Genomic DNA, 144,179 nt, shown 5'->3' on the forward strand with positions numbered 1-144,179 from the left:
GAAAGAAACACCCTCCACCCCTACCCCGTGCCTTCCCCAAATGGGCAACTGAGAAATTTAGCTTTCTAAAGAACCAAAACTATCAAGAAAGTTACACTTGAAAACTTGTATCTGACTCACTGTGTCACACTATGCCACAAGAGCTTTAAAGCACAGTCAAAATGACAGACCTAGGGCTGATTGATTCTGTTAAAGTGAGGCAAGTTTAGGATGATTAAAATGATAGTTAAAATAGTCAGCAGGAGCTATACAAACAAGGACAATGCTTCAATTAAGTGTGACTTGCCAATTTCTATGCTTTTTGGTTTACATCAACTGGCAACTTACTAATTGTGTGCATGGGGTGTAAAGGCAACAGTTGTGGGCACTGCTCTCTTCCCACATGGGGACAGGGATGCAAGACACATTTTGAATAATGATCTAAGGTCCAAAGAGCATTAGTCAATGAGCACCATATTGTGAGTTCCAAAAAGAGTTAATAGAAAAGCAGAAGCTGAGGGAACAGAAGTATGTGTGTGGGGACGGGGGTAAGAAGGGTTGGGGGGTGGTAGGGAAAAGAATTTCATAGTAAAAAAGGCATCTTTGAAAGGCATATACTATAAATGAACATTGTGTGTCATACTTTAGCTAACAGTACCAACAAGCAGGGCTGGTAAGTGAATTACATTATACCAATTTTTTTTCAAAGTAAAATGTCATATTTATTATAGTACTTATGAATTTTGTAACCACTTACCATGTGTAACACTATGTTACCATTTTTATTATCTCTTTTAAAAAATGTGTCTCTGATGACGTTTTTGAGGACTGTGTACCAACCCCACTTATTCCATAAGCCCTATAGTTTTTTTAATAACTTTTAATTTTTCAATTACAGTTGATGTAAAATATTAGTTTCAGTGTACAACATAGTGATTATTTATGACTTACAAAATGATCACCCAATAAATCTAGTACCCATCTGACGTCACACATAGTTATTACCATATTATTGACTATACTCCCTATGCTGTACTTTATATCCCCATGGCTATTTTGTAATTACTCATTTGTACTTCTTCATCCCTTCCCCTTTTTCATCCATCTTCCCAACCCACCTCCCACTTGGCAACCATCAAAATGTTGTCTGTTATCTATGAGTCTGTTTTGTTTGGTTTGTGTATTTTGTTCTTTAAATTCCACATATAAGTGATATTATATGGCATTTGTCTGTCTCTCACTTATTCCACTCAGCACAATACCCTCTGTTGTTGCAGATGGCAAGATTTAACTCTTTTTTATGGCTGAGTAATATTCCCCTGTACATATGTACCACCTCTTTATTCATTTATCCATTGATGGACACCCAGGTTGCCTTCATATCCTGGCTATTGTAAACAATGCTGCAATGAACCTAGGGATGCACATGTTCCTTTGAAGTACTGTTTTGGGTTTCTTTGGGTAAATACCCAAAAATGGGATTACTGGGTCCTTCTTTGTCTCTTGTTATAGCCTTTATTTTGAAGTCTATTTTGTCTGTTATAAGTATTGCTACCCAGATTTTTTCATTTCCCTTTTCATGAAATATCTTTTTCCATCCTTTTACTTTCAGTCTGTGTGTGTCTTTCAATCTGAAGTGAGTCTCTTGTAGGCAGCATATGTAAGGGTCTTGTTTTCTTATCCATTCAGCCATCTTATGTCTTTTTTTTTTTAACTTCTATTTATTTTAAGTGTGTTTTTCAGGACCCATCAGCTCCAAGTCAAGTAGTTGTTTCAATCTAGTTGTGGAGAGCACAGCTCATAGTGGCCCATGTGGAGATCAAACTGGCAACCTTGTTGTTAAGAGCACCACGCTCCAACCAACTGAGCAAAGGGGCCACCCACACCTTATGTCTTTTGATTGGAGCATTTAATCCATTCACATTGAAAGTAATTGTTGATAGATATGTAGTTATTGCTATTTTATTATTCATGTTTTTGTTCATTTTTTTTTTGTCTTCTTCTTCTTCTTAAAGAAGTCCCTTTAACATTTCTTGTAATAGTGGTTTGGTGATTATGAACTCCTTTAGTTTTTTCTTGTCTGGGAAGGTCTTTATCTGTCCTTTGATTCTAAATGATAATTTTGCTGGGTAATCTTGATCGTAGGTCCTTGCTTTTCATCACTTGGAATATTTTGTGCTAATCCCTTCTGAATATTTCCCTATAGTTTTTTTTAATAAAATTTTTTTATCTTGGAATAATAATAGACTCACAGGAAGTTACAAAAATAATACAAAGATTCCCCTGTACCCTTTACCAAGCTTCTCCCAATGGTGACATCTCATAGAGCTGTAGTACAATATCAAAACAGGAAATGGACATTGGTACAGTACTGTTAACTACAGACCTTCCATTTTTAGCATTTTTAAAAACATGCACTCATTCATGTATCTGTTAAGTGACCCCTTCTCATGTCACACACATGTCTCTCAGGCACCTCTCCTCACTACTCCTCCCTTTTCCATCTATAAGCCAAAACACTTACATAACCTAACTCTTCATACATCCTCATTTCCTTATTCTTACCTCCTCCCTCACTTATTTTAAAGTTAAGTTTATCTTTGTTATTATATTTATGTAAACTATTTCAAAACCTTTTGGAATAAAAAGGAAAATATATTATATATTATATATAATATTCCCTTTATCTGATTTATGCCTCAATATCTCCGCATAAAAACCATTCCTTTTTAAAAAGAAAGAGATTAAAAAAACAAAATATTCTACTTAAAAATCTCTGTCCAGTGGGCTCTCAACCATAAGGTTGCTGGTTTGACTTCTCCACTCCCACAAGGGATGGTGGGCTGCGCCCTCTGCAATTAACAACTGGCAACTGGAGCTGAGCTGTGCCCTCCACAACTAAGATTGAAAGGACAACAACTTGACTTGGAAAAAGACCTGGAAGTACACATTGTTCCCCAATAAAGTCCTGTTAAAAAATCTCTGTCCCTCTCATTAAATTCTTGTTCATCCTGTACTCTGGGTATCTTCCAAATTTGGCTGAAGGAAGTTTCAGCAAAATTATGACATCTCTGTTCTTCCAGACAGCACTTATTAGGTTAATGTACTAATAACATGTATTAATGGTTTGTTTCCATATTTGTCTTCTTCACCAGACTAGAAGAACAAGGAACATTTTTCTTCCTCCCTACTTCCTTCAACAATCACTTCCTGAGACCTACTCTGTGCCAGGTTATACAGTGGGAACCAGAACAGCCCTGCTATCAGGGAATTTATGTTAGGACATGCTATTTGCCTTTGTAGGCTGTAGCATATTACTGGCACTCCATAAACATTTACTGATTGAATGAAATGTCAAACAACTCCTCACCCCGCCACCCCATGTAAGCCTATGAATATGACATAAAACTCATTGGTATCTCTACACACTGCAGTTCCTACGCGGAACACCTAACACACCTTTAAAAACCGTGCAGAGTTGTTGAGCTGGCAGAGCTACTGTTAGCTTGAATCAGCGGGCAAGGCAGCACTTAGCCTTCTGGTGTCCTGAAAGAAAAGAAAACGTTCTGCACTGAAAACTCTCCCAAATCGTATAACTTCAGGTCTCGAAAACCCTGATTCCGGACCTGGCACCAGGGCGCAACAAGGCAGCTGCGCTGGCACAGCCCCCAGGCCTTTCCGGGGCCACACTCCACCGCTACACTTCGCTCTCGGCTGAGTCTCGGCCAGGTTTGCCCTTTCCTCCTGTCAGGGTGCCTTGAACTCCTCGCTAGGTCGTTCCGAGCTCCGAAGTAGACACAAAATCCCTCCACCTCCATGCCCGCACTTAGAAAACTTCAAGAACACAAATTTAATGGAATCAATACCTCGTCCCCTCTGACCCCCCCCACCCCAATCGCCCCTGCAATTTTCAGAGAAGACCAGCTCTACCAGGAGAGTCCCGGGGAAGGTTGCAATGAATCAGCTCACCCAAGAGCAAGGGTCCCTGACCCCTCGGACAAAGTCAGCGCCGCTGAGTGCTCGGGAAAGGTTGAGACCCGGGAACTTCACTCCATCTGTATTTGCGGCTGTGCCCAAACTCTGACTACTCCCATCCGCCTTCTAAAATCGGAAACATGGCGTGCGAACGTTAGTACCGCTGGGCGAGACCCAAAGCCAGCGAGCATCACCCCTAGGACTCCAGGATATCTCAGGCCTCTGACCCAGAGGCTCTGTTTCCGCTTCCTCCTGTGCCCCCACGTCGCAATGCAGCCGGCCACCTCCACTTTCCTGGGCTGCAGCTGTGCTGGCACAGCCTGGGGAATGGCCACATCGCTGGGACCACACACTACCACCCAGTACCCACTTGGAGAGCTGTCGCCCTGCCCGCCAGGTACTGTGTCTGCGAGGTGGGTGCACCTGGATGCAATAGGGCAGGTAGATACGGTTATAGTAAAGTAAGACCGGATCTTATATTAATTTTTGCTCCAAAAGACGCATTAGAGCTGATGGTCGGCTAGGTCTCATTTTGGGGAAAACACAGTAGAAATAAGCAGGAGGAAAAATTTAACCCTCGTTAGAAAGCCCCTTGCTGAGCTCCTACTTGGGTCAAGACCCCTTGCAGCTGCCCGGCAGGATTCCGGGTTTTCACAAACCTCAAAAGGATGTGTTTACACATCCCCTGAAACCAAGGGGGTGTGTTTACACATGCCCCTAAATCAAATAAATGCATTGCTAAATGCTAGAGGACTAGGCGTCTCAGGGGGAGAAAGACAGATCAGAGAAGGGCGAGGGGGAGGCAATTCTACCGATAGAAAAAAAGCCTTCACTCCATGTAAGGCGAGGCTGCTTCCCTCTGTTGGGGGAAGCCCGCTCCACGTCTCGGAGTGTACTCTCTTTTACTAATAAATAAACTTCTGCTCTGACACGCTGCATAAAATTATGCCACTTGTTTGAAGTCTTTCCTTCAAGACCATCGAGGTTTCAACGTCATCTCCCTGCAGAGCCCCGCTTGAGTCTCACCAGGCGCTGCTGGGTCCCCTCGGAGCTGTTGAAACTTGCCGCCGACCCCTGAGAAGCGCGGGTCTTGGGGCACCGGTGACCAGTGGGTCACAAGGCACGAGGTGTGATGCCCTCCCGGGTCTGGCGAAGCCGACAAGGAGGGGCGGGGGCCACGCAACTTTCCGAGGCCGTGTGGGGTAGAGCGGGTCTCTCTGAAAACCCAGATGGAAAGGCAGGCGCGGGAACAAGGGGCACACACAAGCAGAGCAGCCTCAGCGGCGGAAACCTACAGCCCAGAGCTTCCAGGTGCTAGGGAATGACTGCGCCGCGGATCCTCAGCTGCCAATCCGCTCCCCTCGATTGGCGTCGGCCCCTCCCCCTCTTCATTCGCCTCCTCGGCAGTTAGCGAAGGCTCTACTGCAGGCGTTTGCTGGGGGCGGGGCGTGCTTCCCTTCAAGTTGTCAACTTGGTTTCCATTCATTAATGCCAAATAGCATTCCCCTCCCAATACTGGCCGGGGTCAGGATACCTCCCAGCGGGAAGCGACTCGGGAAACGGTCTCAGCGCAGTCCACCTACTCGGGCCGCTACCAAACATGTGCCCAACCTTGCTGCAGTAGTCTAGATGCTGGTTAGGGGTCCCAGCTCTCAGACCGCGGGCATGGAGGCTGTAGAGCTTCCACACTGAGCCCTCATGTCAGCAGCTATCCCGTGATCTCTTGACTTCTGTTTCGTAGGACAAAGTTTGCGCAGCTTGAGAATGATCTGGAGTCACTTCTGGCTGAAGTTGCTGCTCAGTTCCGCTAAAGAGGTCCCCATCCTTCTAGACCTGACATTTCCATAAATCCAGAAGCCAGCCAAGAGCAAATTCAACTTTAAATCCCAGTTACAACATTTAGTTGTATAACCATTATCTGTAAAATGGGCATGATAATACTAATTACAGAGTTGTTAAAGGATTAAATGAAAGACTTATGTCAAAACATACAGCATAGTGACTAGCACAATGTAAATGCTCAATAAGTGTTTATTGTTATTAGATATGGCCAACAGCTTAGTCCAAAAATTCAAGCTGGGCCGCATTCTCTCAGAAATTTGAGATAAGTAATAATAGATCAAGGCAATTAATAAAAGGAAGTTGAAGCTGGGTCAGTGTCATGACCCAGATTTCAGAATGGACCAGAACCAAAGTAATAAATAAGAAAGCAGGAAATGAGTAGGCAGAGGTAACTAACTGTTAAGAGAACAGCGATGCAATGAGATGCAGAGACCCTTGAGGGACCATGTAGCAAATGAGAGACACTATTATGAAGTTTTGGCTCCTGACACTTTTTCCTACAGTGAAACTCCTCCCTCCCCAACTTTATTAAGGTAAATTAATTTCTGCTCTTTGCAAATGAAGTGCTTGACTAGAGGATTCCACCACAGCTGTGATTGGAACAAACTAACATCACTTTTTTTTTTGCTTTCATCTGGATTAAGTTAGCAACTATTAAATAGGAGTTTCCAGTTGGTTCTCTGCTCCAGGAAAGCAGGTGATCATTGGAAGAGACCAGACTCATACTCTGATCACACATACATTTTTCATGTGACTACAGCAGGGTAAATTTCGGGGCTGGTCTTATAAAGTACCACCATGAAAATACTTTGCATTTCATCAAGGATGACTGAAAATTCAAATCCAATCATAAGTTAATAAAATGAGTGAGATTTAATCATAGTAATGTTCACTAAGTAAGGACTTAAGAAAGGATCTCAAAAAATGTTTAAATTATAGGGGCGGCCTGTTGGCTCAGTTGGTTAGAGCCCCAGCTCTCAACAACAGGGTTGCCAGTTCAATTCCCACATGGGATGATGGGCTGCACCCCCTGCAACTAAAGATTGAAAACGGCAACTGGACTCGGAGCTGAGCTGTGCCCTCCACAACTAGATTGAAGGACAACGACTTGGAGCTAATGGGCCCTGGAGAAACACACTGTACCCCAATATTCCTCAATAAAATTTATTTAAAAAAATTAAATTACATATATATTGTCTCGCTTTTTAAAAAAGCTTTTATTGCAAAATATTGGGGAACAGTGTGTTTCTCCAGGGCCTATTAGCTCAAAGTCATTGTCCTTCAATCTAATTGTGGAGGGTGCAGCTCAGCTCCAAGTCCAGTTGCCGTTTTCAATTTTTAGTTGCAGGGGATGTAGCCCATCATCCCATGCAGGAATTGAACTGGCAACCCTGTTGTTCAGAGCTGGGGCTCTAACCAACTGAGCTAACTGGCCGCCCCTCTGGAAGCTCAACAGCAGCTCATTGTTTTCAGTCTAGTTGTGGAGGGCACAGCTCACTGGCCCATTTGGGAATCGAACTGGCAAGCCTGTTGTTCAGAGCTCGTCCTCTAACCAACTGAGCCATATGGCCGCCCCTGTCTCACTTTTTTGCTTACAAGAATTGTAAGGCTTTAGAATCATGTAAATGTATATTGCAAGTTACTTGGTCCAAAATACTTGTATTTTATTTAATACACCAATCCTTAGGGTTAATTAACTCTTGCAGGATTAATTCCTAATGGAATACTTAACATTAAAAAAAAACAATACTGTATAGGAACTGTGCAAGTGCTTACATTGCTATCTATGTATTAGGAACTGGGTAAAAACTTGATACTGAGGTAGTAACAGCTTATATTTACAAAACACTTGCTATGTGTCAGGAACTAAATGCTTTACTTAAAATTTTATTTCTCATGTTACTTTATGGGATAAACATCCTTATTTTATTGTACTTTGTCATTGTGATTATGAAGTCCACTAAATAGTATTATAGCTGAATATTTGCAGCAATTACTTGAGCCTATTTTTTATTTCTATATGACATTTAGTTTATCAGACTGACAAATAGCCATTCCCTCCCTCATTTAATAGTTCTAGTCACAATGTTTCAGGTAAGCAATAACTTTAATCTATATAAAGCGGTAACTATTAAATCCTTACCAATGATACCATCAAGAGAGAAAACCAATTAGTAACTACTGTAAATGATCTGATAAATATTTTTCCAGTCATTAATAGCCTTAAATTTCATGTATACAGTTCCACATCTGGAATGGTAGCTTAAGGAGTACCCGGTGAAACAAGCCTGATAAGAATTATTTTTATGAAAACAGCCATTTAAAAGCTCTGGAAGTTGCCCTAAGGGCATACAGCAAACGAAGAATTAGTTATTCAAAAAAATCTACTAAAACTAGAACAGGCAGAATCTGTAGCAAATGTGGCATTTGAAACACTACCCTCCCTCTTCTCTCCTAGTTCAGTATGATGGAAACTCCACTCCCATTGGGTACAGTCAAGAATACAGGGTTACCTCTCCCCCTTTAATTCCCAGCCAAGAGCAACAGTATCCAGAATCTCTCATCTCCCCCAGCCATGCGTTGCAGAAGTTAAATTCCAAGCTAGTGAGAACAAGAGGCAAGGGGCTATCTTCTTTCACCCAGCCCCCACTGCTAGGGCAGAAGCTCTTCCTCGGAAATGACACATTAATGGTGGGCTCCTGATCACCCTCACCCTCGCTAATTGGTAGGGCAAAGGTTCCAAACCAGGAGAGACATGTAAAGAAGACCAGAGAGGCTACCATCCTGACTCAAAAGCCTACTCTTAAAGTAGGAGTGTCAGAGTTGCATACCTCTGTCACCACTTCCAGCTCAGAGCTGTGGCTCAGGAATTTTTGCCTAGGGAGAGAACCAGAATGTAAAACAGAGAGCTCCAAAGCTGTTTGCAGAGGAAGTGACTTTATTTGAAAAAGTGTAGGGAAGTTAAAGCCTAAGGGTATTCAAAACAGATTTTACTGGGAAGCAAGCGGAAGCTGGCTTTGAAAGACCTACAACGAAATGAAAGGCCACCTAGTTACCAAAGAGAACCAGGGAAAGGGAGTTAAGAAGAGCCTTCCTGACATTAGAACAAACTGCAAATATTGACCCCCTAAACAATCTGTTCAAAGGAGCCAGGATTTAATTGGATCAGGTTGTGGAGTAATTTATACCCCAATAATTTGTTGAAAACAATAGAGCAATCAGCTGATGACTAGTGGAGCTTAACAGCTGGATAGGATCAAGGAGACAGTAAGGAGCCCTACTAAACCAGGGTGACTGTGTACATGCTAAAGGCAGTGACATCTGAGGATAAATATCAGAGGCTCCACAATGTGGAGGAAATAGACATCACTAAAATAAGTCCAGCCAGACACTAAAGAATTAAACAAGCCAACTATAATAAGCTCCAGGGGATGGGGGGGAGGAGGTATCAATATCCAGAGTTGCTGTAAACATAAGTTATCAACAGATAGACATTATTTTTAAAAAGAGTAAAATGGAAATCCTGAAGGTGAAGAGTGCAATAACTGAAATGAAAAATATGCCAGAGGGGCTCAACAACAGAGTTGAACTGACAAAAGAATTACCCAACTTGAAGGTAGCTTAATAGAGATTATGTAACCCAAAGAACAAAGAGGAAAAAGAGTGAAGAAAATTGAAGAGCCTCAGAGAAATGTGGGTCACCATTAAGCACACCGATGTATGTGTAATGGAAATACAAAATTCCAGTTTGATCTTTAAGAAATTCTTAATGTATACAACCAAGAAGCTCAAAAAACTCCAAGTGGGATACACGCAGAAAAATCTACTTCAAATACGTCATAGTAAAAATGCTTTATCAATAACATCAAATGTGAATAACAGTGCAATCAAAATTAAAAGCATTTGTGTTTCAAAGGACACTATCAAGGAAAATGAAGCAAACCCACTGAATGAAGTATTTCCGTATCACATTATCTGGTAAGGGACTTATATGCAGAATATATAGACCCTTACAATTCATTAATAAAGACATCCCCCTTTAAAAATGGGCAAATAATATTGCCCATTGCTCCAAAGAACATTGCTCCAATGAACATTGGCTCCAAAGATACAGAAATGGCCATTAAGCACACAAAAAGATGCTCAACATTAGCCATGACAGAAATATGGATTAAAACCACAATGATATATCACTTCACACCCACTAGGATAGCTATAATCAAGAATATCAAGTATTGGTGAGGATGTGAAGAAATTAGAAACCTCATACCTGTTGTGTCATTGGAGTTAACCCCTGGTCATTTGCAAAAGGTGAACAAATTCAGACTCAGCCTGAAATGAGGAGAGCAAGGAAGTAAGTTTATTCAAGAAAGATGCTGGCACAGAAATTGCCGGGGCAGACAACTGCACCTTTTAGGTTAGCTTTTTCTTATATAGGAAAAGAATAGGTAAATTTCCTTACAGCAGGAGATGCGACTATAGACTAAGGTCATTTGATTGACAGGTTGATTACATAACTAATTTCTTTCAGCGCAGGCTCTTACCCAGAATGCATACAAAAAAACCCACGGGGGGGATGGGGGAAAGCCTTAATGTTCATTTTAATTGTATTATAATAAGGTTAGAGTTCAAGTAATGGACAGGTTTTAACAGTTTGCACATGTGAAGAACCAATTAATACCAGTTGGGTCTTATGTCCTCTTTTTAGGAGTGTTTGACATTTTATTTCTAGGGGATTAGCCTGGGCGTTTCCTGGGGAAGGGATGCAGGCCTGGGCAGTCCCTCTTCAGGGTCACTTTTATTGACCCTTTTCTGCCTCATCAATACCTTGTTGGGATTGTAAAAGGGTACAGTCACTTTGAAAACCAGTCTGGCAGTTTCTCAAATAGTTGCCATAATTATCATGACTCAGAAATTCTACTCCCAGACATATACCCAAGAAAAATGAAAGCATGTCCACCCCCAAACTTATACACGAATATTCATAGCAGAATTTTAGCCACACAATAGCCAAAAAGTGGAAACAACCCAAATGTCCATCAGCTGATGGATATACAAAATGTGGTATATTCATAGAATGCAGTACGTGACAATAAAAAAGGATACATGCAACAATATGAACTTTGAACATATTATGCTAAATGAAAGAAGCCAGTCATAAACGACTAAACATTATATATGATTCTATTTATATGAAATGTCTGTAACAGACACGTGCAGAGACAGAAAGGTCTATCAGTAGGAGTTGCCCGAGTATGGACTGGTTGAGTGTGACAGCCAAAATGTATGTAGATTCTTTTTGGGGTGATAAAAATGTTCTAAAATTTCTTGTGATAATTATACAACTCTGTGAATATACTAAAAACTGTTGAACTGTATACTTTAAGTGGGTGAATTTGTATGTAATTATATCTCAACAAAGATTTAACAAAAAAGGCTCATATATAAATAAAAGACAACTTAAAATTTTCTGAAAGTTTTATTATGGAAACAAAACAAGGAGTGTAATTAAGCACAAAATAGTTTTATTCTTGATAATAGGTACACATTACAAAATCTGAAGTAAACTAGTTTATACCCCAACTCTTTTAAAGGATTTACATTTATTGAAATTAACTTTTATTCTTTTGCAAATACATAACTTTAGTTACAGGAAAAACAGGAAAAACACAATCAAAACACTGTCATGATAAAGATATGATTCACAAGTCAACATACATAAAGCAGTTGTGTTCATCTTTGTTAAAAAGCTATGCAAACTTAAAATATAAAAGGATTTTTTAGGAGATATTTCAAACTATCAGTTTGGAATTCATGTTTCTTTCTGATACTATTATTCCACTAAATACAATGGTTAGATGTTCAGCGTATCTCTTACAGAACTGCACATAGGATTATATATGTCAAGATTAAAATATTGCAAATTCTAAGAGACTTACAAACTGAAATGATTCAAAGATGCCTTTATGCTAAATCCAGCAACTCTTGTTTTAAAATGCCGCTTTTCATTACGGAAAACATGTATAATGTTTAGAAACCTTAGTGGATGGAAAATAGTTGAGTCAAATATATTCCTTTGCAATTTTTAAATCTAATTTTATTTAAACTGTTAACTCTACACATTCAAAATTTAATAATGAGCTATTATTTCAATAAGAAATTGTTCAATTTTATTTGCAACTTTTCAGAGCTGTAATTTTAATATATATTGGTATCTAAAACTATTAGCAAATAGCAACAGTAGAGACTATGTATTTTAAAAACTGGACAAATGAAGATAATATATTAAGATGTAAATCAGGAAGTAGTTATTTGCTTTGCAAAAGGTTCTTAAATACACAGAATCATTCATAACACATGCCATTTAAATATTCATGCATTTAAAACAAATTTACCAAAAAAAATTGACTGATAAACAACTTTTAGAAACCCCACCAATTTCATAGAGAGGCACTACTTTTATCCACAAAAGGCATCAAAATGTTTTAATAGTTCAAAATAGAAAGGACCAAAACACAATTAACTTTTCAAAAACAAAACACTTTAATAAGATGGCTATTCTTGTGTCCTTCAAGAAATTCATAATTTATTTTTAAAAAACAAACAAACGTTTTTCAGCCCTAATTTGTAACACACTTTTTGACCTCTGTTTCTGCTCTTCCTTGGATCAATCTGGACTGTGTGAAGGAGTACCACAACACTGAGGCTTCTTTCTAGTGATTTGGGTTAATATCCTGAAAAAAACATGCTGTCTATATACACAAAAATAATAAAAAAAAGAAGTTCTGAAGTACAATGCATACTCCCCAGGTTGTAAAACCTGCAGGCTAACAAAAAGTACCAAGATACAGAAGCCAAAGATAGAAAAAATACAAACCAGCACAGAGTCAGTATCATATACCTTATCAGGTAAGTTTTATTTGTTGGATTGCCTGGCACTTGGGAAGCTAAAAAAATGAATTTAGCAGGCTAGAAATCCCATCGCTACCCTTAACAAAGATTTGCTTATTAGTGAATTAAAGTTACTAGTGAAAATAGCATAGTGAAGACTCTACTTAAAGATGAGGAAAAGTTACCAAATTTTTCTTTTGGAAAAGTAAGAAATGAATAATATTTTTGGAAAATAAAAAGTAAGCTTTGAAATAAAGAAGTTAAGGCACTTATTTCACTAGTTTTGCAACAGCAAGAGCTATTTGGATTTCTTTATGAAATTCCTTCCACACAAAAACGATAAACTTTGCTCCGTGTACAGATCTTTATTGTCAAACCTACTAACTCTAAGTTACCCAAACGGAATTACTTGCAGAATTCTTAATCATCTGTTACTCTACAAATAAGAAAATTTATTAAATGCTCTTTATTCAAAATTTTCTAGTACTACTGTTTTAACTACAGTTAAAATAGAAGCAAATAAGCTTATCTCTCATATCCAATATTACTATTTCTATATTAAAGCTCACATTTTCCTTTTCTACCGATCTGAATAAAAAATTTATTATCTAAAAAATCCAATTAAAAGTTTCTCCAAATCTATTTTATTTCAGAAATAAGTTCTGTTAATAAGTTAACAGAAGCAAAAGCAATGTACTAATATGACAAAAACAGAAGAAGAAAAAAATCGGGATCAAATATATGGTGATGGAAGGAGAACTGACTCTGGGTGGTGAACACACAATGTGATATATATAGATGATGTATTATAGAATTGTACACTTGAAACCTATGTAACCTTACTAACTATTGTCACCCCAATAAACTTTAATTAAAAACAAACAAAAAACCCACAAAAAAATAATTCAGCATATTTGATCATAATATAAATCAATAAAAATTCAATTAAATATTTCATGCTACATAGAAAATAGGTTGTTCTGTTTCCTTGTCAAAATATGTAAGCTGATTTTAAATTATAATGTTTTACATGACCTAATCACAAGTATTGCTATGTGACTATCCACTACGTACTTGTACTTAGGTAATTATGATAATAAGGCTTGAAGCTAAATATTAGTGAGTCACTATTAAGTTGTACAGAGAACCTGAAATATCCTGCCTGCAGCTATCTTGATATAACTTGTAAAAATTACATAAAAGCATGAAATGAGAACCAATAAAACTAATGCACCAGATACATGACACTGCCATCAAACAATTCGTAAGCTCCAAAAAAGCAAAGCATCCTAGAGCTAGTCTAAGAGTGAATGTGGTTTTGTACTTTTAAAGTATACATATATATATTATAGAAAATAAAGATAATGGAAAGATGCTCCCGTCTAATGTAGTAATTTAGAGTAATGAAATTGCATTTTTTAAAGCACTCTAGAAAGTGAAAATTTTGAAAACCCCTTCACTGAACAGGTGTATAAGGTAAATCAAAACGTCCCATCTTATTAAAATGATATATCTATCCTGAATCTCTTTATAAAGCCAAATTAATCATTTAAGAATGATTAAAATATGAAAGCATTTAACTTTAAGGAATAGAGCAGACTGTAAAACTGTAGTGTGAATTTTTTTATAATTGCCATTTTATTCTGAATGTTGAAGACTGTATCATTTTCATAAATAACAGCACTTGTGTTTTATAATAAATATATCTGTATGCAGAGGTATGTTTAACAGCATCTGCACATAGCTCCAGAAATTGTTACTCATTTTATTGTACATATTTTTATTCTGATAGAGTTTTTACTTAATACTTCAGTAGGAAACATGTGAATAAATTGTATACCCCATACCAGTATTTTTTAAAACCTGAACAACATTCTCGTAAATGTCTATTTTAAAAAACAGGTAAGTAACAAGGGTTAGTTTTTGTTTTTTGTTTTTACTTTTATTTATTTAAGTGTGTTTTACCAGGACCCATCAGCTCCAAGCTAAGTAGCTGTTTCAATCTAGTTGTGGAGGGCGCAGCTCACAGTGGCCCAACTGGGGATCGAACCAGCAACCTTGTTGTTAAGAGCACTGCGTTCTAACCGACTGAGCTAACCGGCTACCCCAAGAGTTACTGTTTTAACACAATTAAATTGGTACCAAATTTATGGGTATAAAAAAGCTAACTACTTAACAGTCATAAAATAATAAAATGCAATATCATGCATTGTATATTGCTTAGAAAGTGCTCACCTATATAAGCAGATGATGAGAGAAGAATCATGGATAATCTGGATATATCTTTACATATATCCTTAAAAATCACTTTTTTTATATCATTTCCATTTTAATTTAAATGCCACATAGTCTCAGCTAACATTTAAATTAGTTTTTTATTGTAATATTTCAGTTCTATTATAAACATGAAATACCTTCAGAAATTGTCTTGAGGTAAGAATAATTATTTCCTTCTATTCCATAATTATGTCACATTAAGTATATATTGAATGTTATGAGAAATATACTCTGACCTTGAACATATTCAAATTCAAGATCAATGTTATGATAGAATGAAGATTTTTGAGGAAAAATCCAAAATAGTTTAGAAGGTGAACTCTTTAAAGATCATGTAACAAGAATACCTGGCTGAAACATTGCAGAGTGGTAAGATTTGACATTTTACCAAAGGACACTAATGCTTGATCTTTTATTCCCCACAGAATGCTGGATTCAGTTAACAGCAGGAAGGGAAAAGCAGCAGCAACACTCCAAATGTCCATACTCTGATCTCCAAAGTGATACCACATAGGTAGAAGAAAATCACATTTTACTTTCGATGGTATAAATCTGAAATGAAGGTTCTGCTATTTTCAAGACTGAAAGGATATCACAGTGTTGATTTTATACACAAAGTAGGATCTGTTCCAGTATACTCTAGTGAAATAATTCACATATGGAGAATAGTTAATTTTGACCTCATGACAAAATCGCCCATATTTTGAGTAGGTTAACTTGTCACCCTCTTCGCAATCCACCTATCAAAAGATATGAAACGTAGTATTAAAAAGCTTATTAAGCTTATAGCAGAAATGCAATCAATGTACAGATGACTATTTATATGAAAAAAATATGCTAAACATGGACTTTCTAACCTTGTTTAGCAAACACCTCACATTGTTTAAAAAATAGAAGCCTCTTCATAAGAGAGTCACTATGTACACTAAACTTTTGAGCTTCCCATTGAGATTGAAAAATCAGTATAAAGTGTTTCCAATTTTTAAAAGATTTCATCCTAAAATTTAGAAGGCTATGTCTCAATAGTCCATTATTATTCCTCCGCAGAACTTTATGATGGAGCCTACCAAGGCTGAGAAATGAACATATTATATTCTTAATGTACATTCAAACACTTCTCCTGGTGTAAAATTGACTCACAATTATATAATAAAAAAATTTTTGTGACTTATCCAGTGCAAACCTTTACATTCTCACTTTAATGATGTTCACTAAGATAACTTGGCTAGTTTGAAGGGTTTTCTATGATAAAACACTAAATATTATTCTAATACCTATAAAAGATGTCAGAGAGCTAAGTTTAAGAGTAAAAAGATGTGGTTTTAAGTCCATGCCTGGCATTATATGAAAGTAAACTGATCTTCAAACTGGAGCAAAAAAGTGGAATAAAAAAGGCTCCAGAAAGCAGATAGCAATATAGCGGTAATTACTGAATACCTGATGTTTAATAAAATTCCATTTTGTTGCCAATTAAGCCAAAGATCAGATATCAAGTACCAAGGGACAAAATTCAAAATACATGCAGCAGAAAAAACAATCAGTTTATATCAGAAGATTAAGGAGTCATGAAGAAAGAGAAAGATGAAAATCATAAAAAACTAATTTCTCACCTCCAAACTGGTCTGGGATGATAAGACAAAGAGCTAATTATTTAGGAAGGGACAGAAAAAATCTTGGCTGCAACCTTAATAGACTGCACTCCAACCTAGAATGACTATTAAATTTTTCCTAAGGTCCCCCCCTCAACTTTCCCAGGAATCAAGACACCTATTCCAGACAACATTAATTATCGTCAGTCTTCTTAGTTGCTAGACATACAGTATATACATTCCAGGCTGAGATGTAAGAAAGCTTGGTAAAATAACTGAAATCAATGCAAAATTAAGATATAGCTAAGTCCTAACAACTAAAGTGGCTCTGAATACAGTAACTTTTGTGGATAATAGGGATTCAATATAAGAACTGTGATAATTTAGTCAGTAATTTTTCTAGATATGTATCAAATCACAAGAAATTTCTCAACATAAAAATATAACAATGCAACCAGATGCTCTTTAGATTAAAAATAAAATAATCAAATTATGCTATGTTTTATTTATAAATGAACATGTACAAGTACAGGCGCTGAATAAGGAATCCAGGTATTGGTAAAATTTTTCTTTTTTTGCAAAAATGTTCAACTTTTCTTTTGTACATTGAAAAAATACTTCAAACTACTTTTAATAAGCTCCCTCCATTGTTTTAAAACTTTAAATTATATTCTTAGTTAAGTTCCAAAACTAAAGTTTGAAGATTACAAGTTTAAATAAAGTCATTTTTCTCAAAAGATTTAACTTTTCAGATGGTTACTTACATGGCCATTTGCAATGTCTAGCAAATCTTTAACCCTACAGCCTCTCATAGTTCCCACCTCATTGCAGATAGCATCCTCTACAATTAGATAATTAGCTTTGTAAGATGTCAGTATTTTATAAATATCCTCAGCAGATCGCTTTGAATAGATTTGATAGATCTGAAAGAATATAATCAAAAGTTATTTTAAAAGACATTTAAAACTTCTGTTAATCAAAACTATACACAGAGGGGTGGCCGGTTAGCTCACTTGCTTAGAGCATGGTGCTGGTAGCACCAAGGTTGCCGGTTTGATCCCTGAATGGGCCACTGTGAGCTGTGCCCTCCTTGGGTAAAAAAAAAAAAAAAAAATCACATAAATAAATAAATATTTTTAAAGAAAAAAACAAAAAAACAAAAAACTATACACTGAGTATCTATTGTGTTCTTATTATTGAGTAGTATCTGTGGAAAATAAAGATATTCACTAAGACTTGATTCCTGCCCTCAGGAAGCTTATATTCATATGCTATTAGCCGTATATCTCCTTTGGAGATATGCATATATCTCCTTTGGAGAAATGTACGTTCAAATGCTTTGCAATTTCCCCCCAGCTTTATTGAGATATAATTGACATACAACACCGTGAAAGTTTAAAGTATACAATGTGTTGATTTAATACACTTAAATATAGTAAAATGATTACCACCATAATGTTAGTTAACATCTCCATCATGTAACATGATTACCATTTCTTTTGTGCGGTGGGAACATTTAAGATCTATGCCCTTAGCAACTTACAAGTATATAATACATCACTAATAACTATAATCACCATGTTGTACCTTACATCCCCTGAACTTATTCATTTCCTAACTGGAAGTTTATATCCTTTGAATAACATCCCCAATTTCCCCACCCTTCATACGCTGGTAAGCACCAGTCTATTCTATGTTTCTGTAAGTTTGGCTTTTTAAAATTCCATATATAAGTGGTATCATACAGTATTTGTCTTTCTCTATTTGACTTATTTCACTTAACATAATGCCCTCAAGATCCATCCTTGTTGTTGTAAATGGCCTTTGCCCATTTTTAAATTGGTTTGTCTTTTTACTATTGAGTTGTGATAGTTTCTTTAACCTTTTTTACTACCATGTGTCAGAGTATTTTATACATAAGATAAAGTCAGCAAGGTTAAAAATAATTTGACCACTGTCACAAAGTACTAAATGAGCCAAGGATGCTTAAAACTCATGTCTGGATTCCATGGCATTTTTCATTACAACTTTGCTGACCTTCTGAGATAATAAGCTCTGGATATTAATACATAATGAGGTTTTTCAGTTTTTCTGAAATGCTAACACTGGATCAGCTCATTACCCTTCAGAAAATAATAAATCACAAATGTTAGGCCAAAAGCATCACATACTATCTGTCCTGAAAATACTGAGATTTGAAATCTAGATTGCACAAGTTCCCAATCTATTTGCAAAATATTCAGTAGCTGCCTACTACATGTTATGGTTGCTGTCTATCCAGCACCTTTCTGTCCAATGTCCACTGACCTGTTAGACGTTCACCTGAACATTTTGTGGTACACTGAATGTTAATAAATGAAGAGGAAGTTGCTTACTCACTGCACTTTGCTAAATAAGTTTCAATGGTAATGGTTCTATCCTATCCAGCCTATACCTACTTATAGATTTTTACATATATTTTAATTTAGTTTTAAGTTTGGGAAAATTGTAACATACTCTTGGGGCATTTAAAAAACACTTCTATTCAATGGCGATTACATTACTGATAGACTAGGGCAGGGTTTCTCAACCTCGGTACTACTGACATTTTAGGTCAGATAATTCTTTGTTGGGACAGAAGGAAGGCTGTTCTGTGCATTGTTGTATGTTTAGCAGTATTCCTGATCTCTACCCACTAGAGGCCTGTAGAACCCCTTCTCCAGCTGTGACAACCAAAAGTGTCTCCAGACGTTGCCAAATGGCCCTTGGGGGCATACTGTCCCAGGTTTGAGAACTACTGGCATAGGAGATCATACAAAAATCAGTCACATGTTATGAATTATTATAGATAGTGTATAATTCAAATGATATGGTCTCTCGTTTATAGAGTTCGATTTTAATTTTAATTTAAAACCAAATTTTTTCAGTACTTGCTATGTATACCAGAGAGAAAGACAAAGGTTTCGGGGGAAAAAAAGGGTCCTATTCTCATAGCCAAGTCACATAAAACTTAAAACTCTAAAATGTTTAAATTTAATTAGAACCTAATTAAAACTCTGACCTAATTATAAGAGATTCTGAAATTCTATATTAGGAAAAAGAACAACCGAAAGAAAACAAAGCCATGCCAGAGTTGGTTGGTTTAAACGCACAAAAAATAAAGTCTAGGAATATGCTGTATATATTCTGTGTAAGGAACACTACCTTTTTGAAGTGCAGCAAATATTAATTAGAGGCAGCTGTTGTCTCTCAGGTAAATTACTCTCAGGTAGATCTCTCAGTCTCTAACCTTTCCCCTGCTTTATTCTGTTCACTCTGCTATGACCATAATAAACTCTTCAATACAGATCTAAGCATTCCATCCCCAGGCTTATTAAAGGCCTTTGATGACTCCCAAATGCCTCAAGGTTAAGTCTAAATTCTCCAGCATGACATTCCAGGTCCTTCAGAATATGGCCTCAATTTATTTTCTAGTTTAATGACCATACAAATTTCATAGCTCATGTTACGTTTTCAGACTGGAATCATATGTATTCTTTTTTCAAAGAAGTTTTTACTCATCCTTTGAAGCCCAGATCAATATAATGCCCTTTATGAAGACTTGGATTTTTGTAGGCAGAATTGATTGCTACTGCTTTTGAACTCCTCTTTGTACTCTGTGTGTTTATATGTGTATGTGTGTGTGTGCACATACAATTATAATTTAATAGTACATAATAATGACAGAATAGCTAACAAATTGTACTATATTTCAGGCATGGTGCATTATGCATTTCATTCTCATAACTAGGAGGTGAGAACTATTATTTCCAGATTCAAAAACTTGCTCAAAATTAAAGAAACTGAAGAAGACACAAATAAATGGAAAGATATGCCATGCTCATGGATTGCAAGAATTAATATTGTTGAAATGTCCACACTACCCAAAGCAATCTACAGATTGAATGCAATCACTATTGAGATGCCAATGGCATTTTCCACTGAACTAGAATAATTCTAAAATTTGTATGGAACCACAAAAGATCCTGAATAGCGAAATCAATTTGTAGAAAGAATAACAACGCTGGAGAGATCACGCTCCCTGATTTCAAAGCATACTACTTAGATATAGTAATCAAAACAGTATGGCAGTGGCATAAAAACAGACACACAGATCAGTGGAAAAGAAAAGAGAACCTAGTCAAAAATATTGTAACAACTGTGTATAGTGCCAGGTGGGTACTAGACTAATGGGGGGTATCATTTTGTAAATTATACAAATGTCTAACCACTACGCTGTACACTTGAAACTAATATAAAATAATATTGAATGTCAACTATAACTGGAAACAAAAAATACTAGAGAGCCCAGAAATAAATCCAAACATATATGGACAACTAATTTACAATGAAGGAGTCAAGAATATACAATGTGGAAAGGACATTCTCTTCAACAAATGGTGTTGGGAAAACTGTATAACCACATGCAAAGAGTGAAACCAGACTACTATCTTAAACCATACACAAATATTACTCAAAATAGATTAAAGACTTGAATATAACATCTGAAACCATAAAACACCTGTAAGAAAACATAGGCAGTAAGCCCCTTGGTATTGGTCTTGGCGATGTTTTTTTGGATCGGACTCTGAAGGCAAGAGAAACAAAAGCAAAAATAAACGGGACTACATCAAACTAAAAAGCTTCTGCAGAGCAAAGGAATGCATCAACAAAATAAAAAGGCAAGCTATTGAATGGAAGAAGATATCTGCAAATCATACAACCAATAATGGATTAATATCCAAAATATATAAAGAACTCATATAACTCAACAATATCAACCAAAAACAACTTGATTTAAAAGCGGGGAGAGGATCTGCATAGATGTTTTTCCAAAGAAGACATACAGGTGGCCAACAAGTACATGAAAAGATGCTCAACATCATTAATCATCAGGGAAATGCAAATCTAAGCTACAATAAGATATCACCTCATACCTGTTAGAATAGCTATTATCAGAAAGGGAAGAAATAAGTGTTGGTGGAGACGTGGAGAAAAGAGAACCCTCATGACTGTAGGTGGGATTGCATATTGGTGCTGCCACTATGGAAAACAACATGTAGGTGCCTCAAAAAATTAAAAATAGAACTACCATATGACCCAACAATTCCACTTCTGGGTATGTATTTGAAGAAAATGAAAACACTAATTTTTTTAAAAAACTTTTACTTATTTTAAGTGTGTTTTTCCAGGACCCATCAGCTCCAAGTCAAGTAATTGTCTCAAACCAGTTGTAGAGGGCACAGCTCACAGTGGCCCATGTGGGGATCAAACCGGCAACCTTATTGTTAAGAGCACTGCGCTCTAACCAACTGAACTAACTGGCCGCCCCTTGAAAACACTAATTTGAAAAGATATATGCACCCACATTTTCACTGCAGCATTACTTACAATAGCCAAGACATGGAAACAACCTAAATGTCCAGCAATAGATGAACAAAGAAAATGTGGGCATATATACAATGGAATATTATTCAGCCATAAAAAACGAATGAAATCTTGCAATTTGCAAGAACATGGATGGACCTTGAGGGCATTATGCTATGTGAAATATGTCAGACAGAGAAAGACAAGTGTCATATGATTTCACTTGTATGTGGAATCTAACACACAAAAAAACCCACAAAAATATATACACATAACCAGGGAACAGATGGTGGTTGGTGGGAAAAGTGAGCAAAGGGAGTCAAAAGGCATAAATTTCCAGTTATAAAATGAATAAGGCATGGAGATGTAACATACAGCATGGTGACTATAATTAATAATTCTGTATTGCATATTTAAAAGTTGCTACGAGAATAGATCTTACAAGTTCTCATCACAAGAAAATAATGTTTTGTAGGTATTTATGGTGGTAGATGTCAACTAGATTTAATGTGATCATTTTATAATATATACAACATCAAATCATTGTTGTTTACTTGAGACTAATATAATGCTATGTGTCATTATGTCTCGCTTCAAAAAGGCATTGTGGAAATCACCTAAATCACCTCCTCCCCCAAAAGAAATTGCTCAAGGTAACAAGCCAGTATGTGGCAGAGATAGCTTGTGAGTCCAGATACTGTAATTCTAGAGTCTGCCTTCTTAGAGTCTAATCTCCATACTGTAGTCTAACTTCTATACTGCTATATTTTCTTCTTAGCTTAGACTATACTTAAAAACTATATAAAACTCTCTCAAATTGAAAAACAGAATATTTGGAATTCAGATTCAGTTGGTCATTGCCTCCAGATATGAAGTTACCATTTAAACCCATTCAAAATAATATATTCTCTGAACAACAGTAGTTAGATACCATTCTAATGTTATACTAAGTATAACAGCCCATACTGAAAAATAAATCACAGTGACAGAATTTTAGCTTGGAAATACAAAGTATATCAAGACATTAATTGATAGCTTTCTTTCAATAATTTCAGAACAATATTTTCAAAATTATGTTTCTCTCTGTGAAAGATTATACATCAGTTCCTTTTAAACTTTGTAGAAAATTGTTTCTTCAAGAAACATTCACAAAACCTTTAATATTTTAATTTTGGCTCTCCTCTTGGTTAAATGTATTATGCGGCTTTTTAAAAACTAAAGCTAATTAACTCTTCTAAATTAATTGGTTAACTTGGATTAATTGGTTAACTTGGATTTTCCTAGTTAACCAGGAACATATGCATCATTACAAAACTATACTAAATAGTGATGTTAAAAAAGATCCAAATGTAGAATCTAAAATATCTTACATTTTCATTTCTCTTGAGAAGATCATCATCATTGTAAAGAGGCAAGCTTGTTACCATCCATCCAGTGCATAATTTAATCATACCCATTAATTGTGGACTCCCTGCAAACACAGCTGCAACTGGAGCTTGCCTTCTGCAAAGAACCATAAAGATTTGTACACTGGAAAGGTAAGTATACTGTTTATTTAGATCACTGATTTATACCAACTCTGAAATATCAGGCAACTTACTATGTACTGTATACTTAAGTTTCAATGTCAGCTTTCATTTCATTTCATTTCATTTCTAGATTCATTAAAAAAAAATTGAGCACCTACTATGTACCAGGAATGATTTTAAGTGCTGAAGATACAGAAATCCTTTTGGGAGGGGAGTAGAGACGAGGCAAGACCCTTGCTTTCAAGAGGGAGCAGAGGGAAGAAAATGAACCTGTAAGTCAGGTGGTAATAATGCTATTAAAAAATAATGCAAGGTAATGGGATAAAGTGCCAGGAATATAACTATTTTACATAGTGTGATCAATTCAATGGTGATACTGTGAATTGTCAAATTCATCTTTTTGCAAATATTAACCACCACAACCCACCTCTTACCAGAGCCATCTATTCTCCTGCTCCTTCCCTATCTTTACCACGTATCTGTCTCCAGATATCCCATGTAGGACATCTCCACTCTGAGCCATGATCCAAAGTCCCAGATACATGCCACTTGCAAGAATACAAAACTAAGATGGAGGTCCCAAAGGGCTACTCTATTGCTTTCATTGATTTAGAAATAGAGATGGCACACAGCCATTATCCTCGGGGAGCATCCAGTAATGGGGAAACTAACATGAAACAGAATAATTATACCACAGTAACATAAACGTTCAGTTGTCTGATGTACAATGTCCTATGTTCAGGGCTCTGCTGTTTTTGAAAATACGTATTATGATAAATCACACACATAGATATAATTCCCTCTTTTGTTAATGATCACACAAAGCTATATAGTCAGTGTTCCACAACAGTAAATACAATTCACAAGAAGTGTTGATGGATAGTCTACAGAAAACAATCTTTATATATTCAAAGGGTGTCATTACAGTATAAGACCTTACAATAAGACCTATTCTCATTTCTATATACCTATTCTATAAACCTAGTCCTCATTTCTAGAAACATTTTTTTGTCTCCCCTCCACCCAGTTTCCTGGCCTTTTCTGATAGTGTTTCATTCATTTTCATGTTTTAATTTCTCCTTCTATGTCTTCAATAATTTTCAATGTAGTTATTTCAGTCCCTATCCATGGGACAGACTGGATGCAAAGTGGCTGCAATGATTCTTCTCCGTATAGCTATGCTCTAGGAGGAAACTCTCATCTTGGTTATGTGACTTGCTTTGGCAAACAAACAACAGCAAACTGTGGGGAGCCATGGTTACAGGAAACTCTGAGCCTTATAGAATGGCTCGGTTTATGCTTAACCTGTTTCCACCCCCTAAGGCATTATCTCTGCCTGCACCTGGAGGGTGCTTGCAGGCTGCTAAGGAATGTGGTGGGAGCGGCCAGTTCCCGGACACAGAAGACATGGCTATCAGGGCAATTGATAGGATAATTACTTTCGGGAGTTTCAGTTATTTTGTATCCTCTATGTAAAAGTTAAAAAGTTACATTTGCTAAGGTGATGCATACTTTCTTTGATAAGTTGCACGTACTCAAACTGCATATATTGGTGAAGAAAAATAAACTCGGGGCTTCAGCATCACTGAAGACCGGCCGCATCAGCATTTGTATGAGTGTCTTTTATCCATTCCCACTCCCCCATTTAGGTACTGATCAACTTGTGGTGGCTGGCCCGTCACAGCAAACATAATGTGAGCAGAGACAAAACATGCTTGACATTGAGACTTGCCCTCTCTTGCAGCTCTTAGGAACTCTACAACCACTACCTTGTAAAAGAGCCCAGGCTAACCTGGATGATGAGGGGGTATGTGGCCAAGTCAATTCTATCCCTTCAGCTGATACCTACCCAACCCCAGACATGTGAGTGCAGCCATGCCAGACTATCCAGTCCCAGCTGAGCTGCCCCAGAGCAGAAAAATCCTTCCCATTGCCTACACTCAGCTGACCCACAAAATGGTGCAAAATAACACATACTTATTGATTGTAAGCCACTAAGTTTTATGGTAGTCTATTATGCAGTAAAACTAACTGACACAAATTTTATTATTAGAAATTGCTAGAACTAGAACTCTAATTTTAGACAGCAGATTCTTGCTATGTTAGGCTGTTTCCTCATGTGTTTTGTAATTTTAGAGCTCATCTTCATGAAGCTTTATTTGTGGAATCCCTGTAGCCTGGGTTGGTATGTCAGGCACTCTACACTACTCTAGAACCAATTTTTATGCTGATTTCTTGATTTGGGGTTTCCTGGACTAGTCAAGTGTAATTTCAAACTACAAACTCATGTGAATTCAGATCCATTGCTTGAAATTCAAAGAGACCTTATTTTTGACCAAGAGCTGAGGCCAAAGAAGACATGCTTTCTCACCATCTTTCTCTGCCACTTGATGGATCTTTTGCTAGTCTATTCTTTCACCCTCTGAAGTCTCTTAGTTATATATGTGTGTGTTGAGAGAGGGAAAAAGATATCTCAATTACAATTCTCTGCTTTCATAAGTTGAAGGCCACATCTCTTGTCCTATGTGGGCATTAAAATTGAAATTAAAAATCTTGGTAAACTTCGTTACCAAGACTAGCAATTCACCACTCATCCACCTTCAACCCAAGGCAAAAGAAGCATCCTTTTGACTATCTAAATAAAAGGATATTTGTTCCTTTTTATTCCACATTGCTAGGTGTCTGATGGTGAAGAGTCTCAAATCTCAAACAATGCTTATTTTCAAAGAAGTTCAATTAGAAAATTAGAATTATAAGTCCAATAACAAATTAAATATCCCTAAAAGCACAGTGTAAAATTCCTTAATTTTATGAGAATTTGAAAAAGCATTAATTTATTATTTCTCCTGAATCCACTAGATAGTATACAATGATTAATTAATAGTTTAATAGTCTTGGGCAGTTCAATTCTTACTTTATCCAGGTCATAAGTTCCACTGTATCTGGGTCATAGAATTCTTGTAGTTCCATTAATTCTGTCATTAATCTTGGAAAAAACTACAAAGCAAAACAAAATCCCCAAAAAGTGTGTGTAAGTATCTAGAAAATTTAAAACTATTCTAGAGTATTTCAAAAGACTAAGAAACTCACTTAAAGCAAACAATATTACAATATTGTTCTTACTGAAAAAATGTCATAACTCTCTTTACTTTCTTTCAGTGACCTGCTCATTCTTCTCAATCCAAATCATCTATTTTATGGGTAATTTAAACTCAGTAAATAATTTTATCATCACCAAACAATTATCAGTTATATCTTTTATGCACACACATAACAAGCAAATTAATTAATTTTGAGTTAAATAATTCACATGTTTATTGGCAATTAGTTTCATGTTATAAACTAAAGAATTTATATTATTTTATAGATATTTAAATTTTGAAGTACCCAAAATACCTTTTAATATTAAGACTGATTTATTCAGCAATTTCCTTTGCCAATTATAAATTGAATTAATGACAGCATCAGACAACAGAAAATTGCATCAGATGGCATTCTAAAAATGTTTTATCTTTTCTATCATGTTCCTAATGATAAAAAATTAAGCATTACTAAGAGTATCAGACTTTATTTTGTTAGAACACTGTTTCAATATAAGTATGTTACACACATACACATTTATCACTACTTTGTAAGTAAAGTACATTTTAATATAAAAATCTGATTTTCTTACCTCCTTCCATAAGCTGAGACCTATTATAGTGGGCACAGCCATGCTCAGAATAAGAGCCTAAAATATTAAAGCAAAATGTTATGGATAAATATATTTCAGAATGTACTTTAAAGGACTAAACATTGATTCTATGACTAACCACATATCAATATAGTTATAAAAATTTCAGTTGGAGAACTTTAAGTCAGCATGAAACCTAGTTCATAGAGTGAGATGGGTGAAGACTAATGATAAGTTTAAGACATAACTAAACTGGAGGTAAAGTGAGACATATACTTATTATATAAATTTAAGGCAGAACATAAAAATGGTAACACTCATATAATATTTCAAATAGGAAATCAATATTTGACAATTTTCCCAGGAATTTAAGTTGTGAAGAACATACAAAGGTTACTGAACCTAAAAAGCTAACAATGACAAAAAGACAATGAATTAACAAAAGAAAAATAGCTAATATGTGTCAACATACTAGTATGCTAAAATAAGAATGTATAAATTCCTTTGGAAAAAGACTGGCCTAATACAACATGACTATTATTAAAGACAATTATTCACCATCTTCCATCCAGAACCTTCTTCTTATTGTTCCATGTCCACTGGTGACCCCATGATCTATAGTCTTACAAACCAGAAACCTAGGAAATATCTATGATTTCTCTCTCTTCCTCATTCTCCCATACTTAATCAAGCTCCAAGCTTTATCAATCGTCCAACCATTTTTTTCACTCCAGTATAGCACAGTGTTAATTGAATGGGCTTTGCAGTCAGAAAAACCTGGGTATGAATCATGGTTTCCAGATTTATAAGCTATGTGATCTCAGAGAAGTTATTTAACCAGTTTAAGCTTTAATTTCTTCGTCTAGAAAAAACAGTTAATGAAACTTAGCCAATATGGTATTTGTAAGGGCTGAATAGCAAGTGAAATGCTTTGAACAGTACCTGATACATAGTGAGCACTCAATGAACTGAAGCTTTTATTACTTTCATCCACCATGGCCTGTACCTGAGTGACAGTGCTCTTCTTGGCTCCAGTCTGTCACCATTATGCCTATCTATCACAAAACTGTAAGAGTAAGCTGAGAGAAAATGTGAGCCTGACTCTCTCACACCCTTAAACATCTCACTGTCTTCCTACCACCTATAGAATAAGACCAAGCGCCACAAGATGACACTCAAAGGCCTCTGTGACCTTAGCCTTCTCAACTTCTCTAGTCTCATTTCTTGACCACCCCCATCTCACATTTTATGTGCCAAGAAAATTAAATATATCATATTTTTTCTTTGCCTAGGTTTTTATTCCCTTTGATTACATCAAGTTCTTTGCCTATCTGTGTTTATTCCTTCTACCACAATTACCTTTTCTTTCCCCTTCATTTGACTTGTAACTCATTGTCTGTCAAATGTCATACTGGAAAGTCTTTGAATTCCAAAGAAACTAAATTAAGTAGCCCTTCTCTATGTTCCAATAGCATCCTGTCAATACTTTTTATGACCAGGAGACTATAATCTACTTGATGAAATTAATCAGGTTTTATTTGTCTTTGTATTCCAAGCACATTGCAAATAGCAGGTACATGCACATTGAAAACATACCATAGTTCTAAATCAAACCAGGAAAGATATAAAAATTCTTGATAGCCTCTCACATTATTAATTCACTTTTTTTAACCTTTTATGTTTTAAGTTGTCTGCATTAAAACACATTACTTTTATACTTAGAAATTATAAAAAAATGTATTTCACAGGATCTCTTTTTCTACCTGTAAGTCATAATGTGATTCACTCATGCAATTTAAATGGTATTTAATATGGTTCTCATTTACGCATACATAACTGGAAGAGAAACAAGTACTTATCCTGAAATGACTTACCAATAATATTGGGTGTACAGTTCGTAATCGAAACCACTTAAAAAGTGTTGTCCAAAGTTCAGGAGAACATACACCAGATGCTGCTAACATGCACACATAAGGAGTCCAGAGGTATTTCAAACTGGAAAAGACAAAAAGAGTCACATATAAGATATCCAGTGAACATCATTATTATCTGATTTCTCTTTTCTGAGTTCTTTCCTATTACCTATGAAAATACCACAATGTTAAGGGAAAATGAAAAAGCTTAGCCTCTAATTTTCAGCAACAGATTGTTATTAATTTCTTAAATAATCAAGAAGACATGTGGGTTACTGAAATAAGGATGAAACAGCATTAACATAGAAGAGAGTATAGCAAAATTATACTTTTGGAGAGCACATAAACTTAAACTTTTCCAGAAGGCAATTTGGCAGAAACCATAAAAATTTTAAATACTTCAAGACAATCCCATTTCTAGTAATTCAGTTTACAGCTATATTAGTATAAGTGTATAAAGATATGCATACAAGGATTTTAAATGCAGCATGCTGTTTTAATAGAAAAAAGTTCGAGACCTAATTATCTTTTAATAGGTATTAAAGAGATGATTAAATAAAAAACAAAATTTCATGTATACTATTTGCCTAGTTTTTGGTGTTTTTGTTTTGTTTTATTTTAATGTAGATAAACAGTACAGTCAAAAAATAACATCTGGAAAGATATTGCTAATAGTGGTAACCAGGAGTGGGATAGAAGGATTTTCATTTGTTACTTCATATCTTTCTGTATTACTTGGGTTTGTTATAATCTGTATTATTACTTTTGAGATTAATTTTTATAAAACAAGGATTAAAATTTTAGGGCTCTTAAAGAGATTAAAAATCCAAGTGTGTGGAAAAATGAATTTGTGCAAATAAAAGATAGTACACTACTTTATGTTGTAAGTTGTAGAGGAAACACAAGGAACCAACCCATCACCCTAGGTAATGGTAAAAGCTGAATATGGAAGAATTTAGAAACATTTGTAGATGTTAGTGCTTCATTCATACAGATTACCTAGGAAAAAATAACATTTCAGAAGATAGCTTTTCTAATTAATACTATGGAGAACAATGAGATTCTTCCATGACATACTCCTAGATGTTAAACTCAAAAGATGCTAAAAGAACCTGAGACCAGAGTATAAATATGAACTACTATGGTTTTATAAAACAACAAAGCTATGGAATGGGGAAAATAAAGTAATACTTATTCATCTAATAACATTTATCAATCGTGCACTGCAGGATGACCAAAGTACTAGAGAGGAAGAAACAAAAATAAGACATGGCTACAGGCCTCAAGCCTTTATCAAGATGGAAAATAATGGAACATATGGAAAAGAGAAAAAAAGTATAAAAGGTTTATATAAAATCTAAGGTTATGTGAAAGCAAAATGACCACTTTGAGAAAAACGTACTTATTGAAGGTTTTTAAGAAACGGACACTAAACTTGGGCCTTGAGAGAAGTGATGGATGTGTACAGAATACATAATGCTAGGACAGAGGAATTCCTTTAGTTTCCTCTGGTCAACCATCATCTCCTCTTAACTTCTCCATTTCTGATATCAACTTATTCTTCCAGTCAGCAGAATCAATACTAGTTTAGTTTTAGCTCCAGGGGACACCATTCACATGGAATTATATGCATACAACATCCCCTGGAACACAAACTCCCTGCTCTGGAGATTAGACCATTATGCCAAATCCATTTATTTCTCTGTATCCATCCTTTCCTTACCATTTTATTGCACAAACTTAATTAACATCTCTATCTTTAGACTGTCCTCCAACTCTACCAAAGGCCAAATGAATCTTCTTCAAACATAACTACTGTAAGACGCTTTTGTTTAAAACTCTTTAATGGTTCCCCAGTGCCTACTGAAATAAGTGAAAACTCATCTAAATGGTTTTCAGGGCCCTCTAAAATATGTCCTTGACTTGTTTTTCCAGTTTTGTTTCCAACTACATCTCCAAATATGATTAATCTTTCAGCAGAGTTTGCAGAACACACTTAGTGTTCCCATCCCATAACGCACATAAGTTTCTCCATCCTGGTACAACTGCACACCTCTCTAGTGGCTGCCTTAGATTCTGATACCCTTTACAGACAGACTCCTTGAAGTCCACATTCAGTCTTTCCCTCGTCTTCTACTCTCTGATCATGTCTTCCTTTAAAACTACCTCCTTTGGCCTTTCTGCTGGTGGAACGCTGCCAAGTAAGCATCATTAAAGTCTCCCCTCCCATGGTCATCCTAAGTTAGAGTTTTCCAAAGAGCCAGAAGAGCTGTGGAAGCTCTTCGTAGGAGGTTTCAGTTTGAAACAACCTATGAGAGTCTGAAAAGTCATTTTGAGCAATGGGGAATGCTCACAGACTATGTGGTGTTGACAGATCCAAACACCCAGCACTCCAGAGGCTTTGGGTTTGTCATAAGTGCCACCATGGAGGAGGTGGGTGCAGCCATGACGGCAGGGCCACACAACGTGGATAGAGGAGTTGTGGGACCAAAGAGGGCTGTCATAAGAGAAGATTCTCAAAGATCTGGTGCCCACTTAACTGTGAAAAATATTTTTGTTGGTGGTATTTAAAAAGACACCGAAGAACATTACCTAAGAGATTATTTTGAACAGCATGGGAAAATTGAAGTGGCTGAAATCATGACTGACAGAGGCAATGGCAAGAAGAGAGGCTCCACTTTTATAACCTCTGATGACCATAATTCTGTAGACAAGATTTTCATTCAGGAATACCATACTGTGGATGGCCACAACTGTGAAGTAAGGAAAAGTCCTGTCGAAGCAAGAGATGGCTAATGCTTCATCTAGCCAGGGGTCAAAGTGGTTCTGGGAACTTCGGTGGCGGTCATGGAGGTGGTTTTAGTGGGAATGATGACTTTGGCTATGGAGGACACTTCGGTGGTTGAGGTGACTGGTGGCAGTTGTGCTGGTGGAGGATATGTTGCCAGTGGGGAAGGCTATAATGGGTTTGGTAATGATGAAAGAAGCACATTTGGAGGTGGCAGAAGCTACAGTGATTTTGGCAATTACAATGACCAATCTTCAAATTTTGGACCCATGAAAGGAGGAAACTTTCTCCTTTCTCCTTTGGAGGCAGAAGCTCTGACCCCTATAGTGGTGGAGGCCAATCATTTGCCAAAACACAAAACCAAGGTGGCTATGGCGGTTCCAGCAGCAGCAGTAGCTATGGTAGTTTTAATTACTGCCAGGAAACAAAGCTTAGCAGGACAGGAGAGCCAGAGAAGTGACAGGGAAGCTACAGGTTACAACAGATTTGTGAACCCAGTGGTGGCAGGGCCTAGCTGCTACAAAGAAGACATGTTTTAGACAATAGTCGTGTGTATGGGCAAAAAATTCACAGAGCGTTTTTGTAACTAATTGTGTAACACTTTATTTTAGTTTCTGTTCTGTGGAAAGTGTAAAGCATTCCAACTAAAGGTTTTAATGTAGATTTTTTTTCTGAATCCATGCTGCTGCTGTCCATTGCTAAATCCAACTGTCTGATCATGATGCTGAATAAATGTATCTTTAAAAAAATTCCTCCTTTGGCTCTGGGTTGCAGCTCTTCATAGGGTCCCTCCAACATAGTCCCTACTACTACTACTATTACTACTACTACTACTACTCATGCAGTTTCCAATTCCTAAGTATTTTAGTTTTGGCCCCATTACTTCATCTCCATTGCTACTCTCAATTTTATTGTGACACCTTCTTAATTGGTTTATTTTACTCTAATCTTGTTTTTCTCAAACCTTTCTCAATCATTGCTGCCAGAGAGATCTTACTTAAAAAGCAAATATGATGTCAAATTTCTGTTTAAAACACCTACTTCTGGTCCCTGCTTATTCTTCCAGACTTATCTCTTGCTGCTTCCCTCATTTTTTTTCCCCCTTCTTCCGCCTCCCCACCCACTCCGGTTCAAGCCATTGTTTCTCAGTCTAGTTGTGTAGAACACACCTCCCTGGCCCATGCTCATAGCTTTGTGCTTCCCCAGTCCATGGGCTGCTCATAGCAGCTCACCGCAGCTCTCGCCTGCTGCCGGCAGGTAGCCCATGGCAGCATACAGTAACCCAGGGCGGCTCACACTGGCTGCCAGCCACTCACAGCAGCGCAGCTCCAGGGAGAGCTGTTGTTCACAATCTTAGCTGTAGAGGGCACAGCTCACTGGCCCATGTGGGAATCAAACCAGCGAGCTCCACATTAGGAGCACGGCGCTCCACCCACCGGAGCCACACGGATGGCCCACTTCCCTAACATTTATCCCATACTTTTAGTTCCCAGAAAATCCTTCTGCCCTGATTACATACACACAACTGAGAGTCTGGCCAATCTCTATCTCTCAATACTGTCACCCCATTTAGGAAACTTTCTTTAAACGGGACTCTCCTACCCACTCTCCACAACTAGGGTAGTAGCTGACCAAAGCACCTGATGTATACTAGTCTGATAGTACTTGCTTTACTTTACTCTAACTCTTGGTTTATTTACCAAGAATAGGAACTCTCTGAAAAGAAAGACTTGATCTTGTATCTCTTTTATCCCTACTGCCTACCTAGCAGAGTGTTTGGCACGCTGACTTAGACTTGGTGACCATGAATCTTATTTACATGCATAGGTGATCATGTTCTTATAGATATAGTGAATAAATTAAAGAACTGGAGATGAGTGATAGAATAATGTGGATTAGACATTCACGAAAAGAATCTTCAATTTAAAATGCTAGACCAAACAATGAAGAATGGTGCGAATCACAAAAGGTTCTTTAGCAGAGAGAAATAAAACTGGGAGAGAAAAGAAGAAAAAACGTAAACACAGCCCCAAAATTCTACTATTACAAGACAATGAGATGAGAATTGAAACACAAATCACTTAAAATATATAGGGTTTAATAAATTTCTTCACCCTACTTATTAGGCATTATGGAATGCTAACTATTAGAGTGAACCACTATTATTGCTTTATGTTTTCATAAAGAGATTCCCACTAGTCATGGGTTTGGCAGTCTGATAAAATCTATGGACCCCTTATAAGAAAACATTTCTGAAAAAAACCTTTTGGCAATATTGAGAAGGCAAGGCAGTCTTTGTGACAGGGAGTCCACTGTCTTCTCTTAACGCTGGCATTGTGGAATAAAACCTACTTTTCTTTCCACCGAAAAGAAAAAAAGAAAAAGAAAACATTCCTAACTGCATAAAATAAAATATATGGGCTTACAAAGGAAACCAATTATATTGAAATACTGATATCAAATAATAAAAATAAATTTATAACAGCAATATTTGTACTTCTTTAGTAACACATTAGATGCAGGTCTGGTAATGACTGTACTTTTGAAGTAGTAATTTATAAAAACATTTCAAGATACCTATAAAAATTAACATAGTGAGAAAATCCTGTTTTCTGTTGAGAAAAGCACCACAGGTACTGCCAAAATCACTGTGATTTAGTACCTATATTCATAATTAAAGTAAATTTAACCTAGAAAATGTTATACTGGATCAACATTCTTCACCATTCCCTATCTCCACTGCCACCCCACTACTTCAGAACCTTAATCACTTCTCATAAGAGTGATTTATCTGATTTGTAAGTGTGAGATAAGGACTTGAGCATATCCAGCTCAAACACTTCTGGGCTTCTATATTTTGGATCTTACTTCCACAGGTTGTGTGTGTAAGGTGCAGTAAGCTTACCAAAGTTTTGCTCATTCAAGAGAGAAGGTCTGATGTTTGGAGACTAAACTCCATTTGAGGTAGAAGATATTAGAAGCCCTTTTGATCACACATGAAGAAGTGTTCTCCAATACACCTTTTATCAGAATCAAAATTATTTTTCACCTCCAACTGACTTATTCTGTATTATTTTTCATCTGAATGCAAACTTCAAAGAAAAGAGTATCATTTATTGAATGCTAACCATAAAAGCTCCAATGTTAACTAATCAAAGCAAATCAAGTTACTTTTAGAAATCCCAGAAGTTAATAACAAGCAGGGTCATAGCATTTATATAAATAAAGAGAATTTACGTTAATGAGATACCAATCTGTGCAGAAACTTTCCTTTCAATATTCTCAGATAATCCTAAATATATTTGATTCCATAGGCAGTATTTATTCTGGGGTAATCATTCGGATTATAAAAATTTGAAAAGTACCTAAAACGTACAGAGGAATCATTTTTTAAAATTACACATAATCTAGTCACTCAAAATAATCACTTTATTTCCTTCTTATGTTCATATGTGTGTGTGTAATATGTGCACACACACACATATATGCATTTTAGCAAAGCTGTGATCATGCTGTAACTTGCCTTTTCATTTACTATTATATTCACATAGTATACTATATTCTTGAATGATTTTAAGAACATAATTTTGAATAGCTGCATATATTCCAGAGATGGATATACCAAAACTTAAATGCAATACAATCAACAGAATGAAAAGCCAACCTACAGAATGGGAGAAGATATTTACAAATCATATATCTGATAAGGGGGTAATATCCAAAATATATAAATAATTCCTCCAACTCAACAACAAAAAATCAAATAACCCAATTAAAAAATGGGCAAAGGGCTTGACAGATATTTCAAAAAGAAGATAGACAGCCAACAAGCACAAGAAGAGATGCTCAACATCACTAATCATTAGAGAAATGCAAATCAAAAACACAATAAAATATCACCTCACACTCAGCATGGTTACTATCAGAAATATAGAAATAACAAATGTTGGCAAGGATGTGGAGAAATTGAAATCCTTGCGAACTGCTGATGGGATTGTAAAATGGTGTTTAACTGCTATGGAAAATAGTATGGAAGTCCCTCAAAATATTAAAAATAGAACTACTATATGATCCAGCAATCCTAGTTCTGGGTATATACCCAAAAGAACAAAAAGGATCTCAAAAAGATATTTGCACACTCATGTTCACAATAAGAGGTAGAAGCAACACAAATGTCTATCAGCAGATGAACGGATAAACAAAATGTGCTATATACATATAATGGAATATTATTCAACCTTAAAAAATGAAATCCTGGGTGCAACCGGATGGCTCAGTTGGTTACAGCGTGAGCTCTTAACAACAGGGTTGCTGGTTCGATTGCCTTATGGGCCAGTGAGCTGAGCCCTCCACAACTAGATTGAAGACAACGAGCTGCCACTTAGCTGCTGGAGGGGCGGCCGGATGGCTCAGTTGGTTAGAACGCGAACTCTTAACAACGTTACCGGTTCAATTTCCACATGGGATGGTGGGTTGCACCCCTGCAACTAAAGATTGAAAATGACGACTGGACTTGGAGCTGAGCTGCGCCCTCCACAACTAGACTGAGGGACGACGACTTCACTTGGAGCTGATGGGCCCTGGAAAAACACACTGTTCCCCAACATTCCCCAGTAAAAAAATGAAAAAAAAAAAAAAAGGCAGAAAAGAAATACATACTTTATAAAAAAAAAAAAGACATCTTGTCACATGCTACAACATAGATGAACCTTGAAGACATTAGGTAAAGTGAAATAAACCAGCACAAAAAGACACATACTGTATGACTCTACTTATATGAGGTATCTAAAGCAGTCAAATCATAGAAGGAGAAAGTACAATGGGAGTTACCAGGGGCTGGGGTAAGGGAGAAAGGGGAAGTTGTTGTTTCATGGGTATAGAGTTTCAAATTTACAAGATAAAAATGTTCTGGAGAGCCATCTCACAACAATATGAACATAATGCTACTGAACTGTATATACACTTAAAAATGCTAAGATGGTAAATTTTATGGGCTTTTTACCACAATAAAAAACAAGACATAACTTAAACATAATGATCTGCATGCTATTAAGCATTCAGTTTGCATACAAGTAATCTGTCTAATAAAGAGATGGTTAAAAAAACTACAAACTTCTAAAATGTAACACTTCCACCTAGAAAAGGAATTACTCTTGTATAAATTATAATTTAAGGATTAACTTTAATTAACATGCAGAGTCTCACATATTGCCTTTTATTATATTTATTTTCATCCATCTTATTTACTATGCAGTAAAGGATTAACCTTGCCCAAAGAGAGATTTGGTCCTTACCCCCAACTCCTGGGAGGTAACTTCCAAGCCCTTGGAAAAGTCCTGTATGAAAAGAGTATCTTTGTTTACCTGGGTTCATGCCTAATAGGTTATGCTAAGAATGTGATTTATTGTGGGGGCCTTCGGCCACATGGTTATCAGTTTGACATCTGGAGGGGCTGGATACTAAGGTCAACCATGCAGGTGGTCATCCACTTATACATACATGACAGAGCTCCAATAAAAACTATGAACACCAAAGCTCAGGTGAGCTTCCTTGGTTGGCAATACTCCATGCATACTGTCACACGTCATTCCTGAGAGAACTAGGTGACTCTACTGGGAGGGGACAACTGGAAGTTCTATGCCTAGTCTCTCCTGGACCCTGTCCAATGAGCCTCTTCCCTCTGCTGATTTTAATCTCTATCCTTTCACTGTAATAAACCATAACTCTGAGTATAACAACTATTCTGAGTTCTGTGAATTCTAGTGAGTTATTGAACCTAAGGGTGGTTTGGGGAACGCCCAAACTTGCAGTTGGTGTCAGAAGTGAGGGTGTTGGGAACTCCTGAACTTTGCATTTAGCCTCCTAGACTGTGAGTTTCTGAGAAGGGGAATCCTATCTTAAATATTTTTATACCTCCCACCATTGCTAAAATAGTAACATATATGAAAAAACTGAAAACTGCTGCTAAATGAATACATTTTGATAAAGTTTATTAATAAGGTGGCATGATTTTGGGTAGAAGCAGGAACAAAAACGTTTGAAAACTAAAGACTTAATAATAGTGTAAGATGTTTCAAGGATTCATACTCCCTAAAAATTGTAACTTATCTGTATATTAACATATGGATACTTATGTTGCTTAACAAATTTAAGAAGGTATATAGAACATTAAAATGATCAAGCAAATGAAATAATGTGGCCTTACTGAACATTAAATGGAGTCCCACATGTACTTTGTATGAGCTGACATGTAATTTAAAGTAATAAATGAAGTGAGGAAAAGGATGAAAGAAAAAACGACCCCCAAATCCTTCTTAATAAGGCTTACAAGATGCTATGTAAGCTCTTTGTACTTCAGCCACATTGAGTTCCTTTTAACCACTCACATCAAGTCCCTCCCAAAAATGAGCCATGCTTCTTCCTATCACAAGACTTTGCATATGCACAGCTTCTATCTGGGATACTCTTCCTTCTTCTATTCACCTAATTCATTGCTACTCTCCCTTCAGGTCTCAACTCAAGTACCTTTTCCTTAGGAAGCCTTTCTGAAAGATGTCGTCAAGTCAAATTCCATTTTTACACTCATCTGTTCTCACAGCACCATTTATCCTTCCTTCACTTATCAGAGCTGCAATTTTATTTTTGTGTGATTAATAGCTGTCACCTCCATTAGGCCATAAGTCACATACGTTCAGAGACTGTATGTCCACCTTGTTCACCAAAGTACCTTGAGCACTCAGCACAATGCCTGGCCCTTGGAAGACATTCAATAGTTTTTGAACAAATGAATAAATCTGTAAATGTCAGTTCACCGTACTATATACCTTTGTAAATTCCAGTTAGATTAAGAAAGTTTGTAGATTTTGAATTTTTATAAAGCTTTATAAATGTATTCTTGAAAGCATTCACTTATTACCATTAGAAAGGACAATTATTTATAAAAACAAATAGATCAAATAAAGTACACTTACCCTTCTATAACCATTGCAAGAGAACCCAATAAAATAGTGTGAATCACGTGATAAATTATTTCTGGCCTTTCTCCAATTTGTCCATCTTCAAGAGTAACAGTTTTTTTCAGGGACTTATCACTACAGAAAGGAAATGTGTTTTTTACCACTTTAAATATATATATTTAAAAAATCAAAGATCTTAAATTTTTCATAAAAAGAAATATAGGTGGTTCTTAAAATTTGAAAGTCTTCTAGTCAAATACTAACTTTTATATTTCCAAGTCTTTAAAATGGTTTTTAGGACCTGAATGTAACTGACTCAGTGAAGACTAAAAATGAAAGTTCAGAAATATAATTTAAAAAATGTTTTAGGATCCTTTCCAAGATCAATTATCACTCAACTAGTGATTGCTAAACCAATAATTACATAATTTGAACAACTAACTTCTCAAAATTAAGATGCTACACACATAACCTCCTTTCAAACGTGACAAAAATATTCAAAATACTCAAACTTTATAATTTAAAACCACTTATACTACTAGCTTCATTTAAGTTAAATAGAAGAAATTATTCTTATGTTAAATAAAAGTCTGAGTAAATTAGTGAATGAGTTTGGGAAAGTTTAACTGGTTATCCCTACATTAAATCTGGACATTACACATTTAAATATATAAACTTAAATTTAAATTTTATCTGGTGATAAACGATATTTTACATATTGATGAAGAGAGAATGAAGCGCTAAAACAAGTACACAAATATTGGAAGAATACTAAAAATAAGTATTTTACATATTTCCAAAATATATTAGTAATGTGATTATCATAGGTACTTACTTAATTCTCCTAAAAATAACTTGCATTATAGAAAGAAAACAAATAATTAACACTAAAATGTAGAAAGGTAATAAAGAAGACTGTGTCAATCGCAAAAAAAAATCTTGAGATGGTGCCTGCAGGTATTTTTGACATAGGAGCCAATTCATTGTAAAATTCCTATAGAAGACAAAAAGCATATTAAAACAACAGGTGTTTTAAACTTCTGAACATGAAAGTACTGTTTATCTCAGTAAAAACTTAGACAAAACAAAATACATATCCTAAATCCATTCACTTGTAACAGGCAGATCCTACCCTTTACAAATGAAGATAATAATAGCATTAGTCACTTTCCTCAACAAACTGCTCCAATAAATATAAAATTGTTGCTTTTTGTTAACAAGTAATGCGACCATCTCTAGAGCCCAGTATAGCTTTAAGAGTTTCACTTTCTGTTTTTATCTGGAAGACAACAAAAAATTTTGCTGTCCATCTTCTACATCTGCACTATCCAATATGGTAGCTACTACAGCTACATATGGCTATTAGCACTTGAAATGTGGCCAGTGCAAATTAAGTTATACTTTTAAGTACAAAATACACCCTGGATTTCAAAGATAAAAAAGAATAGAAAAACAAAACAAAACAAAGAAATACAAACTATCTCAATAATTTTTATATTGGTTACACATTAAAATAATATTTTTGATGTATTGGATTAAAATAAATTATTAAAATTAAATTCACTTGTTTTTTTACTATTTTAAATGTGGCTACTAGAAAATTACATATGTAGCTGACATTATATGATTATTAGACAGTCCTAATTTATATTGATGAGTGTAACTCTACTGGGACCTATTTTACAAAGAGATATCTTATTATTAAGACAGAAATCCTAATATTTGAAATATGAAGCTTTTGAGCTATTAGAATAAGGATAAACATTTTTTTTTTTTAACCCCAAGCTAAATATGAGCAACAGGACTCCTAGTTATATGTAGTTTTGTCTGCATTCTCACTCCCAATCCAGCTCTAACCTCCTTAATCCCTTGCCCTGGGGAAGGAGGTAAGAGATGGAGTGATGTTCAGGAGTGTTCACAGAAAGATGGAGAATGTCTGCTTCACAAATCACTAAATTTAGAATAAATGGTTAGTTTCACTATGTGTCAAATAGCAATACAGCTATATCAAAGAGGCTGTCATCAAAATATCTTGTACCTACAACAAATGTATCTCTTTTTTATCTGCCTATTAAAGTTATTAATTCTTAAAGGTCCAATTCAAATCCCAATTTAACAAATATTCTTTCCATATCCCCCAGTCTTAATCTTTCCTTCCCCACATTCCCATAACATTTTACTTATACCTCAATTATAGTGCTTAATGCAATCTATCATGTGTTAGATTGCAGTCATTTTTTGTATTCTCCCAGAGTTTCTGGCTGAGTTTCCTGCACATCCAACAAATATTTATTAAGATTTCTTTAGTGCTTCTGAAAGTCTGTCTCAACAGAAATGTTTTCTGAAATTCTGGTGAACTTCAAATCCTAATATCTAACTGGCATATTTCAGGATAAGGCATGTGCTATTTATACCACCCATGTTATTAATTGTACAAAAATTATATAATGAGATGGCCAAAGTACAGGGACCACGTCTTACTCTTAAAACACCCAGTGCATTAGTTTGTGAAGCAAATCTAGTACCTGACACGCTAAACAAAGGGGCACTACAAAACATCAACTAAGAAACACTGGACAAAAGCAGCCCTTAAACCTAGGTTCATTCTAGAGTCTTCCAAGGTTAAAGGGAAAGTTAGTGAAAAGGCCAGTCAATTATGGAGGTTTGCAACCAGTTTTTACCAATTGCCTTCTGTGTCAGGCCCACAGATATACCTGAAAAGGACATGGTCCCTACCCCTATGGAGCAGCTGGCCTTTTAAAGGATCCTTTTATCTTAGTACTAGACATCCATATATGACTTATACTTCAGAAGATTTCTGCAGTGTTTAAACAGTGTCAAATACTTTACTAACTGTGATATACCACAACATGAAATTCCATGCACAGTATCTAAAATCCCATGTAATCACAGCAAAGGATAATAAAGTTCTAAGGTATATTATATGAACTAGAGAAATGTGTAGGTAAAAATATATTTTCTGTTATGCAAATAGAGTCTGTCAGTACATAAAACCATGCATTTCATTTAAATTTTAAAAATGCATTAAACAAAAAAAGTGTAACACTATTCTTGAATTTAAAAAGTCAGCTTCTGATCCAATCCACTAGTATTACCCCTAGACGAGATTCTTTACTATGAAATAAATATCTTACTGTCCACCGCTTTTTTATGCTACACCCTTTTTACTGTAAGCATTTTCTAGATGTAATGGTTAAAATTACCGTAGTTTTTTATTCATTCTTAATCTGCCATTTATCCTGACATTAGATTACATTATTGTTCCTCATGAAGGGAGAAAGTAGCTTCAAAATACTGTGATGCTATTAAGGTTTAAGTATATTAAATGAGATTTTTTTTTTAATGAGAGAAAACAATGTCAGGTTTCTTTTAGATATTATAACAGCCCAAATTATTTTTTTCCTAATTGGTATGTAACTAGGTGTATACTTCTTCCTTTGATTATTTTTGTTCTTTATCTTCTAAGTGGTAGAGTTAGGTAAATTTACATAATCTTAAAACTTACTTAGTCATATTTAGTCCAAATTTTACTTCAAGGAATTTCAGCATGTACCCATTTTCTTTGTGTGGGACAAATGTCTGGAGGGGAAAAACGCTAATTACAACAAAGAACTATTAGCTATACTTATAGCAATATGAAAGAGAAAACACAGGAAGACTACAAAACCAAAAATAGGAATGAAATAACACATGGTATAACTATGAAGCAAGGGGATTTATCACCATAAATTAAACACATTACCTTATACTCAAGCATAAAACTATTATGGGATTGTAAGATTTCAATCTTATCCCACTTGGCGTAAGTAACTTACCCACTCTTCCGAACATCTTTGACTCATCTCAATTTGATCCATATATCACTTAATGTTAATTGGGTAATGATGACATTTTAAATTAAATGAAAAATAAAGTATATGTATTTGTTAAGTATATTGAGAAAAGAATCATAATCCTATTTTCTCACCTAATATGCTAGCATGATCATTGGTCAACTCAAAATTATACTGTACAAACTATATTACCTTGCTATCTCATTACTCTCATTAAACTTTAATCCACAATATTTCATTACTTAATTTTTACTACATGAATCTCAGACAGAGTTACTTACCTTCATTATAATATTCAATGTCACTGTCAGAGTACATACCAGGTAAAAATTAATCACTTTCATTATTTTAGCTACAAAAGTTCCTTTCTTCACATTTAGCTGTGGGGGAGGGGAAACAAATGGACAAAGAAGGTATAAAAAATTAACAATTAAAAAATTCACCATAAGAATGATAAAAAAAGCAATTCTAATTACCTGAAGGCACTTAACGAGCACTAAGGCTACTACTAAGCTTAATAAAGGAGACACCAAGAAAGCTGAATTCTCAAACTGTAGTAAATATCCCAGAAAGAGAGAAAATATATAGATTTTATAAACTTCATGAACCTGTTGGGACAAAAATAAAATGAATGAGAATAAAATGAACTTCACTGTACATATTTTCATTAGTTTTGTTTAGAATAGACTTGACTATAATTATAAAGTAAATGGTCTATTATAATTTAGGACAGTATTGTGCAAATGTTCAATCCATATTTTTAATGTTATGATAATGTAATGAATTTATTACTTCCTTCTTAGAAAGAACTCTTGCAAACAAAGCTAAAAGCTTTAAAACCACGGACATCTAAATCAGACTGGTAAAACCTTTAGTGCCAAGCTCTGACTTAATTTCACTTATCCATCTATGGTACACCAAACTGTACAAATTGAAAATAATAATCTTTAGCAGAAGTTCCCCAAATCTACCCAGTGAAAACATACCACCATGAGATGTAGCACTAGAGAAATATTTTTGCATTTGGTCCACTGAACAGTGAGCATAAAAATGCTAAATTCAATGTCCTATCAGAAGATCTCCCAGGAAAGTTATATGTCTCAGTAGATTTCTTTTCTAAAACTTAATAGTATAATTTAATCTATCATAAAGTTAATTCCTTTTAGAAAGGGAAAATTAAGACAAAATATAGGCAGTAGGTGGAAATAAATCAAAAGGCAGAGTGCTAAAAGTGAAAAATTAAAAAAAAAAAAAAGAAAGAAAAAGAAAAGCACAATAAAACCCGAAATAAAAATCCCTAAAGAGGAGAGGACCATTTAAAAAACAAAACAAAACAAAACAAAACAAAACAAAACAAAACAAAACAAAACAAAACAAAAGATACCTAACTGTTCGGAGGCTGAAGCTATGACTGGGAGAGGGCACAATGGGATCTTCTGGGTGCTGATAATGTTCTATTTCCTGATTTTGGATGCTGGTTCTATAGTTATTAACTGTCTCTTAGCTCCAAACTTATCCTTCTATCCCCTGCCTCATAACGCTGGGGATGGGACTCTCTCCAATCTACATTTCTGCTTTTCCGGTTGGCTTCCTATTAATCTCTTCCAACAAAACGCAAGAGAGATTACAGGTTGGAGGAGAAAGAAGGAGCTCATTCCTTCCTATTACTTCCTGTCTGCTTGCAGGTCCTGTGAGCATCATCTCAGTGATGCTTCTTCACTCCAAGAGAGCAATTCCTTCATGAGGCTGCTGAATGCAGCTGAAGTTTTTCCAACCCTTGAATAACCAGCTTTAATGCATTCTCTTGCCCCAGAGACCCAAATGGCAGCTGGCCAGAACTCCTTTCTCAGAGGTCTGGGTCCCATTTCTACAGGGCTCTTCTGTCCAGTTCTGAGACACAAGCAAAGCTGAGTAGACCCCTTTCCAGGGTTCCTCCTTTAAGTTTTAATAATTCTAAACTCTTTGTTCCCTCAGCTCTAGGGGTAGTAGCTGCTTCCTACAGTTGCTAGCTCTATGATACTTTCAGGTTCTTATTACCCTTTCAATTAGCAAGTGAATGACTTTATAATTGGTTAATGATTATATTAAATTCTATTTTAATAACCTAAATGTTGGTACTCACAAGTATTCTGGACCACCTGAGTATATGGGATGAAGAAAAGAGAAAAGTAAGAAGATTCCTAAAATCTGGTTTGGACAAGGTATTAAATACTTAATAAATGTTTATAAATAAAGATAAGAAATAGCAAAAGAGAAAAAGATGAAAAAACAAAAGGAACCAAATGTTGACGGGCACCTTTAAAGACCTCTTGCAGGAGTATAAACTGATACAGCCATTCTGGAGAAAGACTTGGTATCTAGTTAGATTGAATATGCATGTATCATTTGACTGGTAATTCCTTTATCAGGTATAGAAAAATGTGGTACTTATGCCACATGACATGTATAAAATGCCTATAACAGCACATGAACAATAAATTGGAAAAAACTGAAATGTCCACCAACAATAGAATATATAAATAAATACAAATGAACGAGATATAGTTTTGTATATCACCATGGATGAATCTCAAAAGCAAATCAGGCAAAAGTAAACAATACAGTATATACAACATATGTTTTAGGGATACATAGGTAGTAAAACCATAAAGAAAAAAAAGGAAAGAACTAACAAGATTCAGGACAGTTAGCCTCTGCTGGGGAGGGAGCAGGATAACTAACTCTTCTGGGGAAGAGTTAGAAGGGCTTCTGGGGTATTGAAATGCTCTACTTCTTGGCTCAGGTCGTCAAATACTCAAATTTTATTCTAATACTATATATACAGTATAGATATACTGTTTTGTACATGTTCTGTATTTCACCTTATTTTTCTTTCTAATTAAACAAAAACAGAAAGAGAAATAGCTAAAAATGGAGAGGAACCACAGGGTGACTCTGGTTAAGCAGAACAAGTTTAAGGGAATTTTCAAAGTGCTTCTAAAAGGGACAGAGGAGAATGAACTTTGCAATCTTTTGCAAAGTATAAATCAGAGTCTATTAAAACATTTTCAAATAAGGCTTAAAATCTAAATGGTTTGAAGATGCAACACTATAAAAATATTTATTTTTTGGATTTAGAAATTATAATTTCAAAATGCCGTAATACCTTGTCACTTTGTTCCAGTGAAAAACTACCTAGTAAGAACAGAGATATTGCTTGAAGAAACAAGAGATAATGGCTGTACTCCCACATCATCATAAACGTGTAAGTTGAAGCACTCATCAATAAGTAGCAAAACCTCTAGAGAAAACAAAAGAAAGAAACTAAATATCAATAGCTTTATTACTGTAAAAAAATCTATGAGGTTGTTACTTCAAAGTGGTAGCTGGTTCAACTTTAAACTACATAATTCTTGAAACTTTGTTTTTAAATCACATAATTATTAGTAAATCCTTACATAAACAATTAAGATCAACCACTGGTCCTTCAAAGTTTAACATCACATTGAGAATTTCAGGAAGACAAAGGAAAAAATAAAATTCAGTACAATTTTCTTTCATTCTCAAAGAGGTAAAGTAATACATATAAGAAAATGGTGGCCTTTACTAGACTTGGCTCTGGTGGGCTTTTATTATTGTGAAAGTAATTCCTTTCACCCTAGAAAATATTTTCACTTCCATAGTGCTTCATATTTTCCTAAGAGTTTCCATTTAATTAGTCTGTTTATGTCTCAGTCTATTCTACAACCCATGGAAAAAAGTCCAATGCTTTTTACACTTCCTCTCATCAAAAGTGTGGCCTTACCTTTCCCCAATGCTTGTACTGTCAACCATATAAAACTCTTAGTTGTTTTCCTCTGGCTGAAGAACTAAACACATGATTTCATTGCCCTTGCCTAAAATGTCTGGCTGAAATCGATTCTGTCCTTCCAAATGTCAGCTCCTAAGTGATCCTTTAGTGAGAAACCAAGTCTGTGAGAAATCTACTGTCCCTCAGCATATTTCTAACAACAGTGTCTACTTCTTCTAGGTATCTGTTTTTTCATTCCCAATTCGTCCATCAGCTATTGTGTCAAATGACTACGTTCTGATAAGAACAGTGAAGGAAAAGGACAATAAGGGTCAAGTCAAGTAACCGAAGATAAGAATTGTGTTCTCTAAATTATTCAGACTCAACTGACTATACTCAGTGATAAATTCCAGCGAAATACCTCAGGCCATTAGCAGATATAAGAATTTTCCAGCATCCTTAAGAAGATTAAGACCAGAGAACAAAATACAAGAAATAGAAAATTTCCATCAGTTGGTCAAAGAATACTAACCACAAGGCCCAGAAAGGCTCAGCAGTATAGAACACATAAATTTCTGTTCCTCAGATTATAACAGCTATAAGAGAAAGTGTTCTGGAAATCTTCTAACATGGAACAATAAGAACTGCAATAACCAGGCCTGAAACCACCATCAACAGAAAATCCAGTTACTGAAATTAACAAAGGCTCAGATCTAAATCTAGCATAACTAACCTACTGGCCATTTGGAGAGTACTTTGATGCAGAAGAAAAGCTACAACATAATGAAACAAACTGCTAATTTCAAAGGTTTATTCTCAAATTACTTAAGAACATGCAGTGAAAATAAAATAGAAATATACAATGAAAAATATATGTCAAACACAATCTGGACAATTAGCTGAGTTTTTCTTTTCTCTGAACATTTTCAAAATTCTGTGCACTCTTGTTCACCCCTTATCTTGCTCACTTCATTTTCACCTATGCCTTTATTGGGAGCCTTTTATATATATATTACTTAAGTGATACATTAAATGGGTTTCAGTAATCAACCACAGATGTCTCCAGATGGCTCGATAACCGCACAAAAGATCTGAGCTTAGATATCCTGATGCAACTGGGACCATGAGATCTAGCTTCAAGAATGGGAAGTAGAGTACAAAATATGTGATTAATACATACATGTTCCTGGAAAACTACTCAGCCATGGAAAGGAGTAAACTACTGATATATGTAACAATTTGGATGGATGTCAAGGGCATTAGGCTGAATGAAAAAAGGATGATATACTATATAATTTCATTTATATAACCTTTCACAAAATTATAGTTATAGAGAGATCAGTGGTTGCCAGAGGTTAGGATTCGGGAAAAGATGTGACTATTAAGGCAGTTTCTTTGTAGTGATGGAACAGTTATACCTTAATTATGATGATAATTACTTGAATCTATCTACACGTGATCAAAATTTATACAACTATACATCCTTCTTCCCCCCCAAAAGGAGTATATATTAAAAAGTTAACATAAAAAATACATATATATATTTTTAATTTACTTTAAGATTCATAAGAATTTGTAAAAATCGTATAGAGAATTCCCTCACTCAGCTTCTTCCAATGACAATGTCTTACATGACCTTAATACGTCAAAACCAGGAAACTGACATTGGTACAATATTATTAATTCAGGTACAGACTTTAGATTTCAAAACACACACACACACACACACACACACACACAGAAAGCGGTTGGTGGGGGGGCAAACATAACTGAAGAATTGGGCAGTTTTGCTTTTCAAAAAATTGAGTTGTTAAGCTGAAGGGTTAAGAATACACCATGGTTAACTTGCTTTTTCCTGTCATTTAAAAAAAAAAAAATCCTTAACATTGTTATCCCTTTTAATATTTACATATAGATATTTTGCTCTTGTTGTGTACTCTTGAGTACCAGATTAACGGCTATTATGAATCAAACAAATGATAAATACAACTTTTCCTCTTTATTTTATTACTAACAAAGAAAGAGATAGGGAGGGAGGTAAGGAGGAAAAATGTGATGAGTACTTTGAAAACAGAAAAAGACCACTGTGGTTAAATAAAAAAGGAGAAAGAAAATGTAACTTAAAATAGGAGTATAACCTATTCTTGGATCCTTCAAAAAGTATAGGGTCTTTGGTAAACAACTAGATGAAAATATCCCTTTCACTGTGTATCTATTTGCACTGACTGAATTTTTTAAACTGTATGTGTAATGTGTATGTGTTACTTTTTTAATTTTAAAAAAGTTACAATAAAAATATTAGAATACATACATAACTTGGCAATAGGAAAAAGATATTCAGAAAATATCAAATATGGTATAAAAGGAAAAACTAAGTTTACATATCACACTACCTTTTGCAAAACTTTTAAATTAAAATAAATAATAATAATTTTATTAAAAAGATACTTAAACTCTTTTGTAGGCAAAAGTTTTATTTTAGTTCAAAAAATGGTATATACAAAGAAGCTTCGACAGTTCATTTTGCTATATTAAACTCTTCTTTCAAAAATTGAAGAACTATTCCTCCCGAAGAGAAGGCTGGACAATCTAACAGGAAAACACTCAATTATAGACTCCCTGATGATTAAAGAAAATATTCTTGCTCAGAAAGCTCTTTATACAAATCCAACAAAAGGAAAAATTACAAATCTGAAATGTGTTAGATATTTTACATTAAAAAAGGGAGACACTAGAATTATAAAAATGAAATAAAAAGTTTGCTATACTTGGAACATTTGTCATCACTGAAAGGAGAGAAGAGTACATTTTGCAAAGATTTAAGAAAGAAACCAATTAGTGCATCTTATTTCCCAGACAACCAAGTTCAATAAAAGCCTTTCCTTGGTCCCTTTGGCCTTTTTCTAGCCAAGAATTCTTAACACAAGATATGAAGACTGTCCAAGGATTGCTGTGTTTCAGTTAATTTCAATATAATTGGTTGCCTTTATAATCACATTTATTTTATTTTATGCATTTAAAATCATTATTCTGAGAGTCTGTAAACTTCACCGCACTGCCAAATAGGTTTATGGCAACAAAAACAAATGTAAACTACATGGGACTATCGTCTGAAACTCACTAACCTACCTATACCACAGCCACAGAAAACAGTATAAACAGAAAATATGCAGTGCTACCACAGAAGTTAACATTGTAATCATTTGTAGTCACTCTATATCTTCATTAATATTTCTTGAACTTGTGATACTTAAAGGCCATCAATGTTCCAGAAGTGAGAGAAATGGTAAAACAACAATAAGACATTACTTTTCAAAATAAGATATTCTTCATATATGTATTTATCAAGTAACAGCACTAAAACAATAGAACATCTCCTTTCTCCTAAAAATAATTTACTGTCAATCAGATTACAGAATAAGTGTTATTTATAACAAGATTACCCAACTATTTATTACATAATTAGGCTTCACTGAATTTAACTTAACCCTTAATATGATTAGCTTTAAAATTATGTACATTTATAATACATCAAAATTAACTTTGACAAATAAATTTGTATCTTACCTCTCCATAAGTATTTAAGTTGCTTTTTAAATAGCCTGTAAGTGCAGCAACTTGGCATGCAAAATATGGTAGTGCCCAGTTTTCTCTTAAAGGAATGGAGTATTCAATTCTTGTTGTATCTACCCTAAAATAAACCACAGATGAATACCAAATAGCAAGACATTATATTTATGTAACATTACTTTTCAAAGCACTTTCACACACATATCATTGTTCTCCATAACAATCCTGTGAGGTAGGCACAGACAGAGCCACTGTTGCCTATCCATCATCTTTGAGCTAATTGTCTCTCCCCTACAACACCCTCCTCCAGAAGACTTAGCCTTGCTGTGCACTGCTTGATGAATAGATGGGACTCTGAGAATTTTAAACAGGCTGTGAAAGATATAGCCTCATGCTACAGCACAAAGCTTGCTCTAGAGTGAGTACACTGGATTTCAACCCCGCTCCTCCCTTCCCTTAACGAGATGGCTCCCCTTCTCGGGAGTACAATGTACACTACATAGTTAGCAGGCCTGGCAGATCTAAAGTTCTTATATATGAAATATGAAGCTTAGAGAGGTGATATGACTGAATCAAGTCATATAGCTAGTAGATGGCACAAGTAGACTTACAATGCATATCTTCTGATATCCAGTTTAATAATCTTCTCAATCAACAGGTTATCCAAAATTAATATTACAGTAGTCCTTTATGTGATATATCTAGAGACCTTTGAAATTTCCCAGAATCACAAATACAGAGTGTCTTTGTAAGCTCCTCCTGAGTTTCTCCTCAATTTTCATTGAGAGCCTGTTTTCTCCTCTGCATATCCTCACTACAATGGAACTACCCTTCCAAGAATCATTAAATTTGGATCTTATACACCCAATGGTTATTTTTCATACAAAAAAACAGAGGCACTGTTGCTTTATAAACTTTATGTAAATTGCTGTATAACTCTCTTCAGTAATGAAGATGGACATGTCACATGTAATTTACTTCAATCAAATTGTGGTACAGCCATACAACAGGATACTATTAATACTTAGCAATAAAAAGTAATGAACTATTGATACACCCAAAATATATGAATCTCAAAATAATTATGCTGAGGGGAAAAAACAGGAACCCCCCCCCACCCAAAAAAAAGTATATGCTGTATGACTCCACTTATATAAAATTCTAGAAAATGCAAGCTATAGTAACAGAAAGCAGATCATTGATTTCCTGGGGACTGTGGGGAAGTAGTAGAGGTGGAATAAGAAGAGGGAGGTTTACCAAAGGGCACAAGGAAACTTTGAGGGTGATGTTTATTATATTGATTTTGTCTGTGGTTTAACTAGTGTGGCTAAATGCCTAAACTGATCAAATTGTATTACTTTAAATACTGTGTTTCCCCAAAAATAAGACCTAGCTGGACCATCAGCTTTAACGCGTCTTTTTTTTTCTTTTCATTTTTCGTTCTATTGGGGAAGGGGAACAAGACTTTATTTGGGAACAGTAAGGATTTTTGCCAAGTCAAGTTGTTGTCCTTTCAATTTTAGTTGTAGAGGGCGCAGTTCAGCTCCAGGTCCAGTTGCTGTTGTTAGTTGCAGGGGGCGCAGCCCACCATCCCTTGCGGGAGTCAAGGAGTTGAACCAGCAACCTTGTGGTTGAGAGCCCACTGGCCCATGTAGGAATCAGACCAGCAGCCTTCAGCTTTAGGAGCACGGAGCTCCAACCGCCTGAGCCACCAGGTTGGCCCCCTAACATATCTTTTGGAGCAAAAATTAATATAAGACCCAGTATATATAGTATACTGTACTATAGTATAATATAATACTGGGTCTTATTTTAATATAAGACCAGGTCATATATAAAATAATGAAATATAAGACCGGGTCTTAGATTAATTTTTGCTCCAAAAGACGCATTAGAGCTGATGGTACAGCTAGGTCTTATTTTGGGGGAAACACAGTATGTAGTTTATTCTATGTCAATTACACCTCAATAAGAACATTAAAAAGTATTACAAGAAAACCTGTCTTCTATAAATGTATATGTAAATGAATATATATATTAAAGATATATATATATATTCAATAATATATATTCAATAATATATATATCATTTAATATATTATTGAATATATATTATATATATTAAACGTATATACACGAACATTAAATGAAAAACCTGTAAAGAACTTAACAGTGTCTATAACCTAGTAACAGATCTTAGCCCTTGTATAATTATGTAATGAACTGTTTTATTTAATAATATATTATGAGCACCTTTCCATAATATGTCAACAAATATACTTTAAGAACATGTAATGAATATGGCAGACCATTGTATAGATCTACATTATCTGATCAATTACCTATATTTAAATACTTCCTTTGTTTCCTATTTTATCTATTACAAAGTTTTTAAAAACTTGAAATAATGTTTTTGTATAGTAATCATTGATTTCATGGTTTACTTTTAACCCTCTAATTCACTTGGAATTTATTTTAGTAGTGTGCAGTAAGTATTTTTTTTTCCAAATTTGGTTATTCTACAACCATTTGTTGAACAGCGAGTATTCTAAAGGCCACCTATTTCATACAATATTATTTCTGAAAAATTGTTGAGAAAGTTAACTTTCTAAAACACAAAAAAGAGGGGGTGGCCAGTTAGCTCAGTTGATTAGAGCCCGGTGCTCTTAACAAGGTTGCCAGTTTGATCCCCGCATGGGCCACTGTGACCTGTGCCTTCCACAACTAGATTGAAAACTACTTAACTTGGAGCTGATGGGTCTTGGAAAAACACACTTTAAAAAATTAAATTAAATTAAAAAGATAAACAAGAGATTCACATGTCACAGTCAGGAAATGGAGAGGAAAGAGAGGATGTCTAGTCTCAATTCAGGATTCTGCCAACAACTTCATCAGCCCAGAATTGGGAAACTTAATCTGGCAATCCCCATTCCAAAGGTTCACGCACTATCCTTACCCAATTCACAGATTAGTGCAGTGAAATTTTTAAAACTCTGCACCAGAAACACTGGCATGAAGGGATCCTTCTCTAGTGACTGCATGCAATACAAACTGAACTAAATCAGATCTCCACACCTGGACAAGCCTTCTCACTGCTACCTCCCTGAACACCTGGGCTACTCACTCTCTTTTCCTCACCATGCTTGGTGGTATCGAGAACCAGAAGACTAACAGTGGGATGTGACAAAATTAAATTAAGACCCATGTTTTCTCCCCAGTGGCAGAGTCTAGCAGATAGCACAAACTAGTAGTTCAAAATAATACTTGTTAGATCAGTTGGAGTTCATAGACCTACAGATATAGTCAGACATCAGCATGCTGAGTTCATTTTTGTTTTCATTTTAAACACATCATATAGTATGAGCATAATTTGAATCACCTGGATGACCACCTTGTAACTCACTACTGCCAAAAGATTTCAGGACTCACTTCCATGTTTGTGTTAACAGTCTAGTTGGCAACACAGTATTACTTCCATTGGCTGGGGCTAATCAGAAAAAAATGAGATGGTCTCAATACTAAAAGATATGTTGCCAAATTAAAACAAAACAATGTCCTGATCACTGTAGTAAAAACAGATTTCATAGTGGCCTAAACAGAGCAACATGATGAGAATTGAGTAATCTCATGGTACCCAGCTGTGTAGGTTTGTCATACTGAAAGCACCTGCTGGACTGATATATTTACACTAAGAGTTAGAAATTTGGCTTCAACAAAACATCATTTTTCACATTAAATGAGTATTTTCAGTTAATATTTTACTGGTTTGTTATTTCACTACTAAATTGGTTTCAACAGTAGTGTTAAGTCTTTTTAAGCATAAGGAGCTTTTACCATGTTTTATATTTAAGCAGCATTATAATTCAAATTATTTAAGACAATACATGGAATCCAACAGAAGATTTAAATATACAAAACTGAAGTTTGAGAAACACTGAGTTAGATTACACATGTAAAACAGTTTGACACGTCAATGCATATATAATGTGTAAGAGTTGAAAAATACCTATACAATATAAGTATAATTTCTAATGGCTGCATGTTCCCTTTGCATTGATGTATTACAATTTGCCTAACCATTATTTTATATTTAGGTGGTTTTCTAATTTTTCATATTATTACAATATTAATATTACATATTAATGCTATAATAAATAAGTTCAAGTAATGAACTCTTCCCTTCTTTTTTGGAAGACTTCTTTGGAATAAAATGGAATTCTCAAAACTTACCACCTAAAATTGAAAAACTTACACCTTCACTAGCATCCTGAGTATGTTAGTATCATCAGAACAGAACCAGCGCCACGTGTTACCATCATTTTCTGTTAACTGTACCTCTGTGACATGTGTATTCACTGCATCTTACCACTTTATCATTACCAGTGTATTCAGTTACCTTTTTTTGGCCAAATATTAAATTTAACATAGACTTTTAATGTTAAAAGACTTTTAATCACATATATTTTCTTTGCTCTTCAAATACAAAGATGTTTCCACTGAAAGTGATACCCCGGTATATATTTGTAGATGAGAAGATCAGTGGGGACCAAGAACAATTTCCATATTGCTTACATGTGAAGCTGGACTCAGGTTAGCCCTCTTTGGTATAAGTCTTTTCAAAGGGAGTCATTTGCTTCTGACTTTTCCCGAGTACTGTCTGCACAGTACTATTTCCTGAAATTTCCTTGAATTTTCTAGTATGTCTACATCCTTTAGTCTGAACAAACAGCTATTTTATTTATTTATTATTATTTTTTTTTATTTTAGGGGAGAGCGCGAACGCAGTCCCCCACTACCACAAATTATGCAGTCGAGTTTCCCACATTTGGGGAAATCGCAGGGGTCAGCACATCCGGATAAGCCTCGCCCTGGGAAAACCACCTTCGTGATCATGGTATCTCCCCTGCCAGGTAAGTATCAAACAGCTATTTTATAATGCTGCTTTCCCCTTGTGGTGTTAAGAAACAAGTAACACTGGGCCAGTCTGGTGGCTGAGGTGGTTGGAGCGCAGTGCTCCTAATGCCAAGGTCGCCGGTTCGATTCCCACATGGGCCAGTGAGCTGTGCCCTCTACAGCTAAGATTGTGAACAACGGCTCTCCCTGGAGCTAGGCTGCATGAGCAGCCAGAGGTCGGAGTGTGCTACCAAGAGCGGCCGGTGGCCAGTGTGAATGGCCGATGGCCAGCAACCGGGGGTAGCGCAAGGCTCCTAATACCAGCTTGAACGGGGCGGGGGGGGGGGGGGGAGGCGGAAGAAGAGGAAAAAAAAAAAAAAAGGAAAGGAAGACATTAAAAAAGAAAGAAACAACTAACAGAAAATACCATTAAGAACACTACTAATGATCATAATATAATGGAATCACTAAAATCTTTTTATACTTTTCTAGGAAATCACATATAAACTCTAAAGCTAATGAATAAAATAGAGAACATATTTCATGGCATTAAAATATATTTTGTAGTACTGGTGACCCTTGAACAATGCAGGGGTTAGGGGCACAGACTGCTCCCATCACAGGTGAAAATCCTCACCTAACTTTTGACTCCCTCAAAACTTATGCCATCCCTCAATACCCGCACAAGGGATTGGTTCTAGGCTGCCCCCATACCAAAATCCACAGATGCTCAAGTCCCTTATATTAAATGGCACAGAACAATGCATACTGTCAGCCTTCTACATCCACAGCTTCCCAACCGTGGATCAAAAATATACTGTTTTCAATCCAAGGTTGACTGAATCCACAGATGCAAAACCTGGGATATGCTGGGTTGACTGTATAATTACTGAAAAAAGTCCACATATAAGTGGACCCACACAGTTCAAACACTTGTTATTCAAGGGTCAACTCTATAAGATATACACCAATAAAAAACAAAATGCAAAACAAACATTAAAAAAACAACTGCTTACTAAGAATGTTTCAATTGTCAAAAGACACATTTTAGCAGAATAGATCAGGTTAATTTTTCTACCTAACTTCTGCTCCAAGTAACTAGGATATACTGTGTCATTAAATAAGGCAAATTAATTGTCATTAAATAAGGCAATTTCCTTACAATTCTCACTAAGATCTCTAAAATATTCTATTTGACAGAGAATCTTAATTTTTTAATGCTATTATTTTTACATGAAAAAGTTGCCTGGGCTTCCTCTTCAAATTTCTGATAAAGATAGCTCTAGGGATTAAATGAAATGAATATTACAAGTTCATTGCATGTGGTAGCCAGCCGCCAAGATGGTCCGCGATGATCCCTGCCTCTTGGTATTAACACTCTGTGTAGTCAATTCACACATGACACCAGTTAGTATGCATGATGAATAATAGTATACAGCAGAGCGATGGCATATCATTTCTGAGATTAGGTTATAAAAGATATCTGGCTTCCACTATGGCACACTCACCTCATAACCACTTAGATTATTCACTCTAAAGGAAGCCAGTAGCACACTTGTGAAAAATCCAATGGAGAGACCCAGGTGATGAGAAACTAAGGCCTTCTAAGACAACAGCTAGCAAGGAACTGAGGCTTCTTACAAACAACCACGTAGGTGACCTTGGAAGTAAATGGTTCAGGCCAGTAAAACCATCAGATGACTGTAGTCCCAATCAACTCTTGACTACAACTTCATTAAAAGGCCCTGAACTAGAATCACCCAGCTAAGCCACCCCCATTCCTGACCCTCAGAAATTATGTGAGATAATATTTATTGTTTTAAACTGTTAAGTTTTGGGATGATTTGTTATACTGCAATAACTACTACATCACATAAGCAAGAGAGTAATCCTTTTATAAGGTCTATATTTTAAACAATGCTGGTTTTATACTAAATACCATTTCACATTAAAATGCAAGATTTTCTAGACCAAGACTAAGTACTGAAATAAATTTGTGAGTGTGCTATTAAATTTCTAACAATAAATTCTAAGAGAATTTTAGAAAAGTACATGGCAACTTCAAATATTCTCTAACAGGCAGTTTCTGACAGCAAGAAATCATCTTGTCTCCCTAGCATCCACACCAGATTCTCTAATATTACTCTATACTAAAAGGAACCAGAGCTCCATAGAGAAATGGTTAACTCCAAATCTTTCACAGAAAAAGAACAAGGTGAGCCTTGTTGAGCCAGAAACAATCAAGTTTTCAAAGATTAAAGAGGATATGTCAAAAGAACCCGGAAGCCAGCCTAAAAGGACTCCTACTGACCAAAGTTGTTAACAAATTTGAGCAACAAAAGAACAATTATGGTAACGGGTTTAGCCCCAGAGTCAATGAAAATCCCTAAATTGAGAAATATATTTAAAAAGAGACCACCACTAAGTTTTCATCACTATCTGAGATAGCTGCTAAGACAATCTCTTATTTAGAAATTGGTAATTAAAGTGAAATTAAGCATTTATCTGACTTTCTAATAGCAACTGAATATAAAGATAACCAAAGAACTCCGGTTGTTAATGAAGAAAAATTCTACATTAAAAGAATGAAGAATGTAGTCAAGATGGCGAGGCAGGTAAATGCTGTGCTTACCTTCTCTCATGACCACATCAGAATTACAACTACACTACAACAATGATCATGGAGAATTGCGTGAAATCTTGCTTAACCAAAGCCCTAGAACTAAGAACATGAAGAACCAACCTTGAGACTGGCAGAAGGGGCAAAAACGTGGAACAAGCTAGTCTCACCCCTGCGTGTGACCATTAAAAATCAGGAGGGATCTCTTGGCTGTGGTGGTCCCTCTTGGAGGAGTGAAGGGTCCCAGCACAGGGTTCCAGTTCTGGGGAGAGAAGTTCCCATAATTTCTGGTTGTGAAAACCAGCGGAGATTGTGGCTGAGTGAGATGGAGGGTGGCTGGAATCCCAGGCGCTCTTCTTAAAGGCACTGTACCAGGATAACTCACTGACAGACTCCCTGGCTTTGAGCTCCAGTGGTGGGGCAGCAACTGGAAAGGCAGCAGGAACATATGGTAGAAAACTGAGTTGTCTGGCTTCAGGACAGGGCCTGGAGGGGCAGCTTTCTCCTGGATGAAGGAGCTGGTGGAGGCCATTGTCTTTGTTGAGCCCTCCCCTTCCCAGTGGGCAGATGCAGACAGCCACCTTATCTGAGTCTCCATCAAGCTGGCTAAAGCTGTTTGTTGTTCACCACACCCTGGTGATTCTGAGACCCTGCCCCGTCCAACTTTCAGGTATACCCAAGCCACTTACAGTGGCTTTTTCGTACAAACCACCTGCCTTGGCTCACGCTACAGACTTTCCTAGAATCTCTGACAGGTTCGTGGAACTCAGACAAGCAAAATCTGGCTTGAGAGTGCCCCAAATCCTGGCACTAGCAACAGCCTACCTTGGTCTGCGGCTTGGCCTCTTGAGGCACTTCTAAGCACAGCATGGACAGCAGCCATCTGGAGATTGCTTTGTGGCTCTTGAGGGTGGTCCTGGGTGGAACACGGGCTGTGGCTAAACTTAACCTGCAGCGGGTCCCCTCCCAGGTGGCCCTGGGGTTGGAGTACCCAGTGGCCAGCTTTGAAACAAACTGGTGCATGACCCAGCCACCTCCAAGGACGACACACCCAAGGGGCAGATTAAGCAGGTACATACTGAGGCATAATTTCTGGCATACTGAGGCAATGAGCCCAAGGGTCAATCCCTCCCACTGATATGCAAATAGCAAGCAAGGCTCAACTACAAGAGAAGGGCACACACAACCGACATAGGGACACACCTGGAGTGCACGGCTTAGATGACCAGGAAGATTCGCCACTGAGCCCCACAGCACACCTACTACATAGGGCTACTCTACTAAGACCAGGAGACATCAGAGCCCTACCTAATACAAACACAGGGAGGCAGCCAAAATGGGGAAACAAAGAAGCATGTACCAAATAAAAGAACAGTAAAAAGCTCCAAAAAAGAACTAAACAAAACGGAGACAAGTAATCCACCAGACGCAGAGTTCAAAACACTGGTAATCAGGATGCTCAATGATCTCAGGGGAAGTTCAGTAAAGAAATAGAAAATATAAAAACGAAGATAGAAAACATGAAAAAGAACCAGTTAGAAATAAAAAATACAATAACGGAAATGAAGAATATATTAGAGAATCAACAGATTAGATGAAGTTGAGGATCAAACCAGTGATGTAGAAAATAAGGTAGCAGAAAACATCAAACCAGAACAACAAAAAGAAAAAAGAATCCAAAAAACTGAGGAGAGTTTAAGGGGCCTCTGGGACATCAAGCATACCGATATTCGCATTATAGGGGTAGCAAAAGAGAGAGAGCAAGGAATTGAAAACTATTTGAAGAAATAATGATGGAAAATTTCCATAACCTGGCAAAAGAAATAGATATACAAGCCCAGGAAGCACGGAGAGTCCCAAACAAGATGAACCCAAACAGGCCAACACCAAAACCCATTAAGTTAAAACGCCAAAAGTTAAAGACAAACAGAGAATCTGAAAAGCAGCAAGAGAAAAGCCGTTAGCTACCTACAAGGGAGCTCCCCTAAGGCTATCAACTGATTTTTCAACAGAAACTTTGCAGGCCATAAGGGACTGGCACAAATTATTAAAAGTGATGAAAAGCAAGGACCTACAACTAAGATTACTCTACCCAGCAAAGCTTTCATTTAGGATCGAAAGACAGATAAAGAGCTTCCCAGACAAGAAGAAGCTAAAGGAGTTCATCACTACCAAACCAGTATTACAAGGAACCTTAGAGGCACTTCTTTTAGATAGATAGATAGATAGATAGATAGATAGATAGATAGATAGATAGATAGATAGATAGATAGATGATAGATAGATAGACAGACAGACTTCTTTAAGCTAGATACATAAAATTAATAATAAAATGACAATAACTACATATTTATCAACAATTACTTTCAATGTAAATGGATTAAATGTTCCAATCAAAAGATATGGGGGCTGAATGGATAAGAAAACAAGATCTTTACATATGCTGCCTACAAGAGACTCACTTCAAATTGAAAGACACACACAGACTGAAAGTAAAGGGATTGAAAAAGATATTTCATGAAAATGAAAGCAAACAAACATACAAAAAAACCAAAAAGCTGGAGTAGCAATGTTTATACCAAACAAAATTAACTTTAAAACGAAGAGTATAACAAGAGACAAAGAAGGACCTAGTAATATCACTTCTGGGTATTTATCCAAAGAATCCAAAAATGCTACTTTGAGGGGACATGCTCATCCATATGTTCACTGCAGCATTATTCAGAATAGTCAAAATGTGAAGGTAACCTGGATGTCCCTGAATGGAAAAGAAGAGGTGATACATATATACAATGGAATATTACTTGGCCAGAGAAAAAGAATGAAATCTTGCCATCTGAGACAACATGGATGGATCTAGGGGGTATTAAGCTGAGTGTAGTAAGTCAGACAGCGAAAGACAAATGTCATATGATTTCACTTACAAGTCAAATCTAAAGAACAAAATAAACAAACAAACAAAATAGAAACAAACTCACAGATACAGAAAACATTTTGATGGAAGCCGGATTGGAGGAGGGTAGAGGAGGTGTGTGAAAAACGGGAAGGGATTAAGAAGTACACATTGATTGTTACACAGTAGTCATGGGGATGTACGGTATAGCATAAGGAATATAGTCAATAATATTTAATAACTATGCATAGTATCAATGGGTACTAGATCTATCGGAGTGGTAGGTGGGAGGGGGCTTGAGGGCAGGGTGGAAAAGGTGAAGGGATTAAGAAATACAAATTGGTAGTTACGAAATAGTCATAGGGATGTAAAGTATAGGAAATATACTCCACAATATGGTAATTATGTATAGTGCCAGGTGGGTACTAGCCAGGGGGATCACGTCATAAATTATATAAATGTCTAATCACTATGCTGTACACCTGAAACTAATATAAAAAAATACTGAATGTCAACTGTAATTGAAAAATTTAAAAAGGGGGAAAAAGATAAAGAATAAGAGGTTCAAAGTTCCAGGTATGAAACAAATAAGTCTTGGGAATGTAATATACGGCATAGGAAATATAGTCAATAATATTGTGATAATGTGGTATGGTGTCAGATGGTTGCTAGAGTTATCATGGTGATCACTTCTTTAGTATAGAGAATATAATCAATAATATGGTAATAGCTATGTATAGTGTAAGGTGCATACTGTTGAATAACTATGATGTACACCTGAAACTAATATAATATTGCATGTTAGTTGTATTTTAATAAAAATATTTAAAAAGAAAAGAAATACAAATTGGTAGTTACAACATAGTCACAGGGATGTAAAGTACAGCATAGAGAATATAGTCCATAATGTTGTGACAACTGTGTATAGTGGCAGGGGTGTACTACAGCAATTGGGGGAGATTGCTGCATAAATTATAGAAATGTCTAACCACCATGCTGTACATCTGAAACCAAAATAATACTGAATGTCAACTGTAACTGGTAGAAATAATTAAAAATATACACAGCTGAAAAATTTTTAAAAATTAAATAAATAAACATACACAGCTAATGAAAATAGAAAAATATAATTTTAAAAACCCTAATGAAATTAGTCATTTCTGCAAAGATTACTAACTGGAGTTAAAACCCTTAGGTAAATTATTAATAGTGAAAACAAAAAATTTATTTGGTGCCCCAAAACACCACACAGATTATTTTCTAATCTTATCAAGAAAACACAACTATTCAATGCAGAGATCAGACTGTCATCCTCCAAACCAGCAGTCAATCTCAGCTTCACTCAGGGGAGGCCAACTAAATATCACGTAACTTCTAATGTCATGGAACGTGAAAAAATTATCATCTATGATATATTCTAATTAGAAATGCTTATCTTGAACCCATCAAGCCTTTAGACATAGCGTTCAGCTTATGGAAACACAAGAAATAAAGAAAAAAACTAGATGAAACCACAAGGAAGAAGAGCAAGAGAAATCCATATAGTGTGACATTCTGTAGCACAACTGACTTAGTCCCTTCAACATGCCATTGTCATAAAAAAGGAACTATGTCAGATTTAAAGAACGGTAAGGAACATCAGATGCAATGTGTGGTCCTGGATTAAATACTGGTTTGGATAAACCAGCTATGGGATATTTTGTGGCCAGTGGAAGAAACTGTAACATGGATTGGGTATTAAATAAGATAAAAAATTATTGAAATGAAAAGGTAGAGACTGCTAAACAAAGAAAGCAGCATATAAAACAGTATGTGCAATATATATCATTTTGGCAAAAAAAATACATACACAAATATCTACATGCATACACTAAGGTATAAAAGATGCTCAGTGATTTCTAGGTAGTGGGAATATGTAGTTATTATTTTATTTTTGCTGGTTTTAATTTTCTACAACATACATATATTGCTTTTGTAATAAGAAATAAGAAAGTTTGGTTCAAAAAAAATATTTAATCAAAACTCTTACCAGCATGTGACTCTAAAGAAAAACAAAGCCCAGTAATAGATACTAGCCCTTACTGCTGAGTCTTAGTAACTTGAAAGTACTGTCATAGTTTTCATTTGGCAATTACTGAAAGAAATGTGTAACAGAAATGTTTAATTTTTAAAAATTTAATCTTAAGTGTTATCAGGGGGAAAGTGTTATGGGGAGGAAGAAGAATGCTATCATTCAAAGAATAAAATTTTGACAATGACCAATGTCACGGAAATTTTTATATCTCAAACCAGCCACCCATTTCAAAGAAACCCTAACTTCTATATTCTTTTTACTCGTTATTAAAAAACTGAGGCGGCTTTGTTCACCAAAAGGGATGGGTTTATTAATTCAAAGCACACTGTAATAGATCAATCTAGAATCGTTATTTGTGGTAGTTAACTTAGTAGTGATGTATCTGATGCCTCTTCCTTCTTTTCATGAAGCGTGTGTCATCAATTTTAAATAAAAGATGAAAGAAGAGGTATATCCACATATGCCAATATCACTATGTCTGAAAAAAGAGAGATATAAGGTGGGTATATTATTTTTTCAATTGTTGTATGGCAAATGACCACAAATGTAGTGGCTTAAAACACAGATTTATTAGCTCACAAACCCAGCAGAGTATGGCTGGATGGATTCCCTGCTCAGAGGCTCCTTAAGCTAAAATCAAAGCATTGGCCAGGGCTACAGTTTTCATCAGGGCTTGTAGTCCTTCGATAAACTCACTGGTTATTGGCAGAAGTCATTTCCTCCTCACTTCAAACCAGCAACAGTGCAGCAAATCCTTTCCATGCTTCAAATATCTCCAATTTCTCCTTCTGCACCCGCTGGAGAAAGCTCTCTACTTTTATTTTTAAGGGCTCATATGATTCAATCAGGCCCACCAGGTAATCTTCCTACCTTTAAGGTCAATTGTGCCATGTGACATAACATACTCATAGGAATGGTATTTCATCACATTCCCATGTGGGGATTAGGGTTTGGAATATTGCAGGGGGAGGGTTAAAACTTACTACCACAGACACAAAAGATTGTAAAACTTAATTAAAAACATCTTTCTTACCTGTTTATAATGAACCATGCAACAGTAAGCATTCCTGCTAGCCAGGTTCCACTCATAAGCCAACTTGTAACAAATAAAGCAGTAACATATATTCCTTGCAATCCAAACACAATACCAATATAGAAATATACTGGCTCAATAATCTCCTAATTGGGGAAAAGACAGAAAGAGAGAAAGAGAGAGAGAGAGAGAGAGCGAGCGAGAGAGAGGAGGAGATAATAGGATGACATTAAATAATTTTGAGGAGTCACAGTATGTGAGATAAATATTATCAAAATAAAAACACATACATTGCTACCAGTTGCTTGATATAAAACGCTGGCAATAAGTTCTGGATATAGAGACATTTGCTGCACTGCATTTATGGTCTTCAGAGATACAGTTTTGTTATTGTGTGTCAATTCGTAAACACCTAAAGATAGACAAATTTTTCTCTAGATTAATTATTCTGCTTTTTAAACAAGTTTTTCAGAGGTCATTAAATATTTTAAATTATCAAAAAAGATCTCAAAACATAATACTCTGTGCTTCATTTTCCCAATTTTTTTATTATGTACAAGAAATAACAATACCTATATTCTGAGACAAATCTCCACATTCAAGGGCTCCCAAATACGTTTTATTTTAGAAAAATACTGTTATTAAATATACAAATGTGGTTTTCATACCTCTTTCAAATGAAGGCGCCTTTAACATATCTTTATAATAAGAGTAATAAATGGCACTGTCACCCTGAAATGTGATTTCCCGTTCGAGCTCCTAAAAGAAAATATATTTAAATATCAGTGTCCTAAATTTGAACGGCTATCTTCCTTCTCTTTCCTCATCATCTAAATTAACACTATTTACTTAAGCTTTTATTCAAAGATGTTTGAATTTTCCTTTTATTACTAGTGGCTATATTAATGAGGTTAAACTTTTTAATAATGCGGCAATCATTTTAATAAAACACATAAGGTTTAAAATGGATTGTAACTCATTGGTTATTTACCTGTTATATATAAGGAAAATCTAGAAGGAAAACCAAAAGAAATGCCCCAAGGACAGCAAGAATAGTAAGGAGGGTTATAAAAATGCTTGAGGTGTTAGAAGTCCATAATAAAAAAGTAAGTTTAAGAAGCAGTGTTTTCTAAAGACACGTGTGCTCCAATGTTCATTGCAGCTTTGTTTACGGTGGCCAAGATATGGAAACAACCAAAATGTCCTTCGATAGATGAATGGATAAAGAAGTTGTGGTATATATACACAATGGAATACTATTTGGCGGTAAGAAAAGATGATATAAGAACATTTGTGACAACATGGATGAATCTTGAGAGTGTAATGCTGAGCGAAATAAGTCAGACAGAAAAAGCAGAGAACCATGTGATTTCACTAATATATGATATATAAACCAAAAACAACAAAAAAACAAGACAAACAATGAGAAACAGAAACTCATAGACACAGACAATAGTTTAGTGGTTACCAGAGGGTAAGGGGGGGTGGAGGGTGGGAGAAGAGGGTAAGGGGGATCAAATATATGGTGATGGAAGAACTGACTGGGTGGTGAACACACAATGGGATTTATAGATGATGTAATACAGAATTGTACACCTGAAATCTATGTAATTTTACTAACAATTGTCACCCCAATAAATTTAAAAAATAAATTAAAAAAAAAAGAAAAAAAGAAGCAGTGTTTTCTATTGCTATTTCACTTCCCTAAGTATCCAGAACAGCAAGCCATTACTTAGTACTTTTCAAGATCAGTAGATATTTAATCAGTGCTTTTCAAATGTACTTCCAGAAATATAAGTAAATCTTAAAATTCTGAAAATTAGGCTATACAGAACCAAGCATACAGGTAGTTAAAAACATTAAGAAACCTGTGCTTTTCCTGCTGAATCAGGTTTTCATAAATCTATAATCTTTTAGAGAGGTCCAAGATGGCAGCTGTGTAGGACGCTGGACTTGCCCCCTCTCATGCACTTTTATAGAGAGCAATTACTCCAAGATAATTGAGAGCTGAATGAACAGCTTTGGAACAAGAGAAAGAGACCGAAAAGAGAAGGCTGGGAAACCATGGGAGACCTCAGGAGCTGCAGGAATTCTCGGGGTTGGAGATACCAGTGAGCTCCATTCTTTCCATTCTCTTCCACCTCCATAGGGTAGGTGGGGGCCCTATCCAGGTGCTCTGGCCTAAATTTCCTACCAAGCACTTTTCAGGCCCTGATAAAGGGAGCAAGCAGCATAAACAGGGCATTATTAAATGCACCTGGCCTCCCCACCTGGAGCTGCTCCAGCTCCAAAGGCCAGCACCCCTACATCATAGACGCCATAAGCATAGCTCAGCTCCTACAGGCCTGCCAAAATAACCTGGCACAACAGCATACAGAGGCCGCTTCTACGTAAGGCCACTTTTTAAAGACTGAGACAGCTATTTTGTGTAATTCATATAAACAACCATAGAAAGTCAAACAAAATGAAAAGACAAAAGAATTTCTCTCAAAGGAACAAGGAAAATCTCCAGAAAAAAAGCCCCAAAGGAAATAGAGATAAGTAAATTGCCTGATAAGGAACCCAAAGAAACAGTCATAAAGATGCTCACCAAACTTGACAGCGGAATAGAGGAACTTAGGGAGAACTTCAACAAAGAGAAAATATAATAAAGTATAATAAAGAGCCAAGCAGATGACTTGATACTACATACAGAAAACCCTAACTAAAGACTTCACCAAAAACCTATGAGAACTAATAAATTCAGTAGTTACAGAATACAGAATCAATATATAAAAATGTGTTTCATCTCTATACACCAATAACAAACGATCAAAAAAATTTAAGAACACAATCCCATTTACACTTGCATCAAACAGCGTAAAATACCTAGAAATAAATTTAACCAAAGAGGTGAAAGACCTGTACTCTGAAAACTATAAGACACGGAAGAAAGAAATTGAAGAAGATACAAATAAATTGAAGGATATAACTTTCTCAAGGATTGGAAGGATAAATATTGTGAAAATGTCCTTACTACCTAAGGCAATATTCGAGACAATCCCTGTTAAAATACCAATGACACACTTCTCTGAATTAGAACACTAACCCTAAAATTTATATGGAACCACAAAAGATAATAGCCAAAGACATTTTGAGAAAGAACTAAGTGGGAAGTATCACACCCCATGATATCAAACTATACTATAAAGATACAATAATCAAAAGATAAAGTACTGGCATAAAAACAGATATGTATGTTAGACAGGACAAGGGTCTCAAGGTCTGGGTGGTTCTTACTAAACACTATTTTTGCTAAGTGTTAAAATGTAGCACAGTATTTTGCAGAAGCAGCTGTCACCTGATGAGCTTGACAGGAACCCAATCAGATAAGTATGGCCAACTGCCAAGAAGAAATCAACATGTAATTAACCAAACAATGTATATAAGCAATGACTAAGCCTCCCTTTGGGGAGACAAAGCTTTGGATATGAATCCTCTGTCTCCTTTACTTGCTGCAATTAAATAAAACGGCCTAATAACCACATCTCATTCTTCAATAGAATGAAACAAGTGGCGAACCCCTTGAGTTCGGTAACAAACAGATCAATGGAATAGAATAGAGAGCCCAGAAATAAACCCTCGCTTATATAATCAATCCATGACACAGGAGGCAAGAATAGACAATGGGATAAAGACAGTCTTTTCAATAACTGGTATTGGGAAAACTAGATAGACACATACAAAAAAAGTGAAATCTTACACCATATAAAAAAATAAACTCAAAATGAATTAAAGAGGGGCTGGGCCGGTGGCTCGGGCAGTTAGAGCTCCATGCTCCTAACTCTGAAGGCTGCCGGTTCGATTCCCACATGTGCCAGTGGACTCTCAACCACAAGGTTGCCAGTTCGATTCCTCGACTCCCGCAAGGGATGGTGGGCAGTGCCCCCTGCAACTAAGATTGAACACAGCACCTTGAGCTTTGCTGCCGCTGAGCTCCCGGATGGCTCAGTTGGTTGGAGCGCGTCCTCTCAACCACAAGGTTGCAGGTTCGACTCCCACAAGGGATGGTGGGCTGTGCCCCCTGCAACTAGCAACGGCAACTAGACCTGGAACTGAGCTGTGCCCTCCACAACTAAGACTGAAAGGACAACAACTTGAAGCTGAACGGCACCCTCCACAACTAAGACTGAAAGGACAACAACCTGTCTTGGAAAAAAGTCCTGGAAGTACACACTGTTCCCCAATAAAGTCCTGTTCCCCTTCCCCAATAAAATTTAAAAAAAAATGAATTAAAGACATAAATATAAGGCCTGAAACCATAAAACCCCTTGAAGAAAACATAGGCAGTACACTCTCTGACATTGTTCTTAGAATATCTTTTTGGATATGTCTCCTTGGACAAGATAAACAAACAGACAAAAAAATGAGACTACATCAAACTAAAATTTTTTGTAAAGCAAAGGAAACCAACAACAAAACGAAGACAACCGAGAGACAAATGATACATCTGATAGGGAGTTAACAACCAATATACATAAAGAACTCATACAACTTAACACCAAAAAACCCGAAACAATCTGATTAAAAAATGGGCAGAAGGCTTCCAGTCAAGATGGCGGAGGAGGTAAACACTGTGCTAGCCGCCTCGCATGATCACATCAAAATTACAACTAAACTACAAAACAACCATCATTGAGAATTGTCTGATTATGTCTCACTGAACAGAAGTCCTACAACTAAGGACATATGGAAGAATCCATGTTGAGACTAGTGGGAGGGGTGAAGATGAGGAATGGGCTGGTCCCACATGCATGTGTAGCAGTTAAAAACTGGAAGGGATATCTCAGCTGCAGCAGTCCCCCTGAGGAGCATGGGGTCACAGCCTCACCCCAGGCTTCCCAGCCCAGAATTTCTGTGCCAGGAAAACAAGTCCCCACAACTTCCGGCTGTGAAAACCAGCAGAGACTGTGGCTGAGTGAGATGGAGGGCTACTGTGTCCTAGGCATTCCTATTAAAGGGCCTGCATATAGACTTACTCATTGACCGTCTCACTAGCTCTGAGCTCCAACACTGAGGCAGTAGCTCAAAAGGCGCCAGGGACAAATGAGAAATTGAAATGTCTGGTTTTAGGGCTAGGGCTGGAGGGGCAGCTTTCTCCCAGATAGAATTGCTGGCAAAAGCCATTGTTCTTTTGTTGAGCCATCCCCAACCTGGCCTGCACATGCAGGCAGCCCCATTCTCGTGATTCGGAGATCCCACTCCACCCAAATTGCTGACTCACTCAAGCCACTTCCAGTGGCTTTTCCATACAAGCGGCATGTCTTGGCTCATGCTGCAGACTTTCCTAAAACCTCTTGAAGGCTCACAAACCCCAAACAAACAGCATCTGGCTTTGGCATGCCCCATGTCTTGCTAAGCAGCCAGAAGCCTGGCGCTACCAGCAGCTGGCCTCATTTCACAGTTTAGCCTCTTCCAGGCGCCTCCAAGCCCAGCACAAGTGGCAACCACCTGCACATTACTTGGTAGCTCATATCAAGTGGTCCTCGGCAGGGCAAGACAGCGGCTGCCCTTGGCCTGCACCAGAGCCCCTGCTCCAAGAGGCCCTAAAACCAACACACCCAATGGTCTGCTTCAGAGAACACCGAAGTACCATCCAACTACCTCCACAAACAACACACCCAAAGGCTGACATGGCTGGCACCATAGCCCTGTTAAAGTGAATCCTGCTCCGTAGGGTCAGCCCCTGCATAACAATTCATCTACAGTCCTCGCAACCAATCAGCCTGAGGGGCAATCAGTCAAATTGACGCCAACAGTAATCAAGATTCAACTACAACAGAAGGGCACACACAACCCACACAAGGATACACCTGGAGCGCCCAGCTCAGGTGACCAGGAAAACTGCGCCACTGGGCCCCACAGGACACCTACTACATAAGGCCATTCTAACAAGACCAGGAAATACAGCAGATTTACCTATTACATAGAAATACACACAGAGAGGCAGCCAAAATGGGGAAACAAAGAAACACGTCCCAAATAAAAGAACAGAACAAACCCTCAAAAAAGAACTAAACAAAATGGAGACAATCTACCAGATGCAGATGTCAAAACACTGGTTATCAGAATGTCAAAGAAAAACGAAACATAAAAATGGAGCTAGAAAACACAAAAAAGAACTAGTCAGAAAAGAAGAGCACAATAACTAAAATGAGGAATACATTAGAGGGAATCAAAAGTAGATTAGATAAAGCAGAGGATCCAATCAGCAATTTGGAAGATAAAGCAGCAGAAAACACCCAATCAGAACAACAAGAAAAAAGAATCCAATAAAATGAGGATAGTTTAAGGGGCCTCTGGGACAACATCAAGTGTACAAACATTTGCATCTAGGGGTACCAGAAGGAGAAGAGAGAGCAAGGAATTGAAAACCTATTTGAAGAAATAATGATGGAAAACCTCCCTAGCCTGGCGAAGGAAACAGACATAGAAGTCCACGAAGCACAGTCCCAAACAAGGTGAACCCATACAGGCCCATAGTAGGACACATCATAATTAAAATGCCAAACGTTAAAGACAAAGAATCTTAAAAGCAAAGAGAAAAGCTGTTAGCTACCTGCAAGGGAGCTCCCATAAGACTGTCAGCTGATTTCTCAACAAAAACTTTGCAGGCCACAAGAGATTGGCAGGAAATATTCAAAGTGATGAAAAAGCAAGGACCTATTATACTAAGATTACTCTATTTAGCAAAGCTATCATTTAGAATCGAAAGACAGATAAAGAGCTTCTCAAACAAGGAAAAGCTAAAGGAGCTCATCACCATGAAACCAATATTACAAGAAATGTTAAAGGGACTTCTTTAAGAAGAAGAAAAAAGAAAAAGAACAAAAATATAAATAAAATACCAAAAACTACAAATCTATCAACAATTACTTTCAATGTAAATGGATTAAATGCTCTAATCAAAAGACACAGGGTGGCTGAATGGATAAGAAAACAAGACCCTTACATATGCTGCCTACAAGATACTCACTTTAGATAAAAAGACACACACAGACTAAAAGTAAAGGGAAAAAGATATTTCATGATAATGAAAACAGGAAAAAAAAGCTGTGCAAGCAATATTTATACCAGATAAAGTAGACTTTAAAACACAGACTGTAACAAGAAACAAAGAAGGACCCAGTAATTCCACTTCTGGGTATGTATCCAAAGAAAACAAAAATATTAATTCGAAAAGATAAATGCACGCTACTTTCACTGCATCATTACTAGTAATAGCCAAGATACAGAAGCAGCGTAGATGTCCATCAATAGATAAATGGATAAAGAAGATATGGGATGTACACAATAGAATATTATTCAGCAATAAAAAAGAATGAAATCATGCCATTTGCGACAACATAGACATACAGGATATTATGCTTAGTGAAGTAAGTCAGACAGAGAAAGACAAATACCATATTATTTCACTTATATGTGGAACCTAAAAAAAAAAAAAATGAATAAACAAAACAAAACAGAAACAGACAATAGATATAGAGAACTAGCTGATGGTTGCCAAAAGGGAAGAACGGGAGGATGGGAATAAAAATATCTACAATATTTTAAAATCAAACTTGTTTATTTTCATGTATATTTATCAATACAAAAACAAAAGATATCAGAGCAGTTTCCCCAAAGTTTGATCAAAGAAGATATATTCTTAAAATATAAATGGGTATTACCTAAAAAGAGTTTAGTTAAATAAGTTGTGTAAAAGGCTGGATTAAAGAAAGTTAAATGGGCTTACTGCAAGACTTTTCCGAGTTTCACTATACATTATGCACTATCAATCTCCAAGAGGATGTCTTTCCCAGATGTATTTGATCAGTGGATCTTTTTTCTCATTTATAGTTTATTAATCTAAATAAATTTACTTAAAATGATTTTTTATTAATGGAAACAGATTTGTTTCTTTCTAAGATTTCAAAGATGTAAACCCTTAATCAGTGTTTCCCAAATTTAATGTGTGTATGAATCTCCTAGAGATCTTATTAAAATGTAGATTGTGATTATCAAGTAGGGCCTAAGAATCTGCAATTCTGAAACAGCTCCCAGATGACGCCAATACTCCTGGGTCATACACAATGCTTTGAAAAACAAGGTTCTTGATGAATGCCTTCTAAATTTTCAGTCTTCAGGTTGTTCTCAATTCTGCCTACGTAATGGAGTCACTTAGAAATATTTTGAGCAATACTGCTCCCAGAACTCCTTCCACCCCCACCTACGAATCTGAGGGAGGTCATTTTTTTTTAAAGCTCCCCAGATCATTCTATTATACATCCAATATTGAGTACTAATAGTTAATCTGCATAACGTTTCTAACTCTTTTGCTGTGACATTCAGATATGTTTTCCTAAGACTTGCACTATCAACAACAAAGATGTTTTGTACGCCATATTGAGTAACATTTTGTAATAATTTTTTGTTATCAATGCCATTAGATTCTAATTTATCTATACTTAAATCTAATTGATGACCCTTAGTATGTTTTGAGTATTTTCGCTAAAAGTTAATATAACGGTAAATTTATTACCATATAACAAAGGTTTAAAATAAAAATAATGTCATTTATGTACAAAGCAGCTCAAAATGTTATTAAATGCATAAAAGTCAAAATATCAACTTTTTATTTTTTGTGGATTTTTGACACATTTAAAAAAAAACTTGAAATCAATTAATGTAGTGAAAGAGCTAAGGAGATAAATATATGCTATGGTAACAGCTTTTGTCAAACCAATATATTCAGTTAAATGTTTTGGTGGTGCTAGGTAAATCAATGGCTTAAAAACATTTAGTCAGATTGACTACCTGCGTAAAAATCAGAACAATAACAAAATAGTTTGGGTTAAAACAAAACAAAAAAACACACAAAACCCTTAGAGTCAAGTGGTAACACCATGTATTATAGGTATATCTGATTATGAAGATAAGTTAAAAATAACTTATCAAAGGCCAAATGAATTATGAATATAATCACAGTGACTAAAAAATCTGGAATATATATGATTTAAAACCAAATATTAAACATACTAATATGAGGCAACATCTGAATAAATACTGTATGCCTGTTATTTTTCAATACCCCCAAAACATTCTAATCATGTAATCTAAACATTAGTATATTTTGATGCTGAAATTTACAGATCGTTTCTGAAATGTTTAACTGCCAAAGCCTTAACTAAAAAGCTGACTAAACTCGATACCACTTCACCATCATCAAAAGTCCCTGATAAATTAACTGCATGAAGGATAGCACCCTCATAGTTGCTATTTTATGGCCTTGAAATACAGTCTATTCAAATTTTCAATGTTGATACTGTGACTGTGTTCTCAAAACAACTTCTATACTATTTTGTTTCTAAAGGGTTGTATATAAGAAAGCACTTGTCATATTTATCACACATCTACTTTGGCTCCTGGGGAAGCACATAAATTAGTATTAAATACTAAACAACTTTCATACACTCAAAAGTTTTTCTTCTTACCTGCCTGTTGGAAAACCAGAATTTCCGTTCATGGTATGCTGACAAATAGAGAGCATACATCATACCACTAGTAACTGCTGCAAGACAGCCAATGAAAATCTTTGCAAAGCGCTGCAATAATACATCTGAAAAAGCGTATTAAAAGTAATCAAATGTAGATGATATTTATATTTATGCACTTTAAAAAAGAAAAAGTAATCAAAAGGTAGTATAGACCGTTGATATGTGATGAAAATGGCATTCTAATGCTGTGATCTTCCTCTCCCAAACTTATAATCCTAGTCTGATCATGAGAAAAACAGTAAATTCCAATAGAAGGGCATCCTACAGTATACCTAACCAGTATTCTTCAAAACTGTCAAGGACATCAAAACCAAGAAAGCCTGAGAAACTGTCACAGCCAAGAGGAGCCTAAGGAGACATGACAACTAAATGTAATGTATTCTGCATGGGATCCTAGAAAAGGACAATAGGTAAAAACTAAAGAAATCTGAATAACATATGGACTTTAGTTTAAAATAATATATCAATATTGGTTCATTAATAGTAACGAATGTACCATACTAATATGTTAATAATAGGGAAAACTCTGCATGGGGGGTAGATGGAAACTCTACTACCTGTTCAATTCTTATATAAATCAAAAATGTTTTAAAAATTAAAGTCTATTAATTTTAAAAAGGAATCAATGGAATGTACTATGAAAATCTAAAGAAAAAAATACAGGTCCATTCAGAATTATTACTTATATTTTTTCTTAAAAGGAATCTTTTTCTTTATTGAGGAGTAATTCACATACTACTATAAACTACAGCCATTTAAAGTGTACAATTCAATGACTTTTGATGATTATGTACTTAAAACATCATGTACAACTGTTATATAATATGTAACTGCCTCTTGATGAAATAACAAAAATATTTGGATTTTCTATACACAGGATGATTTAGTCCTGCTATAACTATAATTTTAAGTATAATAATAAGCACAGGCCTAAGGGCCCAAACCCCAGTGTTCTGGTACTGAATGACTATAAGTTTGTAAAAATCAATTTATTAGTTTAGCTAAATTAAAATTTGAGCTATTTTCAAGACATTTCATAAATACTAGTTTGCATAGCATACTAGAAGCATTAGATTAGTTATATATCACTAAATTAATATGAATTATATTCAAAGTGCTTGATGAACACTGGCCAATAAATCGAATATTAGTGTAAGTATGACACAACTGTTTTAAACTTACTGTTTCCAATAGTATGTGTAAAACACTTGGCCTGGCACACAGTAAGAGCTCAGTTAAAAAAAAATTTAAAAAATAGAATACAAAAACTTATCTATGGTGGCAATTTGGCAAAAGTGCTTCAAAGTTTCTAAACGTGGATTTTTTTCCTGCCTTTTTTTTTTTTTCTATTAAGCCTTAGACATTGGCAAATTAATCCTAATTATCAGAGGCTGTTATAAAAAATACAGTCAACCAAATCTTATACAGATAGTACCTGACTTACAGTGTTTCTACTTACAATTTCTCAACTTTATAACGGTGCCAAGTGATATGCAGTAGAAGCCGTACTTCAGATTTTGAATTTTGATCTTTTCCCTGGCTAGCAATATATGGTATGAAACTCTTTTGTGATGCTGGGCAGCAGTAGAGACCCACAGTTCCCAGTCAGGCACATGAGCACAGGGGTAAAGTGATACTCTACAGGGCAGTTTAAATGCATTTTCGACTTATGATATTTTCAACTTACTATGGGTTTATCGGGATGTAACCTCCATGTAAGTTGAAGAGCATCTGTATATAAATGCCTTGCCTTAAGACTAAATATTTTGTTTCTGAAAGTTTTTTCTAGAGTGAAAATGGAAACAAGCTATCAGTGTTTGACAGAAGTATATATATTTTAGAAAAAATAAAGAGCTCTGGGCTCTGAAAATTATCATTTCTTGAAAAGGATCTGACTTCAGATTATGTTAGTCATAAACCAGCCTAATCAGATAACTTCTGTGTGCTCATCCCTTCATTTGTAAAATGCTGATCATGTACAACAAAAGAAAAAAAAAAGAACACTACATAAATGTCAATATCAATAATATAAGGGCATAGTTAAGTAATATTTAAAGCACGAGAAAAAGCTAATGACATGCTAAGAAAAGAAATGTAGAATTCAATTTCACAAAAAGTATTTTAAAGAAAGTACATTGAAAAAAATATAATACTTGCCAAAAATTTAAGAGTGGTTAAATCTGGAATTATGCATACGTTTTATTTTTATTATACTTTTCTCTATTTCCCATATTTTCTATCCTGAAAATATATTTTTATGAGGTTAATATACTGTTTCATAGTAGTTATATCTGACTTAATTATATTTCTTATACTGTATTTTCCTAAATGTTTTAAATGACCACTCTATTAGTCAGCTTTGCTGTGATAAAAAGGTGACCCCAAACTATCAGTGGCTTATAAAACAAAGGTTTATTTCTCACTCATTTTACTTGTGGGTTTCAGGTCAGCGGTAACTCTCTACTCAATTCCAGACTTCAAATTAGTTGCAGCTCTTCTCCTTATATCTTCTTCAGAGTTCCAGACTGGGAGCAATGCTTACTTGGTACATGTTCTCATGACAAGAAAAAAGAGGAAAACAGGCAGAATCATACAGTGCCTCTTACAGCTTCTGGTCAGCTAGCATACTGCTATTTCCACTCACATTCCACTGACCCAGGCAAGCCACAATAATAAGCCTGACAATGGGGTAGAGAAGTATACTCCGTTTCAGCAAGGCACTCCAAATCACACAGCAATGGGAAGGAATGTATAATCAATCCACTTTTAAAGAAGGGAGCAAACATTTGGGAATAATAAAAGGGTCCACCAGGGTCTGCCCCATTAATCACAAATAGTCACTTCCCTCCCAAAGGCAAAACACTCATTCCTCCTCAAGAAAGACACCCTAAGAATAGCTTCCCCGCCTGCTTCCTGCATGTAGAAAGTTAGGGACTCAAACATCATTTTAAGATCTCAATAACTGTGTCCTTTTTAATCTACGTTGGCAGTTCTTTTGATTGTACATCTCTCTCAAAAGATTAGCTAGCAATTCTCCTAGGTATTTACCTACAAGGCATAAAAAGAGATGACCACAAAAAGATTTGTACAAGTATGTTCATAGCAGCCTTATTCATAAAAGGTAAATACTGGAAACTACTCAAACGTCCAACAAGAAGGGATAAACAATTATAGCGACACGAATGAATCTCAAAATCATTATATAGGTTAATTTACTAAGTGAAAGAATCCAGATACAAAGGCATACATGTTGTATGAGTCCACTTATATGAAATTCTAGAAATGCAGTTAATCAATATTGAAAAATATCAGAAGAGTGGTTGTCTTGGGGCATAGAGAGGAAATCTACTGAAAAGAGATACGAAGGAACTTTCTGGGATAATGGAAATGTTCTTTAACTTGTTTCAGCTGTATTCAAGTGTCAAAACTCATTTAGCACCTAAGATTCTATCATTTTATTGTATGCTAATTATACTTTAATTTTAAAAAATTCAATCACTCATTTTTGCAAAGAAAAGAACAATTTTGTTGGCTTTTTACTTATTTGATTCCAGTCAGCTTCATATCCCAATAACTATACCCACATTTCTTTTTCTACATATGCCTCCCTTAGAGATTTAATTACATGTATTTTGAACTTATCAAGCTTTTGTGGGACAAGTGTTGTCTTTGATCTTTTCCCCTGAGTGCTCTGTCCAATTAAAAGAACTTACTAGGAACTACCTTAATCTATTTATACACTTTAGTAAGTGACAGCCATGCCCTTGATTTGGTCATCTTAATCAACTTTTGTTACTCAAAGTATTTCTCAATTTTATTTTTTTACTGGTTGAAAAAGACAAAGTTCTAACTTCAACACTACACGTCCCAGAAATTTTGCATTCTCTATTTTCCTCTTCATTCCTGCTTGCAAATTGGCCAATTCTGTTCTAAATTCATCTTTTCTATAATTAACTGCAGCTGATAACCAAGGCACTCTAGTATCACTCTGTTTTGCAATCTTGTTACCTAAAATAATAAAAAATTAGTATTAAAATTGCAACTATTCATAGGAAAGTTTTATAAAATGTTTTGTCACTGTATAATATGGATTATTTTCCCAGCTTCCAAAGTTTTCTTGCTGCCAGACCATGAATTAGATCTGTAGATAACCTATTGCGTTTATTTTATTTGAGCAAATATATGTAAAGGAGCCCTCAACTCTGTATGGGCAGGGAGCAATTTGAGAAAGCTGTTCAGCTCCTAAGGATGGCCTATTCTCCAAAGCCATCTTCAGATACAGTTCAGGAGGATGATAGAAAAGGAAGGACCTACAGAGGGTGGACCCAAGGACCACAGAGAACAATGAACTGGGAAGCTTCTCCCAAGGAAAACAATTGGGGCCTAATCAAGAAACATTCCCTACCCCAGGGTAAGGAGACCTCATATTTACCTACTAGGATTTCAGAATTGCTATAGACAGTGGCTATGTATGTTTCTCACTCTTCCTCTTTCTGAATGAAAGCTTTTGGTTATCCTGTCCCTGTCCAATGTATAATGTGAAAAGGGGCATGTGCAGAAAAGAATGAACATAGCAGGCCTGCAACTACTTTGCTAAGAAATGCCTTGCAAGGTAGGCTATTGGCTGACATTTGGAACCTTGGATTTCAATAGGATTCCCACCATTTCTTAACTGATAAAAATGGTTTACTTTGCCTAACTTGTTTGTACAAACAATGTGGTTCGTGCTACTGCTTTCCTCCTGGGAGTCTACAATTTTGGTATGTGGTAGGCAGAGATTATGTGATCAGCTGCCAATAAAAACCCAGAGCAGAGTGGCTAATGAGCTTCCCTGGTAGACAAAATTACAAACATCACAACTTGATGCTGAAAGAAGCAAGCATGTCGTGTGTGACTCAATTTGGAGAGGACTCCTGGAAGCTTGTGCCTAGTTTCTTGTAGACTTCAGCCCATAAGCCTTTGCTGAATTTGTTTTGTATTGTTCACTGTAATAAATCATGGCTGTGATAATAAATCACAGCTGTGAATACATGACTGTATTCTGACACCTGTGAGCCCTCTTAGCTAATTTCAGAACATAGAGGTGGTCTTAGGGACACGGACACAGGGCAGATAACTTGTCTTTTTACTTTACACGTCTCTGGATCATGAGTCATAGCTGACCAGATACAGATAATAAGACCTTGGGCTTCAAGACTGATGCCATGACTAGATAAAACTTTCTTCCCTGGTGTAGGGGAGGTAACAAATATATTTTGTCTGTAGAAGAGAAGAAAATATTTATGATAAAAAAGACAGAATAGGGTAGACTGTTATTGTTATCCCCAACTATTTTGTCCTTTCCTATAAAAAGATTACCTATCCCTGACCACTACCATGTCACTTGCAATGTTTTCCCCATTGTCACCCGTCGTCAGAATATACTTCTCCATCTCATTGTTTAATTTTATGACTTGATTGGGCTAATAGACTATGAGTACAAGTGACAATATACCAGTTCAACAGAAACTTTCACAGGAACTGCAAAACTCTGACTGCTCTCTTGTTCCTTTCCTCTGCCACAAGAAAAACATGTCCTAAATAGGGGCTATTTCTTTGTGACACATAAAGCTACATCAGCCAACCTGTGGCCACACATGTAATTTTCATCAGAAATAAATGTTTGTTGTAAATGAGTGAGATTTAGGGGTTGTCCTACAGCAAAACCTAATGAAAGCTGGCTGATATCACTGTATCTTAACCACAGAATATGTTTATACATTTAACACATTAATATAAAATAGACTACATAGCATAACTATCTTTGTAGTAACACAAAAATTCCAAAACTACCTAACTTACGTTTTGGGGCTCTTTCAGGAACTGCAGTGTCATCAATTTTCTTTTCTTTGGCAGATTCCTTATATTCTGAAGACTTTGGCTTTTTTCTTTGGCGCAGTTCTATAGCTGCTCCTTAAAATATTTGAAAAGTTATTGCAACATGTATCAAATTATTCTGTCTATATCCCGAAAGATTAACTTTTATTACACTAAGGCAAAAGTCACACAAAGACTATTATTTTCGTAATTATTTTAGTACTCCCCACAAAACTGTCTTTCCTATAACCAAAAACACAATATAGGTTCTGCCTCCAAACTGTGCTTGTGCTTTCAGAATCCTATTGATAAACCAATGAGCTCTTCTCCTAAGATGATGCTATTTTCAAAATATCCCAAAATAAACTCTTTTCCAGAATGACTGGGGAACAAAGTGTTATGCAATAAATTAGCTTATTATTTTAGTTACCTGAGAGCATCACATGCATAATTTTTGAATCAAAATATAATAAAATACATTGGTAAAACTGTACTTCATTGATCCGGAAAGTTCCACAGAATTTCACAGTACTTTCACTGCAGAATTTCATTATCATTCAACAGTCATAGATTTAGGTATTAGAAAATAGGGTGAACCTATAAATATTTGGGAAGATCTCAGAAATTTCCCAATATTAGACTATCAATTCTTTATATATTCAAGAAAAAAATGTAATGCAGAAAGTACTTTTAAACCAGTAAACTAGCTTCCAAATTAAGCAGGGATTGACTAAATTCAATTTAACTACTTTCCTTCCCTAGAATTAACTGTCTTACGGGGTAGGCTTTGCTGTTGTGTAGGTACAAAGTCGTGTCAAGTTTTTAAGGTGTACAATAATTTATCTCCTCCTCATAGAAGTAGAGGAGTTTTTCTTTTCTCTTAGTGATGATTTAAGGCTATGAAATAAGAGCCTTAAGGGAGGAAGCAAAAAAGGAGAAATGAATCAGCTACTGCTGCTGATCAGATGGATTGTTTCCTAGCTTTACTACAAAAAATGAATAAATGTATCTAAAAAAAGCTTCAAAGCGAAGTCATGTTTATCAAAATATCTTTAAACAATGGCACAGAGAGAAAAACATACTGTACATTTAGTGGGTTCAGTCTGACTAGTCTAATTTTTTAACCATTTCTATACTATTATTTATTGCGTAGTCATGGTAAGTAGTGAAGCCACTGAATACATTAGAAAATGACGTTATCATTATAAAAGTCATACCGTGAATTTTGGATTTTTTTGCATACAAATCTGGGTCAACTAACATTATTACATTCCTTTTTCATGATGCCCTTTTAACTTTCCCCTTCTATGGGTTAAAGCAAAACTTAGAAGAAGCCAACAAGAATAAAGATTTATGTAAAGCTAAATAAAGTCTTCAGATGAAAGTTATTATTTTTAATTTTATTAAAAAAGAATACAAGAGGGCTGGCCCGGTGGCTCAAGTGGTTAGAGAGCCATGCTCCTCACACCGAGGTTGCTGGTTTGATTCCCACATGGGTCAATGAGCTTCACCCTCTACAGCTAAGATTGTGAACAATGGCTCTCCCTGGAGCTGGGCTGCCATGAGCAGCCGGAGGTTGGCGTGAGCTCCCCGGGGCTGCTGAGTGCTGCCGCGGGCTACTGTGTGCCACCATGAGCAGATGGTGGCCAGCGTGAGTGACTGGCAGCCAGTGTGAGTGGCCAGCAGCCAGCGTGAGTTGCCATGGGCTGCCATAAGCTGCTGTAGGCCGCCATGGGCTGCTGTGAGTGGCCATGGGTGGCCGGCGGCCAGTGTGAGTGGCCTGCAGCCATCGTGAGTGGCCAGCAGCCATTGTGAGCGGCCAGCAGACGGCGGGAATGCTATGAGCTGCAGACCAATGACTGGCGACCGACTGCCTCAGCCGGGGGGGAGCACAAGGCTCATAATACCAGCATGAGCCAGGGAGCTGTGTCCTACACAACTAGACTGAGAAACAACGCTTGAACCGGATTGGAGGGTTGGGTGAGTGGTGGAAGAAGGGGGAAAGGAAAAAAAAAAAAGCATAACAAGGAAAAAATATAACTATGAGTTTACTTAGTAGTTACACATGCATGTTAAACACATTAATAGTATTGGGGTTTTTTTTTAAAGAAATTTAATTGGATAATTTCAGAAAGCACGTTAACAAATACTGGGGATGCCAAAAAAATGTATACACATTTTAAGAGACTTTAACACTTTGGTCATCATTGCTCAAGCTGTAAGTGGTTCGCCATAATCACAAATGTCTAGACCCTGATGATAACCACTTTGAGCACCTCTTGTAATTGCAGAAGTCAAACGTATTCATCTGATGACTTGTATTCATCTTTTGTTATCGGTATATATCAATAGTTTTTTCTTCTTAAAATGTGTATACAATTTTTTTGGCACCCTCTGTGTATTGAGGTAGTTAACAAATGTATATGACCAATAGGTTAGGTAAGGCTTTTTATTAGACAGAGTCTAAAAGCATACATTTAAGATAAAGATAAATTTGGAAGGGGGCCAGCCCGGTGGCTCAGGCGGTTGGAGCTCCGTGCTCCTAACTCCGAAGGCTACCGGTTCGATTCCCACATGGGACAGTGGGCTCTCAACCACAAGGTTGCCGGTTTGACTCCTTGACTCCCACAAGGGATGGTGGGCTGTGCCCCCTGCAACTAACAACAGCAAGTGGACCTGGAGCTGAACTGCGCCCTCTACAACTAAGATTGAAAGGACAACAACTTGACTTGGAAAAAATCCTTACTGTTCCCCAATAAAGTCCTGTTCCCCTTTCCCAATAAAACCTTTAAAAAATGCAAAAATAAATAAATAAATAAATTTGGAAGGGGGTATTCACACAAAAAGTGTTCTTTACAAAAAGCTATCATTTTCCTTTTTATAAAAAAATTCTTTGGGGTGGCCGGTTAGCTTAGTTGTTTAGAGCGTGGTGCTCATAACACCAAGGTTGCCAGTTCGATCCCCTCATGGGCCACTGTGAGCTGTGCCATCCACAACTAGATTGAAACAACTACTTGACTTGGAGCTGATGGGTCCTGGAAAAACACACTTAAATAAACAAACAAACAAACAAATAAATAAAATTCTTTATAAAATGATTCACTTCACAGGGACTTAATAAAGTGTTCACTGTGCACATAAATGGGTGTTATAAAAGTACAATATATACAAAACTTTTGCAGTTTCTCAAATAATTTATGAAGCATACAAATCTTAACAGTCATCTCTCAAGAATCTATATTAGCAATGATAAAGATCATACAAATAAATATTCTATAAAAGATCTATAATACTGTATTTTCTTAAGTCTAAGATGCCATACATTTAAAAATACTATTTAATAACAGTTTTTCAAGGGGGGAAAAAATTACCATATTAAATACATGCACCGATTTTAAGACATGTCAATTTCAGTAGCATAAAATTGTGGGAGCGAAAAGTACAACATGGAAAATACAGCATTCATTTTAGCCAATTTCTTCAACCTTGTCCCTAAAACTGATTTTTTGACTGTCACCAAGTAACAAATCTGATTGGGTGCAAATTTCACCTCATTTCCTTTATATTGATCTTATAACTTCAAAATTGATAAACAAAGCCAAGAATCTCTAGATGGCTAAGTAGCAAAGGCCAAAGTAGTGGACAAACTAGATTATTAATTCTGATAGGAAAGCTCGAGGATAGAATTCAAGTTTCGTTTCATTATTTTACACTTTTAGCATTGCAAAGAAAAAGTCAAACTAAATGAAAATGATAACATAGCTACAAAAACAACCTGATATTTCTGGCCCGGTGACCTTCTTCATGAGATAGTATGGCTACCAGTAGGCTTGCAAATGTCCATCCAGACTCTACATAGCAATTTCCAAGTGAAGTGTTATTACTACTTTATTCAAGGTTGTCACTTTGCTCTAACATTTCTTTCAGGAAGCATAAATATAAAAACCCTGACCCTCTATAGCATCAAGAAAGACATTTTTTGAAAGATGAGATTCCTAAAGAGTAGTTACTTAGAGAAAAAGTGAGATAATGAAGAGGATCCAGGTGAGCATGAATGATAAGTAAAAATGGATATATAGAACATGTGGATACAAGTAAATTAGACTAGTCTAATTGTAATACAGTGAATACAAGATAATATGTGTCTTGAGAAAAAAGTATCGAGTGCCAAATAAATGTAAAACACTCAGAAAAATGCCTGGCACGCAGACATGCTTGCTATAAGTATCATTACTAGCATTATTATAATAAAAGAGAATTTTTTTACTCATTCATTGTTGGCTATTATATCCCAGCACCTACCACAGTAGGCACCCAAATATTTATGGAATTTAAAAACATGTTGAATGAAATTATATTTTAAATAACTGCAATCCATTATTTGTCTTATATAAAATGTACTTAATTACTTTGGAATATCTGTAATTCTACAACCAAAAATCATTTTTCATTTTATATTACATAAGTAAATTTCACAAAATAGTGTGGTCTTTTTAATTGGTTCTACATCATCTCTATTTAATTAGCTGTAACTATAATCTCCTAAAACAATTTCTCATTTTGGATGATGTATAACATTAAAGACTTCAGTACCATAGTATTAACTTTTTCATGCTTTAACTTAAGCATGAAAATGCTCATGGAAACATACAAACTAGCTTATCAGCCTACCCTCATAGATTTACAATTAGAAAAGGAAAAAACTATCAAAAAATATTTTAAATAATATACTGCAACCAAGATAAAACAAAGGCAATAAATGGAATTACATTCTTCCTTAAAAACTATAGTTTTGTTTTTGAAGCTGTTTTTAGGTTGAATGTCTTAAATTTAATCAGTTTTAACACTCTGAAAACTCAAGGAAAAGAAGACAAAGATGAAGCCAGTGAGCATAAGGGCAGGAAAGCAAGTCAGAGAACAGCAAACACTTCTTCAATTAATTTTTTAAAAATAGCTTTCCACTGAATTCTTGATACTCCGTCCTTGCACTTAGTTCACTGACTTAAATCTAAACAGATCACATTCACAACTCCCCTCAATAGGGTAAAAAGTCATATTTTCCACCAAAATGAAAACTGCTCGGTCAAGTGACACCATCATATGTATCTGCTCCTGAAATTAGTACAGGTATCATGAAGTTATTATGCCATGAATATTTCCAGTCGTAGCTGTTACTAGCTAAGTTCCTCCCAACTCCCCATTTTTCTCTCATACCTATCATTTTCTATTACTAAATACTGCTGAAAGAATTAATTTTCTTGGCATTGGCCCTGCGGAGGTACGGAAAGCTTTCTCCAGCCCACCCACCCTCAAAGCACTCCTGGCCTCCTAATACTCCACTACTACTTACAGTCCTTCGCCCTATCTTCCTCTACCATTTGAGTGAACTTGGCCTTCTTTTCTGCTTGTTCATCCCTTCCCAAATCACCTTACTACGTTTATCCCAAATCCCTGCCTCTTTTTGTACCCTTGGCATACGTCTCCTCTCAGCTGGTAACTTTGCATTTGTCAGTATCCATGGCCCTCTTAAGAGCGCACTCAACGAAGGTCATCTGGTTAAACAACTATCTCTTTCAAATATGCAATCAGTACCTAAACCTGCATCTTCTAAATCAAGCTTTATCCGTCACCACATGAATTATCTGCTCACAACCCTTCCTCTCAACCACTCCCCCACAGCTTTTGCTCTTCCTACCCCATTCCTAACTTTAAGCTCCACCTTTGTTCCCAATTCTGCGGACAAAACTTCCGGCCATTCACTCGGCTCATTCTGAATTTCTTCACAAACATCCCCATACTGGCCAGTTCTTTAACGCCTGCTCGCCCCACGCGGCCGCCCGGGTCCAGGCCTCCGGGGCCCTCGCGCCACGCCACTCTTTCCCGAGACGCCGGGAGACAGTTGGCGAGCTGGACCCCGGGCCGTTACCTTCTTCCTCCGCCATCGTTTCCGCGAAGGCCGGGGTCACCCCTGTGACTCCCGAGCGGCCGGGAGTCTCCCGCCCTCAGCGCCGCGGAAGCCTTCGACCGCCAAAGGCCCGTTCCTGGTCGCCGCACCCCCACTTCCTGACCCGCCCCCCTCCGGTGTCGCCGCCAACCGCGTCCCTTCAGGCGGCCCCGGAACCAGAGAGCGGAGAGTGGCGGAAGAATTTGGGTGGTGCTCCTGGGCCTGCGCCGGCAGGAAGGTGACTCGACGCCAGGGCGACGCTCGCAGCCAGCGCTCCAGGTCAGGCTCCTCCGGGGAGAAGGAGGCTGGTGGCCCCGTGACAGCACCTCCTCTCTCGCTGTCCTTACCAAAAGGTGCCGAGCCCGAGCATGTTTTTACCGCGACTTTTGTGGTTCGATTTATGGAGTTAGAGAATACCATCAGCTGTATCTTCCAGATCCAGCCCCCATCCCCGCCCCATTTTACGGAAAGAAAACTGAGGTCCAGAGGAGTGTGAATCATAAATCTGGACAAAGCCAGAACTGAAACCCAGGCCTAGGGTCTCCTGTCAGGGCCTGCATTCTCGGGGATTTCAGAGTTCGGCAGAACACTACGCGCTTGGGTTTAGTAGCCTCTTGACCATTACAAGAAAGAAGCTTATACTTGAAGCTTAGTGTTTTTAACCACCCAAACTGGTTAAACAAATACATTTGCATTTCATGATTTTATTTTTAAAAACAGTAATACTATGCTCTATGCAGGGGGCAGGACGCATTTAGATATTCCACAGCTGTGGGACATACTTTTAACTTGCTATACTGTTTCTCTTCATTTTTATTATATCTGACATTCTCTAACAAATACCAGGAGAACCTAGAAGTAAATTTAGGAACTGACAAAGTGCTCATTTTAAAGCAAGAGAAAAAAGCGTAAGAACTCACCGAAGTCATGGGGTAATTATGGATGTCCCATTCTTAGCAGACAGCAAAATTCTCCTAATAGCTTTGTCAAGTTAGGATATTTGGGAAGCAGCTATCAGTTTTCAGTACTGTGCAAAAACAGTTCCAGGAACTCTTTATGCCTTTAGTTGCCTGTAAATTTGTAATGCTGTCGACATTGGACCAAGAGGTAGAAACGGCGGGTACCAACAGACCGGAAAAGACCTATGTCAAAGCAGAGAGAACAGAATACATGGACCTTGAAAACTGCAAGATGTGGCAGGTTCCATGGACATGGGCAGCAGATACCAGAGTGTCCTGCTTATCAGATGAGCACACTACAAGGGCTCCACCTCATGGGAAAACAATACAATGGCCACTGAGGATCACTGTTTTCCAAGTCAAAGGTCTTGAGGTGATGTCCATTACTCATGCTTCCTTCATGATCACCTCAAAGTGACTGATGGACTTACCTGTAAATTTGCCTGCTCTATATAGTAGTGGATAGAAGAAATAGCTTCTTAAAGTGAAATGGAAATATGAAAGAAAATATAATTATTCGGGGGCTGGCACCATGGCTCAGGCAGTTGGAGCTCCGTGCTCCTAACACCGAAGGCTGCCTGTTCGATTCCCACATGGGCCAGTGGGCTCTCAACCACAAGGTTGCCTGTTTGACTCCTCGACTCCCACAAGGGATGATGGGCAGCACCCCCTGCAACTAAGATTGAACATGGCACCTTGAGCTGAGCTGCCGCTGAGCTCCGGGATGGCTGTTGGTTGGAGCACGTCCTCTCAACCACGAGGTTGCCAGTTCGACTCCCGCAAGGGATGGTGGGCTGCGCCCCCTGCAACTACGATTAAAAGGGCAACAACTTGACTTGGAAAAAATCCTGGAAGTACACACTGTTCCCCAATAAAGTCCTGTTAAGAAAAAAGATAATTATTCAATCTTCAGATAGAAATCGGTGGAATCATGATTGTGTTCCCTAGTAGAAACGTTCTTCCCTTGACCCCTAAAAGCTCCACATAAGAATAATGAGACTGGATCAGTCTGTCCCCAAACCTCTGTAATTTTGTTATGAGAGAAATAGGCCATTTTTTATTAAAAATATATACTTCATCCAAAAAAAACAGAATCTAAACTGCTCAAGGTGTTGCCATGCAGCAGGCATTATAGCTGACTTTTCAGTAGGTCATTCCATAAGACCAGCTGCTTCCAGATGGTAATGCACAGAGCTAGTGGATACATGGTCCTAAGCTATCTTCCTATGATAACTTGATTATTTTACCACTGCAAACCATAGCCTTCCAGTTTCCAGTACAAATTTTGAAGGGTCATTTTATTACCCTTTGCCATACCTTCATTAATCCTCAAATGGTATTTTATTTACAATCTACTCTCAGAGAACAATATGTTTTTCTGCTACTTTGAGGACTCCCATATGCAATTGATATTTTTAGGAAGTCGTGAAATGTTCTTTAAGAAGTTAAGTCTTTAGGAAATGTAGATTAGCAGGCTGTTGTGGAAAACTGGGTAAGAAATAAAGCTTGGAATAAGGCAGTAGGAATAAAAATTTTCAGAGAATGGATTCAAAAGATGCTGGAGGTAAAAATCTATAGGGCCTCATGACAAGTTGGATGTAATAAATGAGTTGAAGATGATTCCTGAGGTTTCTATCTTGAAATTAATCATGTGCTTTCTCTGAGCCACAATGCACTGCCAAGATATGAGAATATAAAACAAAAGCCCCTGAGGATTTACCTACTTTAAAGCAAAACAATACAGGCAAAGCTGTTTCAAAATCATTTTTCCTGTCACATGCTCCATCTTAGCAGTAACAGAATAATTAGTGTAAAATGCTTGTATAGTTCAGCTTTTCTATTAAAGACAAGAAATGTTGTTTAATCTTTATTATGTAATAAAAATCTTAGTTATCCATTGGTTAACAACATCTTTACATTATTTTCAGGTATCCTTTGTGAAGTCTGAACCAAATATGATTTGTCTTTGAAAACGTAACGCCATAACCACCGTTATATTCTGGCTTGTATTTTGGGCATGTTTTATCCATTCTTTCAACTCTTTGAAAACACATTGTAGACAACTATTTTGAGAACTGACTTAAAGTTGTTGATAATAGTAAATATTAACTGTGGGTGTGACTTAGAGGACCAACGTGATAAGCTGTATATTTCATGCTATCCGTGTGACCTATCCTTTGATTTGAGGCTGTTTTGTCTCAGCTTGTCACTACTTCTAATTGTGACTATGGATTAACGTTTTGGGTGTTTTCCCTATACCTTTTCTGTAAAAGGGATAAAGTGTATATTGTCAGTTGCTCCCACAGTTGTTTCAAGTAGGCGTCATTTTGTTCCTCATCGTTTGAAGCTTTGCTTCAGTGCCACCTGAATACATTTGCCCTGTTATCACTCATCAAAAGGGGCTTCCTTTTCATGGAATGGGAGAGCTATAATCATACAAACCAACAGAGTCAAACCGGGACTATATAATCTACTCAGGTGGGATACATTAAACAGTGTGTATTCTATTTAAATGTTTTGGATTGGGCATAATAGACATTATAGGACATTTTCTTAAGGAGTTTTTCTAGAATTAAGATTCCTCTAGGAAAAGATTTTTTACCAAATTGCTCATGTGAAATAATACTCATAAATAGATGAAAGCATTATTGGTACTAAGTGGCCTATTATTGAGATTTTCCCAGGCAAAGCTTCTATTTTAGTAGACACAGTTTACTGACTTTGTACCAAGAATCCTTCCTCTTTTCTTTGAGTAAAGCCCTCTAAATATTTGTGAAATTCAGTTAAATTGAATTACATTACAGTTGCCAGATAAAACATAAGACATTTTAGTGTAATATGTCCCATGCAATATTTGGGCCATACTTATACTAAAAATTGTTATCTGAAATTGCCATTTAACTGAATATCTTGTTTCGGGTTTGGTTTAGTGTTTCATTTGTTTTTGCTAACTCTATCAATCCTTTTTATGGATTGAGACTGCCCCAGTGGAAGCCACCTAGCACCAATTACTCTCAGGCCTTCTGGGCACATGTAAATAACAGATTGAATTTTTCTTATGACAGGGAAGGCAGATAGCAAGTGGACTCTGAGTGCCTCAGCTGCATTAATTCAGAAAAGAATCTGCCATTCTTAAAGCCCTAACACATGAAATTGCTTCTGCTGTTTTCCCACCCTACAAAGGGCTCAGGCTAGACCTGAATGGGCATAGTGCAGTCCTGGAGCTGCCGCTGAACTCCTCAGTCAGTCAGCCAGAGCCAGTGCAGATGGTTTACCAGGCATATCTAGACCTGCTGTGGTGAGAGGACTAATCACATTTACAAAATTATAGGTATCTCAAAACCAAAAGAGCACAATGATTTGGGGGGAAAAAATGTTTCCCACCTAAATTGTGCCTTATCATAACAATTTATGTAAAGAAATATATTTTTTTTAAATGTAATACAAATTGTTTAAAAAGCAATTTATTTGTAAGGGAAATTGCTATGACTTTTTTCTTTTTTAATACAATAAAAATTTAAAAATATTTTTAAATGGTACAAAAGAAAAACAATTTTTGCTATTTATCAACATTTAAATTTATAAAAATTCTTAAAACTACAGAATCACATTAGTTTTCACCTTCAGGAATACATATACTTTTTTCAACAAATATTTATTGCATATATTGCAAGCACTGCGTAGTCACTAAGAATACAGTGGGCAAAAAGATACACACTGCCATGATGGGAGTTACAATATGGGGAGCTGATTACAAGGAGATCTTACTGAGTCTAGTGAGTCAGGAAAGGCCTTCTGAAAAATATTTCTGAGTAGCAGTTAGTGAAGAGAGCAATAACAAAAACAAAATGGTGTTTCACGCAGAAGAAACACAGATTAAAGTGCATCACTCCTGCAAAGAACTAGAAAATACAACAAAGTGTAGAGCATGAAGGGAAGTGTGCCTTAAAACAAGTTCAAGATGTAGGTAGGTCATAGATTATCATGTAGTCAGACATGTGTGGATTTTTTCGTATAACAAATGGGGACCTTTAATAAAAAGATTTTAAGGAGACAACCAAAATGGTGTAGTAGGTAAATGCTGTGCTACAACCACATCAAAATTACAACAAATCTACAAAACAACCATTATTGAGAATCGCCTAAAATCAAGTTGAACTGAAGTCTTTCAACTAAGGACACACAGAAGAAGCCACCTCCAGACTGGTAGGAATGGCAAGAAACGTGGAGCAGGCTGGCCCCACACCCGTGTGTGACCATTAAATATCGGGAGGGCTATTTCGGCTGTGAGGGTCCCCTCTACCCCCAGAGGAGTGAGAGATCCCAGCCGCACCCCAGCCCAGGGTTCCAGTGCCGGGGAGAGAAGTCCCCATAATTTCTGGTTGTAAAAACCAGCGGAGATTGTGACTGAGTGAGACGGAGTGTGGCTGCTCTGAAAGGGACCATGTGAGGACTTACCCTCCAACGGAATCACTCACTCTGAGCTCCAGTGCTGGGGCATCAGCTGGAAAGATGGCAGGGACATACAGGGGGGGAACTGAGTTGCCTGTCTTGGGACGGGGGCTGGAGAAGCAGCATTCTCCTAGACAGAGGAGCTGGTACAGGCCATTGTTTCTTTGCTGAGCTTTCCCCCTTCACCATGAGAGGATGCAGGCGCCTGCCATATCTGAGTCTCCACCGTTTGTTTGCCACACCCTGGCGATTCGAGACCTGGCCCTGCTCAACTTTTGGGCACACCCAGGTCTCTTCCAGTGGCTCTTTTGTGCAGATCGCCTGCCTTAGCTCATGCTGCAGACTTTCCTAGGGTCTCTCAAAGGTTCACGGAACCCAGACAAGCAGCACCTGGATTGAGCATGTCCTGTACCTCTGGCTGAGCAGCCCTAAGCAGGCACTAGAGACAGCCGGCTTTGGTTCATGGCTTGCTTGGCCTCTCAAGGTGCTTCCAAACACAGCACAGGCAGCAGCCATCTGCGGATTTATTTGTGGTTCCTCCTGGGTGGCCCCAGGTGGCACAAGGACTGTGGCTGAACTTGACAACGGATCCCCTCTAAGGTGGTGGGGCTGTCACCACCAGTGGCCAGCTTCAAAATGAGCTGGAGCATCACCCAGCCGCCTCCAAGTACCACACACCCAAGGAGCGGATTGGGCAGGCACCAAAGTCCTGCTGAGGGAGATCCTGCTCAGTATGGTTAGCCCCTGCACAACAATTCTTCCACTGTAGTCAAGGCCAGTCCTCACAACCGGTGAGCCCAAAGGTCAGTCCCTCCTATTGATGTGCAATTATCAACCAAGGCTACAAGAGGATGGCACATACAACCCACACAAGGGACGCACCTGGAGTGTGTGGCTCAGGCAGCCAGAAAGACTGTGCCACTGAACCCCCCACAACATACCTACATAAAGCCACTATACTAACACTGGAAAAATATAGCAGCCCCACCTAATACACAGAAACAAACACAGGGAGGCAGACAAAATGGGGAGACAAAGAAACATGTCTCAAATAGAAGAATAGAATAAAGCTTCAGAGAAGAACTAAGCAAAATGGAGATAAGCAATCTATCAGACGTAGAGTTCAAAATACTGGTTATAAGAATGCTCACTGGTCTCAGAGAGAACTTCAACAGAGAGAAAGGAGGCATAAAAATGGAGATGGAAACCATGAAAAAGAACCAGTCAGAAATAAAAGATACAATAACAGAAATGAAGACTATATTACAGGGAATCAACAGTAGATTAGATGAAGCAGAGGATCCAACCAGTGATGTAGAAGATAAGGTAGCAGAAAACACCAAACCAGAACAGAAAAAAAAAAAAAAATCCAAAAAATTGAGGAGAGTTTAAGGGGCCTCGGAGACAATATCAATTGTACCAACATTTGCATTATAGGGGTACCAGAAGGAAAAGAGAGAGAGAGCAAGGAATTGAAAACCTATTTGAAGAAATAATGACAAAAAACTTCCCTAACCTGGTGAAGGAAATAGATATACAAGCCCAGGTAGCACAGAGAGTCCCAAACAAGATAAACCCAAAGAGGCTGACACCAAGACACATCATAATTAAAATACAAAAGGTTAAAGACAAAGAGAGAATCTTGAAAGCAGCAAGAGGAAAGCAGTTAGTTACTTACAAGGGAGCCCCAATAAGACTGTCAGTTAGTTACCTACAAGGGAGCTCCCATAAGACTGGCAGCTGATTTCTCAAGAGACTTTGCAGGCAAGAAGGGAGTGGCAGGAAATATTCCAAGTGATGAAAAGCAACGACATACAACCAAGATTACTCTACCCAGCAAAGCTATCACTTAGAATTGAAAGACAGATAAGGAGCTTCCCAGACAAGAAAAAGCTAAAGGAGTTCATTACCACCAAACAAGCATTACAAGGGATCTTACAGGGATTTCTTTAAGATGACAGGGGAGTTAAGGGTGGGCGAAATGGGGAGGGATTAAGAAATACAAATTGGTTGTTCCACAGTAGTCATGGGGATGTAGGGTATAGCATAAAGAATATAGTCAGTTACACTGTAATAACTAGGTATGGTGCCAGATATGTACTAGATCTATCAGGGTGATAGATGGGAATGGGGTTGGGGGCAGGGTGAAAAAGGTGAAGGAATTAAGAAATACAAATTGGTAGTTAATACAGTATGGAAGCAGGAGCCACACGATCCGCAACCTGCCATCCACTTCTCTCTGCAACAATGTTGTCAAGATCATGTAGGGTGCCAGATGGGCACTACACTTATCAGGGGGATCACGTCATAGATTGTGTAGATGCCTGACAAATGTGCTATACAACTGAAGCTGAAGTAGAATAATATTAAATGCCAACTATAACTAAATACATAGGTATATATAGTCATAGGATGTGGAGTACATCATAGGAAAGATAGTCAATGGTATAACAGCTATATGTCAGAAGAGTAGTACCTTGGGGGGTGGAGTATCATGATATGAGGGGTTCAAATGTCTATTATGTTGCTGTGTGCACCTGAAACTAATTAAAAAATTAAAAAAATATTTTAAGAACACAAACGCTATGTTATCACACATACATTAATGAGGTTGGGAGGAAATTTTTGCAGGTGATGGATGTTTGTGACATTGTGGTGAGGATTTTACTGGTGTATACTTATCTCCAAACTCATCAAGTTGTATATACATAAATATAGGAAATTTTTATATCTCAATCATACTTCAATAAAGGAGTTAAAAAGAAAACATGTAATGAGGTCTGTGTTTTTAAGTTAAGACTGTTCTTTTAAAATAAGCATTCTAGGAATAGAGGAAAGCAGAACTTGATTCAAGGAGTCCAATATTGAGGCAAAAAACTGATGAGATGCTGGTGACTAGGATGGTGAGGAGAGTAAACTAAGCATGAGTTTCTAATTTTAAGACTTGATGGTATATGGTGCTGGTTCCTGAAGTAACGAGAATGCAAGGAACAGCAGGGTTTTAGACACAGGAAGGTAAATTCTATTTTAAGTATGTTGACTTTGAAGTGCCTGGGGAGAAGTCCAAATGGAAATATCTGTTACACTGTTGGCTATAAATGTACATAGGTCTGCAGAGTGTGGAAGTAAATGAATGAGTTTGCCCAGAGAATGAATAGATGGAAAAGGCAGCTGAGGAAGGAACCATGAGCAACACTGTCAGTGTGGGGACAGAGCCCCAGAGAGTAGTTTACAGGCTCTCAGCCTCACGTGGAAGGGTGCTGGCTCGGGTGGTGAATGGCTGTCGGCTGTGGCTGATTGGCCGTCGGCTGTGGCCGGTTAGCCGATTGGCCGCTGGTATAACTGCTGCGGCTACGAAGGATTGCCAAGGATTGCCGAGGAGCCGAGCAGAGCCGAGCAGAGCCGAAGAGAGCGGAAGAGGAGAGCAGAGAGAGAGGAACAGAGAGGAGAGAGTGGAGGAGAGTCATCGGTCGGTCGGTTGGCGGAAAGCGGACGGCAGGTCGGCGTCCGGTGGGCCCAGCCTCCAGTGAGACCATAGTGGTATGACTCCCCTAACTATGGCTCCGTGGGTGTTCCTTTTCGGCCTCACCATATCCTGCGTTCTTGTGTGGGGAGCGGGAGCAGAGACCCCGCAGGCTGCCCCGCCTGAAAGATGGCGCGGCGAGAAGGCCTCCGTGCACGACAAATGGCGCAGCAAGCAGGGTCTCCCGCATGACAGTCAGGTATGGAAGGATGACTCACAAAGGAGGCTGAGACTCAAAACACGCTGAGAATTCCACATTTTTAAAAATGTGCTTTTTAGTGTTTAACTCTATCAAATGGGTTTTATTTATAAAACACTGGCTCAAATTTGAGTAATAGCAGCTTTGTTACCCATTGTCATGCAGGGTATCATGCAGGGTCTCAGCTCCCGCTCCCCACAGAAGAACGCAGGACAGGGTGAGGCCAAAAAGGAACACCCACGGAGCCATAGATAGGGGAGTCATACCAGTATATTCTCGCTGGCGGCTGGGTTGGAGACACAGGAAGCAGGAGCCACATGATCCGCAACCTGCCATCCACTTCTCTCTGCAAACCAACCTCACTTGCTAGCTGCAATCCGCTGTGCTAACTGCAATCCGCTTTTACTAACTCAGCCACCATCTTCTTGATAGCCCCCATTTGCTGCTAGCGTAGCCACAGCAGTTACATTGTGGCCAGTGACTCACTGGTTACAGCTGATGGCCAACTAGCCACAGCTGATGGCCATCCAATCACCGTTGATGGCCATTTACTACCTGTGCCAGCACCTTTCCACTTGAGGCCTAGAGCCTGGAAATTGCACTCCTGGCTGTCCCCACACCCATTTATCAACATTCGCTTTTAGAACAGCAACATATGCAGCTACTAAATAATTCAGCTGCTGAAGTAATGGCATGCTGGCAATAAAGTAAAAAGGCAGACCAAAGGAACACTATGAAGCCCTACTGTGTGACACTATAAACAATTAACTATATTTAGGCAATGCTAGGAAAAGAGGCAGAACAGATAAAGGAGCAACTATGAGAATATTAATCACATTAACCAGTTTTCAAATCTTTATCTTCCAGATCCCTTCATTTACTTTCTATGCAACTGTGAGCAGGTTTTATTAACCTACAGTTCAGTTTCCTAGTCTATAAAATAATTAGTAGTACCTACTGTAATAGGTTGTGAAAATTCATTTAACCAACAAAATGCTTATTATTGTTGGGCTTATTATGTTCTCAGTTTTGTTATAGCTTCCAAGATAATGATTACCAGTTTGGGGACAGAGCCCCAGAAAGTAGTTTGCAGGCTCTCGGCCTCACGTGGAAGGGTGCTGGCTCGGGTAGTAGATGGCCGTCAGCTGAGGCTGGTTGCCCGTCAGCTTTGGCCAGTTAGCCAATTGGCCACTACTATAACTGCTGCGGCTACGGAGGAGAGTCGAGGAGAGTGGAGGAGAGTCATCGGTCGGTTGGCAGAAAAATGGACAGCAAGTCGCACGTCCAGTGAACCCAGCCTCCAGTGAGACCATAGTGGTATGACTCCCCTACCTATGGCTCCGTGGGTGTTCCTTTTTGGCCTCACCATATCCTGCGTTCTTGTGTGGGGAGCGGGAGCAGAGACCCCACAGGCCGCCCCGCATGACAAATGGCGCAGTGAACAGGGTCTCCCGCACGACAACCAGCTTGGTCCCAAATATCCTTCCATCTTCCACTTTTAGGAATTGCACTAATCTATACTGAAATAAGGACATTTGCCCTTTGATATAGGTCTAAGCAAGGGGGAAGTCACGTAGTTTGCTTGTGAACCTTTTTTCCCTAGTAGGTCCACACCTTGGGAACTTGGCCTTCAAGATCTCAACAGAAAGGAGGCAGCAAAAATGTAGAAAAACAATTTTCTCCCTACGGAACTCAGGGCTCTTACTCCCTAATTTTATCCTTGTATCCTTGTGGTCCTCAAAGTTTAGATCATCTTCTGTCTAGTCCGTATTTCTTCATATTAGCGCATGGACCAGAGAATGGATTAAAGCAGTTGTATTGATTTAACCTTAAACCGAAGACATCCATAAACAATATTCCACCAGTTCAGTCCTATTCTTTTACTCTTCTCATTAAGAGCATCGCCTCCTACAGGGGCTCAATTTTAAACTTGACCCAAAGAACTTGCTTTAAAATAATACAACAGTGGGGAAAAGAAGCACGATTGGCCTGGGATTCGTAACTGTTGAAACTGATAGAGTACATGGTATTCATTATTCCATCTACTTTTGTGTATGTTAAAGAAAAATTGTTTTCAGAGCTGGAGAAAGCAAGAACAGAAATTGTGTAATCAACTACAATACCTAAGAGATTGATCTTGAAGGTCTTTTATATGTTCCAGTCCTCTTTACTCCCATTCTCTCTTCCTTCCCTATCACCCTTACTGCCTGGTTTTCTTTTCTGCCATGAGAAGAGCAGCTACACAAGGCACTTTCAGGGAGCTAAATAGGAAAACCAGTTTAGCCCAGGCAATTTTGTTTTTGGTGAAGGCAGGGAAGAGCCTGGGCTACATTAAATGCCTGCCAGAGACATCAAAGAAAAGAGGAACATGGGTCAGAAGCTCAGCTTGTCTAGAGGTCTCTGCCACCTCCTTGCAGATGATGGCACAGACCCAAAGTTGAAGTACAAATCATTTTTGTAAATGACATAGACTGGGACTGAAAAACTTTCCCAGGTGAACTGAACTTCAATCAGTGAATGCTTAACATGGGCAAACTGAGTGAACAGAAATATGCTAGATAAACAAGAAATGCAAGTATATATCGCCCGTCTTTGTGGTTACAACATTCAGAATTGACACACTTGAGCTCTATAACAAGATTATATATGTTAAGTGACAGTGAGTGACAATGTATATAGTTCTGAAATGGTAAGTCAGTCAAGACTTAGCTGTGGTCCTAACAAATGGGTAGAATTTGGATTAGAGAATATTGGAGAACTGAGCATCAAGGACAGAGTAATTAGGGGGGAAAAGAGTCTGTGGAATTCAGAAACACTAAAGTCCTAGATCTTAGTTTTACGTGGCTTAAATAGGTTTTCAAGTTGTCAAACAGAGCTCCAGTAATATGATGCCAAGACCAAATGTTAATATGTCTGACTGCCCATTAAAAGTATCACAGTTTCATTGATTAATGCTCTAAGGATAACCATATCCTTGTTTGAACTGTATCTGGAATGCATTTACCATTGATAGCTTTTACAAAATACTTATGGTAAACTTAGGGAAAAACCTCACCACCTCAGGAAAAGATGGCTTACCCATGCTCCTCCACCATTATTATAGCTCTTCTAATAACAAAAAAGAATGCAAACATCGAGATTAAACAGGTGAGTTTTATTTTCAAATGTAACAATTCTACAAAAACTCAGTACTGTAAATATTACTGCCTATCTGAAAGTCTTTCAGAGCTTTGGGCAGACAGCATCTTAAGGCATCAAGTATAAAGAACTTTTTTCTGATCTTAAGTGCCAGTTATCACCAATTTTCACACAAAATGGTTTTTGTTTTTTATTTTTTTCCTACTGCAGTTAAAGGGCCATTGCTGGTCAGCTGAAGAGGGGATGTTCGGTTCTCCAAGGTGTTATTCAAAGTAATGCAAAGTAAATAAAAACAGCAGCCACATAATTCTGCATGGCATTGCATCCAAGCAAAGGACAATATAAGTAACTTAAAGAAACATGCACTGAGTTAATCAAATCCTGTTTTCCTGTTTGGAGTTACGTGAAGCAGCAGTACTTGCTAGCTAGTGTCTAATATTGCACTTTTGTAGCATAAACACAGCTAAACACATAGTGCTAAACACTGACGGCATCAGCACCTGCTCCAACTGCATCCGTGTTTACCTCAGTCTAGCACGCTGACTATAATTCTATGCTTTAAAAAGTTTCAATTACTTGACAGTTAAGGCATTAGAGAAAAGGTTTAAGGCTATCTTAATATATACAAGCATTTATTTGTTAGTGGTACACTGCTTTCTAGAATACACTGTTCAAATATTCTCATTTTTGTGATATTAAAAACTATGGAATTTCTCTTATTCAAGTCCAAACTGTCATCAATGGGGAAAGTACAATATAAAACAATACATATGAAGCCAGAATATTCAGTTACAATCAAACTAGAATTTACTAACTACACATAGCTGCTTCATTTTTGGTTTTGCATTTTGGCCCCTAGTTCATTTTTATTTACAGCTGGTACCTGCTGAAAAAAAAGATCCAACTTTTAACTATGTATGTATTGCAGTGGGTGTACTATTTCTTGTAATTTATCCCAAGGTGTTTTAAAAATCGTTTTCACTGGATGGCCAAGAGACTGAGCAAATATTAATTTTATTTCTTATATTTATGATTTAAGTACTCCAAGAACTTTTTCTTGAATTACTTAGTAAGAGGGCATGATTATGCAGAAGGCAGGGAGATGGAGAGAGAACAGTGGGAACACACAAAAAATGAAGCTTCCATAACAGAGCTCCAGGTGGAGATGGTCGACAGAAGTGGAGTATTTTTTCCCCAAGACTTAAAAACCTAACACCTGTGATGCCACGTTGGCTGGAAGTAATGGAGACATTTGATTTCCAATTCACATTTTAAACGCCTGTTTGCAATCAGTAAGGAGCCAGGCATGGGGCTTGCTTTAAGGATTTGGCTTCACTGGCTCAAATTTTCCACTCCACCAAAAGATAGGGCACAAGCCCCCTGTCCAATCATGTTTGCTGAAAATACTGCAGCCTGAGTATAGACAAACTTTCTCGGAAGTTGCTAGAAGTTGTCTTATGTCTGAAGGTTTCAGGATCACCATACATCTTTCATACACTGAAAAAAATGAATAAAATGAAATATTAGTCTCTAAATTTTTCAATTCTTAGTATCCATAAAAAATAAATGATTTTAAATTCTAAAAGGTCTCAAAAATGCTTAAGGTAGTCAAAATTTAAATTTTACACATAGTGGCATTTACACAGCAAATTTTGGGGGAGTACAGTGTTCGCAAATGAAGATTCTGTGATAATTTGCATTTCCACAATTTTCCACCCTTTGTATTATCATATACAGAATAATATGTATGTTTCCACCTCCCCACCTGACTGAGCTGCTCTGTGGAGAGACTATTTTATTCATTTCTTAGACTGGGTCCCCAAGTTATCATAGCATTCTTCTGATATTAGACATTTAATACTATTAAAATAAAAAAACCATTAAGACAAATTTTAAAATTAAATTCTAGTATAAGAAATTTCAAATAATTTCCAACAAAAATGTCTGAATCAATAAGCACTGAGGCATGACATTGTAGCAAACATGGGCTCCACATGCTAGTGAATAGTTGATTAGCAATGTTCATGTGGATTAATTTATTTCATCCTCACAACTACCCTATTAGGTTATCATGGTTCCCCCCATTTTATAGATGAGATAACTGAGGCACAGAACTATTAAGCCACTAATTGGCAGATTCAGAAACTGAACGCAGGTTCCTCTATGCTACTGCACTTAAACACTATACAAAAACTTTAAACTGAAAACACTGCATACTTCTACATGTAAATGAAAAACAATAAATAGCTCTTCAGTTCTGTCCTATTCATGTGGCCAGTTTGAAACTGTGGTCAAGATTAGATTTGCTTTAATAACAGATCTTAAAATTGGTACAGACTTAGAACCAGGTATTTTAAAAATAGTGAAATACAGTTTATTTGAAGAATTCATTCTTAAAATGTGGTTTTACAAAGTGACCATAATTTAGCTCTCAGTGTTAAATACTACGTGTTCAAAGCTTCTTCAATACTAAATACAGATAAGAATCTCTACCAATGACCCAACAGATATAGATGTCCTATATCTATTTTACCCTTCTTTTGGCAACATCACCTGAATTTTCCTTAAATAACTGCCCCCTCACATGATTTCAAGCACTTGAAGTGGTAACTTTACCACTGAGCCCAACAAGTGACCCAGACATAGCCAATTAGAGCCCTACAAGTTCCTGGCCATAGAGGTATCAGAGATGTACTTAAGCCAGGCCAGTGAAACTCAATTGCTGGCTTGCTTCTGAACTTGACATGACAAGGTGTATGCCAGAAGTGCTGGGGGTACCTCATGGAGAGAATTTGGCTGCGAGTGAGCCCTTGGACCCAGCCTCAGTTACCAGAGTCAATGAAGTCCACCTCCCACATTCCCAGCCCATATTATTATTATTATTATTCTCGAGGGAAACATCACCATTGTAAATACTGAAAAGTATACCTTCACGTTCCATGAAAATGTGAAAAAGGCTAAAAAAATTTTTAAAAATTTAACCTGCACAGATTTGTTTTGTAATCCCAGTGGTATCCAATGTAATTTTTGTGTTTAGCAATGAAACCACAGACTCCTAGCAGCTAGCAAAACTAATAAATAAAAATAATAAAGGAAAAGCTCAGATTTTTAAGGAGAAAATGATTCTTATTGTCTTTTAGCTGCAGAAAAACAAACACTGATATGCAAAGACAATTTTGAAATTACAACTGCAAACATTCATGAATCTCTTTCCTTTCCAGTAAGATGTCTTAAAACATGTTTTATTTTGCACTCAATTGTCATTAAAAGTACTGTGTACAAAGAAGTCTTTTAAGATATCTGGATTTCACCAACTCGTGTTATGTCCTTTGGAATAAACATAAATCCCTTCAAAAGCCTGAAATTCTGACTAGTTGTAATATTTTATTTCCTTATAGTAATTTTGACATCTCTTTTCTAAAAAGTGTAAGTCATTTGTGAGAGTTCTTTGGTAGGATAGAGAAACGAAAGATAAAATCCATTAACTCAGATTCATTCATCAAACAAAGTGTGTTTGATAGCCTTTTCCTTTGTCACTTAAATCATGAGTCAATATTTATTTAGCTGTTCTTGCCCACTATTATAAATACTAGTAGGAAGAGGAAGAGAGAGAAATCTTGTCTAAAATATTCTGGCCAGAAACTAAATATTGTCACTATGTTATCCTCCTCTCACACCCAAATCAATTATATTACAAAAGACAGCAATCATTTTCAGTCTACCAAGTACGTAATCCAAACTATACATTTAAGAGGCTAGGTTTAAAAAATACTCTCCAAATGAGAGCTACATGTTATATTTTTGCATAAAACTTAACTGTTGGGACAATACCAGGGTTAGCATATTACATGAGCCTCCAAAAATACCCAGCACAGACAAAAGTTTTCACAAAAGGCAAAGGAAACTACTAACACTTCATTTTAGACTTCACAGACACCAGAAATGTGAGAAATAAAAGCAGTATACCTCAAAATTGTCAAGATCACTAAAAAACATGGAAAGACTGAGAAACTAACACAGACCAGGTGACACTAAGGAGACAGGTTAACTAAATGCAACGTGGAATCCTAGATGGTATCCTGCAATAGAAAAGACATCAATGGAAACACTGGTGAAATTTGAGTATCTGGAATGTAGACAATAGTTAAAATCATTGCCCCTATGATTACTGTAATAAGTTATTTGTATTTGTAAAGAACTGAATAGTCTATAAAATTTGTTTACATGCTTTAATCTACCTCATTCTCACCAATAAAAAAAAAATGAAGTCATACATAGAAGTGAATTTATGCCTGTTTTACTGAGCAGGGAAACATCACCTCTAAAGAATTGTCATCTCCCTATGTACATAAAATATACTTATATACAAGCACTTGTTGACATTTACATTTAGGAGCTGAGTCTGCCCCACTGAGAATTTAGGAATATGACACTTGAAGCTTCCAGTGAGTTTGGGGGTAGGAGGAGCAACACCAATCTGGCCATGTGAAGAGGCAATTTTCTAGTTAGCTATCAAACCTCCTTCCCTGGAAGGCCCCTTGGGTATCTTCACTGGCTTTTGAGATGTCCTTGAGGGTATTTTATAACAAATAAGAGGTATTTATCTATAATAGTTCTTGGGGGTACTCAACAAATATTGACTGGGTTGAGGGGACAAAGCTACAAGAAAAGACAGAACAGTGTGACTTCTTTACTAAATCTTGCGATGGACTTTAGCTAGCTTTATCTGATCCTATAACCAGCAGTGACATCATTCTGTCAATAAATTTTTAGAACACTATTAATTTTCTGTGGCTGCTGTAAAAAATGACCACATTTGGTGGCTTAAAACAATACAAATTTATTCTCTCACAATTCTGTAGGCCAGAAGTCAGAAATCAACGTGTTAGCCAGGCTACACACTCTCCAGACACTTTAGGACACAATCTGTTTTTTTGCCTCTTCCAGCTTCTGGTGGTTGTAGGTATTCCTTGGCTTGTGGCCACATCACTCGAAACTCTGCCTCCCTGGTCACATTGCCTCCTCTTCCACATGTCTGTCTGATCTCCCTGTGCCTCTCAATTATAATTTCATTTAGGGGACCCCATCCCTAGATAATCCAGGATAAGCTCCTCCTCTCAAGATTTTAAATTTATATCTTTTGTCATATAAGGTAATAGTCATAGGTTCCAAGAGATTAGGATATAGACATATCTGGGGCCACCATTCAGCTCACTATAGGCACTTCTTCTACCATGCTTATATTTAGTCTATGGAAAAGAGCACCAAGCCTAAAGCCAGAAGTTCTTTTGGTCAGCTTGGTCATTAGCTATATGACTCTGTGAAAGGTGTCTAACCTCTCTGGGTTTAATTTCCTCATCTGTCAAATGGAGCCATCAGAACCTGCCCTAATACCTCACAGGGGTGTGTTGAGACTCAAATGAGACTGTAGATATATCAGCCACTCTATTGGTATAAAAGATGACTTGTGATGATAAATTTAATATTGATATGGATGAGGAGAGAAATATGTAAATATATAATCATAATATATGGTTAAAGAGAAAGAACTAAGGTCTAAAATTGCATGCGGGCATCCAAAAAAGAAGCTGAATGAAAATATTCATTGTGGTTATTTCTGGGTGGTGAGATTATTAGTGTTTCTTTGTACCTGTCTACATGATCCCAGTTCTTTACAATGAGCACATAATACTTTTATGATTCTTACCTCCCAGGGTTGTTGAGATAACTTATACCAAGTATTTCACACAGTATATACTTTGTGTGAGTTTCTAAAAATTTTCAGTATAAAGGCAGATTAGTCCATTAATAGAATAAGAAAATGCAAATATCTGGATTTTAACAAAGCACCCAATTTGTTATTCTACAATACCCCAAATATATAAACAGAAGATAGACTTAGAGGTATTGAGTAATGGTTATAGTCAACTTAGGACATTTCTAATACAATATCAAAAGGTTCTATTTCTAGTCATTTCTTATTCAATATACTCATTTTACAATAGACAGTATGCTTACCAAATTTATAGACAGCATTAAGGGCTTGAATAAAGAATATTTGGAAAGACAAAGTATGGACCAAAAAGAATATCAACAGGCTAGAAGAATGTATTTTCACCACTGTGAACTAGACTAGAAAATACCCCACTCCCACTGCAAAGTATCTGGGCATCTCTGGCAGTACCAAGATATCTTGAAATCACTGAAAATGGCAGAGAATCATCACTATCAACCCAGAACTGGAGTTTCTACAACTTCAGAATAAGAGGATAAGACCCCAATTGTGATTTCTCAGGGGCAACATTGTATTGGCAACCCTGTTCCTAATTAGAATCCATATAGTTGAATCCCACAGGGTCCTCAGCCACAAAAATGTTGACAGAATTAGAAAATGACATGCCAGCAAACCAATTTCAGCAAACCCAGTAATAAAAAAATGAGCAAATAAGCCATACCAATTCCTGAACATGTACCTACAACTCCATCTCTTGAGGAGCCTCACCCAGAATGCAAGTGTCCTTTAAGAAAGATTATGAATTAATAGAAAGGAAAAAAAAACTAATATCAAAGAACCTTTATAAGGGTTCCTTCCTTCTTGATTTTGTTGTAGAAGAGGAAAAAGCCGTGCGACCAAAACCTTGCAATCATTTAAACAGAGCACATTTAAAGTATACCCAGATGAACCTTAAAAACATTACATTAAGTGAGAAGCCAGTCATGAAAGGACAAAAATTGTGTCATTCCATTTATGAGGTACCTAGAATACTCAAATTCATAGAAAAAGTACGAAGAATGGTAGTTGCCAGGGGCTCAGGGACGAGGGCAATGGGGACCTATTGTTTAATGTAAACAAAGTCTGAGAAGATGAAAAAGTTCTGAAGCTAGACAGTGGTGACGACTGTGTAACAATGTGAATGTACTTAATGCCACTGAACTGTACACTTAAAAATACATAAATGCTAGTATCAGCACTATTCATAATAGCCAGAAGGTAGAAACAACCCAAAGGTCCATCAGTGGATAAATGGATAAAAAGTGTTATATTTGTACAATGGAATATTATTCAGCCATAAAAAGGAAAGAAGTAGTGATACATGCTACAACATGGATGAACCTCTAAAACATGTGAAGTGAAAGAAGCCAGATACCAAAAGGTCATATATTGTATGATTCCAGTTATACGAAATATCCATAATAGGCAAATCCATAGAGACAGATAGGAAGCAGATTATTAGTTGCTAGGGTATGTGGGGGAGGAAAATAGGGAGCTACTGCTTAATTGGGATGGGGTTTTCTTTTCGGGACATAATATTTTGGAACTACATAGAGATGGTTGGTTGTACAATTTGTGAATGCACGAAATACCACCAAATTGTATACTTTAAAATGATTAATTTTATGCAATGTGATTTTTACCTCAATTAAAAAAAAATTTCTAACCTGTGGACCATCTGATATACTGCAAATGAATTTCCAAATGGAAGTTTCCCCGAATCCCAAATAACTTACAACATAAATATTGCTTAGATACTATCGACTTAGATGAGAACCTTAACTGTAGTCTCCATTCCTTCCAGGGTTTGACACTCTTACATCACACTAAAGAAAAGAGGGAACCTCTCACCTGGCTCCTAAAAAAGACTTTCAGAATCTTGGCCTCTATTTGTTTGGCCCTTTATAATTTAACTTTCATACCACAGAGCCTTACCTGCTTTTTTGAGGATGGTCTAACTGCTGGGGCCCTTAAATACAAACCCATTCTTTGGGTAGAGTCCTGGCCTGGTCATTTGTGTGTACAAATCCATCCTCGGTTGCATACTAAAATGCAAGTTAAAACAAATAGGATCAAAAGATGGACAGACTGACAATATGGATGGTTAGTATTTCAACTGAATAGATCTACCAACAGAATTATAGGACATTTAGACCATAGGAAACAAGTTAACAGTGGTACAAACCATATGCACGACTGTTAATCCCAAGTCTTCATTTCTCAACATGTCTAAATACCATAAAAACCCCTTCCAGGAGAGAAATTAAATACCGTGTTTCCCTGAAAATAAGACCTAACCGGAAAACAAGCCCTAGCATGATTTTCCAGGATGACATCCCTGGAACATAAGCCCTAATGTGTCTTTTGGAGCAAAAATTAATATAAGACCCAGTCTTATTTTCGGAGAAACACGGTAGAACATCTGGATAAAAAAGGAACACCATATCACAATAAACACCACCAAACACTTCAGATCTTGGTAATAGTAGTTTCCATGATATCATAGGTATGACTAGATAGCAAATATTTCAGCACCAACTATTTGCAAGATATTATAAAATAAGCCCAATATATCCAAACAACTCTATGAATTTTAAATAGCATTAGATGCATTTATAATATCAATCTAATCTCTCAGTAGGAGAGCAAGTAACAATCTTAGCAGTGAAAGGCCCAAAGAGATAACAATTAAAGTCAGTACTTTGAGGAGAAACAAAAACAAGCAGTTACTGAAAATGCAAAGTCGTTGACAGTAAAGAGTAATGGAAAGAACAAATAAAAAAGTTAAAGGAATTATATAAGGATTCTTGAGAGTTCATTTCAGAATAACAGGCCCATCAACTAAAACATAGATATAGGTTTATTTTCATTACCAGAATGACATTCTCATTACCAACTATTTTCATATTAGTCTGTCTTCGTAAGTTCTGTCCTCATTCTATTAACCTAATTTATCAAAATGTGCCTAACTGAGATACTTTAGAAGACAGCAGATTTGCTAGCAGAGCCCATGTCCTGCAACCTGCTTAGGCAAATAGAATTCTTCCCTTTGTGTAAATCCCGCCCTATTCAGCAAATGACACATTTAAAAATAATATGTGTAGATATTGACATATGCCATAATTACATCAAGATATATATCTTTTATTTTAAAGACAGAATCAAAGTCTCAAGAGATTTCATTCACTCAACCAATTATTATGAAGGATTTGCTTAATATGAGTAAATCATGAAATTATGTAAAATGAATCATAAATAACCAGAAATAAAATGAAAATCTCCCATTAAATCAGCAAGAGCAACAAATACACAGTTGGCAAAGATAAACACAGATTACACTTAAGAGAACAGTTTTTTTCCCCCAAAAGTCATCCACTGATTTAGTCTTCTGACAAAGTGATATCTAAAGAATCTGGAATCCCATAGCTAATGGCTATTACTAAAATAATTGAGAAGAGGGAAAAATAAGAAGGCATAGAGACAGGAGAAAATATGAGCTTTTATGTATAAGTGATGTGAAATTAGGATACAAAAGATTTTGAATGCATGCATTGTAACTACTCAAATTACTGAGGGAGACAACTGAATATTCTGATATACTGAATTGGATAACTGAGCTTCCTACATGATCCTAATTCATTGATCCAGCTCATAAATTCCAAGCACTTCAGAAATGGAAGGCCAAATGCCTTAAGGTAGAATCATTTTGCACAATCCTTGTGCTTCTGATGATACCAGATAACTCTATTCCAACCCTGAATGATTCCCTAGAAGCTACTAGAAGATAATCTGCTGCAGACTGAAGTTATTTTATCTCAGTTTTGAAGCCATAAATCTAGAAATAACTGCTATTACTTGTTTGTGGTAGCATAAACATCCACAAAAGCTAGCTGGGGCACTCTTCATAATAAACAACAATTTTGCTTAATCTCATAACCGATTTATGTGTATGACTGCTTAATTTTATTTAGTGTGAAAGTAAAATTAGACTAGTCAAAATAAAAAAAGAAATTAATTCAGCTGACCACTAAAACCTGAAACTTTGCTTGTACATTACAGAATTGGAAAACAATGGGGGAAAATATAAAACTCAAATGTTTTCTCCATGAGATTAAGCAACTTTTTCAATAGCCTTCAGTAAAACTGTATTCCTTTCATAATCTAATGAATCAGACACGAAGTTTGGAAAGTAACTTTAAAAAAAAAATCTTTGCGAGGGCTTCCAACAGGAAGCATAACTGTTTAGGGAAGAAGCAAAGCATCTACTGATCTCTGAAAAATATCTCACTTCTGTTAACAATGTGCTAAACCAGGCAGTAACAAAAGATAACTTTTGTCTACCTTCATTTAGTTTTTCACTATCAGAGACAGATTTTCTTCATTTGTCAGAAAATATGCTCTGTATGTTAAAAGCCCTTAGACCACTATATATGGTAACTTGGTAGGTATGGGGCATCCCCACCAAGGTAATTTTAACTGAGCTCCACAATCCTCCATGATTCACAAGACACCAAGCTTGTAAACCCATTCTAACAGTGAAGCAGTTTCTGCAGGCACAACCCTTATAATGCTGTACTATAAATGATCAAGGGCTATTATAGGATTTGATAATTATGCCTATAAAGTCTTCTTACCTCTAAAGACTCAAACAAAGTTCAGATCCAAAAGGAAAGACAATTTTTGCTACTAGTACAATTAAAAGACTGCACGATACTGTTTTTTAGACATTGCAAGAAAGAAGAGTTCGGGTTCTAGGTATTATGTGATTTGAGGAAGGAAAGAAGTCCGCTCAGATGAGATGACAATGAGATTTTGCTCACTGTTAAAGAGCTCTTTCCAAGAAACATCTCATTCTTTGGATTAAGTCAGAAAACAACTGATGGACACAGGCAGTGGTAGAAGAAAATGATAAGAGTAAATACTAAGAATTAACAGCAGATAATTACATCTGAACATCCTACAGCTCATTTTAAGGAATTACCATCTAAAGATTCATTGAGTCTCTTTTGTTTTTTCCCGTTTAAGCAGAGAAGTCTCTGACCACTTTTGAAATACTCTTCTTAAACTCCAAGTTTAAGTACTTTTTTTGTTAGTCAAGAATTTGACTTTGAGGGAAAATCTGTAGCCAATCCTATTCTAGATGAAAAGACTCACACTGCTGTGTGCCCTGAAGAGCTTTTCCAAAGCCCATTTTTCAGAAAAAGCTCCAAGTTGAAACAATTAAAAATAGCACGGAAAAGCCTTAATCTTGTCAGAGGGATGAATTTTAAGTTAGTACTCACACTAATCTCCCTGACTTTGACTAGTTCTTTTTGCCTCCATAAGCAATCTAGCAGCACATGAGTTTCAGAGAATCTGCTTCTTTCCTGGCTGCATTCTTTAGGCAAATCAACTCAAGTAATAAGGGCACTGAGTATTTTTCTTCTTTAAGCTACTGACCTGGTAACCTTGGAAGAAGTTAAGAATTTCCTTAACTCCAGTATTGTAGGCCAGGCCCTGCATTCTGACCACCGTGCCAGGCTGTGGAGGGACACCGCTAAGATTAGCAGCTGTAGGGAAGTAGCCAAGACTATTGGGCGAACCTGGGGGGCTAAAGGGAGAGAAAGCACAGTGAACCAATAGGAACAGACAATGTCGAATATTTACTCTAAAAACATTAGTTACTTAAAGAAACAGATTATCTCAAGGTGATCTTAGAATTCTCAGTTATCTCTCCCAAGCCAGATAAGAACACTATAGCAGTTCTGTCCCACATTTCCACAAAAGCCAAAAGTTGAAAGGTAGAAGGGTTAATGCAGAGTTAAATGCAGGACTTCCCCAAAGATCCAGTTCTATCTGAGATTCTTAAAGGGATAGGAAAGAGAGAATTAAATCTTCATAGTCATTCAACCACAAAGCACCACTTCCAAAGCCCAGCTCATTGATGATTAACTGGCTAGTTACCAGGAATACTAAGGCATGAATACAAAGGACTAACAGGAACCATTGCGACAGAAACTAGAAGTCTTCCAAGTGATTTCTCCGAGAAACAGACTGTTCCACCCATACGCAAGCAAAGGTACAACACAGTAATACAGTAAAGTACTATAGCACCTAGGAGTTACTTCTTCCAAACTGACTGAAATTTCGAGGGGGAGGCAGGTAAATTGGAAAGGATGCACAACAAATTAAACCAATCACCATTAACACAAGGGGAAACTGATGTATGGGTCCCTCAAGGTATATCTGTAGCAATTACTTCCAAGGAGCACAAGCCAAGTGAATACCTAATTATTCTTTATGTGGTAACTCAAGTGATTATCATGTTATGAAATTCGTTTCACCCTGTCCCTAACCCAATCTGTTTTCCATCACAATTAGTGGCCAGAAACCCATAATTGAAGAAAATATATTGGGAAAATTTTTAAATAATTAGCTTAAAAAGCAATAAAGAACCACAGTTTTAGATTATTAACCCTTATAAATATTTCTAAGTAAGTAATTATCACATTTCAAAGACAAGTAAACACAAAATGCAAGGGACTACAAATCTTTGAGATTATCTATCCCACATAATCCTAACTGATGGGTTGATAGGAATGGTAACAGATGTGCATCTAATTCCAGATCAATTTTTTTATTAACACAGTAACCTTGAGCAATTCACTTGATTTCTCTAAACTTCAATTACAGCATTTGCTAAATGGGGGTGATAGAACCTCCCAAGTTTCACAGAATTGTTCTTCAGATTCAAGAGTTAACATACCAAATTATTCCATAAACCATAAAATTCAATAATTTGTTATTTAACTTTTGCTATTTCCATAAACATCATTCTATTTCATCATTTTAAAAATATGGGAGCCTGAAAATATTATTTGACATCAAGCTGCCCTTAAACTTTTCAACTTCTAAAGCAGAGATCTTCAACTTGTTTGCATATTAGAGTCACTTGGAGAGAATTTTTATTAGATTGGTGCAAAAGTAATTGCTGTTTTTGCAATAGTTTTAATCTTTTAAACCACAATTACTTTTGCACTAACCTAATATAACTCCCCCTGAGGAGAGCCTGTTTTGAGACTAAATAAAAGTCAACCTATGTGCAACGGTGAAATCAAAGAGGGAATGCTGTTCAGACTGAGTAGGACTTTAGCCATTATTCAGCCACACCTCATTTTTACAGAAGTGGAAACTAAAACTAAGAGTTAAATTATTTCCCAAAGGTTCTTGGTGAAATTAGCTCTCCACCAAACCAGAACACCATCCAGATCTCTCAACTTCTAGTTCAATGCTTTTCCCCCATATAACCATCATTCATTCAAACAACATATTTATTCATGTGAAATGTCTGAGAAATACTAACGCTAATACACAAAGACCATGAAGACTTTGTATATTTCATTACGAGTTACCCAGACTTTCTACACTGCATATGAAAGTCAGATCATTTTCATAATATACAACCTACTTACATGGCTCTGTCCTGGCATATTCTATTCCTTTGGCTAAAGAGCTCCTATAAATTAAATGTAGGTGTCTAGTACCTTCAAACTACAACCAAGAAAAAATAGAAAGATAAAAATTGTCCAACTAGAAATTGAAGGTTATAAAATGACAATTATGTTCACCATCTATAAGGTACTATAAGCCTAAACACACAACTTGGATTCACATCCTTATTTTTTGCGTTAGGATTACCTGCTGTATACAAGGCATCTTAAGGATAATTAAATAACCTGTGAATCTACGTGACAGGGCATGAAAATAAGAATTTTTTATCAACCTAAATTCCAAGTTCTTTTAGATTACTGAAATAATAATCAGCAAAAATAAAGTAATACACGGAATAAAAATGACAGAAGAGAGACAAGGTAAACTTACTTGTATATGAAAAAAAATGAATTTACTAAAAAACCACTAGAACTAATCAGCTCAGCAAGGTTTAAGATACAAGGTCAATACACAAAATAAATCAATTGGATTTGTATACACCACAACGAACAATCCAAAAATGAAATTAAGAAAGCAATTCCACTCACAATGAGATAAAAAATACTAAGAAAAACATTTAACAAAGGAAGAGCAAGACACGTACACTGAAAAATCACAAAACATTGTTAAAAAACAAAAGATCATTTAAATAAATGGAAAGACAGCCCATGATCATAAACAGGAGACTTAATATTGCTAAAATGGCAATACTGTCTTAAACTACACAGATTCAATGCAATAGCTATCAAAATTCCAACTGGGGTTTTTGCAGAATCAATGAAATAGAACCTAAAACACAGAAATGCAAAGGGTCCGGGACAGTCAAACTCTTGAAAAAGAGCAAAGTAGGAGAACTTAACATTGCCTTGAATTCAAAACTTGCTACAAAACTATAGTAATCAAAATGGTGTGGTTCTCCCTTACTGGTAGGCAATAATCAATGGAGTCCAGTTGAAAGGCCAGAAATTCAACTCTTACATTTATGATCCATGATTTTTTACAATGGTTCCAAGATAATTCAATGAGGAAAGAATAGTCTCTTCAATAAGTGGTGCCGGAACAATGGATTATCCACATACAAAAGGATGAATTTAGACCTCTACCTCACCCTACATAAAAAATTCAAATTAAATAATATTCCTAAATATAAGAGCTAAAACTACAAAACTCTTACACAATATATAGTAGTAAATCTTCATGACCTGGGTTTATATGTGGCAACAAAAGTATACATGAGAAAAGAAGAAATAAATTGCACTTGATCAAAATTTAAAACTTCTGTGCTTTAAAGGATACCACCAAGAAAAATGAAGACAACCCATAGACTGGGAGAAAATATGTGTAAATCATATCTTATAAGGCCTCTTATCTAGAACATATAAATTTTACAAATGAAAAACAGTAAGAAAAATAACCCAACTTAAAAATGTGCAAAGGAATTAAAGAAGATATAAATAAATGGAAACATATACAATGCTCACAGATAGGAAGAATTTATATAGTTAAAATGTCTATATTACTCAAAGCAATATATAGATTCAATGCAATCCCTATCAAAATACTAATGACATTTTTCACAAAACTAAAAAAAAATAATCCTAAAATTTATATGGAACCATAAAAGAACCCTAGTCACAGCAATCCTGAGAAATAAGAACAAGGCGGGAGGTACCACGCTACCTGATATCAAATTATACTACAAGGCTATAGTAATCAAAACAGCATGGTATTGGCATAAAAACAGACATATAGATCAATGGAACAGCCTAGAGAGCCTAGAAATATATCCATGCCTATTTGCTCATTTAATCTATGACAAAGGAAGCAAGAATGAACATTAAAGACAGTCTATTCAATAAACGGTGCTCGGAAAACTGGACAGATACATGCAAAAAAAAAAAAAGGAGAAACTGGACCACCTTCTTACGCTATATACAAGAATGAGCATATGCAAAATGGATTAAAGACTTAAATGTAAGATCCGAAACCATAAAATTGCTAGAAGAAAATATAGGAAGTAATCTTGCAGACATTACCCATAGTAATATTTTTACTGATATATCCCCTCGGGCAAGGGAAGCAAACGAAAAAAATAAAACAAATGGGAGTATATCAAACTAAAAAGTTTTTTCACAGCTAAGGAAACCATCAATAAAACAAAAAGTCATCCTACTGAATGGGAGAAGATATTTGTCAATGATACATCGGATAAGAGGTTAATATCCAAAATTTATAAAAGACAACAACAACAAAAAAACAACCCAATTAAAAAATGGGCAGAGTACATGAAGAGACAGCTCTCTAAAGAGGACAGATGGCCAATAGACATATGAAGATGCTCAATGTCATTGATCATCACAGAAACGCAAATAAAAGACACTATGAGATAACACCCCATTCCTGTTAGAATGGCTATCATCAATAAATCAAATGTTGGTGAGGATGTGAAGAAAAGGGAACCCTTGTACACTGTTGGTGGGATTGCAGATTGGTACAGCCACTATGGAAAACAGTATGGAGGTTCCTCAAAAAATTAAATAGAACTACCTTATGACCCAGCAACTCCACTCCTGGATATCTATCCAAAGAAACCCAAAACACAAATTTGAGAAAATGTATACACCCCTATGTTTATTGCAGCGCTATTCACAATAGCCAAGATATGGAAACAACCAAAATGCCCATAAATAGACAACGGAATAAAGAAATTGTGGTACACTTATACAATGGAGTATTACTCTGCCAAAAAAAAAAAAAAAAAGAAAAAGAAATCTTACCATTTGCAACAACATGGCTAGATCTAGAGAATATTATGCTAAATTAAATAAGTCAGACTGCAAAAGATAAATACTCTATGATTTCACTTTATGTAGAATCTAAAGAACAAAATAAGCGAGCAAAAAAACCGAACTAGATTTAGAGATACAGAGAAAAAACTGATGGCTGCTAGATGGGAGGGGCATTGGTGAACGGGGGAGTAGGTGAAAGAATTAAAAAGTAGAAACTGGTAGACATAAAAATAGTCACAGTAATGTGAAATACAGTGTGGGGAATATAACCAATAATGTTGTAAAGCTCATGTAGGGTGCCAGATGGGCACTGGACTTATTGGGGGGATCACTTCATAGATTGTGTAGATGCCAGACCACTTTGGACACCTGAAGCTGATGTAGAATATCGAGTATCAACTATAATTAAATATATATATATATATATATATATATATATATATATATATATATATATATATGTATATATATATATATATATACACACACACACATATATGTTCGTGGGATGTAAAGTATAGCATAGGGAACTTAGTCAATAGTATAGTAAGAGCTATGAGGTGGTCTGACAATTAAGTTCGTGAATTTGTTGCAATGACACTGCTAACCATTTTCGGTAGCAGAGGGATTTTTCATTATGAATTTGTACCAACTGGACAAACAGTTAACCAAGTTTACTATTTGGAAATGCTGAAAAGGCTGTGTGAAAAAGTTAGACAAAAATGACCTGAACTTTTCACCAACAATTTATGGCTCTTGCATCACGACAATGCACCAGCTCACACAGCACTGTGAGAGAGTTTTCAGTCAGTAAACAAATAACTGTATTGGAACACCCTCCCTACTCACCTGATCTGACCCCCTGTGACTTCTTTCTTTATCCAAAGATAAAGGAAATATTGAAAGGAAGACATTTTGATGACATTCAGGAAGGACATCAAGGGTCATAAGACAACAGCTCTGATGGCCATTCCAGAAAGAGTTCCAAAACTGCTTTGAAGGGTGGACTAGGCGCTGGCAACAGTGCATAGCTTCCCAAGGGGAGTACTTCAAAGGTGACCATAGTGATATTCAGCAATGAGGTATGTAGCACTTTTTCTAGGATGAGTTCGTGAAGTTAATTGTCTGACCTCGTATATATGATGACAGAAGAGTAGTAGACTGGGAGGGGGGTTATCACTTTGTGAGGGGGTATAAATGTCTAATTATTAAGTTGTTTTATACACCTGAAACTAATAATGAAAAATAGGTAAAAACAAAAAAAAGAAAGTACAAGGGTACTTGCCAGGGACTGGGCGGAAGGGGAAATGGAAGTTGTGTTTGGTGGGTATTGTTTTTTAAGATGAAAAAGTTCCAGAGGACTGTTACACAACAATGCGAATATAGTTAACACTACTGAACTGTACATTTAAAAATAGTTAAGAGGATAAATGTTATGGTTTTACTACAATTTAAAAGATTGAAAATATACATGTACAAACTCGTAGTATATAACGGAAAAAATGTGCAAAGATTTGAATAAACATTTCTCCAAAGAAAATACATGAATGGCTAATAAGCACATATAAAAATGCTCAAAATCAATAGTCGTTAAGGAAATGCAATTCAAAACCATAATGAGATAGCAAATTGACTCACCAAAATGGTTAAAATAAGGCAGTTAAGAGTTGAAAAGGATGCAGAGAAATTGGAAACTTTGTGCATAGCTGGTGGGAATGTCAGAAGAATGAAGACCCTTTGGAAAACATTTGGCTGTTTCTCAAATGTTAAACATGGAATTACCATTGACCCACCAATTCTAGTCCTAGGTACATACCCAAGAAAACTGAAAATCTATTTCCACCCAAAAACTTGAATGCAGATGTATACGGTATCATTACTAATAGCCAAAAACGATTATCAACTCCAAATATCTGATGAACTTATAAACTAAATGTGGTATAGCCGTACAACAGAACATTAATTAGCCATAAAAAAGAATGAAATACTGATTCATGCTGCAACATGAACCTCGAAAATATGCTATATAAAAGAAGCCAGTCACTAAACACCACATATGGTATGATTTCATTTATATAAAATATCCAGAACAGGCAAATCCATGGAAATAGAAAATAGACTGGTACTTGTTTAGGGAGGAGGGAGGAAAGAGTATAGGGGGTAGAAGGGAGGTGAATGGGATTTTGTATTCCTCCAGAGAGGGATTTAATACAGGGAATTGATTACAAAGGTATACAAAACCAGAGTAAAGGGAAGTAAATTATGTTGCCCATAGATGAACACCAACTGTTCTATGGCTGGAGAATTAACACAGGGAAGGTGATGTTATCAAGAGCCTAGGAGTCTGCATTCCCGCTAATACTTTTGCCACACACAGAAAAATAGCTTTCACATTTTTTCTACCTGTTAATCCCATGTGACTGCCTCCCATTGGCAGAAACTAATACCCAGCTAGCAAGAAACTCTGAAAAAGGTAGTTTTCAGGCTCCCAGCTGTAGTGCTATAGAATATATAAGGACAGATATGGAGGCTGAGAGTCAAGAGACAATACCTAGGACAGAGTTATTTGATAATGCTTAGAAAGCAATTGTTTAGCAACTGAGCAAAACCATTTTCACTTCATGCTGTATAGCAAAATAAATTTCAAATGGTGTAAAGAGTTAAACATACACTGTACATAATCAATTAAGGACAGAAAAGGAACAATAAAAAACATGAGAAGAAAATTCCATTTAAGGATGACAGAACTTTCTAGATATTGAAGCAATGAAGGGAATCACAAAAAAATTTCATATATTGGAATAAAAATAATTTCTAATTGTCAGAGTCATGTTACATAAAGTTAGGAACCAAATAACCTGGAAAGAATATTTAAAACATATTAAAATGAACTTAAAACTGAACAGATTACCAAGTAAAGGTGAAGCTGGAAAATACAGGACAGTAAGTAATGTTTGAGTTGTCTAGCAACAGAATCTCAGGCAATTAAATTAATATTGGCATAACAAATGGACTCAGCAGGTTGTCAGACGAAAAGAACCTTGAATTGCAAAACTCATAACTTCAAAGGAAAATAGTTTGTCTCTACATTGGGTCTAAAAATTATTTTACCTATATAGAGAAGACATGGAGTACTGCAGTGGAGGAAATTGTCAAGAACTTTATAATATATACATGTGCTCATTTCTTAAAACCATCTGAGTGTGGCTTGCTGAAGCAGGAGAGGCGCTTTTCCAAAGGTTTACATTCAGAACACCGCTGGCACATCGCTGCTATAAAGACAGTACTCATGAGGAAAGCTGAGGCTCCTTCAGCAAGCCTTTGGTAGGTCTGACCACCTGCTGAATCCATTACTGTTATGCCAATATTAATTTAATTGCCTGAGATTCTATTGCCAGACTACTCAAACAATGCTTCCTATCTTATTATTTTCCCAGACCCAGTTTATATCACCTAATTTTACAATATTCATTGTATCCTAGTAAGTCATATAAAATTCTTTATCAGGTAAAGATATATGAAAGTACTGGGTGCCAGGATGCCTACTACATAGCACTCATAATACACTCTAGCAAAAACAAGCGTCTTAATATTCTTTATTTATTTAATATTATAAATTACAAAACATTGGTAACACTCGTTAATGTTATCAGGTGGCATTCCACAATAAAAGCATTCATAGTTGCCAATATTCATTATCTGAGGACTTGTCATATTTCCTAGAGAAAAGAGGATCAGAGCATTATCTATTCTGTTAGAGAAATAAAAGATTAGAGAACTAACTCTCCCCTCTGGATGGTCACAACACACTAACATAGGAAATACCAGCCTTTGCATTAAAACCCCTAGTGTTACAAAGACATTGTATATGTAAAGTGACTGGAGAAATCTATTTCAATATTAACAAGTATAAAGGCTAGAGCCAATTTTCATGTAGGAAATTTCTGAACTTTGTATTTTCACCTGAAATCAACCATCTCAACAAGTTGGACTTTTTAGCATTCTTTATGAGTTTAATACTGTGGCTGTCCATGGACTGATCACTAACTACATCTTGAACCTTGATTTCTGTTAGCTCTTCTGAAAGGTCATATACAGTAATACATTGACTCAGCTTGACTCTGAGAAGTGCATGGATTCTGTGGTCCTGGGAACATTATATAGTGCACTTATACAAACCGAGAGGGTATAGCCAGCTACACTGCACACCTTGATTATATGGTATAGCTTACCGCTCTGTAGGGGAGGAAAATTACTCTTTCTTCTACCTTAAGTAACATATATACTTTCTGTATACATGGGAGAGACTTAGGATAATTGAGTAACCAAAACGGCTGAAGCCATCGCCTTAATACCACATTCAGCTAAAGACCAAAAAAGATGTTGGGGTTGGGGGAGTCAGTTATGGGAGGTTACCAGGAAAAGCACGATAAACAGGGTAAGGTTGTTATGCAGATTTAAGATTATTTTAGGTCCTAAGACTTTCTAGAGAAAAGGTCATTCCCCTCTTCTGGGTACAGGGACGGGGCACATTCTTACAAATGGAGACTTTCCTTAAAAATGTAAATGCCTTTTACAAAGGGTGACTTCAAGTTGGTTTTAAGAGTTTCTCCCATGTCCACTGTTTCTTTAACTTAACCAGCCTAAAATAATCCTTATGCCAAAAGACATATTTTGGTGTGACAAATTCTGTTCCCCTACAGCTTCTAGGGTACCAACCTGTACAGCATGTTACTGTACTGAACACACTGGTAAGTAATTGCATAATGCGTTGCAATGTGAAGTTACGACAGCTATGACCAGGCATTAGAAATTTTTCAGCTCTATTGGGACCACCTTCCTATATGCAGTCCATCAATGACCATTATGAATGAAATGTTATACGGCACGTGACTGCATAAGCTTCTTTATGCATGTGTAGCTACCTCTTGGAGAAAGGTTAAGTAACCAACAAATGTGAAAACACTTTGGAATGCATAAAGAAATCTTCCAGGAATCTAGTTCACCTACACAGTCAGCAAATATATGCACTGTCAAAATTTGGTAACTAAACTTAAATTTACTCCAACAATATGTCAAAGATTATAAAATATAAGCCCCTACTACAGGGGCTTATCATATATTTCAAATACATAGTCAAGTGACACTCTGTTTACTCAAAACAATGATAGCCCCCACAGAGCCTCACTTTTAATTTGAAAACTAAATCCTATACTAGAAATTATTTTGAAAGTAATCTTATTGCTTGATTGAAAGTACAAAATCGTAACACAATTGATCCTCTTACATGTTTAAAATGACATTTTAAAAGTAATATTTTGCAGAAAAATCTAGATGAAGAAGCAAGCAAAACATTGATTATAGACATTTGTGTTTATGCATTCACTAGTTACTTTTAATTGTATCTTGGTCATTTTTAAAAAGTGCAGTTTTGTCTTTTTGAATAGGAACAGAGTACAATGTTGGAAGGTACAAATACAGAGCAAGTGGTATACTCCATCACACCCTTCCCCACAACAAATCTGAACCACTCTCTAGAAGCAACACTGTTCCAGCTTCTTGGTTATTATTGGCCATCTTTCCAGAGATAGTGTGTTGATTATTTTGAATTGAAATGGAAAATTTTTGCTAATAAAGCATTTTGCTTTGGGTGACATTCTTCCCTTTTTTTTGAAGAAGTATTAGATTGGTGCAAAAGTAACTGCAGTTTAAAAGGTTGAAAAAAGAATTGTAAAAACCGCAATTACTTTTGCACCAACCTAATAGTTTAAAAGATCACCTAACATACAATAAAGAAAATAAAAATCAGTAGTCTGCATTGTTAAATATACTTCATAGACAAACATCAGTTCTTCCCTCGGGCCTGCTTCAGTGTAATATCAGCAAGGAAATGCTTAAAAAGGGTAGCAGATGCAAAATAGGGTTTTGTTTATCAATGTTGGTGCATATTATTTTAGTTAAGTTCTCTTTAGTCATTAATGCTTTAAGAATAAGGTGCTTGGGGGCTGGCCTGGTTGCTCAGGCGGGTAAAGTTCCATGCTGCTAACTCCAAAGGCTGCCGGTTCGATTCCCACATGGGCCAGTGGGCTCTCAATCACAAGGTTGCCAGTTCAATTCCTTGAGTCCTGCAAGGGATGGTAGGCAGCGCCCCCTGCAACTAAGATTGAACACAGCACCTTGAGTTGAGCTGCCTCCCGGGTGGCTCAGTTAGTTGGAGCATGGGCTCTCAACCACAAGGTTGCCAGTTCGACTCCCGCAAGGAATGGTGGGCTGTGCCCCTTGCAACTAGCAACGGCAACTGGACCTGGAGCTGAGCTGCGCCCTCCACAACTAAGAGTGAAAGGACAACAACTTGAAGCTCAATAGCACCCTGCACAACTAAGATTAAAAGGACAACAATTTGACTTGGAAAAAAGTCCTGGAAGTACACACTATTCCCCAATAAAGTCCTGTTCCCCTTCCCCAATAAAATCTTTAAAAAAAAAAGAAGAAGAAGGTGCTTAATTTAAGGTATATTTGACACAAACAGTAGCAGGTGAAAGAAATGACCTTAAGGTTTTATGCTTCAAAGTGTTTTGGTAGTAGAGTGTAGCAGGACAAACAGTAGAAATAAATGGAACAAAATTGGCAAAATATCAATATTGTTAAAACAGGGTAATATTCCCTCAACTTATGTTTGCAAATTTCTATAGATACAGATTTTTAAACTTATGCTTGAAAATGACATGTAATATGATCCCAATTTTGTAAGAAAAAATCCTTAGAAAAACAAACCTATAAATCGAAACCAATCTTGTCAGGCTTTTTGAGTGGCTGAATTATTTTTCCTTGAGGTTCACTGTGCTTGATCATTTTCTGCAATGCTAAAAAGAACTTTAGGCATATTGCATTTTAATTCCCTGAACTGCTCATTATATGAATAAGGTCTTTAGACTAGCAAATGACTATTTCTTCTACAAAACCTAAACTGAATTCTCACTGACTATAGTAGAGAGTGAATTGCCCACAGCAGTTCTTCTTGCTTACATTTAGAAATATCATCCAAACTGAAAATCCTGAGAGTTGTAATAAAATTCCTGCCAACAAAAATTATCTGGTGTCTCTCCATTACAACATTGTTTGACACAGCACTATTACAACATTCCAGTGTAATTTCATTGTATGCTAAATTTGAGTTCGTATTTGTGGTTCTAAATATTGAAGTTGTAAAAATTACTTTTTAAACCAAAAGTTATCATTTTGCTTGTTCCTATAAGAGAAATTTCAACAACAAAAAATTAATAAGTAAATTGGTTGTTAAATGTTACTACTGGGAGAAACTAGGAAAAGTGTATATGGGATCTCTGGTACTATTGGTTACAACTGCATGTGAACCTAGACTTACCTCAAAAAATGCAATTTAAAAAAGGAAACTGAAACAAGAAAGGTTAAGTGTTCAAAATAGGAAATGCAGGCATCTCTCAGAGCTTTGGTATCCTTTTGGTTCAAGTGCAAAGAATTCCGGAATATAGTAACATTATATAACAAACCAAACATTGCAGGATGCCTTGATATTACGAAATATATATTTGTTGCTTAGGTAGAAATAAGCTGCTTTTACAAGAAATGGTTATGCTCTTAGACTTAATAATGAGGGCATTACAAACTTTAAAACTACTAATGGAAAAAAATTACCTATAGGTAGGGGCCCAAAATTACAGGGGTTGTTAAGCCATTAATGTCAGTTCCTCCTGCTGTTGGGGCTTCAACTCAAGACTGGAGTTCTCATCTTACTGTGATTGAAAACTATTTCTAAGAAATTCCTTCTTTTAACAGCGCCGAGATAGCAAGTCAATGGTGGAACCATATACTCTGTACATGTAATGTAGGCACCAGAAACTGCACCAGGCACCCAGTGGAACAATGCATTCCACTTCTGACATTCTGATGGTGTAAGAAAGGTAGACAAAGATCTTTCTTATAATCAGAGCCCACTACCAGGAAGTGATTGTCAGAGTCCAGAAGGGGTGACAATTTGGGATTGGGCTAGAGGCCTGACACGGCACTCAACCATAAACAATTATTCATGCTTCTGAGCCTTCATAACCTTCATAAGATAGTCACCTGTCAATTATCATGGCTATCTCCCTATTCTTTTTTCCCAATAGAATAAAAAATATTTCCCATAACATTATTGAATGTTTTAAAACTTCCTTAAAAAATAAATACAATTAACAGTGGTTACAAGCTTCACTACTACTGGGATTCCAAAGTTCTTGCTCCCTACTAGAAAACTAGAGACAGAGAAGAAAGAAAAATATAATGCAACATAGCAACTGTAGTGATCATATAGGTTAGTTTGAGGCCACTTATCAAAAACTCACATATTGGTGAATGTACTTAAAACATTCAGTCTAAATAGTTTGGGAAGAAAAAACAGGACCAGGTATAATTTTTAAAATTTTGAGCAATACTACCTGTGCTAAACTAAAATTTTATTTTAATAGTGACCTGGTTATTGGCTCAATAAAGATTTCTAAAATAAATTTTATGAAAAGAGAATTGAGAACAAAGAATCACAGGCAATTGGACTTGGAAGGGACTCTAAATTTCACCAATCCCATCATTTTAAGAACCACAAAGGTTAAGTAACTTTCCCTAGTTAAACGAGATGAGACTAAAACTCAGTTCTTCCAACTTACAGTCTGACAACTTTCCAATATACCCTTCTGCTCCCCAAAAACTGAGCACAACGAAAAAGAACCTAAGATTAAAAATATGTCAATTCTGAAGGTATCTGAAGACTTCTGATGAAAATTGCAGAGTAGGTAGACACTGTGCTCGCTTCCTCCCACGGATACATCAAAATTACAACTAAAGTACAGAAAAAACATCGAGAACCATCTGGAAACTAGCTGAATAGAATTCCTATAACTAAGGATATAAAGAAGAAGGCATGCTAAGACTGGTAAAAGGGATGGAGATGCAGAGTGGGCTGGTCCCACACCCACATGTGGCAGTTAACAATCGGGAGGGATATCTTGGCTGCAGAGGCCCTCCCAGAGGAGCAAAGGGTCCCAGCCCCACACTGGGCTCCCCAGCCTGGGACACCAGTAGAGGGAAGAGAGGTCTTTATTGTCCTTGTAACATCTGAGTGTGAAAACCAGAGGGGCGTCTGTGTCCCAGAAAGACAATAATAAGTTGGTAGAGAACTAGGCAAGCACTGCAGGTCTTAAAGGACCCACAAAGAGATTCACTGACTGACTGACTGACTCACTCACAATGACCTTCAGCACAGGGGGAACAGCTCCAAAAGCGCCAGGGACACATGGGGAAAATCTGAATTGACTAGCTTCAGGACCTGGGCTAAAGGGGCAGGGGTTGGGACAGCTTTCTCAGGACAGAAGTTGTGTGAAAGCTCCAATGTTTCTTTGTTGAGCCATCCCCAACTCATTCCTAGCATAGAGGCACAGGTGGCACCAAATCTGAACACTCCATTAACCTAGCTAACATCATTTGCCCTGTCCTGGTGATTCTGAGATCTAGCCCTACCTAAGTTACATACTCAGTCTGAATCTCTTTTGGTGGCTTTTGACTAGCACTACAGACTTTCCTAGAATCTCTCAAAGTTCCACAAACCCTCAACAAGCAGTGGCTATCTTCAGAGTGTTCTCTACTTCTTGCTAAGTGGCCCCAAGCCCGGCACTAGTGGCAGCTGGCCTTTGTTCAGAGCAGGGTTTCTCCCAGGCGCCTCCCAACTGCAGATCACTTTGTGGCTCCTATTAGGTGGCCCCAGGACAGACATAGGCAGTCACTGACCTTGGCCTGCACCAGAGCCCCGCCCAATACACCCACTGTCCAGTTTCAGACCACAGCATGGTACCATCCAACTGCACCACAAATGACACAACCGAAGTGCAGAATCAAAGGCATGAGAGCCTCCAAAAGCGAATCCTGTTCCATGGGGACAGCCCCCACACAGCAGCTTGTCCACCGTAGTCATGGCCAGTCCTCACAGCCAGTCAGCCTGAGGGTCAATCCCACCCACTGGTGTGCCAACAGAAAACAAGGCTTAATTCCAACAGGAAGGCATACAAAACTCACATAAGGGGCACTTCTGGAGCACCTGGCTCAGATGACAATGGAGACTGTGTCACTAGGACTCACAGGAAGCCTACTACCTAAGACCACTATGCTAAGATTGAGAGACATAGCAGATCTACCTAGAGCATAGAAACAAACACAAGGAGGCAGCCAAAATGAGGAGACAAAGAAACATGCCCCAAATGAAAAAACAAGACAGAACTCTAGAAAAAGAACTACATGAAATGGAGGTAAGCAATTTATCAGATGCAGAGATCAAAACATGGATTATAAGGATGCTAAATGAACTTCAGGGAAGAACAAAAGAACTCAGTGAGAACTTACACAAAGAAATAGAAACCACAAAAATGAACCAGTCACAAATGAAGAATAACTGAAATGAAGAATTAGATAGAATCAACAGCAGATTATATGACAGAAGATTGAATCAGCAATCTAGAAGACAAGGCAGTGGAAAATAATCAGAACAACAGAAAGAAAAAAGATTTTAAAAGATGAGGACAGTTTAATTGACCTGTGGGACAACATCCGGTGTACCAACATTTGCATCATAGGGGAACAAGAAAAAGAAGGGGGGAGAGGGAGAGAGAGAGAGAGAGAGAGAGAGAGAGAGAGAGAGAGAGAGAGAGAGACTTAAAACCCACTTGGAAGAAATAATGACTGAAAACTTCCCTGACCTGGCAAATGAAATACACATACAAATCGAGGAAGCACAGAGAGTTCCAAACATGATGAACACAAAGAAAGCACAAAGACACATCATAGTTAAAATGCCAAAGGTTAAAAGACAAAATCTTAAAAGTAGCAAGAGAAAAGCAGTTAGTGATGTACATACAAGGGAGTTCCCATAAGACTGTCAGCTGATTCTCCCCAGAAACTTTGCAGGCACAGAATTTTCAAAATGATGAAAAGCAAAGGACTTACAACCAAGATTACTCTACTCAGCAAAGCTATCATTTAGAATCGAAGGACAGTAGAGCTTCTCAGACGAGAAAAATCTAAAGGATTTTATCACCACCAAACCAGTCTTACAAGAAAACTGAAAAGGACTTCTTCAAGAAGATCGGCTTTACATCTACATGTAAGGGTGCGTGTGAGGTCATGGCATGAGTGGGCGGGGTTGGGTGGTTTGAATGAGACGAAGACGGAAACGGATCCTCAGAGCCAGGCACGGGCAGTGGACATAGTTCGTCTGAGAGCCAAAGATGGCAGGGAATGTATATTCAGCACCAAGTCACCAGCAATAGCCTAAGTAGACATGACATGCTGGCCTGGATCAATGAGTCTCTGCGTTTGAATTCAACAAATATAGAACAGTTGTGCTCAGGGGCTGCTTATTGTCAGTTTATGGACATGCTTTTCCCTGGCTCCATTGCCTTGAAGAAAGTGAAATTCCAAACTAAGCTAGAACATGAGTATATCCAGAACTTCAAAATACTACAAGCAGGTTTTGAAAAGATGGGTGTTAACAAAAGAATTCCAGTGGACAAATTAGTAAAAGGAAAGTTTCAGGACAATTTTGAATTCGTTCAGTGGTTCAAGAAGTTTTTTGATGCGAACTATGATGGAAAAGACTATGACCCTGTAGCTGCCAGCCAAGGTCAAGAACTGCAGTGTCTCCCTCACTTGTTGCTTCAGCTCTGAACAAACAAAAGAAACCTCTCAGCTCCAGCAGCGCAGCTCCACAGAGGCCCACTGCAACACACAGTACTGCAACTCCTAAGGCTGGCCCAGGTGTGATGCTAAAGAGTCCTGGTGTGGGCAATGGGAATGATGAAGCAGCCGAACTGATGCGGGCAGAACTGATGCAGGCGGTCAATATAATGAAACTTATTGTTGAAGACTTGGAGAGAGAGATTTCTACTTTGGAAAGCTAAGGAACACTGAATTGATTTGCCAGGAGAATGAGGCGGTAAACTACCCTGTACTGCAGAGGATTGTGGACGTTCTCTAAGCCACAGACGAAAGTTTTGTGATACCTGACAAAGGGGCCCATGGGAGGAACAAGGAGAGTATTAACAGCTTGGACCAGCACAGCAACATCTGAATTCTTCACTCCAAATCATGTGCTTAATTGTAAAATACTCCCTTTTATTATTCTCAGAGGACTCACTGGTCTCTTTTCATAAGCAAAAAGCACCTCTTCTTAAAGTGCACTTTGCAGAAGTTTCACTCCTTTTCCATTAAGTTTGAGTTAGGGGCTTTTACCTAACAGAGAAATATTAACATCTACTTGGTTCATCTAGGGAACAAAGAGGCTCACCATGGGGCTCACCGAATTGATGCTGGTAACACACATTACCAGAGAAGGTGTTTTCATGTGATATGCTGAGGTGGAGACCTCAGTAAAGAAATGTAAAGACTCATTTGAATTTTAAGCTAATGTGAAATTTTGTCAGAGAATGTTTTAATAAATAAATGCCTTAAGAGTATTAAAAAAAAAAGATAAAAAATATGAAGAAAACGTAGGAATGAAAAAAATTCTCACTGACAAAAGGCAAATACATAATAAAAGCAGTGTTTCAACCAACTATAAAGCTAATACAAAGGTTAAAAGGCAAAAAATTAGGAAAAATATTACCTGATATTAAACTATACTACAAAGCTATAGTAATCAAACAGCGTGGTATTGGCATAAAAACAGATCCAGATCAACAGAACAGACAGCCCAGAAAGAAACCCACACATACATGGTCAATTAATATATGACAAAGGAGGAAAGACTATACCGGAGGTAAAGACAATCTCTTCAATAAATGGTGTTGGGAAAACTGGATAGATACATGCAAAAGAATGAAAATGGATCATTTTCTTAACCAAATACAAGAAGACACTCAAAATGGATTAAAGACTTAAATAAACACATAGGACTACATCAAACTAAAACATTTTTGCACAGCAAAGGAAACCGCCAATGAAACAAGACAATCTACTGAGTGGGAGAAGATATTCGCCACTGATACATCCGAAAAGGGCTTACACCCCAAATTTACAAGGAACTCCTACAACTTAAACCCCCCAAAATAAGCAACCCAGTTAACAAATGGGCAGAGGACCTGAACAGACATTTCTTCAAAGAGGACATATGAAAAGATGCTCAATGACACTAATCATCAGGGAAATGAAAATTAAAACCACAATGAGCTATCACCTCCTACCTGTCAGAATGGCTGTCATCAATAAATCAACAAACAACAAGTGTTGGCACAGAGAAAAGGGAAGCCTCATGCATAGTTCACAGGATTACAAATTGGTGCAGCCACTATGGAAAATGGTATAGAGGTTCCCCCAAAATTAAAACTAAAACCACCTTATGACCCAGCAATCCCAGTTCTGGGTATTTATCCTGAGAAATGCAAAACACTAATTTGAGAAGATTTGTGCACACCTATGTTCATTGCAGAATTATTTACTATAGCCAAGATATGGAAGTAACCTAGATGTCCATGCACAGACAAATGGATAAAGAGTTGGTATATGTATGTACGTACACACACACACACACACACACACACACACACACACACACACACGGAATATTACTCAGCCATTAAAAAAAGAATGAAGTCATACCATTTCTGACAACATGGGTGGACCTAGAGGGTATTAAGCTAAGTGCAATAAGTCAGACAAAGACAGACAAATACCATATGACTTCGCTTATATGAGGAATCTATTCCTCATATATGGAATCTTAAAAAAACAAAATAAATGGACAAACAACAGGAACAAACTCATAGAAACAGAGAACAAATTGATAATTGCTAGGTGATAGGTGAGAGGGGGGTGGGGAACTGGGAGAAAAAAGTGAAGATATTAAGAAGTACAAACTGGCAGTTTTAAAACATTGTGAAGGGGATGTAAAGCACAGCATAGGGAATATAGTCAATAGTACTGTAATAACTATATATGGTGTCAGGTGGGTACTAGACTTCGCAGAGCGATCACTTTGTAAGTATGTTGTGTACCTAAAACTAATATACTGTATGTCAACTGTAAAAAAATAAAAAATAAAAATTTCCTAGAAAACCAGAAAAAAAAGTTGATTCTAAAAAAATTCTTATTTTCATTCTGAACTTGTTAGTAAAGATTTAGGGGGGAAAGAATACAAGCGGTGCACAATTTAAAAACAGTTTTTATTTATTCTGGGTTGACATACGAATTCATGCTACTTAAAAATACAACTGTTCTTTTTATGGATTTTCTTGTTTTATAATTCATTCACTTGATACTGCTACCCTATTGCAATGATTACAGTGCCACTCACTTATGACCATAAGATAGGAGAAGGAAAAAATGTAAAGTTGTATACAAAAGTAGCCTAAGAGATCATGCTGTCAATACATGGTTAAAAAATAAACTTAGTCTGATTTATCTTAAAACAACCTTCTTGGTCAGAGATATGAGCAGAAATTGTTTCCTGCCATGATAACCTTTAATGTGACAGACAATATTCTTATGTGAACTCAGGCACTGGCTATCAAAGGAGTCCTTTGTTTCTGTGCCTCATTTCCATGTCCATCAGAGCCTTACCTGGGGTAGTATGCTGTATAGTTCATGAAGAGCTGAGTGCCCGCTGGGTAGTATGCTGTGGAGGGCTGCAGTGCTCGTGGATTCAAAAGCACAGAGGGCTGATAAATGGCAGCTTCTGTAGGAATAACTGCTGCAGGAGCTGGAAATGTGTAGGAAGGAGGAGACAGGCCTAAATAAGCAAAGAGAGAGAAACTTTGAGACATTTGTAATAGCTGACACATATGTGCTAGCACTAAAGCCAGAAAGTCACTGTTGCCTATATACATTTTAAAGAGAGACCAGTTTTTTATACCACACCAAGCAACTTCCTTTTGATTGTACACGTTAACACCTAGAAATAATCTCAAATCTCATACCCCCTCAACCTAAACAACCTTCCTTAACCTGAAATTTGGTAAAACCAGTACCAAGTGGACTTTCAAAAGTCTTCTCAACCATTTCATGACATGTGATAAAGTTTCCACTAGCGATCACCAATTACCACAAATTTGGAGGAAAGAAACATAGGATTGACATTTACTATAACTTCAAAGTAAAAGCTGAATTTTTTTTTTGAGAACTGCACTGCTATTCTACCTTAACCAGCCTATAGTACAGCATGAAATGAAAATGGTCATGATGAAACACTCTTCACCAATACTATGTATCATACCAAAGCATAGATTGTACCAGAGTGAACTGACTTAAAAGATCAACTCTGCATTATTCCTCCTACCTTTATGTACCGTGTTTCCCTAAAAATAAGACCTAGCCGGACAATCAGCTCTATCGTGTCTTTTGGAGCACAAATCAATATAAAACCCGGTATTATATTATATTAGTATATTATATTACATTATATTATATTATATTATAGCAGGTCTTAATAAGACTGGGTCTTATATTATACCTGGTATTATATGATATTATATGATATTATATTATATTATACCTGGTTATATTATAAACAAGACCGGGTCTTATAATTAATTCTTGCTCCAAAAGATGCATTAGAACTGATTGTTCGGCTAGGTCTTATTTTCGAGGAAACACACAGTACCTAAAGGTTACCCAGAAGATGGGCTTTAAAGCTAATCTACACTTTTCAAAACTGTTATTTTAAAAACAAAAAAAATCAAATCTGGGAAATAGCCTGGAAGAAATAGATGGTGTCTTCCTGAGAGTCAGCTAATAAAAATGTGGACTCAGATTAAATAGAAAATAGAATGAAACTCCTTTGTCTTCTGATTATCTAATATCTTCCCTGCCTCGTAACATTTATGTAAGACCATTGCTGGTCAATAGCTTTAACATGTGGGATGAACGCAACTATGCAGGCCATCTGTATCCAACAGAAAACTGAGAGATTACCTGAACTTGGAGTTCCTATCTTTAATTTTCATACCTAAAACCACCTAATCAATTTTGCAAATAGCAGAGGTCCACAGGATAACTTTTTCACATGAAAATCTCTATTGTCTTCTGCTCTTAAGAGTTTCCACATGTCTATGGAGAGGGGTAAGGCAGTTAGCTGAAGATGGGTACACAGGGCAAAGACCCACATATTGAGCTCATATTTACCTTTTGCGTACCTCCTTCCTGCTCACCCAAAACTGAGCTACATGTAGATAAATTTTTAAATTATGATCCCTGGCATTCAAGAGTCCACAAAAAGGCAAATAGGATAAACTGAGGCACCTGAGTCATATAGAAAACTATAAAGCTTGTGCTCATATCCTGCTTTCAAAACTATCAAGCAATTCATTACACGACAGTGCCTCATACCAATAAGAGAGGCATACACAGTAGGTAAGTCTTTTCTGCCACAAAACAAAAAGTAGAGATTTTGATAATTAGATAGATTAGGCTGCTCAGATTTGGGTATTCCTCAAATGAAAGGACAGCTATTCTCGTATTCCTAAAAGAAAATATATGAATGTATATAATCATAAACTAGAAAACTGGAGTTGACCTTAAAATACTCAACTTTTTGAAAAGTTAAATTTCAAGACAAATAAAGTTACAAATTTTAAAATAATGAGACTCTATTTTTTCCCAAATTTAACAAGAAACTCCGCCATGGGTTATAACTAATCACTATTTTAACTGCATTAGTCCTTGAGATTAGATAAAAAAACCCATACAATTTCTTTACATTTTTAGGTGGTTGTATAAATAGGCAATTGCCTAAAGTGAGTTGGCACGGGAAAAAAAAGGCTAGTAGAACAGGCATAACATTCGCATGCATAAATTGGAATTTTCTTTTTAAATGGGTAAACTCTTCCACTAAAATGGCAATGGCCAAATTTTAGTTAAAATTTTTGGAAAGTATTAAAAGTAAAGATATGGAAATAAATTTTATGTGAAAAAAATACATTAAAATTTTTTTATTTTATATTAGGGCTGATGAGGGGAAAAGGGAAGAAATGAAAGTGTTATGAAGAAAGTCTTTAATGACCACCAGGAAGAGAGAAGTAAAAGGATATCATAGCAGAAGAATTTTGGTTACACATAGAGGAGAAATTCCCTCATCTCACAATGGTTGATAATCATCACTAGAGGAAATGTAAAAGTTACTGACATTTATCAGTGGTTTACAGACAGAACACATATGACTAATATTATTTTAATATAACCACTTAAGCCCAAACATAAAGTTTCAAAACTTGATACTCATTAGCAATCAACTCTTAAATATTCACCAACAGCAAGCAGCAGATAAACGGAATATTAGCGTTTAGGAATTCCAAGGGAAAAAAAGGAGTAAGCCCCATCGAATATTCTATGAATAATATTTTATCAAACAGGCTTATTGGTATAGATCCCTTTTCACTAGAAAGTGATGTCCTAACACTCCCTATTTTATTGGAATCAAGCTCATAATCCAGTTTACTGTCTCAGTTATCTTTGGACTGCATTCCAAGCGTTACATTTTTTAAACATATCCAACATGCCTCCTAACAAGGTATGTCTTATTCAAAACCGAAAACTGTATCAAAAAGATTCAAGTTTTAATATCATACCCCCCGATGTTCCTTAGTCACTAACCAGACTTGATCTTCAGACTAAAGGGCTTATTCCTCTCAAACAGGATTCCAGATGGCTTGCACCCAGGTGCCAATGAGCAAGAGCATGGCTTGAAATTAAGCACTGATCCTGTGATCCAATGGAAACTTTGGCTAATTTACTTACGCATTTACATTTTTTACTAACTTGCTCATTCCAGATATCCTGAAGAGCTACAAAAATGCTCCTCAGGTTATCCTTTCTAAAAAAATACTTAATGCTCCAAAACTTAAAAATGCAAAATGGGCATAAATCAGCCTTCTAAAAAAAGCTTAATATGTTACAGGAAAAAAAAAAAAGAAGGAAGAAAACCGATCTAGCCATACTTAATTTTACCTTTAAATGCGTATTAAAATATCTACATAGCCAGGTTGCCTCCCAGAGTCAGTGCTTATCTTGAGCACACTAAGCTTCAGAAATCAAGTGCTTATTACTGGAAAAGCAAGAATATAATTTGAAAGGAGGTATTTGCAGTGTCTCTAATTATGGATGTCCACAACCAAGGTCTTAAATGATTATCAGGTACTACTGATTTCACATGGGAAAGCCTTATGTAATCACCTTGCCTGCCTCAGAAAGAACCAGGGACACAGAAAGATATGAAAGCAGCTTAAGCACCTACCAGCATATAGCGTAGAATAGCGCCAAGACCCAAGAAAAACTTACATGGTAACTTACATGGCGGTGGGGATAAGCCATTTCGATTTAAAGTGCCCCCCATTAACACAAAGTTCATTTCCTCAGCTGAACACTGAAAGACTTCAACATATCTGTCCTTCATGGTTTTTTTATGGCACTTCTGTGCAGCCATAAATGCTCTGTCCGCAGATTTCATCTGGATAAAGGCATCTCCTGATGGGCGGCCCTGAGTGTGTGGGGGAAGAATAAAAACAAAAGGAGACTGTCTCCTTCAACATGGAAATGGTTGCTTTCAAAACATGCAAAGTGACAATCACCCATAGTACAGACATTTTAGCCACAAAATCTGGGTGACAGTGTAATCTACTGAATTCTGAGTTGAATTTCATCACCTAATCACCAGAATGGATCACAAAACCTTGAAGGAACAGTCTTGAGAGCTCATAGCTAAAAGTGATCCTTTTTGGTTTCTATTAATTAATATTAGATTTACGAGGTTTGGAAAGGGTCTCCTTGTGACTGCCGTTTCAAAGTATAGTATTGTGTACTGAATTTTGACCTTCTGAAAAATCCGATTAAACCTTCGATTGAGAAAAGCTAGTAAAAGAACCACTATTAGAGCTTTATGAATCCTTCTATGGGAAACTGAACAAACCAGTGCTCTCTTTTGGCTCTCAGTTCTGTCACTGACCTGCAACATCCCTTTCCCTTCTCCCTTTTCCCTGTAGCCTGGTTGGAATGTGGCTTGGGGACAGGGAAGGCAGATAAGGAATTGGCACTTGAGAGGCACAGTGACAGTTGGTGAAAGCTGTATCATCAGCCTTGAATGAGAGCCCTTCTCTCATCTCGGCCATTCACCTCCATCTTAAACCTTGGCCAACGTGTTTATAGACATTTCTGCTATTACTAATAACTTCTAAAAATCCCCTATTTAAAACCAAGCTGGTAGATTTCTGTTCCACAGAAAAAGAATGCCTTAGTTTTATTTGGTATGGACATTTTATGGGGCAGAAAAAGACACAATTAGCTTATAAAACTTCTTCCTTATTTACAGATTTCTTTAAAAGTCTCTAAGGGACTATTTAGTGAAAATTATTACCATGCAAGTTACCATAAGAGTTACCATACCATGGAAATTAGGGACACCAGGGAAACCCAGTACAAGATGGAAAAAACCTAACATCTTTGAGGCAGCTAAGAGCTTATTCATCATCTAAGAAGCATTTACCCCAAGTGCAATCACAATAGGTCATGGGGGTCAATAACAGGTAAATCTGTCTACTGTTGTTAATTAAAGAATAATAATAACTCCTAGGTTATTAGAAATGGTGACTCAAAGAGAAACCAAACAAATCCCTGGTGATGCTGAATTGTGGGGAATTTTATTCAAAAGGCTCCCACCGGGCGGCTGGATGGCTCAATTGGTTAGAACGCGAGCTCTGAACAATAGGGTTACCAGTTCGATTCCTACATGGGCCAGGGAGCTGTGCCCTCCACAACTAGATTAAAGACAACAAACTGCCACTGAGCTGGTGGTGAGGCAGCCAGATGGCTCAGTTGGTTATTGCACGAGCTCTTAACAACATCCCATGCCGGTTCAATTCCCGCATGGGGTGGTGAATTGCGCCTCCTGCAACTAAAGATTGAAAACGGCGATTGGACTTGGAGCTGAGCTGCGCCCTCCACAACTAGATTGAAGGACAACGACTTGACTTGGAGCTGATGGGTCCTGGAAAAACACACTGTTCCCCAACAAAATTTTTTTTTTTTAAAAAGGACTCCCACCAGTGAGCCACGCTAAAAGGGTACCTAGTCAGATAAAAAGTCGCATAGCTTAACATTGAAAGTTAGAATGAGCATGTGCTGGTGTGGAAAACCAAGCAGGGGCTCAGGATATTTTCTGGTTGCTTATACCCAGTGACACGCACTTTCCAGGGAGATAAGATTATGGTTATGAATGTGACCAAATCTCCACGTGAAAAGAGAAAGCGGAATATGAGCAATTTAGAAAAACATTGGTATTTCCAATACAAAACTATATTCAACCCATGATCAGAAACATCTCATTTTCAAAAATTAATACAACTTTGCTTTTAATAAAAGAGTTCCAAAATTTTAAATAGAACTACTTGGTTTATAGTAGTTTTTAGAATTCTGTCATGCTTAAAATAGCACAAAATGCTGGCAAATTGTCCAGCAACTAATATTAATTTTAATTTAACCAAAAAATCAAGGGACACCCAGCCAGGAACTACTTTTAATACACTTAGGATATATACTTGCATACTGTGAGAATCTGGTTAGATTTTGATAGAGGCTTCTATGAAAATTAATTAATACACTTGCATGCCTGTTATGATCACATACTGTTCTAGGTGGTGCAGATACAAGTACTTATTGAGTTTGCACTCTACTAAACGTAATTTGATGTCTAACATATATATAAAATAAGCTGTTTCTAAATAGTCTATGGATACAAAAAGTACTCTTGAACACAGACAAGCTCATTGGTTTATATATTGTTTATAATTGCTCTCACACTACAACAGCAGAGTTCAGTAGTTGTAATAGTATAATGTTATGTTAGATTGATAATGTACTACGATACTATTAATTTGACGGATACTTATGATGACAGAATCAGAGCCTAATTTGAATTACCACACCCATGATAGCATTCTTTCTGGAGTTCATCTTAAAGACCTCTTGCATTTATAGTTAAATCTTTCCTTGAAGGCTTACTATACAACTGATGAACATTTGTACTTTTTTATTGGAAGAGCCTTTGATAATAATAAGCAAATCAGTTTTCCAATAATAAGCAAATTTTCTTACCTGGTGATTCAATACCATGTGGACCCCATGAGTTCGAATGTCTGTGGAAAACTCCCCCAAAAAGTCTAGGATGTCCTCAATTGTGGCTGCATAGGGAAGACCTCGAAGGCGTATACAGTCTCTAACATTTGTAGGGGGCACAAATTGCTGAGGTAGTACTGGAATAATGGGAGGGGTTGGAAGTGGAATGAGAGGGGCTGAGGAGAATCGATTCAGCACCTGTATTCAAAGCAAAACAGAAGTGATTTAGAGCCTACCTACTCCAATGCTATCTGCAGACAAGCACTGGCATCACTGAGGAGCCTGATAAAACTGCATAGTCTCAGCTGGGGGCCAGACCTAGTAATTATAAATTTACATTTTAACAAGATCCCCAGGTGACTCATAAGCATATTAAAGTTTGAGAAACACTCTGGAGAAAGATTCATGTTTTTCAGCCAGAAAAGCAGGAAACCCACTTTGTCATGGGCATGATGAGGCATATACCACACATAACACAATGCGCTTAGATTAAGGACTTATCTACTGGACAAATGCATCACTATCTGCCTTGGGACAAATATTCTTAAAGTCTGCCACTTTCATAAAAATCTGGAATTGGTATTTGTGAACTACTGTAGTAATTTATTAGGTTTCATTTCACTAAGTACAATGTTCCCCTTAATATTGTTTTCACATTCCACCTCCAAACTCAAGAAATATAAAGAGAATAAATAACCCAGTAATGGAAACACGGGTAAAACATAACTTTGGGTTATAGTAAAATATAATGCCACATTTATAATAATGTATAAAACAAAAGATAGAATAGCTGAAAAATGTAAAAATGAAAAAAATCATTTAGTGACCATAAAAATAATCACTTAGTTTCCATGTGAACTTTAGACACTAGCAAAACATAGGATCTTGACTGTATTTTTAAATACATGGACTTTAACTATCTTGAGAATGAATGACGCCAAGTACATTATGAAGAAAAAACTGCTTCCAGGTAAAACTCATATTACAAAGTTCTTGCCTACGTCTGTTTTAGTTTAGAACAAGCCTACTAATTGACAATACTAGGAGATCCTTGTGCAAACGCCATGTGTGGCAACCCCGAGTTTTTGGAATAATTCACCACTGCAGCCTTTATTGTCCATCCGATAAACTGAAAATGTAGATAGAACTGATGAACTCCCAAAAATCTACCCTAATTTCCCTGTCCAGTTTGCTATCAAAAATCAAAGAATAAATACAGCCAAAGAAATTTTATGACAAAGAGACAGCAAGACTGTTCAAAATTATACAAACAATCCAGACACTGCACAAACATTTAGGGAAGAACACAAATAGAAAATAAATGTGGTTATAGACAAATTTGACAGGAAATGGTCTAGTACCTACAGGATCTCCCAAACAGAGGGTGAGCAAATAGTTATTGAATGGAATGATTATAAGTAATGAAGACAGTGCAGAACCTATGACCACTTCAACACTTAAGCTCATCCACACTCAAAACCACCTTATGGTAGAGTCAGATAGAGGGAGCATACTCTATATCCAAACCAATCAATATAAAAGGTAGCCGAGTCCATTCTAGGCCATGGTTTCCATGAAACTGTTCTTCCAATTTAAAAATCTACAATAAAAAATTACATTTTTCCCCTCTAGTTTGGGAAGGGTGTATGTAATGTTTGAAGCCCTAAGCATGTTTGAAGCCCTAAGCATGTTTAGAGATTCAAAACTTATGATATTCATTTTCAACAACTGTTTACAGAATTGTTTAAATTATAAGTATGTTCATAGTGTAGGGCTTTAGAGCACCAGTACATTAGAATACAAAACTTACAATTTCACATTATTCTAGGTATAAAAATCAATTTGGTTTCCAACAGGTGAAAGGTTCTATTTAACTTTGGACAATTATTTTAAATCACAATATACAATGGGCTTTGCAGAAGCTACACAAAATCACAGAATAATAATACAATCAGTGTCCTAAATGCTTGCAAAAAAGCCCAATCATTAAAATGACTATGTTCTACTATGGGGCCCAAGTAAAATAAGTTGAAAGAGTCATGTGAAGCAGTCTACATGATCTTAGTTACCAAGAAAATACTAACCCTTGAAGAGAAATGTTCAGGTGATAAGAAGAAATGCCAAAAGGCTTGAGACCCTACAGGTAGTTTCATGCCTAGATCTTAGAATGTTTTCAGGAACTGATTACCCCATTTGTGTCTCAAAAACAAGTCAATTCTGAAAGTTGTAAGACAAAAGGGCATTTTACACTGTGACCAGCAGTTTGGAATTACTCAAGCCTATTGGGAAATAAATATGGCAAGATATTAAAATTAAAAACCTTAAAAGCACACACCCTATATTCAGTTCTAAAGAAATCAATCAGAAGTTGAGAGTGTTATAAGCACATTTATCTAGAAATTAGAAAAAAACCAACCCAAATGTACAACAGAATTTCTAAATAAATCATGTAGTTCCATGAGACATAATATTAACTTAAAGATTAAAATTCTGGGGACATGAGTACGCTTTCAAGCCAGGTAGTTTTGAAAAAATTCAAAAGTATGTCTACAGCAGTACTCCAGTTATATAAAAACACATGGTATTTTTTCTGTGTATATACAAGATAACAGTGACTATCGTTTGCTTATAGAATAAGACTTTTTTCATGCACTTACACTTTCTGTAGTTTCCAAATTTTATTTTAAAAATCAATAATGTAGGATTGTTTTTAGAAATAAAGAATAGAAATAATGCAAAACCACCAACATGCTCTTAAAAACCTACCTGCTGAACTTCAGCTGCTGTGCTCCTGAAGAGTTCAATGTATCTTTTACCCAACAAATCCTTATGCTTCCTCAATGCATTCTGTGCATACTCCTCACAAGCAAAGAGGACAAAAGCATCCCCTGTTGGCCGACCGTCTGGGTAGGTAACAAAGAGGATGCCTTCCTTCCCCCCAGTGATGGGGCAATGCTGTCCAAAGAAGGCCACCACTTCATCAGCTGTGGCTGTGAATGGGAGCCCCCGCATTCGGATAATGACTTGATTTTCCTTGGAGAGAAACTGGGCTACCTCATTGGATGTACCTAGGGAACACAAATACCAAGCACAGGGAGAAATGGTTAAGACATCAACTTTACCAAATTTAAAATGATAATATTTTTGGCAATGTCTTGAATTGTAATTAAGACCCACACTCCCAAATGAATTCGTAACATCCCAGGAATCAGAATTCTCTTCCCATAGATTTGAAAATTTTCCCCTACCATTTTCATAAAACATGTCTTAATTAAGAAGGTAGTCAGATAATTAAATCATAGACCAACCACCATGTTCTTCTATGGAGAGGCAATTAATCACCATGGTGGTTAAGGGCACAGGTCCTAGAGCTAGAATACTTGGGTCCAATCCTGGCTTTACCACTTACTAGGATATGACTTTTATAGAGTTTAACCTCTGTAACTTAGTTTCCTCATCTGTAAAATAAGGGTAAAATTACCTACCTCATAAATTGAGAATAATTATTATGTATAAAGCACTTTGGTGATTTTCCTGATTATTTCTTATTAAGAAAGAGTCAAACACACTCAAGTAAAGAAAATAGTTATAATGAATATACTTGGCAGCTAGTTTTAACATTTATCAACATTTTGCTTAATGCAAAGCATTTTGTATAGTACTGCCATGTAGCAAATACTCAAATGTACATTGTTCAAGGTCATAGACTAATAACATTTTCCCTTAATCATATTGTCCACATACCATGAAATCCCAGGCATTAACTTGAACATTAATTAACTCTGCCATCTGCAATTTACAGTGTTATGGAACCATGGAACCTCAGGACCACAGCAACTTCAAATATACTTTATCCCCAACCAGTATCAAACATTACTTTGCAAACTCTGGAAACACTATTAAACGTGAAGCTCTAAATTTGTAAGCCTTGATTTATCTCAAGAAGTAAGCACCAGAACAGGATTATACTAGCAAATATTAGGTTGGTGCAAAAGTAATTTTGGTTTTTGCAACTATTAACCTTTTAAACCGCGATTACTTTTGCACCAACCTAATAGTATAAACAGGATGCTATAACTGTAAGTTCTACAAATGCAAAGATTTTTACCAGGGCTATATAATTCAGGGATACAAATGTTCTCTGTATTTAAGTCAAAGTCACCTTCGTATATTTTGGCAATAGGTGTCAAAGCCTCTTAAAAGATCCACCCACACTCTTTTATTCAGCTATTCTACTGTGAGACATTTATCCTAATGGGTGGCACATAGAAAGATACAAAAATATCCATCGCAACATATAGTGAAGAGTTAGAAATAAACTCTAACTGCCCAACAGGGATGTTTAATACAAATTGATAGTACATATATTACTGTAATTAACACTTAAGAAAATTGACTAAATAGGAAGATATTCATAATGTACTAAAAGGAGAAAAGAAGTTATAAAGCAACATGAACAAAGCAGTAGCTTACAAAATAGTTTTATGTAGAGAAAAAATACGTTGGACAAACGATAGTTAACATTTTTTATGCATCAGTTATTTTTAAGTTTTAAAGTTATGAATCACTCAAGAATTGGATAAAAACTATCTATCTGTTCCTACTTCTTTCTGACCATACGCAGTAGCAAACATTACATATCCTAAAATACTAGAAGCCAGAAAGCTACCATGGCCACTGATGAATTAAGAAGTTTAGAGAAACTCTAGAAGCAGATACGCAAAAATTCCAGGTATTCTGGTACGGCTGTTTGAAAGTAGTTTACAGACAATTTAATTTCTTTCAAGAACTATACTCTCCCTTTATACATGACTTTATATGACCTTTTCACCTTATATTGTACTATTTTTAATGGCTCCTTAACTACAGTTGGTTAAGCCTTAACCAACTGTAGTTAAGCCTTAGGGCAAGTGTTATACATTACACTTACTGATACTATTTGGACATTTCTTCCTTCTATTTAAAAAAAAGTCAATTCCTATGTTTCATTGGGAAATAAACAATATTCATGACCTATTTATCTACCCTTGGTATATTAGTAAAATTTAGATTCTTATTATAGCAACATTTTATAAAAGGCACTCAACTCACCACCAGCAATTTTAAGAAAATCTTCACCTGTTGCTTTGTAAACCTAAGAAAAGAAAGGGAAATTAAATAGTTTCTGAGTCTTCTAATGTTCATATTCAAGAAGTTAAGGGTCTCAAGGTTATGAGGGCATACCTCAATGTACCGGGTCCCCATGTGATGTTTGTGCCTCTGTAGTGCTAGATCTCTGTGCTCCTCACTTACAAACCTAACCAGAGCTTCTCCATTCCTTCGACCTTGTGCATTCAGACAAAGTGCTGCACCTCCCCTTTGAAAGAACAAAACAAATAGCAGTAGGGAAGAAAATATAGCTAGAAAAAAATTATAGAAAACCCATTATCCCTTTGGGGTTCTTAAGTAAAACAGAGTTTATACAAAACCAACTTGGCAATATTGAGTCCTTTGAAGAATCTTGCAATATCTTGATCCGAAGACTGCCATGGTAAACCTCGTGCCCTGACTACCGTGTTGTCATCAATAAGTTCCATCTTGCTGCTGTGGATCAAGCAAAACTTCAGGTTGCATGACTAATGCTAGTGAGGCTGACCTATAAGACAATTTGCCTATTTACACATGAGGTATTATTTATGTGGAGTTCAGACAGACTTTAATATTGCCTGATTTACTTTGCAACCTCAAAAATTATGTAGGCACAGTCCAAAGTTTTCTTTAGGTGGTTCACCATAGAAAGACAACTGGCTATGCAGATTCAATACAGCTAGCTCACCCAGCAAACCATCTATCATCTGAGTTGTTGCTTGCTTGCCATAAACTCAGAAGGATCCAGGATCAACTCACAGGAAGCAGACTTCTCCAAATACCCTGATGCTTGTTAGTTCCTAGAACCAGGAAGGATAGGTTTAAATTCATTCTCAGAACTGACCAGCACACCAGTGGGCTTTAAACCCAGTTTGACAGCAAAATTTAAGATCTACATAAAGGTGGCAATTAATCCATGTCAGAAATGTGTGCACGCAGTCACAAGTCTGCCATTAAAATATCTCCTCTATCAAACTGGGGAGCCATCAGAGAGTGTTTATAGAAATGCTTCGGAGTGCCCACACCTTAATGAGTCATTTGCAAATCACCTATATCTTGACACCTTTTGATGTTCTATTCCTTCCATAGCCACATTTTCAGTACTCCTAGGACATTTTCCTAATGAGTCATTTTCTCCACAACTAAACAGGCCTCAAAGTCTCTCTGTGGGCAAAGATGTCAGAAGCTTCTGTTCATATCAGGCACCAGGCAATCTCACGCAATTCACCACAGTGATTTCAAACTTAAAAAGGTCTACCTGTGATCACAAACAGAGATACCACCATTTCATACTTCTCCCCAATTATTTCCTTTGCTTTAAAGTAGAAGCTGATAGAGCTAACTCAAAATTATCTCAGTAAAGATTTTGTGAGGGCCGGCCGGTGGCTCAGGCGGGTAGAGCTCCATGCTCCTAACTCCAAAGGCTGCCGGTTCGATTCCCACATGGGCCAGTGGGCTCTCAACCACAAGGTTGCCGGTTCCACTCCCGCAAGGGATGGTGGGCTGCGCCCCCTGCAACTAGCAACGGCAACTGGACCTGGAGCTGAGCTGCGCCCTCCACAACTAAGACTGAAAGGACAACAACTTGAAGCTGAACGGCACTCTCCACGGCTAAGATTGAAAGGACAACAACTTGACTTGGAAAAAAGTCCTGGAAGTACACACTGTTCCCCAATAAAGTCCTGTTCCCCTCTCACCCCCCAAAAAAAAAGATTTTGTGAACTTTGAAAGCCTGTTTTTCCTTTGGAAGTTTTCCAGTGAGAGGATGGATAGCTCAGAGGCTAAAATAAGAATCATAGACCCAAACATATGATTTCCAAAGATAACAGTAACTAAGGATGCAAATATTTCATTAAATGTTAATCCCAACATCCAAGCATACTTTAAGATGCAACCTTCTTTTATAAATGACCTAATATTAAAAAATGGATAGTCAAAAGGTTTAGTAAAGTTACTAATATTAAGGGGGAAGGGGTTAAACATCACCATATAAACAAAGACAAAAATTAAAGGCTCAAATGGAATAGTACTCAAGTACTTACCAAGTTCCACTTTCAAATTTGTAATTTACTCTCTCTGGATCTGAAAACCTGTGATCTGAAAATGAGATCATACAAGTCATCATTTTAGCTATTAGGGAGACAAAGCTATGGAAGGAATTCAAAAGTATAGGTGAGGGAAAGAGGGTGGTTTCCAATTCTGTGTCTGCATTGTTACAATAGTAATACTTACTATAAGGCTCTGAAATCATTGCTAAAATTATATTCCCCATATCTTCAACTTGAGAGGCTCCATACCGGGAGACTGAACTATTCTTCTCAAAATTTAAACCTGGGAGATTAAGTCAAGGAAACATTTTGGGAAAGTAAAATGCGGTTGCTTCTAACCCTAAATTAAACACACAGAGATAAGAAGCCAAGTAAAATGCATCTAGAGCAGGGGTGTCCAAACTTTTTTCAATGTTTTTTACCAAGGGCCAAATGCGGTAAAATACACAAACAGCTGGGCCACTCACTCAAGGTGAAGTACGTATTACTTTACCTGGTTTATTTAAGTAAACTAAATATATTTTTGGAATTTGCTGCGGGCTAATTAAAAATGGACTGTGGGCCACAGTTTGGATACCCCTGATCTAGACGGACAATTCGTTGAAATTTCAGAATAGCTTATTCCCATCAATCTGGACTTTACCCACACTTCCTGAAATCTCTAGCTGTTCTTTTGGGTAAAATGACTAAATAAATCCTGTCTTGAGGTACTAGCAATAATAAAATTTCTGTTTATTGAATAGTCTCGAATGATTACTGAGACTTTTGTTTAGTTTCAAACTATGAAGTATACAACAAATAGAATCCTTCATCCTATGTATCTGAACAGCACACACAAGGAAATGACCACACTGACTTAAAAATATAATTAAGTCAGTCAAGACCATAAGGCATTAAATGACTTTTTTAAGTTTAATGTTGGAAAGACAGCTCAGATTACTCATGATACTATTTTTGTGATGCCATTTTTACTCAGAACTTCCCACCTAGGTGTTTAGAGCCCCACCATATAGCCATCTTTGATGGCAGCAAATGCTTATCTTTCGAGAGTAAATTTGTGAGAAACAGTTCAAGCACTCAGAGCCACCACTGGTCAATGTAGCTCTTGATCAAGTGAGTATATTGTTTGGGCAAACCAGGAAACATGGCTTTCAAGAAATGCATGGCTCAAATTGGGTTTCAGGGTGAAACCCAGAAGAGATTTCTATAAAGCTTTATGAAATTTGCAGTCTCTCTAAAATAAGAATGTATCTTTTTCAAAATAATAACCTTAGGAAGCTAATGGTCATCGAAGTGTTTGATTTCTTTATGTTTCAATGCTTGTCACTTTGTATTATATATAAATTTGCATTAATTTTGTAATGTAGTATAATGTATATAACAGATAATACTATGGGACTCTATGTTTTCTTGAGTTTAAAATGAAAACATTGACCAACAGGCACATGAAAAGATGTTCAACGTCACTAATTATCAGGGAAATGAAAATCAATACCACAATGAAATACTACCTCACACCTGTCAGACTGGCTATTATCAAAAAGACAACAAATTAACAAATGCTGGAGGATATGGAGAGAAGGGAATATAAACTGGTCCAGGGCCGGCCCAGGTGCTCAGGCGGTTGGAGCTCCGTGCTCCTAACGCTGAAGGCTGCCAGTTCAATTCCCACATGGGCCAGTGGGCTCTCAACCACAAGGTTGCTGGTTCTACTCCTAGACTCCTGCAAGGATGGGGGGCTGTGCCCCCCACAACTAAGATTGAACACAGCACCTTGAGCTGAACTGCCGCTAAGCTCCTGGATGGCTCAGTTGGTTGGAGCACGGGCTCTCAACAACAAGGTTACCGGTTTGACTCCTGAAAAGAATGGTGGGCTGCGCCCCCTGCAACTAACAACGGGAACTGGACCTGGAGCTGAGCTGCACCCTCCACAACTACGATTGAAAGGACAACAACTTGACTTGGAAAAAAGTCCTGGAAGTACAACACTGTTCCCCAATAAAATCCTGTTCACCTTCCCAGGAACAATTAAAAAAAAACCCACACACACACAAAAAACCAAAACTGGTCCAGCCACTATGTAAAACACTATGGAGATTCCTCAAAAAATTAGGAGTAGAACTATCATATAACCCAGCTATTCCACTTCTGGGTATTTATTCGAAGAATACAAAGACACTAAATTGAAAAGACACACATGCAACCCTATGTTCACTGCAGCAATACTGGTAATAGCCAAGATATGGAAGCAACCTAGGTGTCCACCAACAGATAAAGACGTGGTACATATATACAATGGAATACTACACAGCCATAACAATGGAAGTCTTGCCATTTGCAACAATATGGAGAGAACTTGAGGGTATCATGCTAAGTCAAATAAGTCTGACGAAGACAGACAATTACCATATGATTTCACTCATGTGTGGAATCTAAGAAAAAAAAAGAACAAAACACAGACTCATGCAGAGAACAGACCAGAGGGGAAGGAGTTGTATAATGATGGATAGTACCTACAGTGTAAACCTACAGTGTAAACACTCCACAGTATATACAAATATTGAATTATAATGTTGTAAGCTGAAATATAGGCTTGCATACCAATTTAAAAAAATAAAATGAAGACAGCCATCTGGGTGGTGGTTATTAGAATGTTTGCCTTATTTT

General features: G+C 36.8%; 2 protein-coding genes and 2 pseudogenes across 23 annotated transcripts in view; 1 reads left to right on the forward strand and 3 right to left on the reverse strand.

Moving 5' to 3' along the window:
* Nucleotides 1-11,304: 11,304 nt before the first annotated feature.
* DPY19L4 (dpy-19 like 4) lies at nt 11,305-85,044 on the reverse strand. 12 transcript variants are annotated; one of them, XM_019713357.2, is made up of 19 exons: nt 84,861-85,038; nt 78,920-79,030; nt 73,016-73,140; nt 64,172-64,262; nt 63,794-63,915; nt 63,504-63,649; nt 49,988-50,111; nt 45,797-45,931; nt 43,128-43,259; nt 42,933-43,031; nt 42,324-42,397; nt 39,633-39,791; nt 38,813-38,932; nt 29,015-29,135; nt 27,141-27,197; nt 26,382-26,464; nt 23,309-23,441; nt 17,318-17,476; nt 11,305-15,704 (listed from the first exon to the last, which is right to left on the reverse strand). In XM_019713357.2, exons 1-19 carry the CDS (start codon nt 84,874-84,876, stop codon nt 15,540-15,542), a joined length of 2,172 nt encoding a protein of 723 aa, XP_019568916.2. In that variant the 5' UTR covers nt 84,877-85,038; the 3' UTR covers nt 11,305-15,539. The 12 variants fall into 12 exon arrangements, with proteins under 12 accessions (XP_019568916.2, XP_019568915.2, XP_019568920.2 ...); XM_019713356.2 differs by lacking the exon at nt 84,861-85,038 and adding an exon at nt 84,654-84,792; XM_019713361.2 differs by lacking the exon at nt 84,861-85,038 and adding an exon at nt 75,502-75,632.
* Nucleotides 54,755-54,908, reverse strand: LOC141567989 (U1 spliceosomal RNA; annotated as a pseudogene).
* Nucleotides 85,045-97,146: 12,102 nt separating the features above from the next.
* The window catches only part of ESRP1 (epithelial splicing regulatory protein 1), a 63,483-nt gene continuing 16,450 nt past the window's right edge, over nt 97,147-144,179 (reverse strand). For 2 of the 11 annotated variants that reach the window (XM_074316407.1, XM_019713384.2), the window contains 12 exons: nt 141,697-141,795; nt 141,507-141,561; nt 139,810-139,920; nt 139,561-139,693; nt 139,429-139,471; nt 137,104-137,405; nt 134,317-134,535; nt 131,521-131,707; nt 127,798-127,966; nt 108,362-108,512; nt 104,858-104,967; nt 97,147-98,646 (listed from right to left, as the gene is read on the reverse strand). In XM_074316407.1, coding sequence (XP_074172508.1) covers nt 104,893-104,967; nt 108,362-108,512; nt 127,798-127,966; nt 131,521-131,707; nt 134,317-134,535; nt 137,104-137,405; nt 139,429-139,471; nt 139,561-139,693; nt 139,810-139,920; nt 141,507-141,561; nt 141,697-141,795 — 1,544 coding nt within the window. In that variant the 3' untranslated portion in view covers nt 97,147-98,646; nt 104,858-104,892. Of the gene's footprint in view, nt 98,647-104,857; nt 104,968-108,361; nt 108,513-127,797; nt 127,967-131,508; nt 131,708-134,316; nt 134,536-137,103; nt 137,406-139,428; nt 139,472-139,560; nt 139,694-139,809; nt 139,921-141,506; nt 141,562-141,696; nt 141,796-144,179 lie in introns of those variants that run through there. The other 9 variants (XM_074316406.1, XM_019713388.2, XM_074316408.1 and 6 more) reach the window with 8 other exon arrangements.
* LOC109435434 (microtubule-associated protein RP/EB family member 1) lies at nt 124,439-125,218 on the forward strand (annotated as a pseudogene).

This window comes from Rhinolophus sinicus, linkage group LG12 (genome assembly GCF_036562045.2).
Source record: "Rhinolophus sinicus isolate RSC01 linkage group LG12, ASM3656204v1, whole genome shotgun sequence".
NCBI classification, from domain to species: Eukaryota; Metazoa; Chordata; class Mammalia; order Chiroptera; family Rhinolophidae; genus Rhinolophus; species Rhinolophus sinicus.

What these genes read in the sequence shown, in the direction of transcription:
- DPY19L4 (XM_019713356.2), bottom strand. Translation starts at nt 84,690, where the DNA reads ATGGCCGGAAGTTTTGTCCGCAGAATTGGGAACAAAG. An exon ending in GTTATTTTTAGGAGAATTAA is followed by an intron (nt 38,933 to 39,632) that starts GTAAGTACCTAT and finishes TCCTTTCTGTAG; the next exon opens with TGATAAGTCCCTGAAAAAAA. An exon ending in GAACTTATGACCTGGATAAA is followed by an intron (nt 23,442 to 26,381) that starts GTAAGAATTGAA and finishes GGTTCTTTGCAG; the next exon opens with AAGGCAAGCTCCAGTTGCAG.